This window comes from Netta rufina (genome assembly GCF_964035555.1).
Source record: "Netta rufina genome assembly, chromosome: 1".
Lineage (NCBI taxonomy): Eukaryota > Metazoa > Chordata > Aves > Anseriformes > Anatidae > Netta > Netta rufina.
This window is the reverse complement of record NC_140123.1, coordinates 17,261,834-17,402,583: the sequence shown is the minus strand read 5'-3', so window position 1 is coordinate 17,402,583 and position 140,750 is coordinate 17,261,834. Positions and strand designations below refer to the sequence as shown.

Sequence of the window (140,750 nt, the reverse complement as noted above, 5' to 3'; positions counted from 1 at the left end):
AGCTACCCTCCTCCAGGTCTGTCTATGCCATCACAAGGTTACAAAATACGTGTATGCTCTTGTTAACTACTTCATTTTAGTGTTCAGGAAGAAGGCAAGATAATATTGATTATATCCTGATTGGTGCACGTCTATAGTCATCACAGGCCCCTGTCATGGCTGTGCTATACTGATACTGAACTTTGAAGCATGCAATTCTTTAACTGAAGTATTGAAAAAGATGACATTGAGGTAGCTATCACAGCAATTAACAGAAACAGAATTCAAAGAACCAATTAAAAAAAAAAAAAAAAAAACTGGGGCTGAATTAATTAGAAAAAACAGCCAGATTTTTGGTAGTGTGTTTGATGTCCTGCCCTCTGGCAAGGCTAGCCTAGGTACAGGACTGACTCCTTCTGAGGCTTAATGAGGACTCCTGGAAGCCTTTTCTCTCTGTGCTTCTCTGGAGACCTTGGAAAGAGGCTTGGGGTGACCTCATACATCCTCCTGGGGGTTTCCATTGGGTACCAACACTACAACAGGTAAAGCTCTGGTCCAAATACCTACAGCTCCCTTTCCTGACCCACCACCAGAACAGGACTCCCAAAACAAAGAATGATTTTGAAGCCTTGTGGAAAAATGTTTGGTAATCCCAAAATTAAACCCTGCAAACTACATGTGGTGATGACCGTAGGGATCTGGAGAGATCCCTACTTCCGAGAGTCTCCACCTGTCCTACCCAGTTCCCCTGGGGGTCCATACGTTGGCCTCTGTGCCTGCATCTCACCCCTCTGGGAGCAGGGTCCTCACAAAATGCATTGCTGGCACCAGTGGCTGCTGTGCAGCCATCCACCTGGAGTGTATCAAGAAATGACCACAGCACTTGCCTGGGAAATGAAGGACCTAGATTTAATTCCCTCAGCCTAAGAAGACCCGATTTGCCTCTCCCTGCACTGGCTGTGGGGGACATGCTTCATCCAGCACTGTAAAACAAGGCTCATGGGATGAGAGGGATTTAGAGGATGTCAGGACAATAATACATGAATGAAGTGTCCTTAACCTGGCTTGGCTAGATATCTGTACTCACCTTGGCTCTGGGGACCATGCCACATGGTACCATGGTGCGTAGTACCACAGCCTAAATGCAGAGCAAGATCCCCTCAGATCTACAGAGGGATCCTTTTTCAGACTGTAAGCTGGTCAAAGATTAGGGTAGGCTTTGATGCTTATCTTTGCCCAAAAATGCAGAGCGGAGACGTGTCACCCCACCAGAAGTGCTGGGATGTGCTGACTGCAGCAGGGATATCACCACGTATTATTTTCCATTTGACCTGATACCTTTTCCAGATAGATTCCCTGACCATCCCTTTTGGGAAGTAGGAAGCTGTAAACACATCTGCAATGGTTATTCATAGAACAGTCAGTTACTGAGATCTGCAGCGTTTCCTCTTGGTATCAGGGCTGGAAGCTGAAGACAGGGTGGCAGCAATGAATTTCAGCCATTTCAGAGCAGCAGCTCCTCAACAGGGGAAGCATTAATACCCCAACCTGATCCTAATGCAAGTACAGCATCCTTCACAGCCCCTCAGCAGGACCTGCTTCTTCAGCATTGCAGAGCATGGAGCCAACATCACAGGATTTGTCTCTAAGGAGACGATGATAGAGAGGGTGATGTTAGCAGCAAAGGACAGATGAGGGTATTTGAGACACAAATCCCATTGGTTTCAGCTTTTCCACCAAGTAGGAACAAAACCCAGTGAATGTGCTGGGAAATACACCCCACACAGACAGCTGCATTACTCCATCCCTTGTCCACTTTCCCTGCTGTCTGGTTTCTAATATTAAGCATCTTGGTGCATCTTAGGAGTCTGCAGCCCCTTTTTGAAATGAAACGTACTGACTCTATATCAGACCATCTGTGTTTCCCTTCAACAAACGATGCAGCTTTTGGATTAACAGAGATGTGCAGAATTATCTGCTCAGATAATTCAGGGCAGAATTATCTGCTCCTCTTCCTTACCAGTTGACACAGTGCACATACACGCAGCTTCTAGCTAATAAAATTGAAAGAGCTTTTAAAATATTGAAACTGGCTACACTTTAGCTGCATTTGCATTTCCCTGACACTTTTTGGATCACAGAGAGCTCCTCTAATGGTCAGTGGCAGTACCTCAAATGGCTAAAATAAGACTGGACCATCTTTCAGTAAGGAGATCACTATTAGAATTTAACACACCCTATCACAGTTTCCCTGGGGCCTGATTCAGCAAAACCCCTCAAGTGCATTCCTCTTTCTGTGTGAGAAGAACTCTTCTGAAATCAGCAGCTGACTCACGTAGAGTTAAGCGTGCACTTGAGCACTTGATGGGATGCTGTCGCATGGCTCCTTGCCTCTGGGTAGCTCGGCGCGCAGCCAGGCTGTGGGTGCGTGGATCGGCCACCTGTCAGACTTGTGCATTTAGTATTAGTATTATTTTTTTGCCACTAGGCAGAAAATACGTTAGCATCTAAAAGCCACTGACACTGTTGAGCTTTCCTTCTTTTTCCCAGGTTCTCCAACTCTGCAGTTCTCAGATGAAAGCTTCTTTCTGTGGATTTAAACCCTTAGTGTCCGCCTGGCTGCAAGCACCCAGCAAGCCGCACCACAGATCCACCTTCCCTCCCCTGAATAATGAAGGCATCTTTTAACTGGCTTCAGACACTTTTGCTGCTATGTGGAGAGACATTTTTTTTCAGGCCCAGACCACTTACAGAGTCATTTTTGGTGTTGTTTTGATTGATTTCATCTGCAGTGTCCATTTTGGGGTTGCCTCTGTAGCCAGGCCACGTCTTTCTTCACCTGAACATGACAGTGGATTATTTAACCAGTCCTCCAAGTGAAGACTCACCTAATCCTTCTCGACGTGTTCTCTTGCTTTCCATGCCTGGAAGAGTAAGGGCAGCTGAAACATTATACTGCAGAAAGAATTCACCCAAATGAGTCTTTCTGGGATCAGAGAATGCCCAGCCCCTTCTCAAAGAGATTTTGAAGCACGGGCTGAGAGCTGTCTTGAGGAAGGGAAGGAAGTGAGAGCTGAGGATGGCCATGGTAGCAGTGCCGGAGCTCAAAACCCCATGGCAGCGGTGACACGATGTGACCCCATCTGCTCAGCTCACAGCAGGCTCTGGCTGTGCATCGTACCTCTGTTGTCTGAGACTTGTGGAGCACAACAATGATCTGGGAACCCTGCCAAACCTCAAGCCCGTATCTGTACAGGGCTGGTGTGAATATATATAACCACAGGCAGTAAGGAATACTTTAAATGCTGCTTCAGCAAGGACTAATGATTGAAAAGTCAATCTCTCTCTGGAATTTTGCATCTGTAAAGACCAGCTTTCATTCCTCAATAAATTACTGCAGTCTGTCCCTTACCTGTCTGAAAACACCAAGGGCTTCAGATTATCTACCCACAGCCTGTGACAAATTCTGGAGCTCAAGTAAAATGCCCTAATCCATAAATGTAAAATATCCACAGTACCAATATAATAGGGAAATCAAAGTTGCCACCTAGTGCAAAGGCAGAGAATTTATGGGTGGTTTTCTTTTTGGCTTTTCTGGCCTCTGCAAATTTCTCAAAAGCTTTCCCAACCTTATGAATTGCAGCAAGACTCTTCCTTTCTTGAAAATGCAGAGCAGGCAGGGAGCCTCCCGCCCCAGTGATGGGCTTGAGCAGACACCAGAGGGGAGAGGAGCACTCAGGAAACCCTCTCACTGTTCTCAAGGGGCTGCAGGTGAGACCCTCCCAACAACCTGTTGTTGGGAACAAGGCAGACACCTTCCCACATCTGCCCACCACCTCCCTGTCCATGGTGGTCAGAACTAGCTGAGACCTGGAGCTCCAAAAAGACTTTGGACATTTCAGAAAGATTGATCTCCTTAGGCTGGAGATGAGCTTTATCTGTACACCCCTAAGTCTTAATCATGCAGGCAAAGAAAATATCACACTTGTTTTCTGTATAGGTCTTTCTCCTTTTTTCCCCCCTCTCTCCTCTGGAATTATCTATGAATAAAGAATAGCCAATGCAACCATTTTATTGTCTGAACCCTTTATACCAAAACAGCTTTCCAGTAAGAAGTTTATCAAATAGATAATTTATAGCTTGGTCTGTAGTGATACTCAGAAGCTTTGAAATTCAGACAAAGGAACTTGCTGTATATAAAGTAAATAAATAACATGCTTTTGAATGGAAAAACTAATTCTTCTTTATTGGGGTAATTGTTACAACCTTTCTTCTTTCTTTCAATGTAATAAAAAGTCCACATTCTATTTCAAAGATTTTTGTCCAAATGAAATAAGTAGATCTGAATTTATGTCTTTTTTTTTTTTTTTTCTTGTCTTGCAGGTCCATCCAAATTTTACAACAGTGTAAGTGGTCCAAGAGATAAGCAGAATAAGTGTTGCTTGAACCAAAAACCATGGAAAAGCATCTCTGGCTTTCCTGGGGCTTAAAGCAGGCCCTTGAGGGAGGTTATTTTGCCAGCTGTTTCTCCTTGAACACACTTGCAGCTACAACTCGCAGTAAACATTAACTGCTTCTTTGCTGAAATTTTCACATTTGCCCATGATTATACAATGGGAAAACTAAGAAATGGTAAAGTACTTACAGAACAGCTGAATTTATGTACATGTTCATAATCTTGAACAGTTCTCATGAAAGATAGTGAGAAATAAACTGTGAATAATTCCTCTCCGTCCTACCAAGAAAGGAGATGGGAGAAAAGGCATCTTAAAATCTCTCCTAAGGTGCTGGAGATTTTCTCCAGAGCTTTCTTAGCTCTAGCTTTTAGCCAAAAATAACACGTGCACACACAAAACCAAACCAAACCAAACCCCAAAGCATCGTTAAAAATATAGTCTTTACTAACAGTTTAGAGAAAATGTTCTTGATGGGAATTGTTTCATCTGAACCCCAGTGCAGACAATTTAATACCCCTGGCATTCTCTGGCAGCTGGGGTTGTACAGGATGAGGCAAACTGGGATGTACCATGCCAAGCAAAATCCATGCAAGCACACCTCTGGACCTGCCTCCCAGTACTGCCTCCCTCCCACCATGCTCATTTTAGGTTTTGGTGTATAAACTATGCTGAATACTGGGTGGGAGTTGGCTTTTTAGCTTGCAGAGAAGGGGGGCCTCCCTCTGCCTACATTAGCTTTCTGTGGTGGGGACGGTTCTGCGGTGCAGTGTCTGCATCCCAGTACAAATTTCCATCTGTATAACACTGCACCCTTTTATAAGTGCTTAAAAATAGAAGTGGAGCTATGAATGATTTGCCTCCTCAGTTAAGCATTTATTAGCCTCACTGCACTGCAGGCAGGAAAAATGCCATAAGATTCGCATAGCCTGGCTGCCTGAACTTGCCTAAGTAGATTTAGCCTTCTACACCTCCAGGAAACCATCAGGTAGACTCCTCAGGCACTGAGTAGTTCCCCATCCCCTTTAGCAGCCTTCACCAATGTGGCTCATGCTCTGTGCTCATCTGACCAGCCCACGCTGACCTCAGTCCCTCAGAGGTCTGGAGCACCACGTGCTGCAACAGCCTCCACGGAGATTTATGGAGAATGCAGGAAAAATGACACAGCAAGCCTCGCTGGCAAGAGGGCAGCTGCTTTATACCTGGAGCTACTCATGCTTGCTAACGGCTCATGGGGAACAGATAGGCCATACAGCAGTGTTTGAGAGACCTGGCTTAGTGGTGTCACCAGCACATGCACAGAAGCCATGTTTATCTCCTGCAGATTTGGGTGAAGCAGGTTGTTCACTGCCGTGTGCACCAAGCAGGTGAGCACTATTTTAAAAATGGTCATCAAAGTGTTGAGAGGCTGACACCTTGAAGGGTCCCATTGTCACGTTGTTTCCAACAGGCACAACAACAATGTTTGGGTAACTGAACTCCTTTGAGCACTGGCATGGAGTTGTTTAGTCTGGAGAAAAGGAGGCTCAGGGGAGACCTCATTGCTCTCTACAACTCCCTGAAAGGAAGGTGTGGGGAGCTGGGGGTCAGCCTCTTCTCTCAGGTAACCAGTGATAGGACCAGAGGGAATGGCCTCAAGTTGCACCAGGGGAGGTTCAGGTTGGAAATGAGGAGACATTTCTGCTCAGAAAGAGCAGTCAGGCACTGGGACGGGTTGCCCAGGGAGGTGGTGGAGTCACCGTCCCTGGGGGTGTTCAGGGAAAGGTTGGACGTGGTGCTTGGGGACATGGGTTAGTGGTGACATTGGTGGTAGGGGATGGTTGGACCAGATGATCTTGGAGGGCTTTTCCAACCTTAATGAGTCTATAATTCAGTAGCACAAGTCTGTTCTCAGCCCAGTGGTGCTGACATTGCAGGCCATAAGGATGCTGAGGCTGTGCCATGGCTCTGTCTTCTGCTGCTCTGGCTGCCCTGGGGCTGGGTCATCAGTCTCCTCTCTGCCTGTCCCAGGAAGATTAAACACCAACATGGGAGGCTGGATAAATCTTCAGTCCAACTTGGGAAGAGGGAATGTTCTTGCAGCCTGCATGGATGCATGAAAGCCAGGATCACAGACAAACCTCTGCCTGTTCTGAGTGAGTGGAGGCCTGGCTGGGTTCAGCACCTGCTCCCCAGGTCTGCACCTGTGCCTGTTGCCCATTCTGTGTCTGACCAGTGCTTGGCACAAAGGGTTTCTTGACTACTTGCCTTAGCACTGCAAACCAGCAGAAGAGAGCAGCGTACTTTCCCTCAGAGTCACTCTCTGCAGCAGGATGACCTTACGGTTCTTCTAGTGCCCCATTAATCCCAGGAGATGACATCCTATTAAATGTCCTTATCACGTTCCAGAAGTTTATTTTGCAAATATTTCATGGGCTGTAAGTGGAGCAGCTGTTCCCTCGCGGCACCATTAATAGCACAGACCCTCTCCGCCACGAGCCCTGTTCCTGCCCTGCCGCAGGGCTGCCTCCGGCCCGCTCGTCCCCTGCGTGATCAACGAGCAGAGGTGCTGCTGCTGCCCCAAGCACAATTTTACACTTTTCTTTGTATCTCAGTCCCAAAGCAGCCAAATAAAGGTCCGGGCAGGTCTGCCGTGAGAGGAGACCTAAGCAGGGAACGTGATTATCTGTAAGGAGGTGGCAATGCGACCTGTGCTGAGCAGTCGTTTCCATCTCAGCTCTGGGGACTGTGTGAGAGCTCAGCACGTAGCTCGCAGGGCAAAAGGGAAAGGAGGACATATCCTCACTGCACAGCTCTTCTGCCATGGCTGAGCAAAGCCAAGAGGGCAGGCAGGTCCTGCAAGGCAGAGGCTGGCCAGCCTGGTGTGACGTTAGTCCTGTGTGCTGCACCTACTGAATAAAGTAGTCCAAGGGCAGTTTTGGGGCCTGTGGGCAGGAGGCAAGGCCCGTGGATCTTGGACAAGTGTGTGTCCTGGGTGTGCTTGGATCACAGAGCAGATGGGGCCTTTGGGACTAGTGGGGAGCACAGAGGCAGGGGCATTCTTTTGGTAGGGGAGAAATCCCAGGGTCTGGGGGGAGCAAAGACCCCCCTCCCTGTGTGCCTGAGGGCTTTGTCTAGAAAGGATGAGCAGCAGAGACACAGGCCTGACAAATTTATGGGTAGGTGAATCCTGTCCCATTGCTTTTTTTTTTTTTTTTTTTTTTAAACCGGTGCTTAGCTAAAGTTTCATCAAGCCCATAAACTGGGATTTGCACCTAACCATAGTGAAAGATAAATGTCAGGTGTGGCAAGCTGTGCTTTGTCCCAAAAATGATGTTAAACATGAGCTGATGTTACCAACCTATGCTATGTGATGAGGACCTCCTGCCAAAGAAATTAGTGTAAAGGCTGGGCTGTCACATCTGTCCAAAAGGCTTAGCTCATGACACAAGGAGCTTGCCTCCTGCAGGAGATACTTCTGCTTTTATGCTAAGCCTGCTGGGACTGAGATCAAGTAATACAGCACCTCTTTTCCCTCACTTTCTGTGTAATCAGTAACCTGGGATGGGAATCTGGAATATCTGGATAAAATACAATAAACAGGGTATAAAAAAAACACCAAGCAGTGAATCTAGAAGAAGTTCAGAGCTGACGAACACCGAGTCCTGAAAAGGGTTCTTTTGATGTCAGAAGGCTAAATTTCCTTCCCCCACAGAGACAGGACCCAGTGGACAGCAGGTGCTCCAGGGAGGCTCTCAGAGTGGGCACCAGTGATGCTGCAGATGGATGGCTGCAATTTTCATCCCCATTGTGCATTCAGAGGGCTGATCAGAAAGCTCCTCACTCCCCTGCAGCATCTGTGGTGTGTGTGACTGGGCAACAAAGGCAGTGCTGAGATGCAACCCCAATTCAAGGCAAGATTTGTAGGTGGGACCAGAAATATTTCTTGCTCAGATTACAGTTATTTTACAGGCATAGGCCAGCTAAAGTGCCAAAGGCATTTATGAAATTCATGGCTTGAACAAGTAAGATAACCTGGATTTGGACAGATATGGAGTAAAGAACAGAGGAGTGATGTGAGGAAGGAAAGCTGCCCAAATAACCCTGATTTTAGAAACAGTCTCTGAAGACTGAAACTCTGTTTGTCTTTTTGATCTCTCTGCTACCATGCTTTTACACAGGTAAGAGTCTGAGTTTCTGCTGAAGAAATGATTTTGATGATACTTGGTAAAATACGGTAATTTATACAATCATGGTGTTATTTGCAGTATTCTGGTGATGCCCCAAATCGCATGCATTTCCCTGACCACTCCAAACCAGCTCTGCTTTCCCTGCCTAGTGCAGTACAGTGAGAAGGCGTAATGGTAAATCCCACTGTAGGTACCGCTGCTGACCAAGTGCAAATTGGCTGTGGGTTCAGTCCTGTCCAAAAATACTTGTGGCTGGATGCAGAAAGCTCTGTTGCCTGCCACTTTTCCTTGCAGCCATGTTTCATGCACCCTCTTCGTTAGGGTGCTGACAGGGCAAGACATTCTTCTTCTTCCAAGTCAGCTGCTTTGGGGATGCACAGGCACACATAGCTGTGCCTTTGAAGGGGGGTAAAGCTTGTTTGCTTAGAGTATCCCTTGCATCCTGCCGCCCCTCTTGTATACACACGTACGCACGCACACTTCTGCATTGCTTCTTGGCTGACATTTCCCAAGCACCTCCCCTTCTCCCAGGGTGGTCATACCCAAGCCATGAGCCGGCAAACCTCAGAAAATAATTGGCACTGAAGCAATCATTTCTTATTGCAACGAGAACTGTGCAGAGAAAACAACACGAGCTAGCACAGGGCGTGTGCCCTTGCTGCCCAGGTAATCATCAAACAAGCATCAACCCCTGCCAGCATGTCGGGGTAGAAAAACTGAAGTTTATCTCAAGATAATGAAGCGACATCCTGCTAATGTTTCCTGGGATAACGAGTTTCTTGTCTGACCCAGCACAGATTGCCACTTGTCCCCAAGAGTGCAGCGGGCCCCGCAGGAGCTCTGCGGAGGATCAGGGCATGGTTCACCGCCTGTTCCTGCTGGCGGCAGAGAAGCTTTCATTAGCTAGGGCTGGCACAGGTCAATGTCATGTCATCCAGCGTCAGCAGACTGTTAGTGGCAGGTGGTTACAAGGCGAAGAACTGATTTTGTTCATCTGACCAGGCCAAGACAAGGAGCGTACAGACCTGTGTGCCTGAGCCTCTCTGTCAGAGAAGTTACGAAGGAGTAGGAATTCGGTCTTGCTGCCAGTTCAGCCTGACCTCCAATCTGGAAAGTGTCTCCTGTGATCCACACAGACCTGGAAGATGGCAGATGACACCTCTTGTAGTGAAGAAGAGCTGAAACGGGCTTCAGAGAGGGGCGGATGCCAGAGGTGCATTCAGCCAGCGTTGTCAACACAGTGCTTTCAAGCAGAGCGTGTTGGAACCACCTGTGCTTCCACCCCTCTCAGACAATACAGGTCAATCACTTTCCTGCTGGTCCAGGTCACCATTTAGGTGTCACCATTTAGGTGTCCATTGCTAGGTGTCAAAGCTCAGGCTGCTTTACAGTGAAATAATGACAACGAATAATGGTGAGCTCTGAAGGCCCAGTGCGGCCATCTGCCCATCTTCAGCAGCTCTCTCATTTCTTCTGTGGGTTCATCATGGGCCTCCACCCCTCCCAGTCCGAAATTACCACACCGCTGGTGATGTGTCCACACAGGCAGCCTGACCTGCCACCCGCCACACTTCTCCTTACACACCTGAGGAGATATTTGCACACACTGCACCCGCTGAAGGACACAACAGCCCTCGGTCCCCTTTTCACTCAGTTTGGCCAGCATGCAAGGAAAAATAGATGTATGGCCAATTTTTCCTTCTAGTGTCTGCTCCGACAGTGGGAAGTGGGCTGCCAGTATAGTTAACTGCCTACTCCAGTAGGCAGTTACTGATGGGACCAGGCCACTTGTAGCACCCTGCCAAGGGCAGATCCTGCTGCTACTCAGCACGGTCTGCTGAGAGCAGCTTGCACATGGAGAGGGAAACAAAGGAGGTGCTCTGGGAACATCTCAGAGTCCCTGGGTTTCCAGGCTCATCCTTCCTGGAAGCAAGCAGCCCCTCCAGAAGGCCAGCTACAAGCAGGGGTGGAGGGTGGAGGCCTGGCACCACCTGCCATAAACACCGGTTGTGTGCTGTCTGTTCACAGCTGCAGACTGTCTGTGGTTGGATTCACAGCTGCAGGGCTGTCTGTGGTTGAATCCAGGGAAAAGTACACTGACAGCTGGTTTGGTTGCACGCAGATTTGATTTTACTGGTTGCCTAATCAAGCCTTGGGAGCGTAAAGCACTCCAGAGAAGGGAATGAATGGTAATGTGTTAACAGAGGGTATGGTGCTGCCGAGGAAAGGTATGTTGGCTGAGCAGGGAGTGGGTGGCCTTGTTTTTCCCTTATTTGTATCACACTGAAGTCTGTAGGCACAAATGTAGGTGTCTGTGCACTGCTCACTTGCTGCTCTCTGTCTGCAGTTGTATACCCTCAGGTAATGAAGCCTCCATCTGCTCATGCTGAGATGTGTTAATTGATTTTGTAGAAAGCAAAAAGTGTATTTAACTGTTCACCAGTGACGCATGAGGTATGGTCGCTAAGACAGGAAGAGGGCAAGAGATATTCATCAGAAACAAAAGAGGAAGGTTTACCTTAGTATTGTAGCTATTGAGTGTTAAAAGACTTTGCTCCCTGTATGTTCCTAGCCAGCAGTCCTGTTAAAAATCACTGTCCATTCTTAACAATTGTATTGCAAAAAGCCCAAACACATCTAGTAAAACAGATGGGGAGGGCAACATCTAAACGGCTTGTATCAGTTTATATCAGATGTGGGTTTTGACCAAGCAATAGGAAAGAAGCACTGGGGGAGCCCAGACTGAGGGTGCTTACTTGGGCTGCTCCAGGATCTGGATGTTCAAAGCTTTGTGTCTGGGCTGGAGCCTGACAGTCCCTAAAGCTTGGCTGTATTAGTGATAGCCTGGAGCAACAGTCTGGGTCCTGGAGTGAGAGGGGGTTGCTGGATTGTCTAGGGTATCTGTGTCTGACTTCTCTTTTATTCCATAATTGTACTGAAACAAAACAAAACAAAACAACAACAACAAACACACACACACACAAAAAAAAAAAAAAAACAAGCACACAATTTCTTTTGAATAGTTATGTACAAAATTCTGGTCTGCATAGTCTTGTGCCAAGTTTCATTTCAGATTTGCTTCCATTCGCTCAGGGTAAATGACTGATGTGATTAGAAAGTCATCAGAGACCTCTTGACTCTCTTTCGCTGTGTATTAGTACTTCAAAGATGGAAGGGTGACTCAGTGCTGAGAGGGGATCTGCTCCTGCCTTCCCTGTGGTGTCACTGCAGACATATTACCTTTGCTTGTCCTAAAAAAAAAAAAATGAAATAGGGCCGCCATGCACTTAGGGCTCATTCCTGGCCTGGCTAAAACCTGTAGCAAGATTCGACTTGAATTCAAGAGAGAAGAATGAGATCCTTCATGGGCTCATTAACACCAAACACCCCTAGGTAGGAAGGAAAGCTGATTAGGCCATGACTACTTAAATTAAGGTCACGTTTGCTATCGTATTTCATACTTTTCTCAGGAATCAACCACTTATTTGGGTTGCTATGGTTACTTGATGCTGTTATGCAAACCAAATTCAGCCTATAGCTGGAATGGTGGATGTGTGCAATTTGAAAACTAAATACCACAAACACTGCATTAATCACTCCAGCACTCCTCTGACTGCCTTGAAATCATGAAAACAATACTGTTTGTACTGAGGGATGTCTCTCACTTGGTTTTAGTTCACAGAATAAAATATTTTAAGATGAGGATCATGACTTTTCTCACTGGAGTGAGGCTAGTTTATATTGGCCTTGTGTTTGGCTTAATAAATAAAATAGAAATATAAATATCAGCATCTCTCTGCAGAGGGTCTTTATGAATGTGGTGAGCCAGCAGAAACATATTTTAGCCACCATTCAGTGGCACTTTATATACTCATTACTTCCATTTACATTATTAGAGTGCACTACACCTTGCAAAAGATTTGTGGTATTGCCCCTGTCTCAGGCATCTCCTGACTAACTCAAGGGTCTTGTCTACAGCATCCAGAAACTCAAACTACTGTAAAAAACAGTTTCTAATCAATAACTGCTGAACTGCAGTCACATCGTGGCTCATATTATGAAACATTTACAGAGATAAGCTTCATTTTTTTTTGCTTAAATTCAACAATATTCTTGATTCTAATACAGATATCCAGCCTAGTCTCTATGGTTTGAGGGCTGGCCCTGGAGCTCATCCGTACGTATCCTCTTTGCAGCCCCTCATGTTTTCTTGCAGTACTTCCTGTCTGGAAATATGCTGCTTCCACCTCTGAGCTTTACAAATGCAGAAGCAGGGCAGGCACTTTCTATCTGGTATTTTATTCCCCCCGGTGGAATGCGGGTTAGGGTTTCAGCTTGCTGGCTCTGTTTGCCCACTGCTCTGAGTGCCCCTAGGGAAGATCAGGGTTTTAGAGAAGGGTTTCCTTCCCAGGTACTTAGGTTTGGGCTCTGTCTTCTCATGGTGGATGTTGTATTATATAAACTGCCCACTGCTGGCTAGATGATCTTCCTGATGATCTTCTAGCTGAGGGAATGACATCCCACCGTGGTGCTGTTTCTTTCTTTTTTCTTTTTCTCATCTAACTAAACCACACAGTTCAGTCCAAGAGTTCACTGTTGGTGTTTGTGAAGTGGTGAGAATGGGAGGAAATGAAAGCTCATGCTAACAGGCAGAGTGTCACCCAGAACTTGTTCTGTATTTGGCTGCCCAAAGTTATTTAAGGGCCCAGTTTTGCTAGGGTTTAGCTGAAATTTCAGAGGTTTTGCTTTGTTGTACTCAGGTGGGGCTGCCTGAGGTTTCCCAGGAGTACACGGAGGGAATACCCCCAGACTCCACTCCTTTTGGATGGTGTATTCAATGCTGTGCTACCTCTCCAGCAGCCCCTGTCCTTCAGGACAGCCCCCAGAACCCCATCTAGGCATACCCCATTACATGCCTTTATAGCCACCAAGAAATGGTTCCCACTTCTCTGCAGCTGCTGCAGCTTAGCTATGTGGATTTGGGCAAGATATCATCCATCTGAGGAGAAATAATTCTGCCTTCCTGAAATGCAGCACCTTCTCTATAGCATCTGTTTTGTTCTGTGGCAAATATGAAGCATCTTCTCCCACAGAGAAGGAGCAAGCACCGCTTTGGGTTAAGGGCATCCATGCAGGCTTGCACGCTGGGGCAGAGCTAGGCTGTGAGCCTTCAGCAGCAGGTTCATCCACCCACAGCCCTACAGAGCTGCACAAACACTGCAGGCCGAAGGCACCAGGGTGTGTTGGAACAAGGGCTGGTGGCTACCTGGTAACTAAAGGCAAACCTTCCTCACAGGGACTGTTTACAGGCTGCCTTGTAAATGACTCTGGAGATTTAAGAACTCACACGACAGCTGTATCAGCTCGAGCTGAGAGCTTTTCACATAGCAGTAGTGCTGATATGGTTGTTCACAGAGATAAACAACATATTTCTATGCAGTGCCAGGACATAGTTTATTAAAGACTCACTTCTTTTCATGTAAGAGAACTAAATCAAGCTGTGGGCACACAGACACCTCACTCTGGGGTAGGGTGAAGGGAGAACCTGCTGGACATCGGCAGTACCTCATATCCTACTCAGAAATAAGCTCACAGTAACCTGCCCTGCTGTCACTGTGATAAGCACCCTGCCTGTGCTTATACAGCACAGCCTCCCTTGCTGCCTTGTGTCCATTCCTGTGCCAGGGTGGCTGGACCTGTTGCTGGAGACTTTCACTACTTTAATACCAACAGAGGCATCAGTCAGTCTTGATATAAGAGCACTGTAAAGTTTCACTCAAAGTATTCCCTTAATGTGATACCATAAGCAAACATGAGTTATAGGGAAGTACTTCTTTACTTAATCAGTGTATCAGTGTATCATATTCGTCCCAAGGAAGCATCCTGGTGTAAAGTTCTCATGCAAGGCCCACTGACAAGAGTAGACAGATGTCCATTAACCTCAAAGAGCTTTTCGTGAAGACCAAAAGATGTTGGCTACCAGCTCCAAAAGATGTTTGTGAAACCCTACGATGTGTTAGGTTAGCAGGTCAGGAAAGGCTGACATTAAGGGTGTCTTCACACTGCTTGCCACTAGCAATACTATAGACCTCCCAGACTGAACGCTATACGCTGTGCAGCTGGGAAGACCTGCTGATTTTCTTAGCCTGAGACTGCAGTAACCACTCCGGTCTTCTCTCTGCCAGGCATGTGAAGTTTGTTCAAGCCTCAAAGTCTGTGTACAGAAAGCTGCTCTTCTCTGCCTGTGCCTCTGACCCTGCTGCACCGAAGATTTTCCTTCACCACCTGTGAGCAGAAATCAGTTCAGAAAACAAAGCTGATTGTATTTTCACACATTCTCCTTCCAGTACAGATTCTGATATCAATGCCTCTCATGCATTCATCTGCTACATTTCAGGTTGTTTTTCCTCAGAACAGATGCCGACTAGATTATTTTTCTGCTCCCCTAGTGCTCTGTATTTGTGGGTGGAAGTCTGCCAGTTCAAACATACAACCTGGAGATTGCATCCATTGCAGTAAGAAACTTTTACTGAACTGGCAGTTACCAGAACCATTCTGCCCCTGAAGATGTTGCTGGTGTGGGGCCTGCAGCCACAGGGATTGATCCTGCACCTGCCTGTTGGGGCTTCAGCTCCAGCCAGCAGCATGTTTTAAGCTCTAACACTGTGGAGGAGAGTGGCCACGGTAACCTACTCCGCTGTGACCTTGACCCTGGTTGCTGAAATTAGCTTTGCAGAAAGTTAAGCTCAAAAGCCTCTCCATAGCTTCAGCCAATGCTGGCTGGGCAAGGGAGTGCAGTGAGAGCATGTCCCAGAGCACAGTCCTGAATCCCCTGAAAGCTTTCAGTTACCTTCCAGGAGAAATTCATTATCTGCAAGGTCTGATGCTTAGCATCACAGGAGAAGTTGCCTTTCAACATTTTTCTTTAAAGCCTAGTGAAAAACAAAGGCTGTGTCCTACAACATGGCTCTATTCTGAGCAAGTGTGAGTGTATTTAAGCTGAGAGGTAAAATACAACCATTTTGGCTAAGCTTTCTACAGCATTTCCACATTATTTCACCTCTGATATTCACTAAATGTTATTCACTGTCCTGATTGTCCTAGAGGTGACTAGGTCATTGCTATTGCAGGTGAACTGGAGTTTTCATCACTCTTGGCCTGACATTTAAAGCAGCTTGAAGACAGCAAGCTATAACAGACTAAAACTGAGGCCTCCCACTCTTTCATCCTTCTTGCCTTACCTTTCTTTGGTGTTGCCTTAGAAGCAATTTTAAGTCGTCCTCTTTCCCCATTGTGTTCAGGGCTGCCTGTGACCTTCTGTGGGTCCAAACCACCGACCTGGTCTCACTGTGTTACCGTGTGGGTTTGTAACTTGGCTCATAGTACTGCAGCTTCTATCCAGTTGGAAATGTTGGATTGAAATAACAAAGGAATGTTTTCTGTCTCATGGCTTATTGTGAAAAGAAGTCTAGAAATAATAAAGCTCAAAATGAAAACATTAAACTTAATGAAATATAATAACAAGTCTAAAAATAAATAAAATCTGACAGATAACAAGAGACTGTGATCTGGCAGCAATTATAAATGTGTATGTGAAGTGACCCACACTTTGGCTATTTCAATCTTCTCTAAAACATTTTGCCTTGTTATCCTGGACTTCTCAGTTCATATTCTTCCCACGTAACTGTGGAGATATAACAGCTAAATACCTTGCACGCCACTGTAAATATCTATATTATGTGAAATGAATTGCCAATTGGAGTACTGTTTCTCCCCGCTGACTGCAGTGTGATATTTCAACTTAGAAGCGGTTAATCCCACTCACCAGACACCAAAAAATTGTGATGATTCCCTGTTGTGTTCCCATTGAGGTTCGGCCTTGCTAACAAGCTTGCATGAAGCAAAGCTCAACATGAATGAATGACTGTGAGAGAGAGTGTTGTGATCATTAAAATGTGAAAGTTCTATGGACATTTTCAGTGATTTCCAGAAGGACAAGATTGGTGAGCTGCAAACATCAACAATATGGAGCACTTACTCTCACCATGCCCAAAACATAAATTCTGACGGTCTCACAGGGCTGACATCTCATCCTGGAGACACTGTCCGGATGGACTTATATTTTTCATCAGTGAAGTTCCCTAGGAACTGAATGACCTGCAGTGGCAGTTAGCTCTCTGCATCCTGCTCACAGGGCTGTGCAGTCCTTTGCCCATCTGCCTGGAGGGAGAAAAGAAATGCATCCAGATTTCTACCTCCCATATGTGCCTGTGACTGAGATGGATGCAAAGGTAGTTGGTAATCCTTTTGTGACTGGGTACTCCAGACATCTAATGATTTCCCCTTTCTTTCTGCTGATCTGATGTTCCTGCCCAATTTAGGATCTGTTTTATGCTTCAGCAATCTGAAAAAGGCACACTGGTGATAATGTACATGTCACACAGACACAGTAATGTCTGTCAGACTCTCCTCATCTGCGGGATAGGCAACTCTAGATATGAATAATATGTGGGATCTCAGGACAGGGACATGGTGTGCCATTGGCTTTGGAGGATGTAAAGTCTTACTCCTTGCATTGAGGAAGGAGCTCAACAATGTCAATGCATTCAATTTTTAGACCTCTGCCTTTTAGCTAGGTTCATGCTTCCTGTTCTCCCAAAGCTCCCTTCAGAGGTAGTCAGTGCTATCTGTGGAATTCAGGGATGCTCACCCTATGGCAGACTTCTACAGAACGCAGACAGCCTGCACCTACATAGTGTGTGTTTTTCCTTCACTGACTCTATTAAGGGAGCCTCTGGTGACCACTTCTGCAGGAGTCTCTGCTGTGGGTCCTGCACCTGCCCAGCACTGTGGCAGGACGCTGTGGTGGGTGTTGTGAATTCAGCCAGGACCCTAAAAGTGAGATGTGGCAATATCCAGACTCCTTCGTATGTCTTCTGCCCAGTAGCTTTTTGCATTGGTGGTGCCCAGTTAGAAGTACTGTAAATCAGCAGATTTAAGATATGTATGTGGGCTATCTGCTGACCAGACTTAAGTGATGCGTATTCTCAGGTCCCATGATAGTTACATACATAACATGATAGTTATGTATGAAATACATGCTGTGATTACAAGTGCAGTATGCTGCTGCAAACTCAGTTTCATACAGAGTCAGATATCAGTGTTTTGAGTGGGTCTTCTAAGAAAATGCTCATGATTACAAGAAAGAGTAGGTGCCAATTTAAAAATGAACTGATTATTAGTAGATTTAATATATACACATGTTGCATGTAGTGAAAAAGGTAATGATGAGAACCAAAATGAACACAATCTGCTCTGATTATATAAGAATGGTTTTGAAAGATTATGTGCTACTTGATTAGTGGGCTAGGAAGAACTTGAGATAGTCACAGCAACTTTAAATATAGACCAGAGCCTTAAGTTTGAGTATGTGAGGCATGAAGAGGGAGCTTTGGCACAGGGCATGTGAAAGTTGAGAACCAGATCTGTCAGAAAAAGAAGGAAAATAAAAGTGACAAGAAAAATATTTAGCACGGTATCTAAACCTCTAGGGTAGCATTTAAAGTAAAGCCATTTAATTCGTTCTCTCTTTTTTTTTTTTTTTTTTTTTTTTTTTTTTCCTGCTTTCTGCTTTCCTAATCAGTATTACATAACTTTACTAAATAAAACATCCTTTTAAAGATATGACCATTAAAGCTTTTGGGCTCTTTGTTTGTAAATAGCAAGGTTATGGATTTGGGGATGGTTCAGAAGAGTCAGCCTCTGGCAACTACAGAGTCTAATCCGCAGCGTATTGGAGTCAGATGTTCCAGGCACTGGCTGGGTTTACAGACAACATCCAGGCAGGCCCCACAGCTCAGGTGTGTTTATTGGTAACCCTTATTCAGTGTCATGCTTTTTTCTCACAAGTCTTTGCGAAATACATATGTATGCGTGTATATCTGTATGTATATAGGAGCATTCTGTCTGATGGCTTCAAAAGTATGTGTAACATACTAGTCTGGCTCTTCTAAAGCTGCTAGGGACTAGCTTTGTCCATCAGAAAGTATTTCCTAGCTAGTAGGGTCTCAGTTTTAGCAAATGAGCTGCCTCCAAGTTGCTGATAGGTTGAAGAAAGTTAATTTCTCAGTTATATGGAATATTTGAGCTTGCCATTTCATTTTTGCAATGTTAGAAATATTGAGGATGTTGTGTAGAGAAACTTGACTATGAACAAGTTCTCTGGTCTAGGACTATTCACCCAATGAACTATCACAGCAGTAGGGACAGGCCCTCGTATTGAAGGGACACCCTTCACACAGTATGAGCAGTGAGGGAGCTATAAACCCAACCCTGTCTGTAGAGCCAGTCTGGAAGTCCTAATAAGCCAAATCATAAACATTTGAAGATATTCAGTCAAAGACATTATCTGAAGATATTCAGGCAAAGACTGTTTTATATTTGCTTTGCTACATTTCATATCTAGCTATTGTGGATGAAGTCTGAGATGAAGGGAGTGCTGGGAGAACATGTGGAGACCAGATGTTCCTGCTTACTTTGGGCATTTTGAACCTGGATTTCCCAAATCCCATCCCAGCAAAATGAGGAAATCAAATTTGCTCAAGCCTTCCCTAAGAAATCAGGATGTGGTGGCTCAGCCCAGCCCAGCACATATCACTATAGGGCCTTGCAAACCTACATAGAAATCTAAGACCTGAACGAAGAATGGGTTAAGCTCCTTCCTCTGCATATTTTAGCATAGGACTCCCACTCAGTGTGTTGGCTTTTGCAGCCCTGCTGCTTGGATGTCTAAGAGGGCAGTAGAAAGGCAGCCAAGCCAACAAGAGGGAAGGTTTCCATGGTACTTGTCCACCTCCTGCCTCCAGTGATCATGTGGAGATGCTATTTAGGGAGCTCACCCAGCAAACACCAAGCCACCCTCCCCTCCACTCCCCCCAGCCACCCACAACTATTTGTTTTGGTTTATTTTTCTTGGGATTGGTTTCCAGCCAGCCAGGCTCCCTCACTGGGGCATCACGGTGACGTGCAAGGTGCAAGGGGATGGGTGAACCCAGGCAATGGGACCCTCCCAGCCAGCCTTGATACTCCCACGCGTAAACACACAAAAGGCATCAGAATCAGGAGATAATCTCCATACTGTATACCGGGGGGAGGGGGGGGGGGGGCTTGGCAATGAGGATGAGGGCCAACTTTGAGGCTAGCTTTACACACTTTGACTTGACCGGGATCCTCCTGCCCAGCCAGCAGCAGAAGCTGACCCCTCTCTGGAGGTACTCGTGTTATTTATCTGAGAGAAAGGCTCCGAGCACTCGGCCCAGGGAGACCTGTGGCAGCACAAGGCTGCACTCTGCTCCTGACTCAGTCTAGCCCACCCTGGTGAGATACCCTGTCATCTGTATTGGTTTAAAGGGAACAAATTGCCATTTCCTTTTGTTTGCATCTACTACAAGCTCTAGCGGTGCCGTGGGCAAAGATAAGGTTATGTGGGGATTCCAGCTATCTGGGCTGCAAAGCGGTGTGCCTTCTGGGAAGAAATGCTGCAGGGCAGCAGAAATACTTCTCTGTCTGCTCCAGAATCTGGAGCATTAATACCAGCATGGGAAATGGATGAGGGAGGAGCATGCAGGTGAGTGCGGATTCTAAAGCAAAGGACATTGTTATTCAAACTTCCTTGTACCAAACGTTTCTATTCAGCAAATGCTCATGGATTTCCTTACACTGCATTTAAATGCAAAGCATGTTTTGTTCTTCTTCACCTTATTTTAAAAGTGTATGCACATGAGAACCTGTTGGACGATAAGGATAGTATGCAGTTGTAAGCAGGAGAGCAGCAGCCGTACAGTACGTAAGAAGTTAACTGTGTGGGCAATTGGAAATGATCTTCAGAGAAGCTGAAATCAACACACAGGTTTCTGCAAGTGGATCCTTCTTTCCTTCTCTTTTCCCCACGTTGGGTGTGAAGACACCAACGGGCCCCAAGAATCACCCTGTAAAGTCGCATTGCCTCCGAAGGGTTGCCCATAGCCCTGCTCTCTCCAGGAGAACTAACGCGAGTAAATCAGCCCGTGGACCCCAGAGCAGAAAAAGCCTTAACCAAGTCCTGCAGCCCAGCTTAGCCCTTTTAAAATATTTTGTGGGTGATGTCAGCACCTTGGTTGCCAATGCACTTGTTGCTCTCCTCCCTCAGACTACTTTAGTTCCCACAGAGGGACGGGGCATCCAGACCGAGTTGGAGATAGGCAGAAGCTGAGAGGAAAATTATATCTGCAGTGACCCAAAGCCCCAGAGGCAGAACCGCTGGGCTCCATTTACCTTCTTAAGGTAAAAAACAACAACAACAACAACAACCTTGGCTTACTTATTAGGTCAGATTTTTCTCTTTCCCAAGGACACGGGAGGCTGGCAAAACAGCCTGGGAATGGAGGAATTTTGTTAACTGCATGCACTAGGCTTTTAATATTTAATCTGCAAACTAAAGCAGTTTCTATTTAAATCCTCTGTCTTCACTCTGGTATGGTCCCAAGGCTTCTCTTGTTTGCTCTGTAGATGTTACAGCCCAGTCTAGCTTCTCTTCTAAGATTTTGGTTGTGTGGCTGAAATTCTTGGTTTGTCTAGAGATTATGTCTCATTTGTTTAAAGGTTTTTATTTTATTTACCTGGCATACAGATGGGATTAGTGTATGTCATTCCTGATGAAGTATTCTAATTTCTCTGCATGAACTTCAAGAACGTACAAAAATCAAAACTTGCTGTGATGAAGTAATTGAAAAGAATAACCAACAAAAGAGTTTTTGAATATGACTTTGACTGGGATTTTTGGAAGTAGGATTTCTGGAAGTAAGAGACAGGATTTCTGGAAGTAAAATACCTATAACAGCTTGAAAGTGCAGGAAATTCAGAAGATGCTTGCAAAAATCCTATTTCATCCATAGGATTTACTTATAAAATCTAAGAAGTTCTTCAGAAATGAGAACATTTAACCTTAGGTTCTCCTTGTACTTTTAGTGATACTGTAAATAATTCATTGCTTTGTCTTCTAACTTTTACAGAAGAGGCTAAAATTCATTTTTCTCAAGCTGTAGTATTTCTGTGCAAAATTTTATTTACAGCAAAGATTACTTGAGAGATGTTGGAAAAGTGACTGGGGTAAAAATCCTAGAGATTTATTACCCTTTCTTTATAGGAGAACAGTTTCAATTATTTTCTTAAAAAAAATAAAATATGCAAACAAATATAGGAATTTAGAGAATGTTAAACAGTACTATATTTATAGTGTATATCAGTTCAAATAATAAATGGGGTTTTGGCATTATTCATTACAAAATGCACAAAGCAGAGTGACTTTCCAGGGGCTGCTCACCCCTGTGAGATGTGTTTTGGGGTAGCACTGAGAGACTTTCTTGTCGAATGCTGGAAATCAAAGAAAGTGATAAGCTTCTTGAGATAGCTTGTACTTCATAGCATTCACAGTGCTTACTAACTTCTAGGCGCAGGAACATTTATTCATACCAATATATACAGCTCTGCTGAGCTTCCTGCCTTCATACATCTGTTCTTCACATATATACATGTTTTTTTCCTTAAAAGAGCCTGTGACCTGAAGGCTGAGCTCAAGGACACTCCCAGATAAGTCCCCGAAGGCTTCCCTTTGCTCTGCCTGCTGACCTCTGCCCACCCCTGAACATCCCTGAAAATGGAGAGATCCACACAAGAACTTTTCCTCAACTTCATGATCGTCCTCATTACTGTGTTGCTCATGTGGCTCCTGGTGAAGTCTTATCAGGAGTAAAAGACAATCAGAAACTCTCAGGGCTGGTCTAAGCCTGTGTCTGCAGACACCAGTGACACCCACCACACACCTCTGTGATCAGCTTTTGGTCAGTTTGGGATGCCGTGAATATTTTTTTACTCTCTCATCTCTGTTGCCTGTGCTAATGTTTGTAATGGGTCTATGATGGTGTAATTATTTTATTCTGCAGTGATCCAACTGTAAAATGCACGATCCTTAGGAAATGTCCTATGTGGCTCTCCCCCAGTGGCCATGTGAATGCTGTACCCCTCTGCCCACGGTGCTGGCTTCTTTGGCGTCAGGGTAGGATATAAACCTGCAGCATGCAATGGATCCGTCTGTGTTAGCCGGTATAAAAGGCACAGGCTTGCTTAGCAGACAGGAATGTGAAACTTCTGTTTTCGCTTGCTCTTGTTTCACTTAAATAAAGAACATGTAAACCCATTATTTTGTAGCTTTCCTGGTCTGACAGCTGTTCACTGGAAAACCTGATAGGTGCAGCATGGTACATCATGAGGTCTGGCAGTTCGCTTGTTCCTCCCACCCAGATTTTTATTTGTACTTTATCAAAAATGTCTGTAGAGTAACAGTGCCAGTGCTGCAGGTTAACTGACGTTTAGCCACATGAATGAGCAGATTCCAGCTGTTCCAGCAACTTTTATGTCCAGAGTGACTTACACAACCTATGCTGCGGATGTCAACTTCAAAGAGACTCTCTGTCTCATGGGGACATTGTCAGATAATTGCATTTTCTGAAGCTGGGTTTTGGATGGGGATTCCCAGGGTCCTATTTTTGGCCAAGCTATGCTTGGAGCCATGCCTGTGGAGAGGAGCTGACGCCGCAGTGCTGCTGCAAGGGGGTGGCGGTCCCTGGGGGCCACCGCGCCATGCCAGGCATGGGGGCACAGCCTGCCTGCTGCCTGCCTGCCGAGCTGTTGTCGCCTGCTAAAAAATCTGCAGCCAGCTTGAAGAGCCCAATGTCCTGCAGTCCCTGCGAAATCAGTGGTTAAAATCGGTGGCTAAAATCAGTTGTAAACAGCTAAAGTCATTGACTGAAATCAGTGGTTAAGCTCCCCTTATGCAATCCCCCTTGTTGTTTTAATGGCTTCAGAGACTGAGCTTCTTCTACAAGCAGATGCTTCTTCACCTTCTGACCAGCTGGTCAAAAGAGGTGATTCTTCACTGTATTTAGTGTTTGTGTGGCCTCACCTTGAACACTGTGTGCAGTTCTGGGCCCCACAACAACAAAAAAATCTATTATTCTATTCTATTCTGTTCTATTCTATTCTATTCTATTCTATTCTATTCTATTCTATTCTATTCTATTCTATTCTATTCTATTCTATTCTATTCTATTCTATTCTATTCTATTCTATTCTATTCTATCCTATCCTATCCTATCCTATCCTATCCTATCCTATCCTATCCTATCCTATCCTATCCTATTATTCTACTCTACTCTACTCTACTCTACTCTACTCTACTCTACTCTACTCTACTCTACTCTACTCTACTCTACTCTACTCTACTCTACTCTACTCTACCCTACCCTACTCTATTCTGTTCTACCCTACTCTATTCTTTCTACTCATTGCTGGTGCAATGAGAAAAATCAACCCTTGTTTCCTCCTGGCTGTGGCTATGGTTTAACAAACCTCCTTCCAACATTTCTTGGGATGACAAATTTTCTGTGAGAAAACTGAGACATTGAAATGAATTCACAGCCTGTCTCTGTGACCCACCTTGCACCAGATCCTGCTATAATTTCTCTAATTTACACGGTCTGCTTGTGTGCATAGGCTTGGTAGTGGCACGCAGCAGTGGCTGGCGAAGGACATGGAAAAATCTATTTTTAAATATGGTGAATACTTGATAATTCAATATCAAAGACGCTCATCTTTCACAGGCTGTGACTCCTTACTTCAGCTGAATGCTGCATCTTCAGCCAGCATTATCAGACCTTCCTTGAGGTTTAAAAATAGATCTTCAGGTTCTCCCATGCGTCACAGCTTTCAATAGGGGCCTCACCACTGCACCCATGTCCCACCTGGAGGACTGAGGCTTTTTAGCCGGTACATGGCCATTTGCCAAGAAGAGTGATGTTGTGAGCACATTTGGGCTCATCACAGACTAGCAATGAAGAAATTGAAGTGTTTGGTTCCCTGGCTGAAACAACAGTGGCTGGGACAGTCACAGCTCAGGGTGAACCTGGCCATTTTCAGGTAGGAAGAAAGTCCTTGAGAGTTTGGGGCAGTCACAACTTTTAGTCATCAGTCTCTACCTTTAACAAGAGTAAAGTTAAACACTCCAAACCACATGTTGGAAAGGTGAATACTAGTCCAACTATTTCTGTTTTCAAGCATTTCTAGTTTTTAAGCAAATTTTCAATGAGAAAAGGTCATTTCCCTACATTAAGTTCTGTCATTGGCCTAAAACTGAAGAAAATGTAAATTCGATCATCAGTAACAGAGCTGGATGCCCTGATGTTACGGCACTGTGCTGGTCCCTAGGCACATGAGACCAGGGCAAATTCCCCAGTTTGAGGGACCCTAATGTGGGTGCTTGGTGTGCCACTGGAGTCTCAAACTCCCTCCATTATCTTCCTGCTTGCCAAAGATGCCTGAGAGGAGAGAGGTGGCTCTGTGTCCCCCTGGTTTCTGTTACCAGCTCTTTGCAGCCTAAGGGAGATTGAGAACACTGGGGCACTTCTGGACTAATGCTGATTTGCCTTTAGTTTGTTGGTGTAATTATTTCAGGCAAAACACATACTTAAATTATACTTAGGAGTTGTTCTCTGAGCAGCCTATTCCAGTGCTCATCCACCCCAACTGTAAAAAAGTGTTCTCTTAAGCCCAGATGTAATATCTCCAGTGTTCCAGCTTGTGCCCACTGCCTCTTTTCCTGCCACTGGGCACCACCAAAGAGAGCCTGACTCTGTCCCCTTTACACACCCCTTCAGGTATTTATAGATGTTGATAGGATCCCCCTGACCCGTCTCGTTTACAGGCTGAACGGTCCCAGCTCTCTCAGCCTCTCCTTGTATGACAGATGCTCTGAGCCTGAATCACCTTCTTGGCCCTTAGCTGGACTCTCTCCAGTACATCCAGGTCTCTCTTGTACTGGGGAGCCCAGCACCGGGCACAGCACTCCAGATGAGTCTCACCAGATCTGAGCAGAGGTCCTCTCTGGGACCTGCTGGCAGTGCCCTTCCTGATGCAGCCCAGGAGGCTGCAGGCCTTCTGCTGCAAGGGCTCAGTGCTGGCTCATGGTCAGCCTGGTGCCCACCAGAACAGTAAGGACCTTCTCTGCAGGACTGAGTGGCCTCAGCTTGTCCTCACGTGTGGGGTTGTTCCCCTTCAGGACTTGGCATTTCCCTGGGTTGAACTACATGAGGTTCCTGCCCGCCAGTTTCTCCAACCAGCCCAGACCTCTCTGAATGACAGCACACCCGTCTGGCATGCCAGCCACTCCTCCCCTTCTGTATCATTACTTTACATCTTTATGTACATAAATTCTTTACATACATACATTTGCATACTATAAATCATTTTAATGAACCCATAACTATTTTAAGCCGCAGACTTCCTTCCCTTCTTTACAGTCAATCACACATTATGAATGATGTACCATGAAAAGTACTTATTATGCAAGCATAATAAGTATGCATGCTTGCATAATATGCATGCTCTTGGAGTTTATATCTATATTATATATATAAATACATATAAATGTTTGACATGCTCTAAGATTTATGTACTGTGTATAGGACATGAACACAGCACAGCAGTTCCTCCTGGGGAGGACTGTGAAGGCAACACTATACTCAACCTGCTTCCTCTCCCACCCCACCTACTTTGAAAGAGGGCACTCTCTGTGCCACCTCAGAAACTTCCAAATTCAGGCAAAACGGTGCCTGCTCATGAACTTCAACTGACCTGAATACGGCACTTTTTTATTGTGGTATTTAAGTACACACAAATTAGCCTCGCCCAGAACCAGAAGTTCAGTAGTGGCATTTCCATTCACTTTACTGGGCTTTGGACCAGACCTTAGCTCTCTAATTTTAGATGTTCAGACTTCAGAAGTCTGGCTATGAGCCTGGTAATTCAGAATTGCTAAGCTCTCAGCACTTCACTCCACAGCAACTAGAGGCACGGGATGTTCAATGTGCTCTTGGGAAAAATCAGACCACCAGTTTGGGTGCCTGGATAACAACTTGGGAACCAAATGTTGGTCACCAAGATGTTAAACTTTGGCCAGGTATTTAAAAATTGTTCGATAGGGTTTACCAAAATGCTTCTGTCAAAAGTGATTTTAGCCAAAACAGGTTCCTCTGTGTTGTTTACAAGACTGTTTTTCTCAAGGAAAATTAAATTCCAGCAAAAACATATCAAAAATCCAGCAAATGCTCCCCAGATTCTTCTCAGCCAGATTGCCTGTTGTTCTCTATCCTTAGTGAAAGTAGTTAGACATTTAGCCCACATGCATTCAAATTTTGTGGTTCCAAGACAGTAATGACTCCAGAGTACATCACAGTCTATCCTCTGCTGCCCTACAAGTTGTAATTATGAATTTCAAAGTCCTCCTTGTAAGACTTACCCCAACCTAGTTGTAAGGACTGCTAGTTTCAACCAATGCCGTGCTTGAAAACCAGCTGTGTCCATATCGCATTGGCTGTAGGCTGTGCAGCTTGTGCCCCTTTTCTCCTCTGTTGCCCAGGCTCCGGGTCAGGCAATGTCTGTCCTGGGTGAATTGACCAGCAACTCTCACGGTGCACCACCTCTGAGTCACAGGGCAGGAGACTGAAGAGAAAGGAAAGAAATGATTGACGCTGAGGAACAATACTTGCTTCTAAATTGTTTGACTACAATCCATTGTTTTCTTGCTGACATGTTTTAGTTTGCAAACACTCACTCAAAAGTGAATTACCCATGGAAAAAAATGCACACTGTGTAAAATCTACATGTGTGTGTTCAGCAGATGAAATAAAAAGAAGGGAAAGAGAAAGAAAAGCAAAACCAAGATTCTCATCTGTGTCAAGACAGCATTCCTCTGCATGCATATAATTTTCCTCTGGACCAAACCAAGAAAAAGTTGAGCATATATAACTTCCTTGCTACATTGCAAGTCCAGCACTGTTCTATTTATACAACCGCATTTGGCAGTGTCCCAGAGGCAATAGGGGCTCTTGCAATTCAAGAAGCACTTTGCACAGTAATTATCTATATTTTACTGGTGCAAGAAGCTAGGAAGGATCAAGAAGACTGACAGCTGCTGACACTTTGGGATTCCATTGCGGGGGCTCCTAAATCATTCTTCACCTCCACAGCTGAGCTGGCTCGCCCCTTGGGCTTAGGGCTTGCCCACAGATCAGCCTCTCACAGGTCAGGGCTGGAAATGCCTTTGGCATCCTTCCCTGCCATATACAGCTGGTGCTCAAGCCAATCAACTCTGACCTCTTAGCTTAACAGTTCAGCTGTCAGCTTCTAAAGAGAGATGACAGCATTTTCAAGCAGGCTCCATTATGCTTATCAGCTAATGCTAATCTCTGCTTGCGCTCGCTGGGCTGTTTGGTGAGAGAGGGTAAGGAAGCATCAGTTCAGGCAGAATGAATGGCGCTGGTCAGTTTGTGCCTGTGTGCTTTCTGTACTGCACCAGCACTTGCCAGCCCTTCACTGCTACGGGTGGATGAGGGTGATGAGTAATAATAATTCAGCTTTGGCAGCCGTTCTTAGCTAAATGAACACATATGCTTCCTTTTACTGCAGCCTGCACTGAAGGGTCCTGAAGGATGTTTACTCAGTGCAGAGATGAGACTTTGTGGAATTATAGAATCTTTTTGGTTGGAAAAGACCCTTAAGGTCACCAAGATCAGCCATCACCCAACATTACCAAGTCCACCACTAACCATTACCATGTCCCTAACCACCACATCCACACATCTCTTGAATACCTCTCAGGATAGGGACTCCACCTTCCCCAGGCAGCCGGTTCCAATGTCTGAACACACTTTCTGTGAAGAAATTTTCTCCTAAGACCCAATCTAAACCTCCCCTGGTGCTACTTAAGTCCATTCATCTATTGGCTTTTTATACATCCCCTTTTGTGTCCCCAGAAGAGAAACCAGAGCTGCATTTCTATTTCAAATGGCTGTTTTCCTTGTCTTCCACTTCTCCCTGCTTGGGAGCCAGGCAGTGGCTTTTATCTTTTGTCCTTATGGCAGTGGTACATGCTCAACAGCACTATTACACCCCACAACTTCTCTGTCCATGGCTTACAAAGTCCTCGAATGTGTGTGATTGAGATGACATGAAGGTCAAGTTGGTTGGTCAGGATGTTCACACAGACCCAGATATCTAATGGTGCTCTCACTTTCTTAGAAGGGACTTAATTTCTCTCAAAGATGTGCACTGGAAGAAGGGCTCCTGGAGAGGATCCTGCCCAGTGCTTATTGAAATCTGCACTTTCCTACATGCACTTGGCACAGCTCTGCTCTTGCACATTGCTGTGACAGACTGGCCTAGATGCACGCAGCAAAGCATCTAGTGGGAATGACCTAATTCTTTAATTAGGACTATGGAACATGCTGAGCAATAAATAATCTGGAATGGATTTCACATGTACCTCTTTTCCCTGCAGTGTTTGACCATTCTGCTCTTCAGCTTCTTGTCCACTGAAATCTGTTGGCATATCTGAAAGCAGAGGACATCATTTTTTAAATACCTGCAACACAGTTTTGCATGTGACTGCTGGTTTCACTAGGGTCATTTTGCTGGCCATTTTCCCAGAGGATTTTGGTGGAGCTGAACCTGTTTGCATCAGACAGGGACCAGCCCATTTGTGTTTTTCCAGTTCTGATCTGCTCTCTTGCCCAAAGAAGCTGTGGATGCCCCATTCCTGAAGCGCTGAAGGCCAGGTTGGATGGGACTTTGAGCAACCTGGTCTGGTGGAAGGTGTCCCTGCCAATGGCAGGGGGCTTGGAATTAATTATATCCAAGGTCCCTTCCAACCCAAGCCATTCAGTGATTCTCTGCAAAAGTCTGTTTTAGCATCACCTAGAAGGGATATATCAGACTTAATTTTAGTTCTTCCACTCAGAATCACAGAATCACAGAATCACAGAATTTCTAGTTTGGAAGAGACCTCAAGATCATCGAGTCCAATCTCTGACCTAACGCTAGCAGTCCACACTAAACCATATCCCTAAGCTCTACATCTAAATGTCTTTTGAAGACTTCCAGGGATGGTGACTCCACCACTTCCCTGGGCAGCCTGTTCCAATGCCTAACAACCCTTTCAGTAAAGAAGTTCTTCCTAACATCTAACCTAAAATTCCCCTGGCGCAACTTAAGCCCATTCCCCCTCGTCCTGTCGCCAGGCACGTGGGAGAACAAACCAACCCCCACCTCGCTACAGCCTCCCTTGAGGTACCTATAGAGAGCGATAAGGTCGCCCCTGAGCCTCCTCTTCTCCAGGCTGAACAAGCCCAGCTCCCTCAGCCGCTCCTCGTAGGACTTGTTCTCCAGGCCCCTCACCAGCTTCGTCGCCCTTCTCTGCACCCGCTCAAGTACCTCGATGCCCTTCTTGTAGCGAGGGGCCCAAAACTGAACACAGTACTCAAATGCATGTTTGAACAGAAGAATTTTGCTATATGAAATCTTATATCCTAAATTTATTAAACTATATTAACAAATGTAATGAACATAAAAATTGGAAACAATAATCCAAGAGAGTGTCTTATATATAAATGTGAGATAATAGGTTCTAAAAAGTATTAGCCTATGAACAGAATAAGTAATAACAAATATTATTATTTTTTTCAGTAATGAATTAAATTCTATAGTCCTAGTAGGACTTTAAATCTAGCTCAGTTTTTTTTTTTTTTTTTTTTTTTTTTTTTTTTTTATGGTATAAATATAAGTGAGCTCAGAAGCTAATAAGCACTGGAAGCATGAAGTCTTAGGTTTTTCTCTTCATCTTAGGATTCTTCCCTACTTAACCTTACCTCTGGGTATGTCAGCTGTATTTTCAGTTATGGACCAGCATAAAGATCAAACTGAAACTATGCAATGAGGTTTAGTCAGCTCTATGTCATGATGAAGCTAAATAAATTCTCTCATGAGAACAGTAAGCAGGAACCTGTCACACATGCTCCCTTTTACCACTGTGGTTGTGAATTTTGGCTCTTTCTTTGTTGAGGCTGTACTCACCTAAGTACAGAAAATACTGAAGAATCCCCTACTGGCTTGGGGAAAGCTTGTCTGCATAAAAAGCCAGCCCCAAAGCTACACTACTCATATTCTGGAAGCAAAGTCATGTCACACTGTGTCCTCTGATGAAGAACAGGATGGACATCAATGAATTTCTGGTGGGAAACACAGCAAACAGCCATTTCAACAAATGAAGGACTATTTAGCCAGTATCAGATCAAGCCAAAAGGTAAACACGCTTTTGCTTCTTTTTTTTTTTCTGGAAATATTACCAATTACAAAATGAAGTTGGGTAGACTGGAACTTCTGGATTAAAATTGGACCCAGCCTGTAAGAGACATGGTAACTAGAAGGCAACCAGTCAGACACTGTAATAACACAAATAACAGAGGGACAAAGATGATGTCAGTAAGGAAGTGGCAGCGTACATTAAAGAAAGATTTTGGTAAATAAACTAACTGTCCCCCAAAATAGTATAGTACTCCACTCTAGTCTAACATTTCTAATCTAAACAGAAAAAGTGCAATTATTCCTGTGTTCTCAACCAGAATATGGCATGCTAAAGGAGACCAGCAGGGCTGTAATGCAGAAAGCGCAGAGATCATGGAGATCTTTGGTGGGGAGGCATCATATTGGGCTCTGAGTCAAGCTACATTTTTAAACAACATAAATTGTTGTTTCTTGGGCAGCCATGACCAGCACATGGGACCAGGATCAAAATGTTACTTTTGAACAATAATGGTTTGAGAGTGACCAAAGTCCATGAGTAAAACATCCTTATGGGAATGGGAAGGCAAAAAAAAAGAGTCAACAAAGCACAGGAAGGAATTACAAAGAAAATACTGCTGTTCAAAACACAGAAACTGCATCAAGATTGGAAAGACTGAAAAGAAGAGAGGGAAATTAAATACAAAATCATAAGGAGGGCAAGAAATAGATGTTGAGAAATAACAGGCCAGGTGCATTAAAAGCTAATATTGAAAGATATCAGGAAGAGAAAACCTGCCACAGAGACTGCAGGGTCTGCAGAGGATAGATGTGGAATGGTAGTGCTCAGAGAATATAGGTTTAATACAGGAAAGGTATATTAATTATCTGCAGTAGTTCTCACTGTGGAAGGGCTTGGGGGGGGTTGCACACTATAACTTTTATCTGAAGGTGATGAGTTGGAGAAGTGGTCTCAACCTAAGGGCCAAAAATCAATAGAATAAGCAGTCATATATCACAAAGACCAGATGATGTTCATCCGTGATTTTCAAGAAACTCAGATATGAAATTGCCTGCCTAGTTACTGTGGAGTGTAATTTATTGCTCATGTCAGACTGGTAGCAGAGGAAGAAAAGGTGGCAGATGAGCTATCAGTTTTTAAGAGGACTATAGAGGATGGGTGGGGAGTTACAGAATGGGAAGTTTCATTTCCTTGTTGGAAAACAAAACTAAATAAAACAAAACAAGCAAACAAAAACACAGAAAAAAAAAAGAAACTAGCAAAACAAAACAAAACAAAACAAAACAATCAAACAAAACAAATAGAACCCACAAACACAGAAAATGTATAGCATTTGTAGGTATATAAGTGAAAAAAAATCAGAAAGGCTTCTGTAAGGGAACATCATTCTTTCTGTATCTCTTAAACTCTGAAAGAGTCAGTGAACATGTCAGAAAAAGAGAAATGATCAATACATACATTAAAAACAAAAACAAAAACACAAAACTAAACTGTCATGGAGTAGAAAGGAAAGTTCTTCCTTTAACTGGTTGGAAGACAGAAAGAAGGTAGCAATGAAGAGTGAAATTGCATAATGGAAGGAGGTCCATAAGGGAATGCATTGTTTAACATGCTTACAAGTAAAGCAGATGAACAAGAAGATTGAAAAATTTGCTGTTGGCATAAATGTCATGTAGTGTTGTCTCAATACCAAATGACGAGTAACAAAATGGTAGATGACGTTCCAGATTGACAAACGTGAAGTAGGCCACCCAAGGAGAAAATCTCTTCAACACACAGATTTATGAGCATGGCAGATACTGGCACACAAGAAGGATCTAGGAATCATTGCAAAGAGCTCCCTGAACACATCAGCTCCATGCTCAGTGTTGGAAATACTGCAGAGAGGGGCAATAATAATGATAAAAAAACACTGTGACAACTTCAGTGAGAACAAATTAGGTAGACCAGGTCTCCTTAACCTTGGGGGGGGGGGAAAATGACAGAAAAAAAAAGGATGGTAGCATTAACAAGTAAGGCCATATGGACCGGCTGTTTCTCAGTCCATCACATAAACAGCAAAAGAAATAGGGACATATAAAATGAAGAAAGGCATTTCTATGAGCAAAATTGAACTGTAAAACTTGTAAGTACAAGATGTTCTGAAAGAAAACAGTACAAATACATTTTAAAATGTTTAGACAAATCTGTGGAAGAAAAAAACCCACACAACTATAAAGAGCTATTAAATATAAGGATAGACTTACTGGCTCCACAAAAAGGTTAAGCCACAGATTGCTAACACTGAGAAGGTGTGCTGAAGAGATGCTGAAGAGTTATTTCTCCTGGTTTATCCATCATCAGAGATGGATGGGAGCTTCTCATTGCAGCAGGGTGAGGACTAGAAGCCAGAGCCCTTCTCACCACCCCAGCCACGGAGCAGGCCAGACTTGGGGCAGCCCCAGCACAGGGCACCAGGAACCTCACTGGGGACAGGGCCACACCACAAAGAGGAAATTGTTAAGAGGTACAACAGCCTTCAAATATGTACAACATAGCATCAAGGAAGAAAACGATGAACTCTTTTCCATGCACAAAAAAATGATGGGCTTGAATGTTAGCAAAGGAGATTTCCAAGCAGTTTTCTTGAAGATTAACTGACAGAGGGTATAGTTGAGTACTGTGCTACACTGTTGAGAAATGTGGGGCTACCAATACCAAAAGGCACTATCAGAGGTTTTTAAGAATGTGTTGGCCAAACATCCACCTGAAATAGTTAGAGCTGTCCAAGCTTGGAAAGATACACCATCTCTCACAGAGCTTCCACTAAAACACATAACAAAAGCTACTCTTCTTGAAGTGCTTGGAAGGTCACAGTTCCCCAGCCTGTCTCAGGAGGGTATTTTACAATGGGGATGAATGTTTGTAGAGTGTTGCTGCAATTTACCTATGTGAACTAAAAATGAGTGTGTGAATAGGCCAATGCATATTTTAAAGTGGAATTTGGAAAGTGTTTATGTGACTAGAACAGCATTTCCCAGCATGGAAAATTCTTGCCCCAGGGAAGACAAGTGCTACAGAAGTTTTATTTCCTCCAGCCTGATGCAGCCTCCTCAGGCCTCAGTGTGTGGGAGTCTTTCTCCACGGTGAAGGCAACATGGAAAATCGAATGCAAATCTCCCCAAACCATTCCAACTCCCTTAAGGGGCACAGTCCTGGCATGACTGCCAGAGTCTGATTTCCACCAGAAAACTCAAGTATAAATAATTTGATGAATGGTGTTTTCTTGGAGGGAGTTAAGAAACACCCCAAATTATTTTGTCCCAGCAGTCAACCATCAGGAAGGGGCTGCAACAAAGGTGTAGATGATGGGATGAGGGGTGGCAGGCAGTCGGGGTCCCGTAGGGTCCCGTAGGGTCCCGCAGCCTCAGCAGCACAAGGCGCTGATACCCGGCACTGTCCAGGGTGCTGAAAGGCGCAGACTGGGGATGTGGATTGGAGACATAGGTAGGAGAAATGTCCCCTCTGCTTGGGGATCCAACTTTTACACCAAGGCACTGCTTAATGGTCAGGTCCCAAGTGTTGCGGAATGGTGATGTAATAGCCTTACACAAGACAATGTCTTCTATGATGTATATATTGTCTATTGTCCAACATAAACTTCAGCTGTGGCAGAGAATTAGATGCTAGAGTAGATGTGTCAAGATAGAATCATAGAATCATTAAGGTTGGAAAAGACCTTCAAGATCATCTGGTCCAACCATCCCCCTACCACCAATGTCACCCACTAAACCACATCCCTAAGCACCACATCCAGACTTTCCTTAAACACTCCCAGGGACGGTGACTCCACCACCTCGTGTTCCAATCCTGAATGTTCTTTCTGAGAAGAAAGGTCTCCTAATTTCCAACCTAAACCTCCCTGGTATAACTTGAGGCCGTTCCCTCTAGTCCTAGTAAAGATCCTAGCCAAAAGTTTTACTCACCAACCATAAATCACTGCATTCGTCTCTCAAAGAAAGTCCTACTTGGTTGCTGTTGTTTTGAGAAGGCTTTCTCATGAAAGCAAAGAAGGAGAAATTGGGAATTCAGTTCTCTCCCAGCTTCTAATGTAATTTAATCCTGGCTTATTTTCCATTGCAACTCATTTTTCCCCAAAGTGATAAGTAGGTGTTGTTTGTCCACCTATTGGGATTCAGTTAAACTGAATGCCTTCTGATGTGCAAAATATTGCTTGCCCTGGCAGGAACAAGGTTATTGGTAATCAGTCATACAACACCATCTTGCTGAAATACATTCATATTATGTGGGCTGGTTAACAAAAATTTACTCACTCTAAAACACAGAAATGTTTTCTACACGTCATTTAATATGAAGAAAATCAATTTATTACAGCTACTTTGATCCTAGGAGCAGTGAGCTGTGGTACGCTGGAATTAACCCCTGGCAGAATAGAAGTTCCACTGCCTATGCAGGTAATTCATCACTCCTGGTTTCCAGCTGCCTGTGGGTATTACAGGCTCCCTCCCCCCACTTTTTTTTTTTTTTTTTTTTTTTTTTTTTTTTTTAAGGCAGGGACATGGTCTTGTAAAAATTTCTACTATGTGCTTATCAACCTCTCAGAATTTTAGGTATTTGATATTACTGTTAAATTATTGATTACAGTTTCAATAGCATCACAGATAACCTAACCAAAATGGCATAGGCTTCATTGCCTCCCACTGTGCTCTACCCCAAAGGCAAATCTCTCTCTGGGAGGAAGGGAGCCTCTAACTCCCATCATTCAAATGTCTAAGAGCTGTCATTGCTATACCTGAAAAATAATGGAATAGAACTCTGCATAGAAGTTAATTACCATTATGTGTGAGACTCATAGGCAATGAGACATCCATAATAAATTTAAGAGAATCACAAAAGATACTGCTGATAGACAGTGATGTTTAATTTGCATTTATAGGTGCAAATTAAGAATATAGAATAAAACATTGAAGTGCCAGCATCTCTCTCTATTATTTGCTGTTCAGACAGCTCTAAAATGACTTGAACTGCTGCAGGTTCCCAAGTGCCTCTCTACAGCTTTTGGATCTCTACTGGAATTAGAAAGGAGTTTAGTGCTCCAACAGCACTGACATTTCTACATGATAACAGAGTCACTGCCTGGTTTTTCAAATAGTCTCCCAGGATACGAATACTTAGTTTAGCTTTTAACACAAAGGCATTCACACCACTGATCAAGGGAGATGTTTTGACCCACTCAGTAGATAGCTGATGTTCACAGCTCCCTTAGATCTCTCTCTTCATCCAGAAAATAAGGGTAGAGCATCGTGTTGGGAGTATAGCTTTGCTGGGGCTCAGGGTCCCCTACTCTTTGCTTGCTGGATTTACCTCTTCTGGCCAGATTTGGAGCCAACCTAAATCTGTGCAACTTCACAGCAGGCAGACATGACTTACACTGAGGCCTGTCTCAGGCATAAAGTAAAATTAAAATAAATAAAATAAAATAAAATAAAATAAAATAAAATAAAATAAAATAAAATAGAATAAATCTATTCTGTGAGCCAGAAGAAGCTGATTCTCCTCGGAGAGAACTTGGTGGGAGTCCAAATGTGCTTTAGGGGCAGAACAACCCTGTGAACCAAACTAGCAGCTCAGCTAGAGAAGCTCTGCTTTCCCAGTGCAGCCACATGCTTGTACCCCTTCCCATAGCCCTCAGGAAAAGGGCAAGACAGTTGGAGGCAGCAGCCTTGAGATGGCCAAGCTAAGAGCAGCCCTCCTGCCTCTGGTGTCACGGTGGCACCCTGCAGGCTGGGGCAGGGCAGGATGTGAGGAGGGGGCTTGCCAGATTGGCTGCTGTCTCCTCAGACATCTACTCCTGTAGTTCTTTTTCTGCTTTTTGGCCACAGAGTTAGTGACACCCACATCCACCACAAAAACGTCTTTCTGCCAAAAGTGTGCAAGAAAGGGTGAAAGGAAGAGAGGCTGGAGGGGCAGTGGAGGTAGAGACATTAAAACCCGAAGCAAAGTGTAAGTCCCTTGGCTTCAGTTTAAACTAGTAAACCCATGTGAATAGAAAACTGGGGGAAAGCAAAGGGGCAGATGATGACTTGGTCAGATGGCTTGGTTCTTGTCAAGAGGATGCCTTGGTTGGACAAGGGCAGGTGACGAAGGTTAAGGAGCTGAGCTGATTTACTGCTGTTGAGGGCTTTTGTAGTGATTTTATAGGATGTACTCACTACTGATTGGTCTGTGGTGAGATGGGAACTGCACAAGCACTCTGCTGATTGGACTGAAATGAATCTGCTCAGAACAGAGCACATCACCAGGGAAAAGATAGAGCAGAGCACTCAGCTGCCAAATGCCTTTGACACAAATCACCACAGCTGTTTTCTCAAATTTGGTCTGGCCTTAGTTTCTGAGACAGTCCTCTCCTGCCTCCCACCTTCCTGGGCATACTGCCTCGAGTCCAGTGGAGGATTCTTTCTTTCCATGGGACTCTTCATGGGGCTTTGCCAATGGCCTTTTTTTTTTTTTTTCTTTTATTTTTTTTTCTTTTTCTCCTGTTTCAACATTTTCTCCTTGGTTAATATCATTTGCTCTGGCAATGAGTCACAGAGCTGTCTCTACGCCAGACTTTAATCCTGATGTCCATATTACAGTTCCAAGTTGTTCACAATTTCCTACCTCCCTCCCCTTCTTAAGCTTGGTGTGATGACAAAGCTCCTTCCTGCTCTGGAGAACATTACCGTCTTTTCTTTAGACCATGACCAAGGGCTCCAACTTTGCCTCTTATCCCTTTTCTTTACATCTGGGCTATATCTACATCTTGTTAAGGCTTCCTGACTGGCTTCTCTAGAGAAGCACAGCCTTTCCTATCTATCCCCAGAAGTGAAACTTGCCCCCAAGTTGTCCTTGTCTTCTCAGGCTCTGGAACTGGCAGTGTTGCCATGCTCAGTCCCATTCAGGATACTGGCAGGCAGCCCATACAGATCTCTCTGTGTCAACCAGACCAGCCCTATGTTAATCAGACCTGTCTCCATATGAACCCCTCCTTCAACACACACTTCAGATTGTGTTTTCTGTCAGTGACCTCCCCAGCCAGGCTGTCCTCAATTCCAGCATGTTACAGGAGTGGGCTCTGTTGTCCATTGCTTGTTTTTCACAGTCATCTCCATGTCCCTTTCTAGTTGCCCTTGCAATTGGGAAAAAGAGGCCATATATATAGAGCAAGCTTCCTCGTGTCCCATTCTCCAGCTCTGCTTTGCTGAGCTCCCAGCTGTAGGTGTTAACCCCAAGCTCCCCTGTCTTGCTCACTTCCCTTGTTTCATACTGTAAGCATTTTGGGGCACAGACCACCTTTAGTTACATGGTTTTACAGTTCTTCAATACAACAGAGCTTAAGAGGCTCTGAGAGGTCTAAGAATATGGCCACACAGAAAAATCCTCTGCCATTCTCTATAGTTCTTTATGATCTAAGCTGCTCTACCCAGTTCTTGCTCGGAGCTTTAAAGCTAAATCTCTTTTTCTAATTATAGCTCCATATAGGGAAGAACAGTTTCCTTTACTAGAATAAGTAACGACCTGATTTCTATGCATGCTGCTCACAGGGGAACGCACAAAGCCAGTCCTACTATATTTCTACATGATCGTGTAGGAAGACTCCTGTCTAATCTTTGGCAAGTCTTATAGGAAGCCTGCACTGCTACAAACCAAGGAAAACAATGAATAATTCATTTTCTTATCTGTTTCAGGATTGTTTTCTGCACAACATCTATTTTAATAATTTATGTGATTTTTAGCTGCACCATGCTGTAGATGCAAGTGCATAGAGGCGATACATTTTGTTTTTCGCAGCATAGCCTGGAGGATTCATTAGTGCAAAACTCCAGGTCGTATTGGACTAAAATCCAGGGAAGGACTAAGGTGAAAGTCAGGTCCATTAGCAAGCTACAAAGACAATAGGACAGTTCTCTGAAAATCAAAGATTATCACCATCATTCTCAGAGACCTCTTCTTATGATGCCAAGGTGGTCATATGTTGACGATGTCAAGGTCATCAAGAGCCAACTGTAGGACAGAAGGAAATACAGAGTTCCCAGATGTCCCAACAGTGTTTGCCAAACACCTGAAGTTAGCATTTATAAAACTGAATGTGATTACTGTTACAGCCTGTAACTGACTCTGACCTCAGCCAGATCTGTCCAAGTGCAAAGCTGCAGACCAAGGTTTCCTCTAGAGCTCACACAGGAACGACTCTGATTTCCAAGACCCCAATGGATAACCCTGAAATGCTGACTGCACTCATGGATGGATCAAAACCACAGGGCACATTATGACAGAAATGCACAAGTTAACAAATGAGATGTTAAAGCTAACTCTAGCTCACGAAGGGCAGGATCAAGAAGGAACCTATGATACAACTGCAAAAAGGAAAGCTGCACTTTGCTACCGCTGATTCCTTGGTTGAGTAGCAGCAGACCCGGGCTCATTAACCCGAGCATCAGCACTCTGTTCACACACCTCCTGCTCCACCTAAGAGCACTTCTTTCAGCTGCTGACATGAAACATGCTGACACTCTCTGCTTGCAGCAAAGTGCTTCAGCCAGCACTGCCGTGCAGGGCACCCAGCACAGACCACAAAGCAGGTACAGGTGTTTATAAAGATTGTTCTTCTTTTAATGAGGACAGTGAACTAATGCTCTTTACCCTCTACACCACAGGAAATTTTCCAGTCCAGCTTCCGTGCTGCTGCAGGAGACAGCCAGGAGAAACATTTCTCGAAGCCTCACTGCATGAATAACTGCATGAATACAAGGAACTTTCTCTACTGCTATAAACATGCGTAGAAAGACACCAGCTGCCTAAAAGCTACTCTGCTCTTAATTAAAGCAAAACCTGTGCCCTGCAGGGAGTATAAACACTAAGTCTACTTTACTGAAACAACTTTTTACACTTTTTTTGCCTCTTTTATTTTCTCCTCTCTAGAGAAAGCAGCAACCAGTTCCTCACAGGTCACAATTTGGAGATATATTGGTGGTAGAATAAGTTATGATTTTATTTATTTATTTCTAAAAGAACAGTTCAGCTTTTTTTTTTTTTTTTTTTTTTTTTTTTTTTTTTTTTTTTTGTGCTTCAGCCTGGGGCACAGTCACCAAGAACACTCTTTGCCCCAGATTTGACAAGGGCCTTGAGAGCAAGGATGTCACAGGCCACAGCTAAAGCACAAGTGGGCAGTAAAATAAGCTCCACAGGGGAGCGAGCAAGAGCTCTACAGGAGAAAGAACTTCACACATAGCTTCATTAAATCCATCTCCCTGCAAGACAGGAAGAAAAAAATCACCCAAAGCAGCTAGATTATAGTGGCACAGTCTGACATGGAGCCAGATGACATTTGCTGATTTTATTTGAAGTTGACACCCTGGGAAAAGGCATAACAACTGAGAAGATCACACCAGTAAAAATGTAGCAGGGGCCTTCACGCCAGCTCCATGAACTTCCACGCAGAAGATTAAAAATAAACCATTGCAGACTAATGTGTTGCAGAAAGAATTTAAGTCACAGAGATGGGGAAGGAAAGGTGAGAGGGTAAGATTCAAAACAATGAAAACTGTTGTTAGAAAATGTTATTAGCATCAGGAGCGATACCCAAACCTCCCGTTTTATGTATTACTACCATGTATTATTTACAAGCTAAACATACATGCTTTTTTATTCGTTACATTTTCATACAAAATATGCCATAGTTAATCTCTCCAACTCTATTTCTTAAGTCATTGAAGAAGACTAGTTATTGCAACAGCCCTAGAGTTCAGTTCTCAAAGAACACAACTTTTTAGCCCTGCAGAAAAAAAAAAAAACCTGATCCCCATCTCCCATTTGAGCTAAGAAGTTTCCCAAGAAGTATAAACATTCCCCATTGCTTTATTTATTTAGTAAGCAATGCTCGAAGCTATAACCAGAAATACTAGAGTGAACATGACCCAGGTAAATTTAAACCACTCTTCAGGTTCAGGAAATACCACAAAGCCGTCACACCCCCTTTGAACTGATCTATTAAGAGTTGCTTACATCTGTATTACTGCCCATCTCCAAAATAAGACACGTAGTGCTTCAGATTAGAATGACATATAATTTATTCATATAACTCACAAGTAGTTGGACACTACTCAAAGTTTTTATCTCCATATGCAAGTGATTTACACAAACATAATACTAAAATTGCTTGCTTAGAAGGTAAAAAATACCATGGGTATGAAATGCCATGGTAGATGCTGTTCAATATACTACACATTCTTTGTGTCAGACACTTTCACTCATTCATGTTTTTAGAAAAAATGTGGTTTGCCATTTTTATTTTTATTTTTTTTAAAGTAGTCTAGGAAACTTAGGTGGCTTTGCACTAAACCTTCTAGTCAATTACTTCTCCTAGTTCTTATGAACTGAATTGACAACCAAAGCTACAGTTTGAGTAGTTCAAAAAAAATATATATATATTCATTTCTGCTCCCCTGAATTCACCAAGCATGGTGTGATCAAATCACATTGCCTTCCAACATGTGACACAGAATAGTAACCCCGGTACAGCCAAAGGAACATGCAGGAATTTATGCTTCAGCATGGTGGTGTTGGTGCCGACAACCAGTAGCTGCGAGTGTGTTTGCACTTCACTAGGAATGTATTAGTATCATCAAATCATTTGGTATTCATGTAGCTGTGGAGTCTGATTGTAATTCTGCATAAATCTCTTACTGAAACTTGTATCTCATAAGCTTCATTAATTCTGCATTAAGCATATATGGCTGTGTGGAGAAAATTGGACTTTAATGTGTTTGTCTGCATCAGATTAAGTTACACACATTATCTTCTAGACGAGGTCCAAACATATATTTTGCTTGAAATGCCAATAGTTACCTTAAAACATACCAAGAAGTTAAAAAGCTTTCACAATACAAGATCCAGCTACTTATTCCACATATACAAAAACACAGCTAGAGAAATACATTTCAATTGTTCAATGCTGAAATATGAGGAAAGTCTAAAAAAATAGAAAAAACTCTGATACCTGGACATCTATTCAGAATGTAACACTGCGTAATGCCGCAATATGAGCACCCATTTAAAATGAGAAATCCCCCAAGAAGCATAAGGGGGTCTAGTACTTGTGACAAAAATAGATGAATACTGCACCAAAAACATGCATACAATCGCCATGGTCTTTCAGTATGCTAGTGATGGTCTAAACAGTGACCTAACACAAGAGTGAGACAGTGTTCCCAAATAAAATCAAGTGAGTAACTACATATTGATTAAACTTTCTGATGCAGCAAAATGAGGGCACAAAGCCATCTCAGGGTTCTGGAGCTGTTTCAAGATTCGCTTGTGAAATTTCTCTCTGACACGGTTGAACTCCATTATATCCAGTGGGTCCTCTTCAACCCAGAATTTGTGGAATTCATGCATTAAGTAGCCTACAAAAAGAATAATAAAAAACAGATGAGAAATACAGTAAAGATTACAAAATTAAAAATACACAATTAATAACTATGATGCACACAAAGAATTCTGGGCACTGAGGTCTGAGACTTCATGAACCTATGGCAGGGATAAGATTAAACCCACCTGCAAGACACCTGCTCCAACACTATGTATGACATAGCTTATGAAACTAAAACATCTGGAAGTGCTTGCTGCCATAGCATTAGCATTACACATGCTGGACATTTAACAAAACAACTGAAGATTCATTTCTGGAAAAACATCTCATACTTATGTTTCCTTGATTTGGGAATATTTCCCCCTAAAAGAATTTTAGGGAAACTTTTTAGAAGTCTCACTCAGGGGCAAATTCAAGGCTTGATGAACACTGGCAGAACTTCTTCCAATGATTTCAAGAAATCACTAAGCATCCTGACATATGGATGATGAGCTATTCATGTATCATTTAACATGGCCAAATAACATTAACTAAAACATTAAACTAATGAGTAGGAGAAGATACTACTGATGATATTCCACTGGCCTTTTGTTTATATTGAAGTTCTGCCTCACTGATTTTTCCTCAATATTCCTCAATAGAAACAGTGCTTAAGTGCTTACTCTCCACTAAAAAACGCATACGGCTAAGTAACTAACAGTTACAACTTCCTCATACGGTTTTACTTGTATGTGCATGACCTTGCAGGAAGGGTTATTTAACATTTATGCCCATGGTCCTGGAAAGACAAGCAAGGTGACACTAGTTTTGTTAAGACATCCTTGCCTCAGGAAAAAGCTTGGTGACAAAATTGTGTTTAACACACAAGCTTTTACTGAGGCCTTTACCCTCTTAAATTTTGTGCCACCCTTGGGCTTGAAGAGGAGCCACCACCAAGAAAAACCTTACAGACAGTACTATCCAGTGAACTGGACACAACCTCTTGATCCCAGCATCCACAGCAGACGAGCCACTGAGGATGCATAACCTTTCATCCCAATACACCAAAATTTGCAAGTTATCTGTGCTTTCAAGAAGCAATGGCATTTGTTGTAAAAGGGGCTTAATTGCTTTTATTCATTTATTTCATTATATCCTAATCTGAAACAAAAACCACACATAACTCTAACTTAAATTTCACTATTTGCAAAAACACATTTTTTTCCTTTCAACATTAAGTTGATAAACTTTATTCAAAAGGTATCTTAAGCACATCTTCAAATCTTAGCAGATATTTAGGTACTTATCTGTCCTTTATTTATCAGGCTGACCACTGACAAAGACAGTGTAACAGCTAAATTGCTGAAGTTTCTACCAGCCAGTGTATTTAGGGCAGCAACCCAGAAGCCATCACAAGAAGGGACTTCCCGCTGCAGTATGGAATCTGCCCATATAAGGTTTTGGGTGAATGAGTCTTGAATAGCAACCTCAAATGCCTGCATTTTTTAACAGAAGATGTGCAGGTCACGAATATTCGCTATTTATACAGTCAATCAATAAAGAGTATTAAAACAGCAAAACAAAAAGGTCTGCTACCTAAATAGCCAACTTGAGAAGGTTTTGTTTTGTTTTTAATTAATAGGGAAAACAGTGCATCTTGACTTCTTGTTATCAGTTCCTTGCCTACATTTTGAAAAACATTAGAAATGTAGCACCTGGTGCAGTGCCCTTCTGGCAAGGATGCACAGTAGGTCTGTGCTGTAGAAGGGATGCTCAATTACAGGGGAAAGGGCTGGGAAAAAAAATTAATTCCAGCAGGACAAGTCTACTGAAGGGTGCAGTGAGGCACTTGAATGTAGATATCTTAATACAGATGGATTTATGGGGAAAATACCTTTAGTTTCTTATTATTTAAAAGCAGTTTAAGCAGGTAGGAAGGCATTAGTTCAGGCACTTTGTTTTGTTTTACTCCCTGGTTTGATGGTGACATGCATCACAACTCAGAAGTGGATCCAAGTACTCTAAAGTCAGGACAGTAAGACCAGCACAACACTGTTTGTGCTGTATCAGCCAATTTACAGTACTCTTATCTGCAAGGGCAGGAAAAAAAAGCAGGAGTACAAAAGTAGGAGTACAAACTAGGTAGGTATCCCCCTCCTCATCACTTACAGAAGGTCTGCTGAAAGTGGGTGAGTGTTGGTGCCTCTGGAGCAACATTGTAGAAGTGGGTCTTCAGAGCTCCACTCACGAGCAGGTTATATGCAAGGTCTGTTATATTAATACCCACAATAGCAAAAGAGTAGCTGGAAGAAAGAGAAACATTTCTTGAGAGCTTGTCTTCTTTCCACAGGCTATAAGAAACTGTCACTGACATTGCAGATTAGGTCATACTGAGGTGTATTGACTCTCCCTCTTGTGAGCTTCCAAGTGTGATGGAAAACTACAAAGTCCTATCTGCTTTCTACTCTCTAATGGCAGTGTTTCCCTAGTGAAACATATGGTCGAAGTGAAAACAGGAGTTTCGTCACCATGCCAGTGTTCTCAGTGGAGCAGCACAGATTCATTCCCATGAAATGAAAACAAGCCCCGGAGTCCCTGGACTCACTTCTGATACAGGGTAAGCACTCCACACGGTGGCTGTGCCTGCAAGGTGACCTGACACTTGCAGTTTTAACCCATCTGCCCAACTGGAATTCAGTACGCACAGTTAGGAAAATAAAGGTTTATGCAATTGATCCTATGATGATATTCATATGGCTAAGAAGCCTGTGAAAGAGATTTAGCTGAATCACCTCCAATTTCTTCCCAACAGAGAACTAGATACACAAGCAAAATCCTAAATCAGGGCATGCTAGGAACAGAAAAAAGGGTATCTAACCTATGAACCAACACCCTGTCCTGCTAAGACAAATGAGCAAGGAAAGTATATTTAGGCACAGCAGAACTCAGAAATTAGAAGTTCTTTCTTAATTTGTAGACCTGTTGCATAAAAAGCTCAAGATTTCTGGCAATGACCATTTCCCAAGAAAACACAGTAAAGCAAACTTGTTTAGTTTTTGAATATTTCTTGAGGAAAAGAGTCCTTAACATAAGGCTTAACAGCAGGTTTCACAGAACAATGAAGTACTGGCATTAAAATACTGCATTACAGATTCTCAGTTACTCTCAGTTATACTTTCTTGAAAGCAGATCAGAAACTGCCTCTGACAGAGAGACAGGTGAGACTTGATCATATTATGCTTTAAGAAGAATTAAACAGATATTTATAACTGCACTATTCATAGCATGCACAAAAAAAAAAACAAACTTATTTGCTACAAGATTCCACCCCCCTACTCCCAATTTTTACTTCAAAGTAGGTTTATCCTGTAATCTTTGATCAAAATGAAGATATGGTTAAGATGATGCATGTTAGCATGTACACTGAAAAAATCCTTAAAGAAGTAACCAAGCAATACCCTGCTCCCTTCAAATATGCAGCATCAGTGTTAACTGTTGTGTTCCTGGCTAAAACTTACCCAATTGCCTTATCAAACTTTTTCTTCTCCCATTCAGCTTTGCTGAACTGGCTGGAAAAAAAATAAAATCCAGATATTAACATGAATTGCTAGTTCCAAGATCTCCCTCCAATTTCTTTGTTATTACAACATTAAACACACACAGACTATGTGTTTTACTTCTGTTGATAGGGCTAATCCTCTTTAACTCTGCTTCTGAGTGAATCGATTCGTATAGGGAGACTGGACATAGCTAGAAATAGATGCTTGATTTATGGCATCACTAGTAAACTTGGTAATGATTACAAAAGCCTACATCACTGCTCTCAGTAAAAGCCAGTTATTTTCTATATTGGCCATAAAAATAATCCACCTCAATTAATTTTGAGCTGAAAAAAAAAAAACAAAAACAGTATACCAAATTTCTTTCAACAAATGGATGATGATTTTAGCTTTCATGTTCTCAAAGATGTGCATGACATTCATCACTGGAGATGCAATCCACTTGAGGAGGCAAACATGAGCTTTCTATCACAGGAGTATTTTTCATGTCCCACCAAAATAGAAGTCATTCAACAGCCAAAATTAAGGAATTTTTTGTTGTTTAGCACAATAATGCAAATGTTTTCAAGAATACAGAAGATCCCCTCCCATAAAACAGTCCTGGAGAGGGAAGAATTAATTTAAATTTGTTGTTCAACATTAAAAAAAGAAAGCTGCATGGTGCAGCAGCTGATATTCCACTAGCCAGGTTTTACCTGTATCTACTCAGAGTAAATTTAGAAGAAATCATTGCCTGCATTTATCACCAGCCACAAGCAAGCAAGGGACTGACCCTCACCAGTGGGCTAAGGCTTAGAGTCTGGTGGGAGTTTTGTCTTTATAAGGCAGCTCTGAGATTGCAGGCTTTAGATCCCAAATTATACATGTAGGCAGTTGTGTGCAAGTGTCCTTCTTGGACTATACTTGAATTACAGTAAGCTTATATTATAGTAAGAACCATGCCCTGAACTCCGGGCAAGTAAAATATTTAAGAATTGTTGCCTTTAAGTATTAAAGATGCTGAGAGGTTCACACCCATCCTGACCCGTTACCAGGTGATGCATGTTGGAACAAAATTTTGCATCTTACATGGCTTGGTGTACAGGATTACACCAGTCTATGCTTATTCTCTAAAAATTTTGTCATTTTTGTAGGTTGTGGCATAACATCTATAAAAAAAACCCCAAGCAAGTGTTGAATAATAAAAGGTGGCACACTTAGGATGTGGACAAGCAATGCAGTTCAACAAAAATAGAAACTACATTGATCATTATCACATCAGAAACTAGCACTGCTGCTAAGCAACCACACCAGGAAAACACCACAGGCACCACGAGCAGCATCTATCTTCTAACGAATGCTCTTTCAAGGGGTAAAAATTGCACATGCTCACACAGAACTGCAAGATGGTCCTTGGAAATCTCACATAGGAGTGGAGAACACTGATGGGATTCTCAGCCCTGACAGCAAATATTCAGCACCTGTGTAGTATTGTTTTATTTCCCATGTAAATCTTGTGTTCAGTTAAACAAAAATCTTGGCTATTTTCTATAATGCTTTTTAAGCATTGTGAAAACTCCTATTCATCAGGGCACATTAATTAAAAGCATCCATTAGCAGCGCAACACATAAAGAGAAGACCAAACCTGGAGGGGGGGCTTGCAGTGAGAAAATAAATGTGAAAATATAAAAGGAAATGCCAGACAAACTAAATTTGAGGATTTAAGTCAAAGACCAACGTCTATTGCACTTCCATTCCCCTCAACCCTCCAAGCACTTTTTGTCACAGAATTACCATTGGTAACTCAACCACAAAACGCAGGGGATATCAAAAGCTATACAGGATTCAGATGTAAACACCCTACTATGGGGGTATTTAGCACTACTGGCAGAAGAAGAGAGGGAAAAAAAAAAAAAAAGTATTTTGAGACAACTGACAACCGTGGAACTGGCTAAGAGGCACCCATTCCCCCAGCAATTATGGAATAAGTCTTCTCACAAATTGTTGTTCACAATACTAGCTTTTTAGCACCTGAAAGTACCAGAAAGCAGGACATTGGACTAGCCAAATTAGACCAGTCATTAGTCAAGGTAGCCAAATTATGTGAATAATAAATAAAGTGGATTTTCAGCTGTGCTAATAAACTCTTGGCATAGAGTGCTTTTGATTATAAAGCCAGTCACAGCTGCTGTGACCATATTTGCACAGCTGAAACACCTCCCCAAAAGTTACCCCAAATCTGTTGGATTTGTTGGTTAAATTTTATTACTAAATAGCTCTTAAAAAAAAAAAATAAAATAGTGTCTTGGCTACAACAAGCAAGGTTGATTTTATTCTTTATATATATTAGCATAGTCAGATGTACCCAGCCTTGAACCATTAGCCAAAGTTGGAATTAACTCTGCAGTGTTTAGAGAAAGGAATGGGAATCTCTGTGTTGCATTAAAGCTGTTCAGTTCATAACACACTAAATTGCAGCATGGTTTGATTATTTACACGTAGATTCTTACAAAACTAAGAGAAAAAAAAGAAAAAAATACCTTAGTTCCTTCTTAGAGACTTCCCTTCATTATGAAAAGACAAAAAAATTAAAACAAAGGTAAATAAAAACATAAAATCAATTGAAATCAGAAATTAAGCGAAAACATTTAATGCTAAGTTTCACTATTTCTAGTATTCAGTATACAAGTTTTCCTCTTGAATTTGATCAGTTTTCAAGATCAGCACTTGAAAACAGATAGCACGTGGCAATACTCACATGTCCAACAAAAGGAAAACACAGCCCCCTTCCCAGAACAACAGCCAGTACAGTACTCTCTCAGATTATTCTTTTCTAGGCTAAAGCATTACCTGTATTTAGGCTGAAGAGAATCAGAAAGAACTTGCTGGGCTACCTCAGTGTCCCATTCGGCAAAATACCTGAAGAGAGATGTTTCAGTTAAATTGTTAAACTTTGCCTTTTTGTTTAAGTCATAAGCTGTCCATACATGCCAGTGCCAGACCCTTTAAATATCACTACATGCACTACGCAGAATTAGTAACTTTAACATGTTAAATTAATTCAACTACCACTCAGACCCCCAAAGAGAAAGATATAAGCAGCCTGAAATGACAAGTGCAATCCCATAAGCTGCTAGTGAGTGTGGGTTATCACACTCACCTTTGTGTCCATCCTACAGAAGATCTATTGCTTATTACTAGTGTGTGTTGACTGCAGAACTCAAGATAAAGCAGATCAGGCTCTTTGATCTGGCAGATTCACTAAGCAAGATAGAAGTCAACACAGCAGACTGAAATACGTGGTGGGGAGTCACATACAGTGGAAGTTCAAATCAGGCTCTAGAGTCCAGATCCTTCACTGGTCTTGGCTAGAGAATGACAGTAATTTTTTAAATTTTTTATTTATTTATTTTATTTTTTTTTAATAGTGTCCCTCAACAGAGAAAAACAGAAAATATTTATTCCCCTGACCTGCCATACCAGGGAGAGGTTATTCTTAGCAAAATAAATCTTGCATCTGTTATCTGCAGCAGATACAAGGGCTGGAGGAAATAACAGGGACCAATCAATTCTTAAATTGCTAGCCCCAGATGACACCAAACACCTGGCCTGCATGAGGCAGAGGGAATATTTATGTAAACCTCACTGCTTAATATTGGGTATAGAAAAAATTTAAAAAGCAGTCCAGCTATAGAAGTTTGCCATCAGTGGCCAGACTTCAAGTATTTTACTTAAGAATTCAGTATAAAAGTTCCAAATCAAGAAAGATGAGCAGTGACATAACCCTCCCACCTACTCACTTCCAGGGCATTTTGTTTAAAGAGATCCTCCAGATATTGGTGAAAATATATTTTACAGTTTCTCTCCTGTGGGAAGAGTGTTAACTTACTGTGTTAGAGGGAGGGGGAAAAAAAAGACTTAACAAGCAGTATAACCTTGTTCAATGAGACCCTCCAGAAGAGAGGCCCCCCCTCAAAAAAAAAAAAAAAAAGAAAGAAAAGTTCTTTCAGTTTTTGATATGGAGTCCCTAATGCTTTTCAAAGTTATTCCTACAGACTTGCTAAAAAACCTGCATATAATGCTGCTTTTCACAACTGCAGATGCACATAAATACATCTCTAAAGGAGCATACTTACACCAAGTTATATAATCCCAGCAGACCCATCCCTCTGAAGTCTGTTTTAGGATCATCACCTTGGAAACCAATTTCACACCACTGCTTCGAAATCCGAGCTTTCAGTGGTGAATTGGGCTTCAAGCATTTCCACAACTAGGAAGATCACAGGTAGAATATAATTAAGCCTCAACACATTGGCATGACTTTCTTCTCTTTAAAGCAAGGTAAATTCTTGTGTAACTGATCTGTATTGCTATTCCAGCAACCAGAGCAGCAAAACAAATGAAATTCCTGGGGGTGAGGAAGGTTGCAGGGGGAAGCCTAAACACTCAAGTTTTGCAGCCATTTCAGCCCTAGAAGGTCCTTCTGACTTTATCTGCAAGCACAGCAACACCTCACACAAGGACTTATTTTGATCGTGCTTTGTGTATCAAACTAGAGCCTGCCTCCATAAGCACTGAGATAGGAACGGGCTGGAAGTTGGTTGTAAATCACTGGCAGAGAGGCAGGCAATCAGCCCTCAGGTCCCTAAGGCTCTGCAGCAATCTTTTCTCCAGCATCTTTTGCAAGTCTCCAGAAGGGTAATAAATAGAGGGTGCTGGCTTGGCTACCACAGAGCTAAGAAGCAAATTAGAGAACATCGAAAGAAGAAAAGACATACAAGAACAACACTTTCCACCTTCGTATTTAACTAAGGGGTGAATCATTCATTGATTTCACATTAAAAATAAATAAATAAAAAGGAGAAAGTGATTTAACAAGCTAGATCCTCAGCTAGAATAAATCTACTTAGCTGCACTGGGCCAGTGACTTAGTGCCTAAATATCATGTTGCTAGGCACCTAAAAGCAGCCTAAATTGACACCCGACAAACACATACCTTTCTGCACATCTTATGTGCCATATTGCAAACCGATGCTTTCCAGAGTGTATTGAGAAATCAGGTGTTACCAATAAGCTGGTGAATAGGGCCTCGGGACACTTAGATAAAAGATAAAGCCTACCCAATGGAAAGAGCAGTATGCACATTTCTCAAGTAATCCACACAGCAGTTGTATTAATTTTAGCAATTCAGACTGCATTTAAAGTTCAGTACCTTTGGAAAGTTAAAACTTTCAATGATTTCACTTTGTTGTGACTGCATAAAGCATCATGCAGTGTTTAAATCATATTTAGTGTCTTCCCTGTTCATCCATTGACACTAAACATAGTATTATTTATTAGTTCAATCACATTATGTTAATCTTCCTCTCATTCATAAATTGCCCTCCTGGTAAACATGAATAAATGATAGGCATTAGGAACTTGAATTACCCATTGCAGAGATCACTTCACAAAATACCTAGAAGCAAAGAAAATCTACTGGCTTATTCTTCCCCAGTGTGGACTGGAAGCTGAATTAAACCACTGAACATCTTTCTATTTGACATGACAATTAATTTACAGCAGGCTTTTCTCTTTTGCAAGTGCTATTGCACAGGTTACACTGAAGACAGATGGAGACACTGATACTTCTTTCAGCATTAGGAATTTTACAATGTAAGCTGAACTGTTTAGCTTCCCTTCTGACAAATGCTCAGGTTTTACTCTGCTTTTGTCTTTAAATGTTACGTGACTACACATCACAGCGACAATTTTCAGGAGCAGCTAAGAACCAGGTCCCCAAATGCCAGGTGGAAAAAAAAAGAGCCAGCTCCTCAGTGCTCCTTACCCATGATCACCTCACACCCTACTTCTTGCACGCTGGGCAGTGCAGGTGCACAATGTGTTTAGGAATATTTTCCTGGAGCAGGGGCAGAGTCAAAGGAACTGCTTGAAGTTTTCAGTACTTAAACTTGCTTTATTTAAAAACAGTAAAAACAGATTTCAGTACTTTTATTTAAGAACAAAACCTGATTTTATGACCTCTGACAGTTATGTAAAAAAACGTTTTTTCTGTACAATTTAATGTATTCACTATTCTTGCAATTTCTCTGAAGCATCTTGCACTAGCTATGATTAGAAGTAGGATCAGAAGAATAAGAAGAAATACTGGGACTTGTTATTCGACTATATTCCATCCTCTTTATTCTCTCCTCAGTTTCTTTCCAATATAAACAAGCTCTCTAGCTCTCTCCCTGAAGCTTACAGCTTCAAGTCCATCTTCCTCAAAAAAAAAACACTTATCTGGTGCTGTGCCAGGCTTTCCTTAAAGCATGAAGTAAAACCCAATTGGTATGGTTTTCATTGTTGTTCACATATTACCTAAAGAATGGTCTAATTTTCTTTTCATTTGAAAACACTTTTGTTAAATGTAAATGTGCACATTATTTCCCACCCTGCCATCGTACACTGTGAAAGCTAGTGGCTTATCAATGGGATATATGAACAACGTCTTCAAAAAACACAAGAAACTGAGGAGAAAAAAGTTTATTCTCATTATGAGAACTTGAGGAAAGGTGAACTGAAGCAGGACATGCTGCTGTTTTATCCAGAGCTCAGCACTGAGCTGTTGCCTGCAGTAAGAGCTGTATATCCAGCACCTAGACACAATTCAGCCAAGTGACACGTGTTCATCAACAGGGAACAAGCTGCTTGCCTGCCAGGTGTTACACCCAGACTAGATGAGCATGCTGTACGGTCTGATCTCAAAGCAGGTACATGATGGAGGGAGGTGATATTATCTCCCGATCTCCCGATGTTTTAAGAGGTTTACAAACTAGCCCTTTGGAGCTGGCATGAATAAAGGACACCTTATCAGTGTCTCTTAAGCACCTACCTTCAGGAGCATTTCCTCATGTTGCGGGTTCTCTGAATCGTACGGCTCTCGGCGCAGCTTTTCAACCTCTACAACCAGATTCCTGTACCCAACGATCTGCAGCAGGCAGGCCTGAAGAGATACTCCCAGCCTGGGAGTGGGAGAAAAAAAATATAATCCAACTAAGTCATTTGCAACCAAGCCACAGCACTACAGCATACGTACCTGTTTAATTCACGAGTAATGTTACATCATTGAATTAATAATCCAGTATTTTATTTACTGCCAAAGACTTTCCAGGAGATTAGTATTATATTAAATGAGGCCTTGTGAAAATTATAGTCTTATTTAGTGCCCTACTTTGATCAAAAAACATGGATTTTTAAACTTGAAATAGTGAATTTCTACGTAGGGAAGTCTCATAAGTATACACAGCAGCTTTCAAAGCCTGTTACAATCACATCACTGAATCTTCACCCCCATTCAAATGGCAGCTTCCCAAACAATGCCCTGAGACCAGAGAAGTGAACTTAAAAAGGAAAGGAGAAAACTCAGCAAAAAGCTAAAAACATGCATTTTATTTCCATGCCGCCTTAGCCTGCATAAAGAATATTAAAAAAAAAAAAAAAAGAAGTAACAGTTCAAAGATCTGCCTCTAGGTAGACTTGTTTTTTGTTGGACTCATGTTAAGAATCACAATAACAGCTCTTTTCATTATTATGCAGATCAACCTGATGCATCCTTATAAAAAGGCCGAACTTGGCTTTGAAGACTTTATATTACAATTTGTTCAGTTTTAGTGTTTTTTTTTTCCTAATAAAATACAAGTTATAAGCATGTCAGTTTTATATTACATTTGAACATTCAATTATGTATAGGAATATGGCATCAATTTTTTCTTTTTTATATATTTTAAATAAAGGCTAAAATGATCCAAATGCCTCGTATAAATTTGGAGAACACAGATCTATATCCTCACTGCTCGTTGGAACACAGGCTGTGCTGATATCAAGCTGCACAGATTCCTTATCTGCCCTATTTGGTACTCTGAAATACTTTGTTTATTCCATAACACTGTTAAATTTTCCTTAGCAGAAGGATTTTGACTGCTTATCTTCTGAGATTAATCCCCAGAATAAGAGAGATGTCATCATTAGGCCATTTCTCTTGCCAGAACTGCGTGCTATTTCTGTCTGTAACCCTTTTTGAATAACCTAAACAGCATTTCCCCCCTTTGGTGTTTAGTTTTTGCATGCTTCACTTGCTATACCCTACAGTTTTATCGAAAGGCTGCATTTCAAAGGAAGCTGAGAAGCCTGACAGAATTGCCGTAGTGCATCACTAAGCCATGGCCATCATGTTTTTGAACTACCATGAGGTTGAGTAGTTAGAGAAAAATATCATAAGCAGTGGAAAAGCAGAGCAATTTTATATATTAAAATGTTGTGTTTAAGTTCCAAGCTGAACACTATATACTAAGCAAGCAGTATTTGAACTTGCTATTTAAAGCCAGTCAAGTACTCAGTGCAACGCTGTTCATGGAGGAAAGGGAATTTCTTCATGGAGGAAAAATTTCTTTGTTTTGTTCATGAGCTCTCCTCCTTCCCCAGCAGCACTGAGCAGAGGATGCAGATGAACTGCTGATGCCTCACACCACCTCCTGTTGTCCCTGTGCTGGCAGTGGTGGTTCTCAGAGTGCAGGAGCAGCCTGCTCACACCCCCACCCCATGTGGAGCCTCAAACTAGGAGCATTTCACAGGCTGCTCCTGTAGTTGGTGCAAATTGCATGGGTCACCACCTGGTTATTCAACCTACTCGCTCCCACCACCAGATACACACTTAGCTTAAATGCGCTGACAGAGGGAAACTACTCTGGGCCTCCTTTCCTTCAGATCACGGCAGCCCATTGCTGTCAAGAACAGCTCGGAGCAAACTTGCCTGGGATGCTAGCTCAGCTCTGCAAAGATGCTACATGAACAAAACTGACTGCACACAGATTTGTGCAAACACATAGCATGACATGTCCCCATGTCCTTTCCCCAAGGAGATTTTAAGTCTGTGCTATGCAAGGGAAGGCCAGAGCTTCCCAACAAGACAGCTTGGATGCAGGTTTTTTTGATGTTTGAGAGCAGGCAAACCAATGGATTTTCCTTAATCCTGCCTAGAGAAATAGCTGACCTGCTTTTGCTGAAGTTTCTCCAGAAGAGTTTTGTATAAAGTAAGTGCCTCACATATAAAGATGCAGTCCAGATGACTGCAATTTAGTAGAACTATAAAAAATGTAAAGGAAGGAGCAATTTAGTGGCAGGGTTTGTTTCTCTGCATGCAGGACTACCATCCCAGGCTCACATTCCTCACTGTTTTGAAGAGATCAGAGAACTAAGAGGGGAAGATGCCATGGAAGCAGGCATGGGAATGAAAGACTCAGTCCTGTAAAAACACTGAGCACATAATTTCTTGTCCAAAAAAAAAAAAAAAAAAAAAAAAAAAAAAATAAAAATTAAGCATTTGTTCTGTGCTTGGCATATGAACAACACCTGGATTAAATGAAAAATATTAAGTTTTGCTTTCTTATACAAGGACCAGAGCACTCAAATATAACCTAGTTCAGGGGCAAGATTCAAGCAAGCACCATTCATCTGTATCTCTGCTCTCCCTCTCTTGAAAGACAGCTTTTACTCAGAGGCCAAAGGCAAAGCCACAGAAAGATCTGATGATCTCTGGTGCCACACAATATTATTTTAATGAATTTCCTGTTTCTTCTTGGCATTGTTCCACCCTGTTACCCAAGTGTCCAATATTGACAAGTGAGTACTTCAATTAGCCCAGCTGCTAATGCTGCGGTTACTAATGTCCACAGGTCAGGCTCTGAGCTATGCACATTCTGCATTTTTTTCTGGTATGTCACCCTCACTAATTTTTCATTGTCGATTTTTTTCCCCCCTCTGAATTTCAGCTATCAGTGTCCTGTGCAACACTGAGTATCTAAGCTGTGGAACCCTCCTCCTTTGCCCACTGAAACACAATTTTTACACCAATAACAGAAGCGTTACTACATGCTCTTGAAATACGTGCTTTTGAATTTAGCCATTTGTTGTTAACTTCTTACCACTAAAATCTTGTAGCATTAAAAAAAAAAAAATTATCTGTGTTGTGTTGGTAAACCTTGTGTTTTAATAACTCAAAGCACTTTTAAGACAGAAGCAATATACTGGTTTGCCAGTTACGACAGACCAATTTCTTCCCTGCCCAAAAGGCTACCTACAGCCTTGCTAAGAAGCCATCACTGTCACTTCCACGACCACCTGCCTTGGCAGTATTTTATCCCTGGGCAAGTGGTCCCCGTAAATCAATGCATCAACAATGCACTAAGCATGATTCAGGAAGCAGCTAGACAAAGAAACTCAGGACTTTCAGGACTTGCCTGTTACAGTCCCTACAAAAGATCGTTCATTTTTCCATCAGCTTTTTGACAGCAAAGCTTAAGCTGTAGTTTCACACTGAGAAACAAAATTCATCTTCAGATTGTGTACCAAAATAGCTATGAAAAAAGTTGTCCATGGACTTGGGTACTGAAAAGAAATCAATAATTCCCCATTTATTTATAAGGAAGTCATGAACTTACTGTGGATTTATATCTGGGTTAATCTTTTTCAGCTCCATGATGTCATCTATAGTTTTTTCAATAGCATCAGGGTGAACACTTACTGAAGTTTGCAGACGCTAAAAAGAGGTTTTAAAAACACGCATTAATTCTTATGGAAACTATTGTTCAATAGAGGGTAACAGTAGTAAATTTAATACCTAAAATCTTCTAGCTTAGCAGCCCAGAATAGCCAACTCCATATGCACACCTTTCCAATGTACTCAACCCTAATGACTAGCACAATCCCCATGTGAAAACTTGAGCTGCTTCCCCATGCCTTTGGAGCCAGTTATGTCCGCAACAGCTATTAGCAAAGAAGATCTGCATTGTGGCTTTCAGTTGAGAAGCAGCTTCAAGCCACCCACTTCATTAATGGGATTGCTACCCTTCATTTTGACACCCCCCTCTCCCAACATATTGCAGTAACACAAATACATTTTTCCTTCCTCTTGCACATCATCGCCTTGAAGATACCTACAAAAGTTCAATATCAAAAAAAGTCACCATGCCTTCCAAAAAATTAAGGAAGAGTTTTCTGGTACTCTGTCTTAAAATTACATAAATTTATACTGCATCTAAACAATTTTCTTATATAAGGATCTGCCTTTCTTATTGTGCTAAAAGTACATTTGGAAGTGCCATGCCAAACTATAAACTATGTGACACCATTCTCATTAGTGTTGAGGTAAGGTTTTCAACAGCACTAGTTCTCATACCAAGGAGAAATGAATGGTTGAGTAATCTTAATGCATACACAAATGCTTTTTTCAGATGAGTGAGAAGCATTTATATTAGTACAACAAGTGCTATGGCGAAAGAATGAATTGAAAGTCTTGTCCATTAGTGTATTTAACAAGAAAGCAGAGATCTAAGTTGGTAACTCTGACTTCAACCTCTTTTTATCCTTGCTTTAAAGGCAAAGAAACAAAAACTTGTGAAGTCTGTAAGTGACTGACTGCAGATTACAGAAGTTTTGGATAGGATGAGAAATCCACCTAAGAAACCCTAAATCACAAAACATCACCCTTGTTTCTTCCTTGGTTTGTTGCTCCCTTGACTCCCCCAGTGCTAGTACCACTTTGAGCTGCTGGGGGAGCACAGGACACTCCCCCCAGCTTTGGGAAGCCACTTGCTGTGATGGTCACAGCATCTCCTCGGTAGGAGATGCTTTTAACGTGAGACCATATCAGATTCTAAAGTGATTTTGTGGGGTGAGTAAACAGCTGACTCAACAAACTACTGGATACAACAGGAAAGTTCAACTGAGATCTTTCACTCACCTTACTTTTTGAACCTTTCAGTGATGCCTCTGTAAGAGAACAGCATTTGAAAGCAGAGCGTCAGACAATTTTAAATTAATCCAATATAAATTTAGCTTATTATTCCTTAAAGTCATACTATTTTTAGCACATGCAGAAACGTACAAAGGCATGCAAAACTAATTTCTTCAGTTACCTATTTTCATAGTTCTGGCAGCTCCAGGCTTTGTATTGTAACAGATCCTTTGCAACTCACATCGCCCTGTTAGTTTCCTCACCACAAATTTCAGGCAGCGCCACAAGAACTTGCAGTAGAAGTACAGGCATACCTGGATAAACATCCTGTTCAAAAAAAAAAAAAAAAAAGAAAGAAAGCCTGATAATAAGACTTGAGCAGATTTTGTTTAGACAAAGATACCACCCAAATAGAAGGTACTTCCTCACCCCAAATTCTCATTGCATAATGGCAGCTTTAAAGCAAAAGCAGCAGTCACAATACAAACATTTATCCTAATAAATTTTAAAGGACCAGAGACTTCCTGAAGTTCCTCCTGGCCTGAATTATTCTGTCATCTTATGATGTTTATTTTTCAGGCTTTCATGAGAAACGGTTTATTTTAAAAGTTTTTTGGGTTTTGTTTTTAAAGCATTGCAGCTGTTACCTAAGCCCACACACCACGTGCTACCACAATTATATAACACACCCCAAAAACAGGTTTCATGGGCTACATCTCATTTGGAGAAAGTTTCACTTTCTCATTTCTGTGGTTATGAATGCCCAGCCCCTGCCACAATACCCAGCTGGAAGCACCAGGACATGAGATGGGGCACAAATAGCCCAGTGCCCTAGGGGTCAGAAGCACATCTCAGAAAAGGCGAATTGCAAAGACTTGACAATGGAAACATTGGCATCTGGACATGGTTCTGGGCAAGCTGCTCTAGGTGGTCCCATGCCCTGCTTCAGGAGGGCAAGACGGCCTCCAGAGGTCCCTTTCAACCTTAATAACTCTGTGGTTATACTCCACAATTATATTCTAGGAAAACATCAATACAGTTTTAATAAGCTAGCTTGCTGTTGAATGGTCAGAAATAATTAGATCCATTACATTGTCAGCTGTGCATGCGTAGACATTAGTAGCCTATTATCTCTTCTACATACTGTTGACACTTTCAAAGGAAAGTCAGTTGTTAAAAGGCTCCATAATACCCTTTTCAGTTGAGTTTGTTGCTTATTCTGAAATACTAAATTCTAGATACTCAAATCAGTATAGCTTTATTAAGAGCTATACTTTATTAAGAGCTCCACCACTTCACAACACATCCAGAAGGGTATGTCGCAAAAGGACATTCAAGAGAAGGAAGATAAGTTCACTCATGTTAATGTCCACACAGGAGTTTAATCTGCTTTACGTTCACTTTAGCTTAATCCCCTTTGCAGGGATTAAGCTAAAGAAAAATAAAGCCATTTTATGCCTAAATGAAGGGCATCCACACAAGTCTTTAACGTGCTTTAAAAACATCCATTTTATCTTCACACTTTTAGTTAATTCACTTAACATTCCTGAATGCCTGTGTGTAGGCAACCCCCTTGTCTTTATGCAACATGGAGCCTCTGTTGTATATACAAAGTGAAACCTAAAGAATAAGCAATGAACTCCATATGGGAATCAAGCTTTAGGCCAGCAAAAAAGTTTCAGTTGCTGACCTTGAAATAAGTGGGTCCTCCTACCCCAAGATGGGCTGCTCACTGTTATAAGAATTTTGTATGTGCTTCACAGTGTCATTTCAGTATTAAAGAACAAAACCAGTTATCAGAAGGTAAATCCATCAGCAGCCAAACAGAAGTATAAGCCTTTTAAAGAGCAAGTCTCATTTAGAGTCAGCTAAAGCCTTCAACTGCAATATTTAATAGTGGCTTAGAAACAAAGCCACAGGTTAACACTGGGTGTTTCATTTTTTTTTAATTTTTTTTTGATGTCAACCATCACAGAGTTGACTAACACCCTTTCCTCCCCTATCAAGGATCAGCACACAATGCATACACAGCCAGCCCTCAGCCTCCTCAGCACACCCCAGCTCTGTACTCAGGCTGAAGGTCCAGAGAAACAGGTTCAAGAGGGTTAACATCAGACTGAAAGGTGGAATGTAGTAAAACAAAGTTCTGGGCTTTCATCTCACATTTGTAGTGGAAATTGCACTCACTTTATTTTTGGCCTGTTTTGCTTCCAAGGGTTAGGTCTCTATTTGAACAATCCATTACCCAGAGATATCATTTATATGGAAAGAAAGGAAGAAAGACTCACTTAACTTCATATAACAGCCCATATGGAAAAAAAAATACCTTCTAATGAACGAGAGACCCACAGAAAAGGGCAACTCCTGTAAGAAAGTTCATGCCTAAGTTCATACACTTAATTACCTCTAGTGCTGAAACATCACAACTCATTTCACTACTAACAACCTTCTTTCTTACCATGGTGTGGATGTGGATGAATTCTCAGTAGAAAAAAAGAAATAAAATGTTTTATGTGTATCTGAATTAATTTTTGGGTTATATGTGCTGCTTTAAGGTTCAAGGACAGATTAGTAAATCAAAGAAAAAATTCCACATGGGATGAGCTGTTATCTTCCAGGGTTACAAAATCACATTCACAACTGAAATTTTGCTTTGGCAGTGTTTTGCACAAAGAATAACCAAGTAAAAATGCATCTAATAAAGAACGTCACTACACCACACAAACACTACACGTGATTCACTAAAATATACTTAGCAGCTGTAACTAAGAAAGCAGACAAACACCAGTTTTGACTAGTACACTAGTTTCGACTAGTTAACTTAGAAAGCTTGCCTTTGAGGATACCTTCAATTTTCTACTACTCATCCATCTCAAGCTTACAACAGCTGAAATCTTCCGTTTATAACACAAACAGCATAAAAAGGAACACAAGTTTCTTTTCAATGGGTTGTTCTTTACAAAAAGGCACTCTTGCTTGCAGAAATCCTGTAACAAAAGCACACTCAAATAAAAAAAAAAAAAAAGATAAGTTTTATTTTAGCTGCTAAGCACTTCAGCTCACTTCAGCAAAGCAGAGACACTGGCAGCTACAAACAAAACACAGCCTGCCATTACCAAGAGCCCTCACAGAAGCCTTGCAATGAGCCACGTGTCTGACTGCTACAGTGGCCTCGACTTGTTTGTTTTAGAGTCTGATTCCAAGCCTTCTCTCCACTGAATCTCAGCGTTTTTGGCTTTTTTCCCTGCTTGGCCTTGAAGGCTGTCTTGGCATAGAAAACAGTGTGCCTCACTATAAGTCTGTGTTTACAGTTCTTAAAAGTGATAACTCTGTTCCTGACGTGAGCTTCAAGAGCAGGAGTATTACAGAAAGGAAGGTGTTCTGAGGAGACTGATACTCTACTCTTCCCAGTCCTGATGCGAGCCCCTTCTCCTCCTCCAGTACTACATACTACTGTACCCATCTGCAGATTGTGTTTATACATGCGAAGGGCTTCAGAAGAGTTCATATGAACATTCTCTCAGGTAAAACAAGAAAACTGTGCATAACCAGATGCTAATGCACACAGGCCTAACCAACAGGCAATTCCCTTGCTACAACCATACTACACATTTGTACTTATTATTAGGGCTCCAAGACAAAACAAAAATGCAATTGAAAGTGAGCATGCGTTTCCTTGCATGACTAGAAGAGACTTGTGAAATGCTATCTGATATTTAAAGCTACTACCACAGTCTAAACTGGAAGTATGCCTAATGTAACATTCAGTATTCCACTGGCACGTCAGGAAGTCAGAGTTCCTGCACAGGATTCTTGAAACTGATGAAAACTGAAGGTACTCAATCCCTTTACTGATGTTCTGAAATTACCGGTGATTTCATAGCTAGTAACAAACAAATGCCTTGAGTAAAATGAAAGTTAATACTGGCCATCTAGTTAGAATGATTGGACTTAAAGCTAGATAAATACTACAAAAAACAAACAAACAAAGAGCTAAAGATAAAAGTCAGTAGGTTCACTTACACACCATTTTCTTTCCTGTGCCCTGTTTTAGGTCCTATGGATGGGAAAAGCATTTCTGCAACTATTTTTCCAGAAGGACATACTCAGCTCAACGAGGAAAGAGTTGCACATCTATATTTCCTTACTGAGTATTCTGATAACATCTTTAGAAGTTGATGACACAGAAGTTAACCATGGATGGACAAGATGACCAAATAGGTGAGTTAGCAAATGATACCACATTGTGAAGATTTAACTAACTTGACCATCTTTAGCTTATTTGTGCACTGTAAGCTGTGTATACAAGCTCAACCAAGAAGTAACTACCAATATAATTTTTGCCATACACAAGTGTGCTATTAACTCTGTTAAAACAAGAGATTTTTATTCTGTGCTTTTTCAGACTTGACAACTGAAACCCATTTTAACTCTCCATTTAGAGATGAAAGCAAGTCACCATGGCAACTTAAGAAAACATAAGAGTAGTTTTTAACAGCAGCTTTCCACGCTCTTCTCTTGCTTCCTACTGACTTGGGTTTTATTTCATCTGATGTGACTCCAGTCAAACAGAACTTATGCTTAAAGTCTGCTAGTGCTTACAGACTGTTTTGCAGTAGATCAAGAAGAGGTGTAAGGTTTCTAGGATTTATTGAAAAATCTGCCTGCTACAGCTGGTTCTCCAGCTTGCTATTATTTCAGATTTTTAAGAGAAGTTACAAGCTAAGTGGAATTGTCACCAACAGACTCCTCAAAAACCTTTTTACAAAAAAAAAAAAAAAAGGCACCGAAGGATTAAACATTTCACTGAGAAACAGCTCTTTTATTTCATAAGTAATACTTCAAACTTTAGGAATAATTCAGAGGAGAACAAGCTGAGAAAGAAAAGAAACCTACAACAGCCGCTTTCTTTTAGACATAGCCTTAGATTAGAAGTATAAATATTGGAGTCCTGTAGATTACTGGCCAAAGACACTCTCCTAGATATGGAGTTATTCCAGTTACTGTACTGCCTGGTCCAAACAAGTTGTTCTTTCCCCTGGATAGCAACAGCTGATGAAAACAGGTAGATGAAGAGGCAGAGTAACGTTAGACTCATATATCTTCGGTACAGCTGAAAGTGACACTTGTAGAAAATATCTTGATGTCAGAGTAGCTACCACTACTAGTATAAGCACATCCCCTTTCTTAGCTATTCTGATGTGCAATACAGCCCGGGGCAGGTGGGAATGCATGAAGTAATTTGGACCAAGGGAGAATGCATAAGCAACTGATTCAATTTATGACTTATTTTGAATTCTTGCATTTTAATTGTTCAAGTGCCTTAGGATTTAAGTTTATTAAAAGCAGTCTTATTACATGGCACCAGAGCACACATTTTTCTCACATCTTTTTTATTATAGCCTTATTCAATGTCGGAATTTGATTATAAGCTACATTTCTAAGCTTCTTTTACACTGGCAATTTCACTTTCCAGCTAGAGCAGAGATAGTGACTGTCAGTGAAGATCAGTAACTTCAGGGTGAAGCCATTATGCATTAAGACTACCTTAGAAAGGATATCTAAAAAAAAAAAAAAATGCACAAAAAGGAAAAACAACAGAACCTGTATAACCAAAGACCCCACACAAACAAAACCAAAAATCCCTCAGAACTAAACTACCCGATCCACACCTCAAGTAAATATATGTATCAAAGTAGTAAAACATCATGCTATCATTTTTTAAAAGGGATGTTGCATACTTGTCTATTGTGTTAAATATCAGTAGGAAAGGATTCATCAACTTCATGTAAAATACATTTTGCTTATGTAAACAACATGAAGCAAACTTCTTACTGCTTTCCTTTAAATAGGAGGCTGTACAGGTGTAACTTGTACAAAACTAAACAATTGCATTTGTGGAAGAGAGGTCAGCATCGTTTTACATGCCCATTGCCTTTCATGTGAGGTCCCTAAAGCTCCATACATTTGTGGATCATACTCAGGAAAGTGATGTTTCCCCTCTGCTCAGCCCTGGTGTTATGCATCTGGAGCATTGTGCCCACAGCTGCACTAGGCAGTACAAGGACAGAGAAGGGCTGTGAAGGTTATTAAGGGCCTAGATTGTCTGGTCTACAAGGAAAGGCTGAGAGCTGGGGGCTTAGGGGAATCTTATCTACATGTATAAATACCTCATGGGGTAGTAAAGTAGGTGGAGCTACGCAACTCTGGGCAACCTGCTGTAAGTGACCAATTTGAGCACAGGAGTTGAACTTGACGATTTGTCTTCCAGCCTCACTAACCACAGAACTATGCAACAGTTAAACAGAACATCCTAAATAGTAATAATAGTTTTGGGGAAAACAAACAAAAAGGACCCCAACAATTCACTGATGGTAAATACAAAACAGACTACGTAAAAAGAGAGACAGGAGATTTTAACCTAGTTATGAAAAGCACATCCATCATCTAACAGATGAATAGTAGCCACAGTAAAATCACTGACATTACACTGATTCCTTACTTTCTATATTGACATCTGCACCGTTCCTTGTTAGGTCTCCAGGTGACTATCTACAGCCAGAACATGCTGCAAGGAAGCTACCGTCACTATTCTGAGAGAGCAGTGCAGATTGTCTTCACTTTACAGATGAAAGCTCCTCTTTTCACCTATTTACTGGCACTTTCTATGTTGCAGTCAACAAGATGACTTGCAGTTTATGAAGACTTAAATGAACTCATTGGTTTTAGACACAGATAATCTATCCACACAGTGTGGTGTGGAATTGTGCAAATACATTTGAGCTAGTTCACATGCTGGAAGTTGTTGTGGTACCAATCCAGTGTTCTGCCCCTTCGCTGTTCCTTTTCTGTTCTATCTTTAAAATAGAGGAAATAGCCCTATAGTAAATTGAAAATAAATGAAAGTATTTTCATACCACAGAATCTGCACTTATGCAGCAAGATTTTGTCAGAACTTCTTATTCTTTATTTCAGTCCCAGGTTACACGTACTCCTTCAGAACTATCAGTGGGACAGTTTATTTCATCTGTGCAGTCTCTACTCCTCTAAGGAGGAACTCCCCACAACTTTTCAAACTCCTCTCTTGATCATCATTCCTGATTTTTTACCCTGTCCTATTGTTTTAGGGTACCATATTGGTATTTAAACTTACAGGAACACCATCCAAGTAGGAACACAGGTAAGATGAAAATTTCATAAACTATAGGTACCATCAGCACCAACTAGTTCAATTCCTGCTCCATGTTGTGTACCAAAGGAAAGCTCTTTACTACTGAGCAGTCCTCACCAGCAGCACACTGCACTCAGCATGGCATTTGATCTTCAAAAACAGTTTACGACAATTTTAAGCAAATTCCTGGTCTGCTACTATTGGTAATGGACAAACACCAGTGTACACAATATATGTTAGCTTGTTAATTTTCCACCTGATTTCCAAGCTGGAAGGCTGAACATCTTTGTCTTGTACATAAATTTGAATCTGCTTAATCTGTTATCACAAACCTGTAACCACAAAAACCACATTCAGAGTTGACTGTTGCCATTAAGCACTCTTCTTGGAGAATGACCATAGCTCATTCATAAAAATATAAGAACAGTAAGAAATAACTAAGAAGCTTGAGAAATACTCCTAGCAGTCCCATGTCAAAAGGATTAATCTGAAATAAGAAAAATCCATATTCTAAGTAAACAGAATAGAGGCTTCATATTTCATGGGTTTTCCTGTTTGAAGAGCTGTCTTCTATCACATGCTCCCCCTCACCTTGCCTTCTGCTCCACATTCAGAACACTGGACTTCATTATGAAAATCCTCTACTGTACCATTTCAGTAAGTTGCTTTTCTCTACCTTTGTTTTCAGCACCACCTGGACTTATCCTGTAAGCTTTTAGGATAAATTTTAGAAATATCATGGAAAGAAGTAGGAGTTGGTTTCTTCAGGAGCACCACAGGAACCTAAATACCCAAAACAACATGAGTTCTGCATAGGAGCTGCAGGGGCCAATCTTCTCACCACCCTGATAAGGTCAGGAGGAATCACATTAATACTTAGCCTAATAGCTCATTAATTCTTAGCTGTTTTTTGTGAGTGTTAGCAAATAAATAATTACTTTACACTTTTCACCTGTGCATGTTCTGCTTACAAAGTCTTTTTGCAGCTGGCTCAAAGATACCTGAAAAAAAAAACAATCCAAGCACCCCACAGAAATGCCTGGAGCAAGGCTGGCATGGCAATAGTCATTACAAATGATCAGCCTAGAGGTAATGATACTGATACCCATAGCATAAAATATTCTTTACTATAAACAGTCTAAAAAGAGAGAAAAATAGTGGCAGATGCTCTATACAGAAGCATATGTTTCAGTCCTCTTGAAAAGGTTTCTTCCAACCAGACAGAATATGATTGCTTTGGCTTAAAGACAAGTTAAGCACTTGAAAAGTATTAATTTATAGGAGTGTTCAACTCTCTTGGTTGACTACAGAACAAAGATGACATGAGCTTTCACAGTGGAAGTTAGCATTTGCAAGCAAGTCACACACAGTAGCAGGTACTCGTTAGACATTTCTCCTAAAATGGAGCACAATCAGCTTCAAAAATACTTGTATTTCTTCAGCAAGCATCTCCCTTCTCTGCTTTCACAAGCTGCACTTCAAAAATCCATATAGCCAAGAACAAGGGGGGTGGAAAAAAAAAATTAACATTTTTCAAGCACTGTTCTTGCCACTGTTTCTCCTCTTTTCCTCTGACACATTGAGTACTAGAGATCCACAACTGACATGGTGCAATCCAAACGCACGTGACACTTCCCACATTCTTTGTTTTTATGAAGAACTGAAGAGGAAAAGCTTGAATTTAACAGCTTTACAGAAATCTAGGTGAACAGAAAGCAATTTGGTATAAATTAAATATGAGTTGTATGGAAAGTGTAGAGCTAAAACACTAGACTGGCAGCAGGGAAGTAATTACAATCATTTAATACTTTCGAAAAACATACAGGACAGTTACCTCAGGAAGTGTTTCATGATGGCGGTTTTGCTTGTGTTACAGGAGCCGTAATCAATTGATCACTGATAGCCTCTTCTTTGCAGGCGATACCAGTGCTGTAAAAATAGAATTGAGATGCATTTACTAACAGAGAAAAAGAAGTGGCATTTATGCTTTCTACATGGCTCTTGAAACAACACCTTTCCCACATATTTCCATAGGTATTTAAGAAATCTTATGTCAATAAATATAAAAACCATAATTTAACACTCTTCAGCCTGGACATATACCAGACTATCCATGTCTCTTTTCTGAGAAGTAAAATATTTGAATAAGAGCACAAAGTAAGAACATTTAGATATTTCTTCAAGCTTTCTCAAACACTTGTGTACTTCAAACATGCGAGGCTTACAGCAGCTTCCAAGTGGCAGTTTCAAGAGATACTCAGCTCTCCCAGCTGTTTGCAAGCCCTTTGCTCTACAGAATTTGCAACAGCACTTGGAGACATTGGGTAAAAGCAGCTTGTAAGCAAAGAGCTACTGTTGGGTCCCGATTTAGTTCGTAGAATCATCTAGTTTGGAAAAGATCTTCAAGATCAAGTCCAGCCACCAAAGTGACCTACCTAACATATTCAACATACAGTATGTTAAGTGATCAGCTTCCCTGGTGTCAAGTTTTATGAAGAAGTGATACATATGATGTCTTAAAATAGATTTATTTGACCAGGCTGACCATCCATTCAGAGATCTGGTGTCCTACAGCTAATTTTCATTACTATTACATCTCTGTTCAAGTGGAGAAGAAGAGTTCAGGTCAAAAAAAAAAATGCCAACCAACTTTTAAGTGTAACCCTGCCCATGTTCCACATCCTCCCCCCCAACACCTCTTTACTGTCAGTTTCCCAAATGCAGCATTCACATACGAGCAATAAGTAAGAGATTCATACTTCTCAGATTAGTGTTCTTCATATCCTGCAAGAGTCAACACAACATCCTTTTTTTCCTGCCAGAAAACAGCATTGTTCCACACTGTTGGGACAGCTTAATCTAAGATTTACAGGAAACAAGATAACACTTTCGAGTTCTGCACCAGTACAAACCACACGCACAGGCTTGAAAGCTGCACTGTTAAGAAATTATTTAAGACCTCATTCTTCATTAACACTGCATGCAGCCTGCTGAAAAGTACCAGAAGGCCTTCAAAATCTGGCCTTTTTTGTCATATAATGGGAAGCTTTAAGTCCAGAAAACCTCAAATTATTTTTTTTCCCCAGGATCCAACAGCACTGAGGAGATAAAAATGTTTTCACCCTACCCTGTTCTTATTTTCTTTCCAATATGTAACTTGCAAGTTTTACATTATGCTGTTGCATGTTGACAGGAACAGAAGCAGCATTTAAGTTGAGAAAAATACAGCTATCTTGTTGGATTACATCACATACCATTTACTAAAAATATATAATCCCTGGACTGTAAAAGCTTCATTCATTTATATTGTTTTTGACTGGCTGAATCATGTTGCTGTCCCCTGAATACAGCTGTAATTGGTGCTGGCTGCAGTGACACCTTCTTGCAAGGGCAGAGAGAGAGGCTAACATCAAACCCTGATTCGTTAATGAACACGGTAGGCAGGCTCCGAATGCTTCCCTCTGCAGCTTTTGATAGGCCTTTGATGACAGCGAGCACAGGCGGCATGGGAGACAGGCAAAAACTGGAGGGGATGTAACCTGCCCCCCTTCTCCAGTCTAATAATTTGCTGTTTAAAAGGTAGTCTGTAAAAGACTCTCACAGCCGAGTCTCAGCTTTTTAGCATCAACTCGAACAAAGGCAGCTTCACCATGATGTTTGACCCAGGAGGGCAGCAGTGTAAGGAAGACGCCAGAAGTGCCAGGAGCTGTCAGATCAACCCCTCCTAAAAGGGTGCACTGGCCTCTGCCTCAAAGGGCTGCTCCTTCTTGATTCTGATCAAGGTCCTCGCTGGAAATACATCAGGAGTAAAAAGGCAGCAAAGGGAAGAGATGTCACACTTGCCTGCACTCCAGGATTGTCTCATCAAAGCATGGCTTGATAGGAACTGCAAAGCAGCCTCTCTTCAAGTAGAGTTACTAACTACAGCCAACTGTAAGTTAGTACAGGGACAGAAATCAATGCCCGATCACAGGGCAGGAGTTTTCGGTCATTTTCAAACACGTAGGACTCGAGGTCAGCATTCCCCACTCCTGCATGCCTCCGTAAGTGATCCGATGGTGGAATTCAGCAAAGACTATGTGTGTAGAAAATGTTTATGCTAAGCAAATTACTGCCACAATTCACAGCCAAGTAAGTTCAATTATTCATAAGCCTGTAGAGCCACAACACCTAGTTTCTACAAATGGCTTTTCCTCACAAAATGTAATAAGTTCTTTTCAGCTGGGGTGGAAAAAAAGGAAACAAAACTCCAAACAAAATAAATGAGTACTCTAATTTACTTCCAAAGTTGTTACAACATCTGAGCGAGCAAGAAAAGCAGGTATATCTTTGGACTATGTTTATACCACTTTACAGCAGTTTGTCCCAAAAGGAGAAGTATCTGTGGTCAGGGAGAAGAAACTGACTCTTACACAATTTACCCTTAATTGCAAAGTTTACAACACTTGCAGATTTGGGGAGACCCAAAGATCAGTTTCTCAAGACCCAAACTCCCACGGAAATACCACTTTTTGCCAGGAAGCACCAGATTCACAGCTGAATGCAAAGAGCCAGCAGGCCCCCAGTAGGGAGCACTTCCAAGCGTGTTGGTCACAGCACCCACCCATCGCTCCAGGAGCCTGTGATGACACTCTCACATGGTGAGACTCAAACCATGAGCTTGCTCCCACATTTCCCTCTCACAACACTTAAGTACCCCATTCACTGTAAATGAAGTGGTTTCAACCAGTTTATCTTAAACCACACAGGAGTTTACCCTCCTTAAGCTAGCTGCAAATTTTTTTCACTGAGATGCAGTACTATTACATAGAACAGCAGAATTATTTTGAGTTCTGTATCAAAATATAAATTCCTTAAACAAGTATTAACTATTTGCACTCGTGAGGCTGTTTATGGCCTTCTAAGTAGCAGAGCAAAACAAGCATCCATCTGAAAGGTTATCAGTTGCTGTAGGCTCAAAGAAGTCAAGAGAAAGACTTAAAAGTCACATCCTTCTCTAGAGCTGAGGGCTTGCTTTTTCCATCTCCAAGAAAGCTGCAGATGCAGTTGAGGAAAAGATGTCTTATTTAACGTAAATCACCATATTCAGAGTAAGATATAATACTAGGTAGTTATCTTCACAGTATTTATTTTGCAAGCTAATGACTCACCTGGCATATTGCAAACATTTTTAGAAGGTTTATATCCTAATTATAAAGAAGGAATAGCTGTGCTGAGGAGACAAATCATCAGAACCATTAAGATGAGCAGGCTGAACACAGGACTTCGTTAACGTGGATGATTAGATTACAATTCATCCAAACTTTCCTCCTCAAACAAAAAAAGAAGACATGTTTGAAGTAGAAGGCAGTAATTGTACAGTCATCTTAAGTTCAGGAGAAAAAAGAAGACCTTATTTTTAGGTTTAGTTGCAGTTTTAAAGGAGGTTCTTCTAAATTGAATAGCAGCAAGCACCATGACATTGACTTCGGATAGCAACTTCTGTTTCCAGTAGCATTTCAGGTTGTCACCTTCCCCTCATTGACCCCAGTGGCCTACACACATGCAAGCGATAACCCTCTAAGTCTTCTGTCATGGGAAGTGTTTTCTTGTTGTATATTTTTTGGAGATGGAGGTGTTAATGTTTCTCTATCCTGAACACCAATGTGCAATAGGTTGAACTAGAAAGGGGACGAGGATCTATGTCACTAAGTGTCCCAGGAGGTCCTACAGATAGGGACAGCAAGCTGGCCAAGAGCCAGCAGTACACAAAGTAAGCCAACAGCACCCTGGGCTGCTGCTAGCCAGGAGAGAAGCCAGAGGACCTGGGCTTGTTCAGTCTGTAGTAGAGATGGCTTTGGGGGACCTAACAGCAGCTCCCAGTGACTGCTACAAGGTCAGAGGAGACAGAGACTGCCTCTTTACAGCTGCATAGGGCAGGAGGGCAAGAAATAATAATGCACATAAACTGAAAGAGAAGGTTCAGCCTGGATATAAAGGCAGAACACACACACAAGAACAATCAGAAAGAGTAACAGGCAGCCCAGGCAGGTTGTGCAGGCTCCATCCTTGGTGGTTTTCATGCTGGACAAACCCTTGAGCAGCCTGGGCTGACCTCAGAGCTGAGTCTGCTGTGAGCAGAAGATTGGATCCTGACCTCCTGAGCTCCCTTCCAGCCTTTGATTTTCTGCTTTCCCCCAGTCATTCTTATGGGGAGATCTCAGACATCCTGAGTTATGTCTATTGCATAGAGTACTCAGACAGAGTAACATCAGGGTGCCCAAGGTCTTGCTATTTTTTTTAGTTTAAGAGCTACCAACTTCTCACTAGGAATCACATATAATTGGCAGTGTTTCCCATGAAACGTACCTAACAGCACTTCCCAATTTGCATTAATACCTGAAGGCGGAATAAAATTCACTTAAAGTTATTTAGCAACCCAGTAAAAACATAGGATCTTTGACAGTCTTAATTGCAGTATACTCATTTATAGGTCTTTACATGTTACAGCACCTAGATCTCTACAAATCAAAAGACATCCTTGGAAACTGATCCATTGCTGAAATGTCTCTTGGGAACAGGTCACCTCAAACTAAAGTTTTATGGAGTCCAAAAGTGTTGACTCAGAAGTGGCTTTGCTCTATGTTAACAGATGCAGCCACTGGCAGGACCCACCTCAAAGACCAAGAGCTGATACCTGTTGTGTGAGCTCAGTTTCCCAGCTCAGTACAGAAGGGAATTTTCATTTCTATGTGCTCAAGACAAAGCTGTATTCAACTTCAAGTAGAAAGAAGCCTTGGAACAAAGTGTCACACTTGATTGATGAAGCTAATGAGCAAGGCTTGACTTCAGTCACACTGTCACAGGTAATAAGATTTTCTTTCCTAATCTCCATCACACATTGACATTTTGTGTTTCTGTATTTCACTAGGAGAGTGAAGGAAAGGATAGATGCGTAGACAAACTTCACTGAATTTTAGTCCTGCCTAAAATATTCGTTGACTATGAGCGCATAAAACGCTTGACCAATACTAAGAAAGAGCCCTCAGTAAAAGCTTCAAATAATATCAGGATTGGGGAGGCAGGGGAGAACATGAAGTCTCCCCCCAAACTGCAGAGCTTTTAAAGTCTCTGGTTGTACAGTCTTACCAACACTTCACATCTGTTCATTACTGCCTCTTTAAAGTGGTAAATAGCCTCAGAGATGTGTGACAGAAACAAGGAAGCTTCAAGAGGGTCTCACAGTACCTGTAAGAATAAAGAGGGGACTGCCTCTGGAGTCAAGAAAACTCACTTGCCAAACCTCATATTGCAAGTTACCTCTAACAGCATCCAGTTAAGTCTACCCACTGCAATTCCTCAGCAGATAACAATCACCTGGCAACTACTAAGTAGATAAGCCACTTTTTGCCACAGATAGCATCAGACCAAAGCTCAACATCATAGAAGTCTCTCACCAATTCATTGTTGATCTTTGCCATTGAAAATAAAAAGACTATTGTTCCATACCTGACTTTTTAAAGAGGAAAAAAAAAAATGTCCAAGAAACTCAATAACAGAGGCACACTTACTTTTACTAATTTCTATCAGCTCTGCTGTATTACAGTGTTCAATGATGTTGAGGAAAAATATATTAGATTGCTTCAGGTCACCAGTGAAGAATTCACTGGGCACATTCTATTTCTAATGTGAAATTAAAGTCAGAGAGGAAGCTTTCTGAATCCCAGATTACAGTAAACTTCCAGAAATGCAGCCAGATGCTTACATATTGTAATTCATTTAAGTGTCATCTTCGTCTTCAGTGTTTCTATCCTTAACAAGCTTGTTTTCCCCTTTAAGTATTTTATCCAGAAGAAGACTGAGTAAATAACATCAGCTAAAAAAAATAAGTCTCATGCTTGAAAATTGAAAACAGCCTTTAATCTATGGCAAAGTGTTTATTTTTGCTCCATGCATTATAAAAATACATTATTTCTAGCTGTTTCTCATGAACTTTCACTTGACCCCTGACGAGTTCACCCAGGAGAACAGCAGCAGCATCTGGGTGGCTCAGGTCTGCCTACATGGCTTTCTGTGTGATGTTTCTGGCCTACTTGCTCTGTTTCCATACATACTCTACAACAGCTTGTACCACAAGGAAGTCTGTTCTAAATAAAACATCACACTTTGTAGCAACATTCCGTCAAGCTTAGAATAAATCCTACAAGACTAGATACATAAAATCAAGAAGAGGCAGCCTGGTTAGGTCCCAGACTCTTTAGTGCAGAAGCTCCATGGAAGGAAAAAAAAAGCAATACCACCACCAAAAAACACCGCAACACACACAAAGTGACTACTTTCAGTGAAGTGACACCCTTTTGCATTTCCTTCATGGTTTCCACCTCACTGCCTAGATTAGCAGAGGGTATAGATAAAGGGGAAAGATGAAGCATGGGCTTGCTACCAAGATTAACTGAAGTCCAGATTTGCTTTAGAGCCCCACCAATTCCCAATACACAGTAGCTTATGTGGAAGAAACATCCTATTAATGGGTCACACACACATCTGCAACATTGATAGAATTGCACCAGAGATGTCTACTCTGTTCTTTCCCCTACCTTTCCAACATATGTTGTATCTACTTGGGCTAGGTAGAATAAATCCAGCTATCAGATAATGCAACCTCACAGCAAGCACCAGCCTGAAAGCATGTAGGACCATGGACTTTCATATTTGTTTGGTTAGCTGACAAAAAGACAAAACAAGGGCAGCAGAGGTGTCAGGGCAAAGGCCAGACAGTGCTTGCAGGCTACAGGAAAGCAAAGCAATTTATTTACCATGGAATTGGTAAGGGTCAGACAACTCATTCTGATTTAACAGAAAATTGTTCTATGTGGTACCCCACTCTCCTGTCACTGCATCGAGATGACTTTGACATGCCAGTGACAACTTTTTCATGGAGTTGTTCAAGGCAGACATGCAAGAGTAAAGCATATCAGAGCTTATGTATGTCCTCCTATGATTTTATAGGCCCACTGTTCCCTAAAACAAGGCTCAAGAATAACCACTTCCCCTTAAGCAAGTCGGTAGATAATGCCATGAAGTAGCATATTTGTGAAGCAGTGAGCACCCTATGGTAAGGGTTATGCTCCAACTGTTAGCTGCCTGAGGTCATGCAATCTGCAGATGGACCACAATAAATGAGCAGCATACTATTTAATCTGTAGTCGAGATGACTAAAAATCCCACTGCACTTTTTTCTCCTCCAAATTTCATAGCCTACTATTTTATCACCTGTGTGCCGCTCAGTGAGATGTTCTGCATCCCCAGGGGCAGAAAACCAGGACAGTTCCAAGTACACGACCTTGCTAGATGCTTTGGGTCTTCTGAGCTGCAAGCACTTAAGTTTTGCAGGGTAGATTGCTCTGGTTTTATTAATGTCTGGGGTGAGGAGAAGTGGAATAAAGAATCTATTTGCTCAAGGAAACCAGAAAGTTTTGTTAAGTTGTTGCTCTAAATACTGCAAACCCCATGCTTTGACTGCAGCCAAAAGCCCTTCTTTAGGGAAAAAAGAAAACAACAATAACTACAGCAACCCCTCTGTAGGGGGGATGAAAACTGAAAACCAAACAGTAACATGGTCAAAACTCAGGGGCACCTTCTCAAGTCTGTCATTCAGACAGGCCTACGTACCAGCAGTTACCAGTCAACTCTTCAGCTTGCAAGACTAACAATCCTTGTTAATGGAAACTAAAATTTGGAAATGTAATGGTGAACACTAGAACTGACTGTATTTAGATTCATTTCACCCTCTGTATCTTAAGCTAAACCCAGGCAGCACCAAAATCAAACTTCGCTTCTGTCAGAGGTGGAAAAAAGCTAGGATGGGGTTCGGTGACAAGTACTTCCACAGCGAGGAGGGTAACAGTAACAAAGACATCCCACTAACATGACTAAGGAAAAGGTGATAAAATCTGCAAGAGGTAGAGACAGGAAGAATAGTTTGAAAGTTCATACAGTTATACCAGCTGGTAGGCAAGACAGATGAGACACTTTCATACAAGGCTCAAAAAGAATTTTTCTGTGGTAATTGTGGAAGATGTTCTTACTCAAGAAGTAGGAAGATGGTCAGCAGCAAGGAGAGTGAGATACCATGGTGCCCTCCTTCCTCTGCCTCCTCCTGCTCTGTTCTGACAGGCTTTGCTTTATTTTAGGTGCTTACTCTCAGGTAGATAAGGATCCTGGTAAGGATCAGATGGCAGAAGACTGGAAAATGGCGAGAAGACAGCGTGGGAAGGAGAAAAAGAGCAAACATGAAGACCATTGGAAACTGGTCCTGAAACACTATTACTAAGGGGGAAGAGGGGAAGAAGAACAAAGCAAAGCCAGGAAGAATACAAACTAGGACAGGATGATTGACACCACTGCCATAATGCACTCATTCTTAACACAATCCAAAACCGAGAGCCTTCTTCCTTCAACATCTCTTTCTACTTAGATTAATAGCAGGGCACAAACATTTTATAGTTCTACCCTTTACTACAAAAGCAAAGCAATAGTTAAAAAATAGTTTTATTTTGTTTCTTTAAAAAGAAGTTTCCAAAACATTTGCAGCAGATACATGATAATAATTCAGGAATATAAACTGGTAACGTATCTGAGATTGTAGACTATATGATACAGCACAATGAGCATACCCAAATTTCCTCCAGGTTCTTGACAATTGAATGATGACCACAATTTCACTTCTTGTGCTTCAAAACTACTCCCAAATTGCTTGGTTTGTATATGTTATTAGCTGGACGCTTGAGATGCATGAGAACAAGAGAACTCCTTGCTCATGTTGTGCCACTCAACTTACCCCTCAGAATCCCAAACTATCACAACAATATGATAAATGAGAGGGAGGGGAAGGCAAAGTCACTCTAGCTAAAACAGTCCAGAGTATCAAAACTTGTACTGTAGATGGTAAGGACAAGCAAGGTTCAAAGAAGAACATGACTACCTCAGATTCTTGGAAACTTCATAGTGGTGCCCCTCCAAATAGTTTGGGTAGACTGTATTGCCTCTTCTTAATTTGCACCCAGGGTATGCGCCTCACTCCTCTCCCTTCCGCAAGTGGTACAGCAAGAACTCCTCTTTCCCTCCTTCAGTCCATCTGTTCTCCTCAGGCTGCCTTAACACTGACAGCATGAAGGCCTAGCAAGCCCAAATTTAGCAAACCCCACATCGATCTTCATGTTTCACAGAGGCACAACCTGTTTGATGGCACACATCCAAGCCAATGTTGATATGGATGTGGCTTTGTGAAGGCAAAGTGGGAAAGGGAATAAAAGACTTGCTCTTATAACTGCCTGCCAGAGCTGTGAAAAAGGACTACAATTTCCATGACCACAGGATTTCATTGTACTAAAGTGCCTATTCCTGTCACCTACCTGTCCACCTGATAGTTGCACAATCATCAGTACATCAAACAAACTGTTGCTACACCACGGACAAGTCTCAATACATGAAGAATTCTGATTTTTTTTTTTTTTAAATTTTATTTTTAAAAATTTATATAGTACTCCTAAAAATCAGTGGCAAAACCTCTGTTAGTAATCAGTAGAATCTGGAAATGGCCACAGGAGCCCATGCTCAATGATGACCCCAGTAGCACCACAGTTTTGGGGCCCTATGAAACTTACCAGTTCTCTTTCGGCAGACTCAGACACAGGCACACAGTGTAGCAGATGGAATACACTAAGGAATAACACCTCTACTTGTGAAATTGATACCCAGTTGTACACAGACTGTTTCTGTAAAGAATGCTTATTTAGGGCTTTCTTCCTTATGCACCTTCAGAAGATATTAGTTAACCGTGAGTGGATTAGCAGCATGGCACAAAGAGGTGGAGACAGGTTCTTGTATGACTGATTTTCTTGGGTTTGGTCCTAACACAGCCTCTCTGCCTCAGCATCCTTCTCCAGGAAGGAAGATGCATACTTATCACACAAGCTACAGCTAGATCACACCAACAGAAGTGGCTCTGCCAAGGAAAAAATTGGTGCCAAGCATTTGAAACTGAAACTACATAGCAGGAAGGGGGGGGGGAAGTGTTTTTGTTGTTGTTGTTGTTTTTTTTTAAATAAAAAAACACCTGATGCAGATGCTGGACAAGCTCCAGCTCAGTCCCTGGGACTGGATGCCCAGTGACAGGCAGGATGCAGTAGGAAAACTCCCAAACAGGTTTTCTCATTTATTTTCAGCTGCTCCTAGGCTAGTCTACAACGTGAGCTGAAGAACAAAAAGCAGGGACAACGGGGACATTTGCTTCAAAAAACACTGTGAGCTAAAACATTAGTGTACACGTATCTATTAAGATTAAAAATGCCTGTGAAGTAATTCTGGGTGCAACGATATTAGAGGGGGATGCTCACAGATACACAGCTTCCTATGGCCACAGCGCTCACAACTGTACCTCCCAAAGCTGCTTTCACAAATCACAACTGCACCTGCTCAATCTGCAAATTGTTTTCAATTCCACTCTTTTCACCTCCTGTATTTCCCCTATTCTCTAGCCTCCCCTGCACATCTGTGACAGAAGCTGGCCAAAACATAACAAGGCACTCAGTCCAGGGATCTGCAGACAGATTAGTACATGAAAACACCAAGCCCAGCCACTTGGTTACAGACAGGTACTAGCTTCCAGCACTTATCCTGGATATATCTTCTTGAAGGGCCTCTCAGCCAGAACAGAAAGCTGAGAAGCGCTTGCTCACATCTTGTTGGAAGCAAGGGACAGAGCACTCCAGGATGAACTGCCAGAAGTGTTTTAAGCTTACAAAGCTGGTGTGGGGCTCTTAATTGGTTTTGTGCTGAAGTGGATGAGAACTGCTCACTCAATTACAGCTGAGAGGTACTTTCAGGAAACCAACATACTTTGTGGAGTCTCAGTAATTGAATGGGGATGCTCCTGGAGCAGGACTCCTGGTTTCATTTCATGGGGAGAGTTCAGTTCTCTCCTAGTGAGCCTGCTCTGAGACCTGAACCAGCTCATGGCAACTGGAGAAGGTCTCCAAAGGATGTGCCAAACATTTGAGCTGGCCACCTCGCTGGTGTTAGCATACCCATAATTTGTTTCAAGGCAAGCAGGTTAGTTTACCACTCAGCTGCTTGACTTCACTGTGAGAAGGGATGCTCACACAGTCCCACATGCAGTCGAGATGTGACTCAGGAAGCTGCTCCTGCAGCCCCTGCCGTCATGCTTCTCTTTCCACAGCCTGGCAGGAACAAGCAGCTTTTCCAGCTTGAGCTCAGGCGCTGCCACGTGTCTCCCAGCTCAGACTTGGCACACGGTGAGGTGCAGCACAACTCAGCACTCGAGCTCACGGTATGTGGATGCTGGGGATGCTAAGCCTGAACCACAGCCTCGGTGCTGCGCTGCTGTGACCAGTCCCTGCATCTCTCCTCATTAGTTTCATTTTTCATTCTGTTTTTCCTCAATTTATCCTCCTTTCCTGATTGGATTTTCATAGTCTGGCTTCCTTCCAGGTGTTCCAGCAAACCATACCTTCTTTAAAGGTCTGAGACCTCTTCTTGCCTCCTTCCCAAAGCCTGAATTCAAGAAGAGTAACATATTTCATGCATTCTTTTGGCCTACATCACAGAGCAGAAGATTTCAAAGGAACGTCAAATAAAACAAGCCTTCCAATCAGAGAAAAGCAGATGTTCATTTAAAAAAAAAAAAAAAAAAAAGCTTCATGAGCCAGAGGACATTAAATCCAACAAGATTTGATCTCCAGGCAACCCCAGCTTGTTCTCCTTGCAATTTTCTGCTAACACTTCAAATGACCCCCTGGGAAAAATAAAGCAGGCCTGGCTCTGTTTACCCCTCATGCCCTGTCTGCACAACTAAACAGATTTTTTTTTTCTAACATTGGTTACAGCTGATCACAGCTTAACTGTAAGTACAAATTCTCCAGACAGCATTAAAACACAAGAAGCTTTAAATACAAGCAGCAGCTTGGAGCCATACATACATAAGCATTTGTGCAACAGCATTTCCTCTGCTTCCATCCTTGTAGAGCTACACTCCTGCAAGCAACAGCAAGAGTCCTTTGTGCAGGGAAGAAGACATAAAATAATGCAACACAGCCCTGAAGTTTCCCAACATAAGTATAGCTTAGCTCAAGGGACTGTAATTCCAGGGCAAGAGCGACAGAAAGATCTGCAATCAGAGGAGATATTATTGGGTTCAGAATTGTCTATGTAGTCAATGCGATGTTGTCCCATGGCTAATAAAGCCCTGTCTCAAGAGCTGAGCAGGCAACAGATTTGTGGGCATTTGAGTTATACGCTTAGCCCTAGCAGGTTTTCACAGCAGAATGTGATTTACTGTGCATCGGTGAACCAGCAGGAGTGTTAACAAGTGTGCTGTTAGCTCGTTTCCCATTGTTTAGTGCTTTCCTGGAAGTATTTTCTGCTGGCTTTCTGTAAACAGTGATACACACAGTATCTGACGCTGTCACATGATTTCACTCCTGAAAAGTCATAGGCTTCCTGTCTCTGAGCATCTATTAGGCTCGCTGATAATCTATTGTTGCAGGAATGTGGTTTGCATTCGTTTCAGCTCAAAGACTGCTGGAAATATGCAAGTTATGAGAATTGAACAAGTCAAAAGATATTTCTAGATGCAACTCCACCTGTTCCGTTTAGAAATGCAATGGTATATGTATAAAGAAAAAAAAAAGGCAGGCTCTTCTAAATACCAGTAAGTCTCTCTTGGATTTGTGTCCTGCTAAAAATGCCAAATAGATTTAAGTATAAATACGTACTAAATTACTGCACATAACAAGTCTTTGGCTGTTCTCATCTATGGAGACGAGATGTTCTTACCAGAGGTACACTCAGCTGCCTCTGCTGTTCCAGGCTCCAGCGGCACAAAATAATGTTCTTTAACAACACCTAACTACAGGTTTGGGAGGGAAGGCAAACAGCGAGCGGGCTGCAGCGCAGGGGGATGATGCAGGATTTAGGGGAGAGATGCCATTTCTTCTCTTTTACTTCATTTCGGGATAAATTAGGCTAGCTGTGGGCGGGGACTGGGGGGAGATGAATGAAGCCCTGGGTTTACTAAAGCATGCAAGCCGCGGCAGAAATTTCTTTCCAACAGTTGCTAAAATGGCTCCTTTGTTCCAAACGCCTTTGTCACGGAGCCGGCTCGCTGCGGTGCCCCCCGGACCGGCACCGGGGCCACCTGGGCGCCCCCCGGGCTGGCCCCTTCGGGCTCCTCGGGGGCGAGCGGAGCAGGGAGGGGAGGGCGGGCACGGCGCGGGGGGCGACGAGCATCAGCCCTGGAGTTACTCGGGAGCCACTGCAACTTCAGCCCGTGATAGCCAGCGGAAAAAAAAAGAAAAAAAGAAAAAAAAAAAAACACAAACCCACCCGGGCCAGGTGCCGCCGCCGGGGCAGCCGAAGCCCCCCCGGTGCTCCCCGCCGAGGGGGTCCCGCGGGGTAAGGGGCATGGGGAGCAGCCCCCCGGTGCCGAGCTAACTCACCGCTCCGTTACAGCCCCATGGCGCAGCGCAGCCGGCGGCCCGGGCCCCGCTCCGCTCCTGCGGCGCCCGGCGAAGGTGAGGAGGAGGAGGAGGAGGAGGAAGGCGGTGCCGCCTACCGGAGGGCGAGGAGCAGCGCCCAGCCGCAGCCTCCGGGCCCGCCCCGCGGGGAGGGGACGGCGGGCGAGGGGCTGGGGGGCTCCGTCCCTTCAAGGGCAGAACCCCTCGCCTCCCCCCGGGCACGCTGTGTAAATAGGGTTGCTTCTAAACAGGCTGGCCCGGAATTAATTAATTAATTAATTCATGATCCGGACAGTCAGTCCCGAGGAAATACCTGTGTCTGTCTGTCACTGGGGGTCACAGGCGTGCAGCCCGAGGTAGCCCCAGCAGCGCTTCAGGTTGCCCCGTGCTGTAAACGCGACCGGGCTGCCCGTCCCCCCTGCCACAGGAGGCTTTCTTTGAAGCCGTGAGCCCGCTGTCAGGCCACGTTCGCATCCCTGCCTGGTCCAATAGTGTCTTAGTTTGGGGATGTCCTTTGAAATAGAGGTTAATTAGCATTTTCAAAGTGTTTTCCGTGCCTGACCTGAAAATAGCGCTCTGCGTGCCTGTTAAAGGAACATAGTTTAATTTCTTCCAAGTCTCCTTTTCCAGTCACTTCAGTCCTGCTATCACAATGCTTTGTACCTTAAAGATCATCCAACTCCAGCTAATTATCAACTGTTACAAGAGGTATGGTGAAAACACTAAAGCCACTACATTACACATGTAAGGATGTCTAGGAAGCGTTGTCCATGCCTCCCAACCAAAGGGGAAACAAACTGCTTCTTAACCCTCCTCCGCTGGAGCTACGTTGGCTCTTTCACTTCATGACACCAGTGTGCCTCACGCCCCTGGCTGGCAGCTGCAGGGCTGGTGTGAAGGCAGGGACAGGCCTCAGCAGCCTCCATTTAGCTGTGCTGCCCGTTAGCAGCCAAGACCCAGCACTCAGAGGAGCCCCACCAAGTGATGGGTATCAGGCAGCCTTCCTGCTGCATTTGAGCCATGTCTTGCACAGCCAAGGAAGGTTTCAAGCCTATTTCCATGTGTGAACACAAACAGGAAACTAATTCCTTTTCCCCATCTCCTGCATTACAGTGGTGTTCCTATTAACTATATCCCAATGAGTTGTTTTGACACTACAGACCCTTGCTTTCAGTTTCTGAGCCTGTTGGGAACTGTTCTAGCGCTAGATAGCAGAAGCCACTTTCAGGGGCTTCAGTAGCAGAATTCAAAGATGCTTCCCAAAATTGGTTTACAAACTGAGCTTTGAGAGACAATTCACTCATAAACTTGCAAGATGCATCATGAGCATTGAAAGACATATTCACAGCACAGAAGTAGTCTCCTTTCCCAGATGCCATACTCTTGCCCACAGATGTGGAGGCATTTAAAAAATAAGCTGGAAAAGGATCAATGACTAGCCCCTTCCTCTTACAGCAGACTTCAGGGATTAAATCACTGGGCATGGAGTTTCCAAAGGGCCTCCTGCCCATTCCCAGGTCATAGTACCTGGTATATGGTAGTCATACAATGCCATTTAGGACTAGATGACATTACTGACAAACCCCTGTTATCCAGCTGTAGTTTGATATACCCATTCACTCAGCATCTTAGGATGGAAGCTACCTGTGCTTACACCTCTTATGTTAAGCATCACTGTTCTCATGGAAAGTTAAAGCTAAACAACATTTTAAAGCTATCAGGGGCATGGATTAAAAAGCTCCTAGCTCTTATGATTATAAACAGAGAACTTCCTACTATGCTGTACTTTCCATCTAACAGCACAATTATATTTAATTTATGGCAAATGAAAGAAACTTTGCATTACAGCAGAAATACTTTCCTCCACTACTTCTAAATACAGCCTGTACATTAGAAAAAAAAGGGGTAGAGGACTCCACTAGTTGAGCAATGTCACACTTTCTCAGCAATAGCTCATGCAGCCTGCTGTATGCAATAAAAACAAAACAAAGCAGCAAGGGCACCTGCATGATTAATTTAGTATTGGAAAGAAGGTGACAGAAGTGGTCAAAAAAAAAAAAAAAAGAAAAAAAAAAAAAAAAGAGAGAGATAACGACCTAGCTCAGATATTGGTGAAAAATCAAAAGCTCAAGTCCCTCATTATTTTGGTAGGAAATTCTTGTTGTTGTTGTACCATTCACTGATAAGGACAAGATTGATAAAGAGCATGCATGCCATGCCCTTGTGAAGAACCTGCTGTGTTTTGACACCACACAGTGCTTTTCCCAGAAGTGCCACCCAAGCATTATTAAATGCACCATAAGGAGCTACTCTTCAGCTAATGCTTTCATAGTATTATTTCATTTTGACAAATAAGATTTTGCACACTTTAGTAATACAGTGGCTAAATGCCCAAGCTGTATTTATATATATATATATATTTTTTTTACTTAAAACAGATAGGAGAAAGAATGTATTTTACCTAATGCTAGAATAGTCATAAAAATAGTAAGGAAAGATAAGAAAGGAATAAAAACAACCACTTATTTACATAAAGGACTTTCTTACCTCAGTTGTAAAAGCCAGTAGCCTAGATTATCATTCTATTTAGATTTTGCTCAGAATAAAACATGCTACTCTCAGCATAAGTTAAGACCTTTTCAGGCTACTTTTAATCCTCCTCAGCTGCCCCAGCCTGCAGAGGACCCTTTTGTCAGCTGGGAGGTGTTGGGGTGTGATGAACCACACCTTCGTCTTTAGTCCTGTTGCTAGCACTTTGCCTGGAACCTGTGGATCAGCTGAAAGTTTGTATTTTTTATTTCTTAGCGCTTGATCTTCTGGCTCTACTGAGATGGGTGTGATTTAAGAGCCTATAATATATTAGGCAATTGGTGACAGTGCTGTGCGTTTAAAAGAAAATTGCTGTAATGGAAGCATACTGCTAAGTAGAATGATACTCATGATATCAAAGGAACAATAGTGGATTAAGTACTGCAGGACCGACTGCTGTGTGTTTTTTATTACTTTGAGCTGATCAAACTTTTTTGCTTGTGGGGAAAAGCTCTGTATTAAAAAGTCTGTTTTCTCCTGGTGTTCTTGCCTACTGGAAGACAAGAAGGGTGATTTCAGCTAAAATAGCTATTTGCTGTCACTCTGTATGAAAATACATCACACCTCGTGTCATTTGGAACCCTGGGCTTTGCATGAAACTGCTGAATGTGGGCTTTAGAGCCCCATGAGAAATGACCAAATGCTGGTCTGTGGTGAACTGGAGGCTTTCCAAAGTCGCAAACAGATGACAAAGGAATGCTGTAATTACCAAGTCTGATGCTAGCGCTTCTGTCAAGATGTTGAAGGAAGAATCAAGCTCAGATTACCCAGGGTATAGGATGGCATCACGCAAACTGTGTCTTCTGGGAGGTGTCATATGGTTCAGGTGACCAGGACACTCATGTAAAAATACAGACAGGAGGACAACATTCGTCTGAGCACAGCTTACCGCAGTTTTCTGCACACGCGCATTTGGGTGTAAGCTCCCTGCCAAATAAAAAGTACAGTAAGGGGGAGGAATCTGAAGTTTGGGAGGCTGCTAGTGGGAGCAGAAATCGCAAGAGAGGTAGTGAAAGGTGCCAATAGTAAATTGTTTTCTGTACCACGTATGCAGGACAGGTGCTCCCAGTACAGTTCTTCCTCCTATATCATTATAGCCAGAAACTTTTGTACATCTGCCTGAAGCTTTATGGTTTTCTTTTAATAAATAAAATGAAATATAAGAGGAAAAGGGGAAACAGGCCCCTAGGGGATTCATACAAATCAGAAACAGAACTAAATATCTCCAAATTTGCTTATAAGTAAGAATTATAGCACTTTTGGAGCCTTTCATCTTAGGATACTCATGTGCTAATTGGGCTAGCATCTCTCTTGTATGTCTGATACTGCACAACATATCTACAAACCTTTTGATCTTATTCTGCATAATCATGGCATATCCTTGCTGGGATTTACTGGGTGAGGTCTGGGGTTTGTAGTTCATTCCTCCCCTCTCCAAACAGTGCCCAGGTAATGGCCATGATCCCAAATTATGTGATGCAGTAAGGGATTCCCCTCTTTGGTCTGCATGGAAATTCAAGTACGTGCTGAATCCATTCCTGGGACAGTGTCCTGTGCAACTGACAGATGTATGGGGACTTTCCTGCAGATATTCTCCCCCAAAATGCATTCCTACAAGTGAGCTGCAGAAAACTATAGAAATATGTTGTAAAGAACTAACCTGCTGTGGTGAAGAGAATAGTAGGATGACAAAATATGTTTTCAATCCTTACCATCTATAGTTTTGTTTGCTTAAGAAATCTGGTTCCCCAAATTAAGAACTATTTTCTTACTGTGTGTTAAATCATTGCAATATTTGAAATTTGTGTCAATGTTCTGCTTTGAAATATTGACCAGCTGGCAGCTCTTTGTGCCTAGCTCAGGACAATCATCAAACACAGAAATGTCCTGAGATGGTGTATTGCATGGCTCTTCTGCATTGATATTATTGCAACCACAGCACTTTACACACAACCTTCACAATCATTTCTTAAACCTCTCTCCTAGATATGTTGTTTATTTACAGTGCTATACTTCATTTCTCTTGTATTCTTTCACAAAAGATGCTGTAAAGTTTAACATGGGAGACAATAGCAAAAGCATGTAGATGATGGTAAGAAGAGAGATGAAGTGTGTCAGGTTTACTCATATGGCCTTTAGAGAGATGACAGCTAAGTGAGGCAGGCAGTATGCTCATTTAGCTTACTCGTCTCTTGAAGCAAAGAATTCTACCAGAAAGGGCTTTGTCTTCGTATGAATTAAGAGCATTTAATGTCATTATGTTTTAACTTAAATCAGTGTTTGATATTTTCACATAGAAATAGTAAGAAAGAAAAAAAAAGACAAGAATTTCAATTATTATATGCTAAAAGTGCTTGCATTTTTATCCTAATAAAAGTGAACAATCTTGAATATGCTGATTAGTGTCAGACTGTGTCCTAATCTTCTTCATTAAGATCCGTACCAACGATATTATACATGTTTGAATAAGAAAGAACTGTAGTTATAATAAAGAATTTCTTTGAAAACAAATTTTGATCAAGGGAAAAGAAGAGACACGAACGTTCTTTATCTATTCTTCTTTTCCTGTATCCTCTGCAGTTAAGCAGATCCATACTCTGAATGCACATGCTGCATTTCTTTCAAGGATTACAAGGTGTTACACAAGCAATGATTCATAAAGATTCACAACCCTTGGTGAGTTGGGTAAATATTTATTCAAATGTCATATAGACTGACAAACTGAGTCACAGAGAAGTGATGTTTGACAAAAAATCCACTAATTTTGGATGAATCAATTTTTTTGTCCTATCCAGTTGAAACGCTTGCAACTTCCGTTTTTTTTCACATGTTGAATATGTGTACGGACCCAGAGAAGTCAATGAAGGCTGGATTACAAGAGCAAGCAAGTGGAGTGACCCAAATAACTGTTCATGATTCAGAATTTTAACTTAAATTCCTTTGCTTATGGTTGCACAGCTATTCTTCCAGATAAAGCAAATCTATTGCATGAGCAAGAGCTAATGAGACCTTCTGAGATGATGCCTGGAAGGGGCTGAAAGTATAGAGTCGCAGCCCATGGAACAGATTGCAGTATTTTCTTCAGTCCTGTTGAAGAACTGAGGATTTGACTTAGGGAATTGCAAAAAACTTGAGAAATCTTAATATTATTTAGTTATGTGTAAACACTATGCATTTAAAAATTAGCTTTGCAGATTGTGTCTGGACTGCAAGCACTGTGTCCTTAAAAATGCATTGACTGCTGAAATAGGCGTATTCACTGCCTGATATTCTGTGATTGTCTTTATCTTACATTTATACCCTGAAGGATAACCGTAAGAATAGTGGTCTCCAGGTACGCAAGAAAGCAGACTGCCTACCTAGTATAGATATATATCAGGGAGGATCCCTGTGTAGAGTTGTTTTCTGAGCACCTACTAAATCCTAATTGCTTGTGACAGAACTGGGTTTTGCCAGGTTAGTGTAAGATTTTGACTGTAGGGCTAGAAGAGAATAATACAATTCAACTAGTAATTCCAGAAAATAATGCTTCCTGTCTCATTATAGGGAACAGGTGTAAAGAGCAAGAAGAGAATGTAAAGTATGTGCAGGCTTTGAAGAAGAGACGATCATTTTCAGCCTTTGTGCTTTGAATCTAACATGACTTTCAAGGCTAAACTAAAAGATGTGTTGGTGTGTTCAATAATTTGGAGGGAGATTGATATTTTGTATGTTTCTTTCAGTACTTCATATTATTCTTCTACACATTCTGACACCCTAGAAATTATACTAGACTAGCACAAGATAATCTTCCCCAGACTTTGCCTGAATTGCAAAGAAAAAGTCATCTGGGCAATGAAAGCAGCACTCCTTGTTCAGCAGAGCCAACAGAGGACTCCGTTATTTTTTTTGGAGAAGTGGTTCTGAAAGTGATTTATGGATGTAATCATCTCCAAGCCTAAAGTAGATGGTCCATGGACATGTCATGTAGTACTGCAATTGTATTTTCAAATTAAAATATGATGATAAAGGTGTGTAGTGCCTGATGAGAAACTGGTAGTGGCTCATTGCTTCAAAGTGCACGAGGACTGCTGTTCTGGAGCAGTGGGAATGCCAGTAGTATTCTTACAGCAGAGGAGTCAAGGCTCTGGAAATGTTTAAAATTCTAAGTCTCCAAGATTGCTTATGGTCAGAGAAAACTCAGAAGATTAAAACTGAGGGCAAAATAATTGCCTACAGTGTGTGATTTGCTTAGTATCAGTGCATGTAGGATTTCAGAGGCAGGGTACCATTCGCTGAGAGGTTTTATGTAAGCAGAAAAAGCTGGCAGGAGACAGCATATCAGGAGCTGCACTGGGAGCTTTTAGTTGATCTTCATGGATATTATGCTTTCCACTAATTGTGTCTAGGGAATTTACATCTCTTAGAATCTTCCTTAAATCAAATGAGGAAACCCTCTATCAACATTTGTGTGCATATGTCAGGAACCTTGCAAGAGCTGGAGCTCTGTACTGGCAGTATTGATACTGAAAGGTCTTTAGACCTGTGGCATGCACATTGGAATTACAGTTGTTTCTGTCTTATGCCTTAAAGTTTAGAAGAATTTTCTGAGGTCTTTCCAGGAGAGGATCAAATATTTACTGTTCATTGAAGTCTCCAGAATTGTGCTCCCTGTTCTAGTGACATATCAATGATGATCCAGCAATGCAGGCACACCTTTGTAGTGTATCACAATCACTCAGGTTGGAAAAGACCTCCAAGATCATCTAGTCCAACCTATAATCTAGTACTGACAAGTCCACCACTAAACCATGCTACTAAGTTCTACATCTACATGTTTCTTGAAGACCTCCAGGAATGGGGACTCAGTATCTGGCTATGGAAGTTAAAATTTTCTCCCTGCCAAGTCTGATAACACATTTACATTGCATTAATGCAATCTCAATGTGTAGCAGAAGTGCTTGGTTTAGTTAACCTCTGCCCAATCCTAAACATTCATTGAGCTTTTACGTTCCCTGGCTGATGAGGTCTGTAGCTGTTCCAACGCAGCGCTGAGATCTGCCTGCTCAGAAACTCAGAGAAAGTTGTATCACTGTGTCAAAGAAACTTGCTGCACAGGAGGATGGTACCTCACAATGATGGAATTGAACATACCAATAATTTTGTGTTTATGACACAAATCATACAATGTTATTGTGAGATTTATGCTATGTAATGTATTTCTAAAAGTTCTGATACCCTGAGTCTAAAGATTTCAGGAAAAAATCAGCTTATATTAAAGGAAAGGGAAAACAAGTATTCAAGCACATATTATTTAATGTTCTGATTCTATTGAGAATAACATATTTTTGTTTGCTAGTATTTGAAAATCAAGATAAATCCTGCCTTCACTGTAATAACTGGCACAACCCCCATTGATTTTACCAGGGCCTAGATTTCTCCCTGTCTCTGTTCTTGGTCTTATGCAATCGCTAAAAGATTCTGAAAGTTATTTGGGGGTTGCTTTTCTTTGTTTAGAAAGAAATATGCAATCTAGCATTGAACAGCTCAAATACAGAATCAAAATGACATGCAGCACAGAGCCAGCCTTGCTATCTTCCTGAAAAATATAAGCCTTTGGCATTGCAGAGGTTTGTTATGGAGAATTTTACTATTGTAAGCGGCAGCAGTAGCACATTTTGAATTTAGGTCAACAGACATTTGTCAAAGTCCCTCACTATTACATGAATGCTATCCTAAAACAATCCATCTGTGTCTCATCACTTACTATGGTACTCCTTTACAGTACCATACAGTACCCACTCTTGGGTGATTTTGAGCTAAGAGGTTTCTTATTTCTGTAACAAAATGTTATTCTGGAAAATATCCTATTTGTCATGATTCTTAAACTGCAGCTTCTTAAATCAAGAGATTTGATACAACAAATCCTGCTACCTTCCTGTGACATTCTTTTAATTGGCTTTGAAAATGATGGAAATCCAGTGTGATCACATTAGGCTAAAGCATGGCTTGGATTGCAGCAGTATCAAAGGGAGTGAGATTGTCTTTCCATAACCTGTGTTTTGTTGAAGGAAACAGAAGTGTTCTTATCTGTTTGCTTACTATCATATGAAGTGGATGGGGAATTAGAGAGAATAGGCAAATATGTCAAAGGTGAAACAGCTAACAGCATAGTGAATATTGTAATTTGCTCCTGGAATAAATCATAAGCATTTTATTCCTCACCTACAAGTAAGCGGGTACATTCTGCTTCAGAAGATGTTTCCTGATTATCAGTTATAAAAAATAAAATAAAATGAGACAAAGCCAAGTCTTTCTAACAGAGATTTTTTCTTGTTTAAGAAAAATATGAAATTAATTTGTTAATTAATTCCAAACTAGAATATGTAGTGAATTTTCAAAGCAAAATATTATTCTAAAACTGGATTTTTTTTAAAGAAAAAATGAGATTTCTCCCAAAGTGCTTTTTATCAGTGATTATATTAACATGAAATGCAAATGTGTTTGAATCCCTTCTTCTGTAAGCTATTTTGTGGGTTAGTCAGTGATGATATTGTTAACCATATGGAGATGTATTTTTACTTGTGGTCAATAAGCACGGTGTTATCTGTGGGAGGAATCTGTGCCCATGTTAGCTGGCATTAAAAGGGACTGCACAGCGCTTCAGGGCTTAAATTGTAAAGGAAATGGTGGTTCTGATTTGACCAAAATAAGCTTATATTAAGAAAAAAACAAACAAGCAAAACAACAACAACAACAACAAAACCACATGGCCATTTCTTAACTGTATTACTTTTAACTGGTGGAATTTTCTTATGTGCAAATGCTGTTTATAGAAGTTATATTGATATGCAAATTGATACATTTACAATGGAAAAACTGAAAGATTATTCCAATATGCATGCCGAATTCTTCACTACTGTTAATCATAAGGGGATATTTCAAGAAAAAAATTACACTATATGTCTCTTCTCCCCCAGAAAGCAATCCTGAAGAGAATGAAGCTGAATAAACCCAAACGATGGCTGGAGAACATAGGATTAGGCAGCTGCCAGAATCTCTTGGTTTGTGCTCTGAAATGTAACATCCCACTAAGTCTATGTTCTATTTCTTACCTACCAGCAGTGAGTCCCAGTGGAATAAAATACACATAGACAGCCAAGTACAAGAACTGAGAGCCCACACAGTCAGGGCTTTGAATTGGAATGTGGGCACTTGAGAGAAACAACCTTTGGGCAGGTATTTTCCACTTGTCAGAACAAATGGTAATGAAGTACAAACTGAATTCATTAAAATCATCCTTTCAGTGGTTTTTGGGTTGCATAGTTTCCAGGGCTGAGAGCCTCACAGAATATCCTTATAGAGACAGCAGCTGCTGGCACTGCGTGGTTGTTCTTTCCTCTGTTCATTCTGGCTTATAAAAAGACCAGGCAATGCTAATACTTAGTGTCTGCAAGGGTTAACAAGCTCCCCACCATACTCTCATTAGGTAGACATTTCATATCCATGCTGTATGTGTGAGAAAACTTAAGCATAAGATTTTTGCTATCACAATATCTCGTGAGGGTACACGTGGCCTGTGTGGGTCAAAGATGGAGAGTGATGTAGGGCCACGGACTGTGGTGGAAGGAAAGAAGTGTGGTGCCCTTTCTGACCAAATACTGTCTTCATGGGCTAGCAGATGTGCCTCATCAGCTTCATATCCTCGGTGTGCTTGTACTATGGGATAGCTTTGTCTGCAGCACAGGTCATGGTATATACCCCAAGCAAAACATACCTTTTTTCCTGGGTAAGCACAGCCCTACCGAACTATATGGGGAGAGTTTTTCTGAGTGTGGATCTGGGACAAAGTCATGGAGCTGGCTTCTGACTGCAGGTCTACAAGGCTCATTGGCTGCTTTGCATACCACCCACCTGGGAATCCCACATCAAATTGATCTTGAAAAAGGTTAAATACCCACAGAGGAGGTTGAGAGAGAGAAAAGAAACCAGCCTGGTAGTTAAATAGAGAAAAAAAAAATATGCAGTTTTTAGATAATAAGCTATAGTGAGAATAGAATGCTAATAGAAAAAAAAAGTAGGTAATGCTGAACTTCAGTGTTTTGAAGAAAAAAGGGGAAAGAGGTCATATTGTGGTGGTGGTGTAGCATGAGGCTAGATTAGTTGATGATGGCAGAGAAAAATGAAGGGAACAGAAAATTTAGGCATTTTCTCTCTGACTCAGGGGATGACTTTAAGGCATAGTGAGCTGTGCAGATACTTCCTTCAGCAAGGCACAGGTTGCTCAGCAGTGCAGATTTACTGAGCAGGCTTAGTGGGTTTACTCATGAGCAGAGAAGCGGTGTGGGGAAATACAAACATTGGCTTAGTCTACATGTGGCCTTAGCTTTACTGGGGTGTTTTTGCTTTCCTCTGCCTCCAGCCCAGAGCTTGCTAAAGGTCATTTGATCAGCGCTGTCTGCAGCGGTGGCCTCTGTGGGCACTGACATTACAGTTCTGGGTGATAGCTCTGTGCCAGGTTTTGGGGTTCCAGCTGTGGGTAGGGTATGCTGGATGGGTCTGCTCTGGTTTTTGTGTTTAACACTGTGTTTTGTGAAACAGAGTCCAGCATGAGGCCGAATGCTGCTGCTCCACTGGGGATGAGGGTTCAAATGTTGCCGTGCTTCTGCTGCCGTTTCAGAGTTAGAATTCATACACTGGAAGGAATTTATACACTGGAAGGAGGATGACGACGATGTTGTGCACTTCATTGATGAAAAAGAACCGTGAATCTTTGACAGGAGACAGAAGGAGAGGGCCGCGGCCACTCCCCTCCCTCCGCACACCGCCCAGCCTCCTGGTCCCCGACCACCGTGACACAGCCTTAGCCCACGCCAGCGCTCGGGAAAACCCATCAGAGAGCCCCGAGCACCACCGTTTAAGGGTTTCTTTTTTCACCCAGCAGTGTTTTTTGCCCAGGGAAGGGCTCCCTCAGGCTTCCCCAGCCGGCGGGCACCCGTCCCGCTGGGCGGGCTCAGGGCGGGGCGCCGCCATGTCGGCGGGCGGAGCGGTGGGGCTGCCTGCCCCAAGATGGCGGCCGCCAGCCAGGTACCGCGCGGCGCCGGCTGGGGAGAGGGGGGCAGCTCCCCAACGGAAAGGGGGGGCGGAAAAGCGTGCGCAGATCCTTGTTGTCATTACTTTTACTATTTTAAAAAATAGCTACTATTTTACTATTTTTCACACGTCCTCAGAGCCTGCAGATTTGAGGGAAATGGGTGGGAGGTTTAGGTGCTGGCTTTCAGTGGTGAAAAAGCGGTGGGGATACCGACGGGGATGCGCTGGCGCTTTCAGGTGTTTAGGGGCGATGCTGGAACATCCAGGTTTCCCCATGAATTGAATTTCATTTCCCCATTCCTGAATTTTATTTCTTCCACGAGTTTTGATGTGTGTATATATGCAGTGTCTGCCTACATTCGTGTTTCGGTTTCCGGGGAACAAACCCGACCCCAAACCACTAATAAGCTGCCGAACTTGATAAGTGGGCGCAGCGCTCCCCCCGCTGGCAGCAGCCGCTCAGCTCCGCACACAGCAGCGGCCCCCGGGTGGCTGCTAAACTTTAAATTAACCCCAGTTGTAATGTCAGACCGGTTACTGATGCTGTAACCTGAGCTAGAATTGCGAGGGAGGTTGTTTCGGTGTATTTGCTCCATGCTTTTTTGTTTTTCTACCCTTATAGTCATGTTGGGCTTTGTAAAGTGGGTCTGAGAAGCCACCAAATACGGGTATATACTTGCATACAATTACATACAACTGAGCATGGTTCCTTAAGTCTGGAATTGTGTCAGACTGTGGGGTTTTCTGGCTGCAGAACTGACTTCATGTAACTGACAAGGCAGAGAATTCAGGCTCAGTTCAGACAGATGGAGAGAGTGTTGTGCTGTCCCATTGAAGGCAGGTGGTGCTGTCTGAGATGTCTTCAGGGGTTGGAGACATCTGGGTGATGTTGACAGGCATTACACAGCATCTGGGGAAAGTCTGCAGCTTTTTGAGCAACAGCTCTGAGGACAGGCAGCATGGGTTGGGGCTTCTCCACCAGCTCTTTTGTTTAGGCTTCTGAGTTGTACCTTGCTTGGCCCTTGTATTGCTTAGTTCAGAGGTAGTGAAAGGATATAAAGTTGTCTTTCAGCTACGGTTTCTGTGCTAGCTTGTCAGGTATTGAGCCGTGACTTCTTAGTTTTTGCTTGGAATTTGTAAGGACCTTTTGTCTGAGGCCTGACTAAACTCAGAGTGGCTTTCCCCTGGGATTGGATGGAGTCACACAGTGTACGGAAGTGTAGATACTTTGTAAGAGGCCTGATCTGTTCAATTCCACATCCTCTTTTTCCATCTGGGTCTCTTATGTAGAGGCTTCCCAATAGTAATCTGTGTGGTCTGGGCAAAGTAGCTACATGCTTTTCCTTCTCAACCAGATTTGCATGGTTCCACAAAGTAAACCACCCCATGTTGTTACTGTTTCTGTAACCGTATCCCATCAAATAAAAGATGTCTCTATTATACTTTCTTTTAAAGTAACTTGAGGCTGCTTATCCCCACTGCTGAGAAGATGAGAACCTGCACATAGGCAGTCAGTGAAGTTACTGGCCTCCTTTCACCCAAGTGTGGCAAGGAAGGCTAGCAGGCCAAGCCATTTGGACCAAATATGTCGATTGGGCATCCTGTTCAGGGATGAGCTTGCTGAACAAGCCTGCAAATTGGATGAATCCTGGTAAGGGTGTTTGCTAACAAATTCAAAATGAAAAACAATCTTACAGAAGGATTGGTGTATATATATAACCAATTGAGATTTTCAGCCTCTACTCTTTACGTTTCTGAAGTCATAGGAAATTATGATTTCAGTAGTCTCCTTTTTCAGAAACTGTTCCCTGTTGCAGTTTATCACTAGGAAGATTTTCATATGTTATTTGTACGTTGCATGTTAGCATAGTTATGCTTGATTTAGCTCTGAGTAAGAAACTCTAAGAACTGGCAAAAGTCTCGTGGTGGTAGGATGGATCATGGTGCTTAGTAATTGATTAGTTTCTTTGTCATGCTCAGGAGTATGTTTAAATTTTATGTGGTCAGGATCTCTGTAAAAATTCAGTAATTCTATTTGGCCAGGAAGTCAGGGTTCAGACTGTTATGGCCATGCATGTACCATCTCAGAGTTGATAGTGGGAATGTGACGCAGTTTCAGGATAGGGCTATTAGAGCCTGCTATGCCAGTAACTTTCTAGGTTTGCCAGAAATTGTTAACTTCTTTGCCCATTGTTTTAATTCATTTGAGATTGCTGTAAAATTGGGTTTGGAAGTGGAAGAGGAAGGGTAGGAGAAAACCAACAAAAGTTGAGGAGACGCAAAAGACTGAATCTTCAGAAGTGTTTATTCTGCTCCTTTTTGGAATCTGTTATTACCTGCTGCTGCTCTCATCATTCTGATTCCCTTTAAAGAATATTTCTTTCAGTGCAGGCAATAGTTTTGCGTTTTGATGATGGTAATGCTGCAGCGGTCACAAGGAATATATACTTACATATCCTATGAGGCTCTTTAATATTTTTGTAACAATTTTACTAGCATATTTGCATTTGTTTGAAAGAAAACAGTTGCTAAGACTCAAAACAAAGTTACGTCAACTACTAGTGTGAAACTCTTTTTGACCTTTACCATTTTCCTGTAGCTCACTGTGATATTATCATGATTGTGTCTACAATTTAGATATCATGAACCAGGTATGAAGTCTTGCAAGCCAGAAGATATGCAAGTGGATGACAGACTGTGAAAGCAGCTGACACATTTAAATAAGTAAATATAACTGTGGATGATGTAACTTTTTTTTTCTTCAAACAAACAAAAAACTCCACAATGTTTTTTTGAGGTGAAGTGAAAATGAGGTGGAAAGTTTGTTATCAGTTCTACAGTAATAAAAGAGTGAGAAAGGACACAGCTGCAGTTTGATTGTCCAACTCTGTATAGTTAGGAGGATTTTGGGGAAAGAAGAGAAGAAATTCCTAAAACATGGGTAAGAGATAATGCTATAGAGAAAGAGAAGGAAAAAAAAAAAAGGCAAAATCTAGCCACGTCTGTGTCTGCAGCAGTCAGTGTCTTAAGGGAGGTCTGGACTGTTCCTCTGGGTTTGAAGGAAGTTTGAAGAAAGAAAGAAAAAGAAGCTAGGCTCAGGGGGGTGTAGGAAGCTGCTGTGTGATCTAAGTGATAGAACAGAAGTGGCAAAAGATGCAACAAAACCTGGAGAAGGCCAGTGAAGCGAGGTGGGGACTGGGCTCTTCTCCCAAGCAGCAAGTGACAACACGAGGGGAAATGACCTCGAGTTGTGCTGGTGTGTGTGTTAGGTTGGATATTGGGAGAAATTTCTTTATTGAAAGGGTTATGTGGCATTGGAATAGACTTTCCAAGGAAGCGGTCGAGTCACCATTGCTGGAGGTTTTCAAGAAACATGTAGATGTACAACTTGGTCTAGTGGTGGACTTGTCAGTACTAGCTTAAAGGTTGGACTAGATGATCTTGGAGGTCTTTTCCAACCTGAAAGATTCTATGATTGTATTCTGTGAAGAGGTTATGTTTCAGAAGCTTGCTGGCAGGTAGATGGTAAGTTGCCAATAAGTTCATTGTATTAATTGATGTACACAGTTTTCTGTTTTTTCTCATGACAAGTGTGTGATTTACTTAAGGTTTGGTCTTTGAAGGTGTGCTAAATGAGGTGTGGAGCATCGTGATTGCTAGTCCTTGAGCATCAATGTGTGCAAAAAAAAAGCAATTTTTACCAAACATTCACTTGGAAGTGGTAATTATGAAAAAGGAGGCTAAACAAGAACAGTACGTCTCCAGCTTAAGCAATCAGTAAGGCACTGACTAACTTAGAAGCTAAGATCGTACAAATCTCATGGCAGTTCCACATATGCAAGAAGAAAGAAATCAGTTGAAAGTATTCTGTGAAAACAGGAGGGGTGGGCAGCATAAAAACTGCGATTGAATGTAGTGATACTGTGAATAAGGAAGTGAAGGGGAAGATAAAAACTGGAAAATGAAATCGAATACCACGGCAATCTTTATAAAGATTTACTTTACGTTCTTTTAATAAAGGAGTTAATCAGCAAAACTTATAAAATGGGGAAAATTGACCTATTGACTGAGGAATAGCATAGTTTGCTGACTCAGTTTTGTCAGCCCCCAGTAGTTTGTAAAGTCTGGAATTATCTTTTGTTAAAGATATTAAACAGCACTGGTCCCAAGACAAACCCCATTGGTGTCCTAAAAATGACTTACAGGACAGGGAGGTTTGCTGTATCTCTCTACAACAGACCGATGCATTTCATTTTTTAGGCAAGACACTTAGTATATGTTGCTACTTTTGCTTCCCAGATCACCAACATGGAAGTTGACAGAACTGGTGAAGATCATTTGAAAGTCTGCAAAATGAAGAAGAAGATAATGAGGAAACAGGTCAGAGCTCAGCATACGTTGATGAGACATGAGGGCATTGAGTGTGTCTCCCATGCCACACAGGTGATTGACAGTTCTGATTTTGATCATATGAGAAAATGCTGTTTATATGTGTTCCGTCTTCGCATATGCTTTGTCTAAAATGCAGTTCTCCCCAAAAAAAGCACTTCCTGAGATTAAAGGTTTTCTCTCCCTCTTGAGTTCAAAGCAGAAGTGTACTTCATCAGTTTAATGTCTGCAGAGAGGCTTTGAAAATCGTTAGGTAAGGTTGTTTTTTTTTTGTATCTGAAACAGTAGCTCCTTGAATTGGGGAGGAGAAGACAGCAGCAAGAGAAATGTTACCTTTTTGAAGGAGATGTGCTGTTCTCCTCTTTTCTCTATGATTTCTTTTCTTCTCTGGCTTTTAGCTTTTGTGTCTTTTTTTTCTATACTTCTCCATCAAGTATAATTTGTCTCATCTGTTAACTCCGTGGTGAAAAAAAAATAGCATGTCTGTCTTAGAAATCTTTTCCACATTGTTTTCTTCACCTAAATTGATTTAGGCTGTGGCTCTGTGGGAGTTGAACTGTTTGACTGACTTTCAGCTGTTAAAAAGAGAACTTTCTCTTCACATGCACAAAAGGGGACATGGGGCAGTTCTGCTTCTTTCTTATGACAGTCAATGAACTTTACCATAAGATGCTTTATTTCCTATCCTACCAGCAAACTGCCCATCTGTCTGATCTTTTACTTTTTTTTTTTTTTTTTTTTTTTGCTATAGTAGAGAGTTTCAGGAGATCAGAAGTGGACCTGGCAAATACTGGTGTAGCAGAAGATAAGTGTTGGGAACTTTCAGGTAGAAAGAAGAAATTAAAGAGGGTCTTACTTCCCTCTGTCAGTTGTGGGAAGCTGCTAACTTGGCTTGGAACGTATTGTAGAGCTATACCACTTACTCTAGCTTTGTTCATCTTGATCCTAAAACTTCTTCCCATTCAGATACAGAAATGTATATATATTTATATATATGCATACAATATGTACATTCATATATAAAATGTCCACTGAGTTTGTTTAGTCCATGACTTTGGGCTCCACCTGTCACAACAATCTTTCAGGACAGAAGAGATGGTGTGTGCTGCTGGATTGTTGCATGCTGAAGCCAATTCTGATTCCATCACCGCCGTGCTTGTTGAGTTCTATCAACATTCATTTGTGATTATCTGGGTGACTCTTACTGTGTTACCATGAGTAGTATGACATACAGCAATCACAGTAGTGATGACAGACAGTATTATATAGTAATTAACATCATGCAGCCCAAATCATGGGCTGTTCTTACCCAACATTAAATCCCCTTGAGGTACACATTGGATTTCCCCATTCTTCACTATTACCCACCAAGTGCACAGAGATCTTTGAGCAAAAGCAATCCCACGGATAGGTTTGCCTTTGCCTGAGGCAGGCATAGCCCAGACTGTCTTCCCTAGCGTGTCTTTTACGTGCACTACAGGGACTTTATCCTCTTGTACACTACGTAACAGGTTTGGTTGGGCAGGTCCATCTCAGTTGGCAGATGCTCTAGTGCTGACTAACCAGGTGGCCTTTGCCAAATGTGTATTCCAAAGTCTGAATGTCCCAGCACCCATTGCTTTCAGTGGAGTCTTTAACAGTGCATTATGTCACTCGATTTTCCCAGAGGCTGGTGTATAAGAGGAGGTATGATACACTCACTCAAAACCATGCTCTTTGGCCCAGGTATCTATGAGGTTGTTTCAGAAATAAGTCTCGTTGTCTGATTCAGTTCTTCCTGGGGTGCTACCATCCATGAGTCAGTATGGAGATGGAGCTCTGGCCACTTTTCCTGCTTAGCAGTATTTAAAGCCAGCTGGATGGCCTTTACTTCTGCAGATTGGCTCGATTCACCTTCTCCTTCAGCAGTTTCTGCAACTTGCCTTGTAGGAATCTATAGAGCAGCCTTCCACCTCCAGTGCTTCCCCACGATATGTCAGGACTTACCAGTGAACAAGGCATATTGCTTCTCATTTGCTGATAGCTTATGATGCAGTGGGGCTTCTTCAGCATGTGTCATCTCCTCCTCTGGTGATAATCCAAAATCTTTGCCTTCTGGCCAGTCCATGATCACTTCCCAGATCCCTGGGTGACTGGGGTTTCCTATTCGATCCCATTGTGTGATCAGTGTAATTCACTCACTCCACGTAGTGTCAGCTGCATGATGCGTAGAAGGCACCGTTCCTTTGAACATCCAGCTGACCCCAACAGGCCAAAGGGATGTCCCAAGCCATATGACACCATGTTGAGCAACTAATGGGGTGGCTGGCAGGGATTGAGGGGGACTGCTGCTTGGGGAGGAGCTGGGCATTGCTCAGCAGGTGGCGAGGAACTGAGTTGTGTATCTCCTGCTTTGCACAATTTATTACCATTATCGTTATTTCTTTCATTTTCTGTGCTATTAAATGGTCTTTATTGCAGCCCACAAGCATTTACTTTCTTTTCCCCCTCAATTCTCTCTCCCATCCCACTGGCAGGGAGTGTGTGAGTGAATGTGGTGCTGAGCTGCCTGCTGTGTTAAACCACAACAAACTTGTGCAGAGAGTACAGAAAATGCTTGCAGGCTTTGTGTAATAAGAGTGATTTTACTGAAATTGCCCAGTCATGAGAATGTGAACAATCTCTGTACATGCTGCTGTGGTGTAGTGAAGGTCTTTGTCTGCTTTGTCTGCTTACAGCCAGTGAGAGCACTGGTTTGAGTCTCCTCATTTCCTTTGCACACATGGGCCTCCCCTTTAGTAACATTCCAGAAAATAATAATTAGTGATACGGTCACCTTTGAAAAATGTCATCGGTACGGACAGGCTGATGTGTTGCTAACGGCAGGTGTTAACAGAGCCACTACAAAAGGCATAATCACAGCAGTATCTCAGGCGTGCTCACTGATTTAAAAAAAAATCTTTCTTGTTAATAATCTTTCTGTTCAGTTTTAAACATAATTTTCTGTCTTTTAGGGAAGTGCAACACTACAATTTGAAACTATTGAATGCTTTGCCAGCTGCTTTCAGAAAAGGTCATAGAGCATTTATAGCATTTAAGGAAAAGATTGTGTGAAAGCTTTCTGGAAAGGTATTGCATCGAGTCAATCTGAGTAAATTGTTGCTAGTTGTTTGGAGTTACAGGGCTCAGTCAAAACTTCAAGACTGCATCCTTATTTGTCCTTAGAAAGGGATTTAAACTTCCATGATTAGACTGAACATCCAGTTACAGCAAATAGCACTCTAGATGTCAAAAAAAACTTAAATCTTTTTAAAAAGATGGTGGATTTGCGAAGTACATGTGTGTGTATATATATATACACACATATATATATGTATATATATTTATAACAGTTCTTTTTAAAGTTCTATATTATTGTTTCTTCTAATATTTAGCAAACCAGCAGTAGTATTATGAACTGCATACTCATTGAGATTTTTGTACATAAATCACAATGAAGACCTAGAGTAAAGCAGTTAATTGTTTGCAAAGCACATGCAGGACAAGGAGGTGATCTGAGATAGCCAACGTGGCTTCCCCAAGGGTAAATCATGCCTGACCAATCTGGTGGTGTTTTGTGATCATAAAATCACAGAATATCCTGAGTTGGAAGGGACCCATAAGGATCATCAAGTCCAACTCCTGGCACCGCACAGGTCTACCCAGAAGTTTAGACCATGTGACTAAGTGCACAGTCCAATTGCTTTTCAAATTCAGACAGGCTCGGTGCAGTGACTACGTCCCTAGGGAGCCTGTTCCAGTGTGCAACCACCACTCCATCCCATGATGGAGTGACTGCGTCAGTTGACAAGGGAAGACTGAACGATGTCATACCTGGACTTTTGTAAGTCCTTGGACACTGTCCCATGTAACGTCCTGGTCTCCAAATTGGAGAGAGATGGATTTGATGGGTGGAGCATTCAGTGGATAAGGAGTTGACTTGAAGGTTGCACCCAGAGAGTGGTGGTCAATGGCTCTATGTCTAGGAGGAGGCCAGTGACAAGTGGTGTCCCTCAGGGGTCTATTCTGGTACCGGTGCTGTTTAATATCTTTATTACATGGACAATGGGATAAAGTGCACCCTCAGCAAGTTTGCAGATGCCACCAGGCCGAGTGGTGCAGTTGAAGTAAGGGATGCCATCCAAAGGGACCTGGACAAGCTAAAGATATGGGTCCATGTGAAACTAACGAGGTTCAACAAGTCCAAGTGTAAGGTGTTGCACCTGGGTCGGGGCAATTCCAGACATGAGTACAGACTAATGATAGGACAAGGGGTATAGTTTTAAATTATCAGAGGGGAGATTTATCTTAGAGGTTAGGAGGAAGTTCTTCCCTTGGAGGGTGGTGAGGCCCTGGCACAGGCTGCCCAGAGAAGCTATGGATGCCCCATCCCTGGAGGTGCTCAAGGCCAGGCTGGATGGGGCTTTGGGCAACCTGGTGTGGTGGGAGGTGTCCCTGCCCATGGCAGGGAGGGTTGGAACTAGATGATTTTTAAGGTCCCTTCAAACCCATACGATTCTGATGGTGCTCAAAGTAATCTGTGTTAATTAGAATGGGCCATAAATCCTTTTTGCTTAGAAAAGAAAGAAAGTGGGAATTCTCAGAAAAGAGTGGTGGAGCAGAATTTAATGGTCTGTTTATAGTGGCTGCCTTTTTTTTGTGAACCTGGTGTATGGTGTGATTGGGAATATCAGTCACTCTATACTTAGAAAGATTCTTTGGCAAAGAAGAGAAAACTTTCATAAAAACAACAAAGAATCATAGTCTTTGAAGGATTTTTTTCTTGTTTGTTTTTGTTAGCAGTAACTGGGCTCTAGAAAAATTTTATTTTGGAAAACTCCAAAATGATTTTGCAGGTGTCACTTTTTGCATACAGAACACTTCTTACATATGCCAGTTTGAAGCTTAAGTGGTCTTATAATAGCATTTGCAAGCATTTCTACTAGAATTTATGCTAAGACAGGTTGCCGTAGCCTCATATACCTACCAAATTAAAATACAAGTTTTTTGTGTGGAATATGTTAAAAAGTAATCATGGGATTTCTTCGTTTTTCTTGAGAGCTGATTTTTTAGTATTAGATTTAGATCAATCAGCAGTAATCAATAACTTTAAATTTTCTTTTATTTCTCTTCACGTAGAGCCTAGTTATTGCCAATGCCGGCCTAGGTAATGGGATGAGTAGACAACAACTTCTCAAGACAGTAGAAGAATACGGATTGGTGGAAGCACTTCTAATGCCACCAAATAAACCATATTCCTTTGTGAAATATGGGTCAACGGAAGAAGCCAAGAAAGCCTTTGATGCCCTCAATGGAAAAGAATTAATGCTGGGAGACTCTGACCAAAATGTTGTACTGTATTGTAATTTTGTGGAAAAAGGTATTATTTTTGTGCTTATCTATAAACTTGCACACTTCTCTTTGCTTTAACTTCTTAGACAGTAAATATAGATAAAAGCACACAGTATGTTAAGTAGAGAAAGAGAATGAAAGCCAGAATCTAAGATTCAGCACAGAAAATAACTTTTTGTCTTTGTGTTCCATGATAGGATACTTGAATTTGAACTCTTTTACTTGGAGGCATGAGGAGAAGGGTGGCCTCTTAAGTAGTTTCAAGACCATTCATTGCTGCATTTGAAGGTTTTGTGAATAAGGAGCTAAATTGGTACCCAGGGGATCTCTGAGTACTTCATTGGACTTCTTGTGTGGTGACAGTCTTGTGATCTCTATCTTAGCTCCAAGACTGAACATAGGCAGAATAAGATTTCTGCTTTTTTTCCTTCTTCTCAAACTTTTTTTTATGGCTGCCTATAAGCTATTTCATACAAGATTGGTTCCTCTGTCTATGAGTTCTTATAGTGTCTAGTGAAAAGACTTCTGGGTTTGTATATTCTGCCAGTGAAAAGCTTTTAAAATAAGGACATCAAATTGAAGGCCTGTATACCACAGGCATTTTCTGTTTTTCTAGGTTTTGTGTTATGGCTGTCTGTATTTGGTTACAAATTGCTTCCCTAGACATCAAATATCAAAAACTAATAGAAAATAAGAAATCACGTTTTTTCCTGTTAGTGGTAGGTGGAATATTAGAATTACAGTGGCACTCTGCTTTTGAGCTATAAGTAGAGGTAAATCAAAATTGTAGAAAACTAAAATGCTGGTAGAATCCTGAAATGGTTGGATTTTTTTTTTTATCATTATTTTGACAGGAAAATCACAGGTGGTTTTGCATTTGGGTAGTGTGGAGTCCTACGCAGGAACATCTAAAAAGTGCTTTTTGTGATGCAAAACTTGGGCCTTACCCTGTTTCCCTGTGTCAAAAATGAATTACTCATTCACCAAATTAGATACTCCATTGTATCATTACAGCAAATATTCCTACAGCTATAATATATTCCCATACATAGCAATAATCCTCTAGGGAATACCTGGTTTTATTTTCCCTACAGAGTGACAATATTCTCTTTTTCCGTACACCCTAGTTTTCTGGAAGAATGCTGTTCCTACAAACTTGCCTCCAGGCCTCACAGTCATTGAAAAGGTGGTTTCTCCAGAAGAAGAAAGGAGAATGTTGGAAAGTATTGACTGGATAGGAGATGAAGATGCTCAAAATGGTGGGTAAAACCGAAGAAATTCATACCTCCTATGATTTTATGCTGTTATTTCCTCCAGTTTCAGTTTATAAGAAAGTCTGCATGTTGATAAATGTATTGTTTGAAATCATTTTGTATTTGCTTTTGGTATTTTAGAAATTGGGTCTTATATTACAAGTCATGAACTACTGGGGCGAAGTGGTCTGAATTGTTATCTTAATACAGATTTACTTGAATAAGATTGTAGTTGTTTTTGGATGTGGCAATCTTTTCTAAAAAAAAAAAACTTATGTCCTACTGTCGTGGTTCCGCTCGAGTGGGCAGTCGAGCTCCACCACAGCCGCTCTCTCACTCCCCCTCCTCAAAGAGGAATGGGGAGAAAATATGTGAAAAGGGCTCAAGGATTGAGATAAGGATGAGAAAATCACGCAGTAATTATTGTAACGGGCAAAACAGACTCGGCATAGGGAGATAGTAAGATTTATTGCCTATTACTAACAAGCGAGAGAAGTGAGAAAACAAAGGAAAAAGCAAACCAAAAGCACCTTCCCCCCCATCCACCCTCTTCCACCTCCTCCCCCCGAGCGGCGCAGGGGAACGGGGAATGGGGGTTATGGTCAGTCTACAGCACTTCTTCTCTGCCGCTCCTTCTCGGTCACTCTCGTCCCCTGTGCTGTGGGGTCCCACCCACGGGATGCAGTCCTTGATGAACTGATCCGGCGTGGGCTTCCCACAGGCAGCAGCTCTTCCAGAACTGCTCCAGATATGGGTCCGTACCACGGGGTCCATCCCTCAGGAGAAAACTGCTCCAACCTGGCTCCCCTACGGGCAGCAGCTCCTGCCAGATCACCTGCTCCTGCGTGGGCTCCTCTCCACGGGCTACAGGTCCGGCCCAGAATCTGCTCCGGCAGGGGTCTTCCACAGGCGGCAGCCTCCGTCGGTGCAGGGCCACCTGCTCCACCGTGGTCTCCTCCACAGGCTGCAGCATGGAACCCTGCTCCACCGTGGTACTCCATGGGCTGCAGGGGGACATCCTGCTTCACCATGGTCCTCACCACAGGCCGCAGGGGACTTCTGCTCCGGCGCCTGGAGCACCTCTCCCCCTCCCTCTACACTGACCTCGGCACGTGCAAGGCTGTTTCTCACTCCCTTGACTCTCCCGGCTGCTGTGTGGCGCAGCAATTTTTTTCCCTGTCTTAAATATGCTCTCACAGAGGTGCAAACAACATCGCTTATTGGCTCAGATCTGGAAAACAATGGGGCCCTTCCCAAACATGGGGCAGCTTCTAGATCTTTCTCACAGAAACCACCCCTATAGCCCCCTGCTACCAAAACCTTGCCACGTAAACCCACTACACCTACTTAAAAATCTTGCTTCTTTTAAATCAGAAATTAGTTAGTGAAACACGCTTTCTGGATGCTTCCGTGCTTTCATACGAGTTCTGTGGAATCAAGTCTCTTAAAAAACGAATGTCTTGGAATTCACTTCAAGATTTTGATTTTTTTTTTTTTCCCCTTGGAACAACACAAATGGTTATATTGACCTTAGTTAACATATAACTTGGTGAAAGTGGAGGATCTTGCTGTATCCCTGGGTTATCAGTCAAATGCTACGCCAGAGGTCAAAGCAAGAATAAAGACGCATTAGGAGTCCAGAAAATTGGTACTCTCTACTTCCTGCATGTACAAAAGCAGGGTCAATTTGACTTTAAACAAGAGTGAATGCCTGATGCAGTTACAAAAGGTAACAAGGCAGAAGAACTATGTGCCATGAATAACAAGGGTTGCATAGATTGTTTTAACTGTTAATTAAAGAATGTTTAGGTTTAACAGAGGTCAAATGGAACAGGGAAGCATAGCAATTTGCCTCTACTCTTTTATGTAGTCTAATGTTACTTTAAACTTGTGTCTTTTCACAGCCCAGAAGACTTTAAAGCATAGAAAAGTAAAACATTTTGGATATGAGTTTCGCTATGATAACAACAACGTTGATAAAGACAAACCTTTACCTGGAGGTAAGAACTTCCCTATAAAATAATAATTTGCACTGATATTTGAACCATTATATAAAGTTTTTAATCCTCACTAAGGTATAGATTTGAGATTGTAATAAAAGGAGAATCTTCACTGTATCTTAAGCACACACTGAACAGCGCTTTTGTGAATGGGATCCATTCCAGACTGCTGTGAGCATTTGAAGCTTGTTTTCCAGACACTTGTAGCCAGGAGTTACTGCCCTTTGTTGAGGTCAAATCAAATAAGGCTTTGGGGATTATAATTGTCTTTTCTTTAACTGTTATTTTATTTTTCTTTTGTTCCATAAAATGATTTTGTGTTTAAAATCACATATTAATTTGGGGTTGCAGTGTGTATTGCAACATATATTTATCTTGACATGCTTGAAGCTCCAAAATTTTCCTTTGGACTGAAAGCAAGCTTGAAAAGGTTTGACTAACTCTCTTATTTGGAGTTGATGGCTGTGAAGTCAGAGCAAATCAAGTGAGTCATCTTATAGTCTTAGATTTAAAAATAGTAAAATAGGGAGGTTAAACTCCTATGAAACCTGAAGGTGTTTAAGGTCATGCATGGGTACTGTGGTGGATGTAGCTTTCAACAGATGGATTCTGGTTACTTTTGGTTCTAGCAGTGAAACTGTATATAATCATAAAAGCATTGATATTTGAGTATTTTCTAGTCTTATAGCTAGTGCTCTTTACGTGTGAGCAGAGAATAAATGGAAATACTTCACTGGGGGAAGACAAAAAATAAAAATCAATAGGTTTGTGAAAGGGCTGCTATTAACATGTTTGTGGGTGTTATGTCCAACAGAATAGAAATGATGTCCTCTAATAAAATAGCACACTAAAGATTAGTTGAAGGACTCTTGTTCCTGTTTCAAAAACAGATTGACTTCAGCAGATTTATGTGGTGATATTTAATTCAGTAACAGACTTTTAGAGGGTATTTTTTTTTTTGTTTAGTGAGCTTTCTGCAGAATTTCTGACTTTCTGCATAATATAGTTCTTGTCTGCAGCTTCCTTATTGCAGTGGTTGGTGGAAATTTTGCCCTTGATTTGATATGCTTTTATTCGTATAGTGGAAGACTGGTTAGTGTTAGGTCAGAGGTTGGGCTAGGTGATCTTGGAGGTCTCTTCCAACCTAGACGATTCCGTGACTATATGCAGAGTTAACACAGTTTGCATGTGTTAGGAGTGGACCTGGCCTGCCTCTAAATGTGATCTTGGAGGAACGGCCTTTCTAATTGTGAGGTGTTACATACACATGGTACTTGCAGATCTGACCAACAATTCTGATGTGTCTTTTAGAACAAATTGATAGTGATTATTATTAAAGATGGCCTTACATATCTGTGAAGCTGTATCTGTGTATTTTGCCCAGTTATTATATTTAATCTAAACGGAAAGGATAAAAATGTAAAAAGCTGTCTTGCTTAAAGTTTTCTTTCTGTAAATAGGTCTTCCTGAAATTTGTAGCTTGTTCTTGGAGAAGTGCTTGAAGCAGGGATATATCAAACATAAACCTGATCAACTGACTGTAAATCAGTATGAACCTGGACAAGGTAATTTTTTTTTATCTTTCAAAAATGTTGAACTTTTAATTGAAATTCAGAAGAGAGTAGCATTTAATGGGATAGGATTTAAGCATTTACTTAATGTATTTACTTTGTGACCTGAGATGTTTGATATCAAACCTAATGTCTTCATACTGGTTTCTGAACCCAGGAGCTTGTGTTCAGAAGTACAGTTTTTGATAACACTTACAGAAGTTAATGGTGTTCCAGAATGCAAGACCATAACATGGAAACTAAACAAAAGGATACAGGAATAAGCAGTTGTATTTGCTTTTGCAATTGTGTACTTCTTCATTGCTTCCCCAAGCTTTACTTTCTCCCTGTAATGTGCATAGTCTCCAGAAAACAGCTCTTGCTGCTACTACATGGTATAATGTTAGTAGGCTCTTAAGTATGCTGCAAGAAGTGTTCTCTTATCTGGGGAATAAGAAATTACTCAATTTCTGTAATCTTTCCCAGACTGGAGAGAAATTTGCTTCTCATCACACCTCTAGGGAATAAATCATGTGCTGTGCTTTTTGCTAAGGTCAGTCATCAAGGCTAACTATCTGGCATCCTCTAGAGTGGATATCTAATTTGTCCTTAGGAACGAAGGACAACAGCTTTTCTTTCAGAATCAATGTCTGACAGCTAATTTAGTGTGTGCCAAACAGGAGTCTGAGAAGCTGATTGCATTTGTTTATGTATCTGCCGATCTGTTAAATTGTTACAGTCATGTACTCCTGGCAGGGACCTCAGGAGATTAGCAGGGATTGTAGATTTCTATCAAGAACAGAAGCAGTTTTTTAAAAACAAACCAAGATAAAGCAATGCCCTTTCTGGAGTGCAAATTGTTAGGATATAAATGAACATAGAGTGCAGCCAGATTAATGCCTTTAGTACCTGTGTTATGAGCCAGATTCTGTCACTGGACACTAAACTTGAGATTTTTAAAAAGTGAATGATGACTAAGCTGTATCTAAACTGTAGGGGCCACGTTGAAGACACATTAAATGAATTCATTTTTGAAAGCACTTTTTTCATTCAGGATCTTAATAATGTTTTAAGTTTTGGATTTATACTTGAAAGTAACCACCCACACTTGAATGCTTAGGTGACTGTTTCTTACTATGTGCTGCGTAGGTGGAGCGTAAACGGCAGGAAGGTCAGTGTGGTCTTGGTTGAATTGTTTGGGTGATGCAGGACTGTCCTCTTGTTGCACAGTGAATTATGCTGCCTTTAGTGGGCATCTGAAAGAAGAGTTTCAGTGCTTCATACAGAAGAAAATTTATGAACAAACACAAGCAGATATGTGTCCTTGCTTTTCAAGTCTGGCTGATTTTCTATTAGACTAAATGTTGGCCTCCATAAAACAAGAGTATTGCTTTCACTGAAATGAATGAAATTCAGGTTATTTATATCTGGAGGTAAAATCTGGTGTAGAATGATGTTTTGTAGAGCTGACTGACAGTGTTAGGAAAAAATGTTTTCAACTAAGAAATTTGATTGTGTTAAAATATGTGGCACGGGCTGCAGGGAATGGCAGTTTCTTTAATAGAAAGAAAGAAATCGCTGTCCTTTTGGAAATTCTCAGATACATGTGGTTACTCATACACACCCCAGAAAGAATTACTACCTAGGGGTTAGCCCAGCAGCGGTGTGTAGATTTTTCTTGAGAACTCCAAAGCAGAGGGGCAGGGTTTGACCTTGACAGTATCTGTTTGTAGTAGTAGGTCCTAATTCTGAAGCCGAAACCCTTTGCACCTTCATTTGCTTAGCAACACAAGGGGTATTTGGGGTGATTCCTTCCTGGGGAAGAGTTTGAGGGAGAAATGCATGATCATGGATGAGCTAAGGCCCAAAGACACCCAGCGTAATGTAACTGTTAGTTTTAAGCCAAGAGGAGAGCATAATGATCTCAGGTGCTTGCTGCAGCAAGGTGACCAGTAGGAGTCTTCAGTGGGTGAGTGAGGCCTTTGGGTGCTCTGAACTGTCTTCTAGGTATTTCCATTGATTATAGAGAACACTTAGGTTAGCTGTGTGGTTAATATCTAATCTGGGCATGTAAATCCGATGGGCTGATCCTGTCCTGAATTGTTTTGGAAGGCTCCTTTATAAATTTTGTTTGTTCAGCCCATTCGAAGAGGACATCCATGTAAATAGAGTTTGCTTGAAGAGATACCCCTCTGTTATTATAACAACTTCTTTTCCTTTTGTGTGCAGGAATTCCTCCTCATATTGATACACATTCTGCTTTTGAGGATGAAATAATCTCTCTCAGTTTAGGAGCTGAGGTAAACTTATCTCTGTATATATTTTGATGATGCTTTACTGAGAAGTTTCATTTTTATATTGTTTAATACAATTTAATTTGTTTTTGCATAATGTCTATTCACACTCATCTGAGTTCAATCTCAAGCATGCAAGGTAATGTGATATGCCAATTAAATAAGCAACTGCAATGAGATGTTGTCACTGGATGATTTGGCAGTGATATCCTGTTTTTAAATCTTAGCATCCAGTGCTGCATTGACCTTCATTCATTTTGTATTCATCTTAGGGAGTATATACCCTGTTTATGTTTCTACTTCCATTTTTTCCTGTGCCATCCCCTGTTCTCTCTGGTCTGCAATACTTATATTCAGTGTGTTTACAGTAAGGTAATGTAAATGGGCAGACCTGTAGAGGGTCTGGTCAGAGTCTGAACCCTACTCAGCTAGTCATGATGCATGCAGAGGTAGGCCCTGATCTCAAGAGCTTCCAACATGTGCAGGTGGTGCAGGCAAAGAGTAGGAAGGGAAGCGTAAGAAAAGTGAAGTGGAAAGAAGCTATACGATGTCCCAGTAGTAGGGCTGAGAACAGTCTGTATCATCTAATCCTCTAGTTAGTGGCCATACTTCTACTCTGTTGAAATTCATGTGCTGCACCTGTGCCATCCTGTTTCACAAATTTAGTGGTACCTACTCTGCCTTAAGCACTACTGCAGCGAGTCTTTTCTAGTTGGCCGTTGCACCTTCTTATGTTTTCCTGAGGGTGTTCATATTCTAGACATAGCTGCATGGCCTATTTCCATTAAGACCTTGTGCTTTTTGTTACAGGGAAGGTATATATTGCTGTGTGTTCCCATGGCACTGGATAACTAGAAGTTTAACAGTGTTAAGAACAAAAGGTCATTGCAGTGGGTATTAGAGGTTTGATTTTGTTGTTAGTGTTTTTTGTTGCTGTTTTGATTTTTTTTTTTTTCTCTGTTGAAAAGCTGCAAACCCTGTGTGAGGACAATCTGATCTGCTGCTTTGTTCTGGCAGTGGTGTGTAGAGGACACAGATGTGTGTGCATATAGAGTTAGATGTACCTGCATACCAATAGACAGTGTCCTTCTGTTATGAAACAGCAACTTTGATTGTTTCTCTTGGTTTGTCTTACTCTTTAGGCAGAGGGAGGACCATGGCTATTATGAACACTGACATTCTTTGCATCTTTAATCTGGGTTCTTACACCGACTTTTAAAAAAAACGTTCAAGAAAAAAAATAGATGTGTTACTTCCGGGACTAGGGGTGAGTCTGAGGAAGAGTAACCTTCCCAATATTATGTGTGGCAGTGGCACTTCTGTGCTCTTGATCCCCTGAAAGGGAAGTGTCAGTGTCAGCGTTGTCCTCTCAGACAGGTTATGGATGCATTTGTTAATCTAAGCCATGGAAACATTAAGAAAAGCATCAGATTAGAGTAGGAAAGTCTAAAATTAGGTGTGATGGTGTTGCAAACAATGTCAGTAGTCTTCACTCATTTTGTTTTGGTGTGGCAGTGTGGCCTCACTTCTTGTGGCAGTGTGTTCTGATCTGTGCAACAGCAGTGGTATCTTTTAACAGTGTCAGCACCTCCTTGCTAGATAGTACCTGAGAACATCCATTTCTTCATGCAATTTCTCTAGGGAAAGAGCTGTAATTGATCTTCTGTGCAATTTATCAATCCTAAGTTTAATTTTCTAATACATGCTGAGTATGTAGAGCAGCACAGCAGCAATAGATAGATGACCCTGCCTTACATCTAATCCTATGTTGACCTTGTGAGTGAAAACGTTACTTTAGTTTTCTTTATAAAAGCTATATTGGTGCTGCTGTAATTTCACATCCTTTTCTGCCTCACTCTGCAGCCCCAGGCTTTCTTACCTTTTTCATTTCAATTAAAAGGCTGACTCTGACTTGGATGCTCTCTTACTTCATCAATAAGGCACCATAGGCAGTGCATTTCCAGATGATTATATTACAACGTAGCTTTGTGATGGTCTCAAACAGATGGCCAAAAGCAGAGTGATTTTAATCACCTGAGAAATACAAACCTTTCTGTGAAGAGGACTGCCTGGAGGATTATGGTGCTGTTAAAAATTGGAATGTATATAATTCAATCAGGGAAACAGCTAGACTTTGGCCATTTATAGATATTTCAGACACAGACATCGGGAGCTAACAGACTGTGTCCAAGTTTCAGTGCCTTTTCCTAATGGGCTATCAATGAACTTTTCAGATTCAGTCAATCAAAGCACGCATGCAGTAAAACAAGCCAGTGGCACAGAAAATGCTGCTTTATTTGATGCCTTTGCTTTCTGGTACTTTTATAACTTTTTATTTCTTTAGTATATTTTTGTGCACTTACTGCAACTGCTGTTTACATTTTAAAATCAGATAAAAATGTAATACGTGAGTTATTTCAGGAGTTTCTCAAAGCCTGCAACTGTATTCCCATCACAGTTCATAAAATGTATACGCTCTGATAATAAATAATTGGAGTAGCACCTATGTCAGCAAATCCTGACTCTTGTGTTTTCTCTATTCTTCTCCTTGTAGTGTGACTTTATGTTTTTTTTTCACTGGAATAAGTTAGGCTGCAACCTACTGGAAAAAATTCATAAAGCCTTATGTCTAGTCTTTTCTGTGTTCTTCTCCAAAGGAAATGTACACGTTTAAATAGGGAGTGTCATAAAGAAAAAATCTTGCAGCCCAACTAGTTGTGTAACCTTTTTCTGAAGTTGGCTAACCAAACACTTCAGAAGAAAAAAAAAGAAATCAGAAAGCCTCATAATTCTTGTGTTAAGTCATGAAAGAACTTTTCTTCCCATTGTTTGTATGCTTGTCCTTCAAGGATCTGAGTTAGGCAGCTTCTAGTAACTAGTAATTGAAATAAATGCCTTGGCATATGAAAAAGGAGTTCGAGGCAGACCAGTGAACTAAACATGAGTGCCTTCCTAGCCTAGTGCCTTAGTAATCAGCAGCATAGGTTTACAGACTTCTTGTGATATCTTCACTGAATTGTTTAGGTTAGGAGGGGCCCTCCTGAGTTTAAGTCCAAGCCCTGTTCAAGCTAGGTCAGCTAAAGCAGGTTGTCAGAGAGTGTATTTAGCCTGTCTCTGCAGATAGAGGCTCCAAAACTGTCCCTGACCAACCTGTGTTTGACTTCTGTCCGAGGAGAGAGGAAGGAAAAAAAAAAAACAAAAAAAGACACACTTGTGTTATGTTCACATGGAATTTCATGGGTTTTAATTTGTGCCCATTCTCTCGTCTTGCCTATGGGCACTACTGAGAAGAGTTGGGTTCCCTCTTCTTCATTCCCTCCCATCAGATATTTATACACGTAGATAAGATCTCCCCTGAAGCTTCTCCAAGCTGAACAGTCCTTGCTCTTTCAGCTTTTCATATGCAAGATGCTCCTTCATCATCTTCACGGCCCTGTGCTGGATTTGTTCAGTAAGTCTCTGTGTTTCTCATATGGGGGAGCCCAGTTTGTTCCCAGTACTGGAAACAGTACTCCGAATGCATCCTCACCACTGTTGAGCAGAGAGGAAGGATCACCTCCCTCGAACTCCTGGCAGTGACCTTCCTTATACAACCCAGGAGGCTGTTGGCCTTTTTGGCCACAAGAGTGCATTGCTGACTCACGGTCAAGTTCATCAGGACCCCAATATCCTTTTTGGCTGAGCTGCTTTCTAGCTGACCAGTTTCCAAATTGTGATGGTGCCTGGGCTTATTTCTGACCAGGTGCAAGACTTGGCCCTTCCCTTTGTTGGGCTTTATGAGGTTCCTGTCTGTCCCATTCTCCAGCCTAAGTCCTTCCGAATGGCAGCACTGGTGTATTGGTCAGTCTGCCAGTTTTGTATTGTCTGGAAACTTGCTGGGGGGCACAGTCCCATCGTCCAGGTCATTAATGAAGACGTTAAACAGTGCTAGCCCCAGTATTGACCCCTAGAGGACACCACCACTGACATGTCTCCTACTTCCCTTAGTGCCACTGCCACCGTCAGTGCTACCTTGCAGTCTGAAACACTACTGAAATCAGTTTTTTCCTCTGCAGAATGAGTTTATCCAGCAAGAAAGCACTTTGGACTATTCTGTTAGGGGAATCATTGTAAGTCTGATTTGTTTCTGCAAAATTCATTTATGTTGAAGAAGGAATAGTTGTTGGCATTAGAATGTACTTTTAAAAATACGAACAATCTGGAGAAGGGGGTGATTCTTCACAACACTGCGTTTGTAGTATAGCAGATAACCTCCAGCAATCCAAGTTATTAAACTTCCATGAAATGAGGCAGAAATGGAGGTGTGAGATTCTCATTCCCATCTTAGTCGCATGGAACAACTTGGTCTATCAAGAGGCGCAGTGAAACCAAGTGGCTCAATTTTGTTCTAGTTGCTGCAGTATGTTGTGCTTTATGGAGTTTACAAGGCATTAAATGATTTGAAGGAGAAAATGTCACTATTATTTTGGGCTTCTGTCTATCTTATACAAACCACTATACAGTTTGAAGGCAAAGCAGTGAGACGTGATGTGTCTTGTCCCACAGTATTCCAGGAAAGGTGAGAATGTCAGGACAGGGTAATCACTTCTCAGGTTTTGATCTATTTCTTTGGCATCTCCTGGGGAACTGCAGAATGAAGTGAGACTTCCAGAATGTCCTATGGGCTTCTAATGACATTTTATAAACTATCACGTTCACCCTTTTTTATATGAGCTGATTTCCAAAAAATATTAATAAATGTCAGTTTTGATGTTAGGATATTGGATATAGTTTTCTTCAATTCAGAAGTTGCCACAGTGGGTAAAGAAAGGTAGTTGGGTAAAATCAGTGTGAAGTGATTTTATTAAGTTTAATGATAAACCATATATCCTTGTGTCTGTGAATCTGAAGAGAGTGCTACAAAGCAGGGAATAGTCCTTTCTGGTAAGAATTTTCTATATTGATTTGATTTGGGTGTTATTTTCAGTGCTTCCATTTGGTGTCTCTAAAGGTACGTAACTTCACAATATTTCATCTTAGGAGCCTGGCCAAGTTTGCAGCTGCCTTGAAAAAATCCTAGTCAAAACCCATGTCAAATTTCCCTTTGAAGGCTTGCAACAGGAGCTCGATCAATATTGAGATCTCTGTTTTTCTGTCTTTCCTAATTTGCCATTTAACATGCTGTTATGTAAACCCTGATTCATCAGAGTTTTAGAAATACAGAGGTAATGTTTCTGTGAAAGTGCCACTGTGAGAGCCTCAAACTCAGAAAGGAATTTTCCCTTCCTGGCTGCAGATCTCACCCCCAGTCAATAGCAGGTGATACACTGCACTCCCTCTTCCTATCAGCCCTGCCTCGTTCTCTTGGAGACCGGGGGGGACTACCCCCATGCCAGAGGGTGAAGCCAGTTGTAGTCTTCCTGAGGGGTGTCTTATGTTGGCACTGTGCTCTAATTTTGGTGTTCTGTTCTTTTTTTCCCTAATATCTGTCCCTGATATGAAAATCACAGGCTTGTCATTCTCTTTTCCTTAGCTTTTGCTTTTGCCCCTTGAGTGCCTTACTCTACTTCCAGTCCCTGTGCCTTGTCCCAGCAGAAAACTGACATCACCAAGGAGAACTGCTCTTATGCCCTGCTGAGGCTCCTAACTTCTGTGAAAGGGAAGCCTCAGGGTTTCAAGGCAGACGTGTGGCTCAAGGTTAAACAGTGAGGCTGAGGGCGTGGATCATCCCTGTCTTCTGTTTGACTTCTGTTCATCTGAACACACATCCATCATGCCCTAGCCTGCAGATATTAAGGGCCTTGATCTGTAAAGAAAAGTCATGACTCTCTTAAGCCTTGAAAACAGAGTGATATTACAAAGAAGTACTCCACTAGATTTTCTGAAATATGAATGACCAGTGGTAGTCATAGAACTGATAGAATGAGGTGCCCTGCTATTACTCTTCTCCCAGGCTGGGAATTGACCATTTATTCCTGCACTTTTGCTTCTTATTTGTTAATCTATTTCTAATCTGTCTTGGTGAACAAATACAAATCTGTAGCTGTTGTAGCAGCAGCCGCTGGTCTGTAATAAGCTGCTTGACAGATCTTATCAGAAGCCTTTCAAAAGCCTAGACTGTATCCAGCCATTGACAGTTGGTACCTGTTTCAGTTCTTGCAGGAGCTCTAACAAGGTAGGCAGGTACTAGATGGTACTGTGTTAACTGTGTGGTCTCAGTCATATTTTGCTTATTTTGGTTAGTAGCTGATTCAGTTTTAGGGGAAGGCACAAAACATCTTAACTCATTTAAGGAATTACTCTGATAGAGGCTCTAAGACAAAGCTTTAACTCTGTCCATGCTAGCAGCATAATTGTAGTGGGTGAAAATGTAATAGTAGCAATCCATGTTTAAAAATGAGATTGGGTTGGCAGGACCAAAACGTCTCTTGGCCTGAATGGAAGACATTCATTTGAATTGCTAAGATCTAATGCTCAGTTCAGAGGTTTGCTCAAATGATTGTGGTGGTATTTGTGAAGCTCAGTAGTGTGTTTTTCAGATCTATAAGACAGGTTTCTTGAGCTTTAACCTACTGTCATGGATTTCATCTGCTTCTGAAGAAGAGCAGTTTGCATCAGTTTCTGTATCATTTAGTTGGAAACACAAAAGGAGTTGCATTTGTAATTATTTATCAGTTAGCAGTTTTTACCATTTAAAGTAGTTTCTCATTTTTAAAAACTACTGAAGAATTTCTCCATGCGAAATTTGTCCTGAGCACTACAAGTTAAATACATCAGGCTTCATAATGGCTTGATGCTCTTCATGCTTACTCTCTATAAATGTCCTGTGTGTCTCTTTCTGCCCACATCATTCCACAGCATACTGTTATTTGAACTTGGATCCCAACAAAGTGAACAAGACCCACTGAAATCAAGGGAGAGCTTCCTGATGTAAATGAATAGAGAAATGAACCCTCCAAGACAAGCAACAATGCCTGCAGCCCTTCATGGGAATTTTTATAGTAGTCTTACTGTGTTTTCAGGGAAAGATGAATATTCAGTAAATGAACTGTTCTGAGTTTTTATTTCTGTGCTGGATATTGCCTTACCTTTTTAATACAGGATCCTGTTCACAGATACCAAGGTGTCTTACTGACATTTCCACCTGATCAGTTATTTTGATCTTTGCAAGGGTCATGAAAGCCCGCTTTCATGTACATTTTTCAGAGGGAGTCTGTGCTGCAATACTTAATCACCTCCTTCCACTCTCCTGTAGCATTGGTTGTTTATAAGGTCTTCTCATTGTAGAAGCTGCGTGACAGTAATTTGCTGTGAAATGAGACAGAGCATGGAGATCTTACCGTCCCTACTACCTCCTCGGCTACATCAGAGGAACAAAATCAAAGCTAAACTATGAGAGAACCCGTATTTTAAAGTTTTGTATGTAGTTTTCTGCTCTTCCATCTTGGTGAGACATTCCAACTTCCACGTGTCTCTTTTGTATGAGTTGTTCCTGTGGTGAGTCCCAGACATCTGGCATTTACTACTGGTGGGCCCAGTACTGGGCCAATAGCTCTGGAAAGCTTTATCTCTCATCTTCACTTTATCAGATTCATGGACTCATATTGCATAGATTTGTAGAATAGCCAAGGTTGGCAGGGACCTCTGGAGGTCATCTGGACCAGCTCTCCCTGCACAAGCAGGGTCACCTACAGCAGGTTGCTTGGGACTGTGTCCAGCCTGGTTTTGAGAATCGCCACAGATAAGATACAAGTCATACCAGCCTCCCTTCCTTTCCCTGAAAGAAAGAAACGTGTCGTCTGCCTTGCATTTCTGTAAAGCTGTTCCCCACACTGCAAGACCTGATTGCTCTTAAATTGGCTAAAATCCTGTGTCAGCCCTGAGGAAGAGCAGACCACAGTTAGATTGCTGTAGGAATAGGCAGAGTGTGCTGTGACTTGAGGTCTCTCTCCTGGCTCCGCTAGGGTGGGAAGTTGTCTTACTGTATTCTCTGTAGCAGTTTTGTGTTTCTTGCATGTGGTCCATTATTTTGGCTGCTGAAAGAGGAAGGCAGAGCTGCAGCTCCTGGTTCCTGTCACTTTGCTTCCTTCCACCCGGTTGGTTGCTCTTTAGCATCCTGCATTTTCTTTGAGTCCCTGGTGTTGAGAAGGGGATGTGGGAAGAATGTTCTTGTCCTGCCCTCCTCTGGGCAGTTACATCAGCATTTTGTTCACTGCTGGAATGAGAGACAAAAGAAACTGCAGTTAGGATGATATAATTTAAAAATGAAATTCACTTGGTATTGCATGGAAGAATATGTAGATATGCTGTGAAAAATATGACACGGTTCCATTTAGCAGGATTTTGTTTTGATTGTAAGAAACTGTGAGGAAAACACATTTCTAAAATGTTTGTAGTCTGCAATAGGGTTTAAGATTATCTGACTGCAGTCCTAGCTGTTAAATAATGAAGGAGAACTGGGTAATCACTTTATCAACTTTTTTTTTTAATCCCACATGTTATCTCCAAACTTATTTGTTTTTTTTTTGTAGTGTGCTTATTTCATATGCTGAGGCAGCATTATTTCATTTCCAGTTCTCAGTTGTCTGCTGATGCTTTACTATGACACACAAATACATAGGTTGAATTTTTCAGTGGAATCAAAGAGAACCTCTAGAAACTGTCTTGCAATTCCATGGATTGTGTTAGAAACTTCTAATTGGTTTTCATATCATATAAAGTACAAAGTTAGCTAAAATTCTTGAAAAAATGGATTAGATTATAACTCGATATTGTTGTTTATAAACTAAAATCTGTTTTTTCTTCTCTTGCTCCACTTCACTTCTCCCATGTACCCTTCACTATGATACATGAACTGCTCTTCTGTGGTGGTTTGGATTAACCGTATGAAGTTACTATTAATTCCTGTGAAAAATGTAATCATGTAATAGAAGAAAACTAATACAATTAGTATGTTTACAGCTTAATTTATTTTTAAGCCAAGTTTTAGGTTGTCATTCTTTAAATACTATTCTGCTATATTTGCCTTTAGAAGCCTGTTTGAGTAGAATTACTCATTTCTTTCCTTTTTTTTTTTTTTTTTTAAAGAATTTTTAATCTCTGCAAGAGATTTATCAGTGGAAGTTATTCTTATTCCTCACATTATTTTTAGAAGATTGGTACTTGGTGCATGAAATGAAATCCTGGTGTCTGCCACAAATTAACAGCAAACAGACTGAGCTCTAGGGCATTAAAAAGTCGTTATCTTTAGCTGTTGCATTTCAGCAGCAGTTCAGCTCTGGAACTCAATAGAGAAATCTAATTTCATTAGGTGGTGATGTCATCGCTATTGTTGCAGGAGCCTATTTTAAGACTGTGGCAAGTTTCATGTAGAAATGACAAACAGTAATAACAATCACAAGTAGTCTATAAGCAAAGAAACAAGCTTCACTTGTTAAGCTCCTGCTGTGGTATATTGTCACTCCTGGACTTAGATAATACCAGTAAGTACAGCAAATGGGGTTTGAACTCTGCCTGCCTTTATACTCTGTGAGCATCTTGTATACTGCACCAATTTTGTTTCTGTTTTTCTTTTCATCTGTGTTTAGTGTTTTAATAGTTTCTCCACAGAGCTCTTATCCAGTGGAGTTGACTCTGGAAATTTTGAGTGAGGAACTAGCAATTTAGAGAGGTTAAAAGTGTGCTGGAACCAAAGCTATCAATCCTGTGATATTGATACTACACTTGACAGATAGATTCTGCGTGGGGGCAGAGAGAGCTGTGCTCTTAGAGGAGCAGAAAGTGGACAGGCAGCCTGTTGGGGAAGGGCAGGTGAAGCTCTGGTCTGTTTGCTAGGGCTGCAGGAGAGTGTTGCAGGGAACCCAGGTTGATGGTGCAGCTGAAGGCAGGGACAACTGCATGTTTCAGAGTTCCTTGTGCAGTGTTCCTCCTCCTCCTCCTCTCTTAGAGCTTACACCTCTCTGTGGTACATATGCATGGAAGCCATCAATTGTAAATTCATGGCCAGATGCTGATGCTGTGGTAGAGCCCTTGTGCATAACTTCCAGCTGCAGTATGTGAAGACACTCATTGAGCAAGTGAAGCAGTTCGAGGGTATGAGAGAAGAAATATATGGTATTTGTGATGAAAATCAGCAGCATTAGAACAACACCTATCCAAAGATCAAAATATGTTTATTTCTCTTCGTTTTACCTACTTGAAAATAATATGTATATTTCAGATGTGTGGTACATTCATAGTAGAATTATAGAATAGAATCATAGAATGGTTTGGGTTAGAAGGGACCTTTAAAGATCACCCAATTCCAACCCCCTGCCATGGGCAGGGACACCTCCCATCAGCCCAGGCTGCCCAAAGCCCCATCCAGCCTGGCCTTGAACACCTCCAGGGATGGGGCATCCACAGCTTCCCTGGGCAACCTGTGCCAGGGCCTCACCACCCTCTGAGTGAAGAATTTCCTCCTTAGAGCTAGTTGAAATCTACTTTTTTTTCTAGTTCAAACCTGTTACTTCTCTTTTGTGAGGTATGATGCAAGAATTAGTTTGAAAAAACAGGAAAAAAACAGGATTTGGATGTCTTGTGTTCTGTCAGTTCTTTGTTATTGTTGTGGTCTCTGGGACTGTCATTAGATGGAGTCATGAGAGCGGCTAGCTTTGCTTCAGTCTCAGGCTGAGCAGATTCATCCTTTCATCCTGCTGAATTACAGATGCTCAGCACCGGGCTGTTTACGTACTACTTCCTCAGTGTGTAGGGGGCAAGTTCATAGTGACGATAGTGCAGGAAGAAGTTTTAATTCAGGCAGGACTGTTTTAAACAGATTTGAGGCATCTGGTGAATCTATACTGTTAAGTGCTGTGTTTAATAGTGTCATCAATGGTATTGAGTCCAGGATTAAGACACTTAAAATTTTATGTTTGCAAGAATGGGTGTACATGTGCACTTCATGCCTGAGCTCCACTGATACCAATGGGGATTGAGTTAGGCCAGCCTGGGGAGTGTTTCAGGTTATGCTAATGTAGGCACCTAGTACCTGCTTTCACAGCTTCCAGTGCCCTAACAGGACTTTAATGTAAGCATTAAGAGTTTATGGACAAATGTAGTTGTCTTCATCTTGAGCTGAATCCTACCCTACTGCTTGGAGTTACCTTGGCTTCCTGTACCACAGTGTTACAAGCAGAAAGCTGAGACCTGTAGAGGAGAGTAGGATTTGATGAACAACCCGGAAGAGTGAGGGAAGATGATCTTCCACTGTACTGGATGATGAACATGCAGCGTGTTTTATCCATGCCATGAAGTATCCTGAACCTGGAAGGACTTGGAGTGTTATGTCAGCTAGGAGGTCTGTGCTACACCAGTAAGTGGTGTGAGTATCACCCCAGTTGTAAGCATTTCAGGTCCTCCTTTCTGGAAATGAGTCTCATTACTGTAAGGGTTTCCTGTCCCACCTTTGGCAGTATTTTTTACTCAGCCAAGGACTTGTTTGTCCTGTATTGATTATTATTGATGTTATGTGGAGGCACTGTTCACAGTCCTTCACGCTGCTTCTGCTCCAGAAAGCTTGCTGTTAAAGATTATAATTGTCAATGACAGGATGATAAATGTACAGGTAGGGTGGCATGGGAACAAGGTTAGGGATGAAGAGTTCTGCACATGTATTTGTAACCTCAGGAACACGGAAATAGCTGATTTACAACGTGTTTCCACATATGTTTATAAATGACCATTGATTTTTAAAAGGTGATATACTCTTTTTGAGCCCTGAAATCCTTTCTTTTCTACTGAGATACTGAAAATCTCTTTTGAGATCTTACAATTTTTTTCACATGTAGGAAAAAAAGTGGATACACCAGAGCAGCATGTGCACAGATGTGCATGCTAGAACTCTGTAAATGTCATCACACTTGCATAATAAAGTTGTGCTTATTACAGAACATCTGTGTCTGTGTTGAAAAGACTTGTTCAGTGGTTTCTTGGTGGTCATTTGGTATAGCATTAAATGTGTAAATAGAGGGAGTATTTGCTTTCAGGACGTGGAGTAATACATTAAGTACAAGTCTGAGGAGATGTACTTGAAGTACAGAACTGATTCCTTGGGTTGTCTTGGCTCTAAATCGTGAGCAGATTGAGCCCTCTGGAAACCACTAGGATTAGGATTTTGCCTTTTTATTATAGTCATCTTGTGCTCTTTCATTGAACTGTAGTCCCAGTACAGAGCTAACAGTACAAATTACACAGTATCAGGAAAAGAAGATGAGAGATTTGGTGCATGTGGGGCATGCTCTGCTCTGGTGTAGGTGGATGCAGCTCCCAGTATGTCAGTGTAGGACTGCCCATGGATGTAAGGGAAGACATACGACTGAAAGGATGGAAAATATTGCAGAGAAGGCTAAGTCAATAGAAGAAATGAAATGGAGACTAACAGCATTAGCCTCCTGCTTTCTGTGTCCTAAAATAATTTAAGCTAAGACCTAGGGAGGCCATTTATTAAAGATTTAAAATGGCATGTTTGAAAAATTGAATAAACTGGATGTTGAGAACTTGACGAACACTCTGTCTCAGGATTCACAGGAGGACGTTGAGGTCATATGCTGGGGTTGAGTAGGTATTTTTCAGAAAGAACGATGTTATAACTGTAGTGGAAGAGAGAGGGAAGCAGTAGTAATGCAACTGATCCATTGTACTGTAGGTAAACATTCAGCCTGAGCTGGGAGAAGTACTGCTATCTTGTTCCATGGATACAATCTCCTTGTGGTTATCAGGACAGTTAACAGCAAGGTGAGACCTCAGAAGGAAAAGAATGCAGTACTCTGTTTTTTGAAATAATTGAGGTCTAGGAAATAAATGCTTAAAAACTAAGAGGAATAAATCTAAATACTATATATAATGTATATGGATATAAATAATATAATAATAGGATGATAGAGGAATAAATAATGCATTGCATGGGTCAAAGATTGAATACAGTTTTTAAAGAAAGAGAACCTAGAAGTATATTAAATATCTGATTAGTGTCACTGTAGTGTCTAGATAGATAAGCAAGCTTAGCATGAGCTGGTATGGTTTAGCTTAAATCTGATCTGGGTGAGGCCTGGTGCATGTGTTAGAGACTTTCGAGGTAGGCAGTAGTGAAGTAATATTCCATCATCGTGATCATTGCACTCATTTTCTGGAGCATGGCTAGAGACCATGATAGTGGATGTAAATAACAGGTTACATAAAATAAATGTCCTATGAGATAGGTTGGGAAAGGTAATCCTACTCTCTGCCCCTAAATATTCAGAATATTCCTAAATTCCAAATTTTGTAAGTTAGTATGGGTTTTGCAGTCAATGAAAGATGCTGAAAGTTATTGATTGATTCCCTGAGTCCCACATAGGCCAACAGGCTCTCATCTCTGCACTGTGTTGTTCAAGCTCTGTGTGTGGGCTTTAAACCTCTCTGCTGTCTTTGAAGTAGAAATTCTTTTTCATCTGTTTTACACGCGGGAAACTGCTGTGTAGGCTAATAATGTGTGTTTTCTCTCTGAAAATTCAGTAAATAATGTCAGAGAATGGAAAAATATTCCATGTTGCACTTCTTTGAGTTTTAGAGTATGTTTCATCTAAGGTAGTCTATTAACATCAAATACAAATTGCATCGGAGACGAAGCTTAGAAAAAACCTGTTGTTCCCCACTGTAGCAGTGAAATTCTTATTGACATTGTCCTTACGGTCCCCTTGCTCTACTTCTGTTTTGCCTTTGGATCAGTACTTATTTGATAGCCCAGTCGTTCACCTCCTTTCCCCTGCACTTTTGGGAGGTACATTACTGCAGCACTGAAAGGTAGCACAGACTTCTCGTTCCCTGAGGAGTTAAGAAAAACATACTTTCTTCCCTTTTACTTTCATGCTGGATTCTTTTCTTTTTTTGTGTGTGTGTTTGTTTAGCTGTATTTTATACCAGAGGAACAATGTTTGTGATGTGGGTGTTGCTTTGCTTTGATGTTTAGCCATCCTTGAAAGCTGTTTACTGCTTCATGTGCTCCCTCGTCATGAACACTCTTAAATAACCTGGCATAATGACAAGATATTTAAATCCACGAGTAGGTATTATTAGCTGTTTGTGTTTCTTTCAAGTTTTTGGTGTATATATAGAGAGACACTTCTTCCACACTACAAAGAAAGAAGGTAGAAGTTGTGTAAGATCAAAGCATCCACTCTCTTTATTTTTGAATGTAATCCCTGGGTGATGCACCATGGGCTAGCAGGAAATTTGATCTTTATTGACTCAGCCACCTAAGAGAAAGAAGTAAATAGGTTAAAAAGAAAAAAAAAAAAAAAAAAAAGAAATTGGAAATAGCTCCCGTGGAGCAAAGCTGTCATGAAGCGGATTGATTCAGCAGTGACAGAGTTACTTTATTGACTGTGAGTCCTTAGTAAATTAAAAAGCGGGCTGAATGCGTTAATCTTTTGTGTGTGTGTGTGTGACAGTGACAACTGAGAATGCTCTGTCAGGATAAAGACACATATAGGAGTGTGGGGATGTTATCTGCTTCAGTCAGTAATAGGCTTTTCAGAGATAAGAACGGGGTTCTTCAAAACCCTTCTGGGTTAAATGCTCTCTACTGTACAATAGACAAAGACCAGAAGTACTTTGGCTTGGTTTTTAAGCCTTCAGGTGCAGGTATTATAGATGAAGGCATAAAACATTAACGCAGAAATTGCACTAATTTTTCTTCAAATGTTCACAGTGGGTTCCTTAAATTTGATTCTCTTTCTGAACTGCAGTGTCTAATTTGTTAAGAGAAAATTGCAGAATTTCCGTATTCTTCAGCTAAGGATATCTGTCTGCTTCATAAACAGAAAGCAGTTTTGAATTTGGATTTTTGACTCTTCCCATTACAGCTAATTACTTAATGTCATTGCTCATTTGCAAATAAATTAATCCTTTATTTATATTTTGCCCCAAATCATCATTGCTTGACATAAGGGTGAAATACATTTAGAATGGGAACAGCCACACACTGTGAGATAATAACACAGAAACTTTTCCTACACAGGAGAGTAGGGAGCAGGGCCAGAGCTGGGATCCTTTGCTGGTGAGGATTAGATTTGCCAGATACTTCATACAGCCTGAAATGTAAATCCCCACATGAAAATGTGAAAGGGGCCAAGGTCCTCTTACAGGTCCTGGAGAGAGATGGGAACTGGAAGTGTAGGAGACCCTACAGAACGGGCAAGCACTAGCTCCTGGAGAAAATGTAACTCTTGAATGTCATCTGCAAGAACTGGGCTTTGTTGCTACTACCAGATAGCAGGACAGAGGGGTAACTAAGCCTCCAAAGAAAGAATCTGGACAGTGTCTGTTTTTCAGTTTATTCTGCTACGCTCCTGAAGAACCCAGTCTCATGCTCCTTACACCTGTCCCTGAGCAGCAGCTGGACAGAGAAGCAAAAGAGGCTGAGGTGTCCTCTCATCCCTTTAATCCAACCACTTCTCTCTTCACTTCTTCTCATGCCTTTCCCGTACTTGCTGTTCTTGATCAGTCATCCTCTGGTTTCTTTACCTTACCAGAGTGCTACTTTTCACAGAGGCATGTGCCTAGCCATGCTTTGTGTGGCGCAGCCCCCTGTTAGATCTGTGAAGCTTCTTTACCTGGAAGAAATTGCAATGTGCAAGGGAAGGAGTATATTAGAAAGTGGCTGCCATTCATTTTTTTGTGTAGCTGTTGAAATGTTTCATAGTAATTAATCAGAGCTCACAGGTAGGCTGTATTCCTGTTTTTCCGTGTTTCCTTTACCCTTTCTGTCCCACTGTTCGTCATGCTGATTTCTTTTCTCAAATTTTATGTAGTTCATCAGGAGCAGAAGCTGGTGCTCTATGTAGGTGGTATTAAAGCATAAATATTTTTTTCCCTAAAAATGTAAATGGCATTGTAGTTTGCTCCAGTGTGCACAACAATAAATAGCAATAGTTGCAAGTGGTAATTTATAGTGTTTAAAACAGTCTTGTTTTATTGTCTGTCTTTTTTTTTTTTTTTGTGCTGAATGACTAATCATTGCACCATTGTTTTCTTTTGATTAATGCATCTGTATGCAGAAGCAAAACTGCTTAATTTGTTTCAATCTGGTGTAGCGTAGTAAGTCTGCTTTTAAATTTCATCCTTAGTAGGTTACAAATCAGGTGGCACCACTTTTCATGGTGTTTGTTCTCAGTGTAGTTAGAACCATGACTTGAATGATTTTTGACCACCGTTTTTTTTATCGTTACGTCTTAATCATTTGGCATGCTTAAAGGACCTGTTACTTGTTCTTCACAGCAGGATTTTCTCTCATTTGGGAAGTTTTGTAAAGCTGAAAGCATTACCTCAGTATATTGCCATGGGTAGAAGCCAGGTGGCACGTAAGAAAAGGCTGCTCTGGTAGTTGGCATCTTAGTCAGGATCTTGGGAGACTCCTTGTCCTTTTTGTGCTGCAGAGCTCTAAGAACGTGGACAGGTTGGAAATGATTTGTCTGCCCTAATACTTGTTCTTTAAATGTTATGTATCTACCCTGAGTTAATTGTCTCAGTTCAATCTGCTGAGAATAAATGGGCATTTCTAGAGGGCTTGGGGTCATCCCACATCACTTAGCTGCATTTTAGACTATGATGAATTGCCCTGCGGAGATACTTGTCTCTCTCTGCATAAACCTTACAAAAAGGCAGTAGCTGACTGCCTTATCCAAGTTACACATCTGGGCTAGCAAATGACCCCTCTCCTTAGGCAGCTGCCTTTAGTTGTAAGGTAATCATCTCTTCCTACATCACAGGTATGTATAAAGATTAAACAGAGCTCCCATGATCTTGCAAATGAAGTTGTTACTGTGAAAATAAACTATTTATTTTAGTATCTCAATTGTATTATATATAAGATAATGTGTATAAAAAATTTTGTGACAGCCTTAGATTTCTGAACACACTGCTGAAAGGAAGAGATCTGAAGGATGCAGGATAGAAACCTAGAGGCTTTTGTTCCTCTAGGACATATGTAGCTGTTTTGTGGCAATATTCTGATTAACACAATGAGGAGACAAACAAAGCTTGAGACTTGGAAATGCCTGGCATGTCTGTAATGCTCTGTAAGTCGTACTCATTGCTGGTGGTCGTTTTTGTTTCTTTTTAGATTGTGATGGATTTCAAACACCCTGATGGCCACACAGTGGCAGTTTTGCTGCCCCGATGCAGTTTATTGGTGATGTCTGGAGAATCCAGATACCTGTGGACACATGGGTATGTGTAAGAGCCCTTGCATGCTGATAATAGGAGGAGAAAGTATATTATTCATTTGCTTTGATAATGTATTAAATGTTATTATTCATTTGCTTTGATAATGTATTAAATAATGTATTATCTGTATCTAAAATGACTCTGTATTTAAAATTACTCTGAAAGAAACCAAGAGGTTTTAAGATAACTATACACATTCTCTCCTCTGTCTAGATGCTGCTCAGGTTAAATTGAAGAAAAAAAAAAGGGAATTTTAGGAAGCTAGTTGTCAGTCCACAAGGTCACAAAAGGAAGTCCTCCTGGGCTCTTTCCCATTGATTTAGGACCACTTTAACTACTGATAAGGCTGCAGTATAGTGAACATGTTTGGGATCTTAGGAAAAGAGATTTCTTTAAAGGTGTCTTGAGGCTTTGCTTATTGTAGAGTTTCAATAAGATTTTTAAATCATGCACCACTGGGAAATACTTACAATAGGAGCACTGAAATTGACAAAGAAAGCTAAAAACTTGGTGAGGATTGAGAGTGACAGTAGTGTACTTCAGAGGAATAATGTGTAAACCCTTGTATTGGACAAAAATGCCCATGATAAATGTTTCTTCCTTTGTTTGACCCAAGCAGTCACTGGTTACAGCAGTGAATTGGAGAGACTAATTACATTGTGTAAATTAAACATCAAATCCTTTTATTGGCAGACTTTCTGCCTTTTAATTTTACTGGTTAATTTGTATTATGAAGAAGGGTGAATATGAACTCCCCAACGATGCTTACATTGTTCATTTTTATAGAGCACTTACACTACCTGTATATTCCCTCATTAAATTAAATAATTGTAAAAAGAAGCTGGTACTCCTGACATGCATTATTATGGAATCATAGAATCACAGAGTCATTAAGGTTGGAGAAGCCCTCCAAGATCACCTGGTCCAACCATCCCCCTACCACCACTGTCACTCACTAACCCATGTCCCCAAGCACCACTTCCAACCTCTCCTTGAACACCCCCAGGGACGGTGACTCCACCACCTCCCTGGGCAACCCATCCCAATGCCTGACTGCTCTTTCCTAGAAGGAACGTCTCCTCATTTCCAACCTGAAAGAAGTCCAGGGCAATGAAGTCCGGCATTATAGACTTCTTACTCTGTTCTGTCAAATACTGTCAGTCTTTTTTGGAAGGGTTGTCTACAAATCTGAGAACATAGTTGCTTCCATGTCAGTGATGTTGCTGGCCTGGGGACCAGGAGGTGGCCCAGGGGAGCTGGCAGGGCATCTCCAGCCCTGGGACTTTCTACCCATATATTCCCATTCCTGGTGCTTGTCTGCCTTCCTTAAAAATAGTTTTTCTGTACGATAAATATTTTTAAAAGCAGTAGTGGGTCAAGATGCTCAACTGAGGTAGATGGGTAATGGAATCTCTTTATTTCAGAATGGGTAACGCTTTTTATGTTTTTCTTTTATCTTTTTTCTTATTTTATTTTCTGATGTTGCAACAATAGGTACTTCAGATATTTCTCTCAACTTCACCTGGTGCACTTTGTTACTTAATGGGCATCATCTGAAACCAAGGAGAACAGAGATAATAGGGTGGGCTTGCACAGTTTGCCAGTAAAGAGCAAGTTTTCCTTCATGCTAGTGAAATACGCCGTTGCAATTAATGAGATGAATAATCCAGCAAACAAGTGTAGTTAATTCACTTGCATACATAACATCAACATGTATTTAAGATCGTTTGTGATGCCTTTTATCTATTCCCCAGAAATCAAATTAGAGAGCAAAAGGTTCATTTTTGGAATCATTCTGGAAATGTATTCGCTTTGTTTGTTTGGGAGCCAAGAGAACTAGAGATTTTATTTTAATTAACCCTGTTAACAAAAGGTGCACAGGAAAAGGATTTTTACAGCATTTTATTGTTGACATTGAGAATATTGTTATCAGTCCAGCCTTTATCTAGCATTCTTTCTTGTAGCATGGACAAAAGGAGAAAGCATGTAGATTGGAACCACAGAGCCCAGAAAAAGAAGACTTATATCTGAAAATATTCACAGCATTCACAGCTTATTGCTGCAGATTCAAAAATACTTTATGTAAAGAGAAAATAAAATAGCAAATCTGCAAACTTGGGATTTGAAGTTCTGCTGTCAAGGGAATCTTGGCCATCATTAGCTGGTTATTTCATCATAGTTGTAATAACTGCCATGGACAAGGCAGTTTTCTTATTAGATCCCATGCTTCCCATGGCTGTCTCTGGGAGATTTCTACTAGGTCTGCCCTGTGTTGTCTTTGTGCAAGATCTTCATGGACCATCAGTGATTTCCAGACAGGAAGGACCTGTGCTCTTTCTCTGTGATGGGACTAATGATTGGCTTCCCTGCGGTAGGAAAGGTGACATACAACAAAGTACTGTCCCGCTGATCAGGCTGCCTTCTTGGCATTCACATCATTCTGCTGCTTGGTTAAGCACAGGCACTGATCAGTAGTTTCGTGTGACCTGCAAACAAGTTCCAGTAGCAATAAGAGTTGAGACTGTTCTGCTTTATTGAAAAATATCAGAGACTTTTCCCCTTGCTTCTAGTTCAGCTTATGAGGGTTAAACTCAGCTAACCAATATGGAAGTCAGTTTTATACTGAGAGTTTTTCCTTCTGGGAATCAAGGACTTTGAAGTCAGCAGCTCTGAAGAGGCTTCACTGAGGCCAATTCCTTAGAGATGATCTCTTTTTTTTTTTTTTTTCCTTGGGAAAATTTCTGCATTTGTCTCCTTGATGACTAAGTTCAGGAAAGGGAAATGTATCAGTGACAGTAGCAGCTTTGAAGTACCAAGCTATTTCCCTAAAGAGTTTTGATTTTCTTCAAAGAATATCTACTTTATCCCATGTGCAAGTGATAGGAAGCCACATGTGGGTGCAGCTGTATCTCTTATATCATGTTGTGTTTCCCATTTTACTTTCTCATTTTCCTCTTGTCAATTTTAAGAGATCTACTGTAGAGCTATTCAAAATTCTACATTGTGGTGCTTTTTGCGATGTAAATCTCTTCATAAAATTGTTTGAAACTTTTTTCACCTCCAAAAAATGTTCCAAGTTGCTTTCATTTTATGAATTTTATGCTTCCAAAAATGTTTTTGTTTTCCATTAAGATCTGTGTCAAAGCCAGAAGTAGCTTACGAAGCTCTGTTCCCAGTTCACTTGATTGATAGATTTTCGTCAAGAAAGATGAACAGCAGAGCTGCACCCTTCAGGCATTTTTGCAGATCTCTGAAGTGCTAGTCTTTGCATCTTCTGCAGTCAATAAATGGAAAAGCAATTCTGTTGCAAAGCAGGCTTTGTGAAAAGGCTCATTTGTAACAAGAACCTTCAATCTGCCAGTTTAGAGCTGGTCAATACTATTCTAAGTCCATAGCCTCCATTTTTTCTAGTGTATTTTATCTTTAATGAATATATTTCAGATAAAGGCCTAAAAAATAATCGAACTTGTGGAGGGAAAAGAAGTAAGGAAAGGGAAATATAGTTCCTTTCAATTAAATAACGCTTTAATTAACATCGTTAGTTTATGTGTCAGCACTTCTTTTTTTGTTCTGTGAAATTGAATAAGCTGAAAATAGAAGCAGCAGTACATTAAATGGCATGTTGTAATCACACTTGTCAGAGCATTTAAGAATTGCCTTGTTATAAAGATGGATTGCTTATTTTTTTCTGATGCAAATTGAATTATTCGTTGATTTTGTGTTACTTTGTTTTAGGATTACACCCAGAAAATATGATATCATTCAAGCTTCTGAGCTGGGACAGAAAGTTGGAACGATCACTGCTGATGTTGGAGATTTAACACTAAATCAAAGGAAAACAAGGACATCGTTTACATTCAGGAAAGTGAGGAGAAGCCCTTGCAACTGCAGTAAGTGTCTTGAGGTGATCTCCCAGTCAAAACTGTTATTTGCATATCATCAATATGTAAGCACATTTCTTGAGCAAATTGGTTTATGCCTTTAGATAATTTTGGCAGTCCTGGGAGTTGTTCCTAAACACTACGGGGTTAGCCATGCAGTATGGTTTGAATTAGTTGCATCTGCGTGGTTGCTGGAGTTTCAGTATACAGGAAGGTATTTGTCTAACACTGGAGTCAGATGATTAATACAGAATTTTGTGTTTTTCTGGGACCTTAAGTGCTGGAAGAATGTAATATAACAGAAGTAGCTACTATTCTTCAGTTCTGGGTATTTGAAGTGGACTGTAGTTTTGTGAAAATAAGTACATTAGAGTGGGAAAAGCAGTCAGATCTGCAATGATAGAACCATGTAAGTGCCTTAGGGCAGTACAGATAATAATTGATAGATTGCTCAGTTGTTATGTGGAACCTGAAGTCCAATTGTGCCCTCAGAACAGCATTTCATGGGAATTTCAGAGGCAGAATTGCAATGGCATGGTCTCTGATGCTAGGGGCATTGTCTCAGTTTTGAAAACACAAACCTTGTTAATAGAGTAGGATGAGTGATCACTGTAGACAGCCTCTGGTACACATGGGCAGGTTGCTTGCTGTAAAATCATCAAACGGTGCTGCAGTTTGACCTGTGTTTCAGTTCTTAAAAGGTGAAGGAAGGAATGAAACACTTGTTGCAATTTAATATTTCACTTTTATTTTTGTTTTGTTTTGCTAAGTAAGTTTAATTAATATGAAATGACTTTGTTTAAAAAAAGATGTTCTTGTTTGCATATCTGTTGGTACATCTAGTTTACCCATCTGTCTGTGACAGCCAGAAAGGACAGCAAAGACAGGTACAACCATCGTTTCCCCACAATGAGATGGAAGCCTCGGAGCTGGAGCAGGAATATGTCCACAAGGTGTATGAAGAGATTGCCACACACTTCAGCAGTACCAGGCATAGCCCGTGGCCCCAAATTGTGGAGTTTCTCAGATCACTACCAGAAGGGTCAGTAGTCGCTGATGTTGGTTGTGGAAATGGGAAATATCTGGGCATCAACAAGGATCTGTACATGGTAAGTAGTAGCCAAAGTCATTTGTTTTCATTAGTACTAGCATTTATTCTGTTGTGCAGTTGTACTATGTTGGAGCTTCAACTGCAGGAGGAGTGCCAAGAACAGAAAGCTGTTGCCTGATCCAAGATCAATTACCAATTGTGTTAGGCTTCCTGATCCATTTGCGATGTGTGTTAAACTTTCAAAACAATTTTTGCTTTGCAAGTCAGAATATGTTAAGAAAAAAAATTGTGATTGGTGCAGTTGATTGAAAATTTGTAATGCGTGTTATTGTTTTTTTGTTATTGTTATTAAGTAAGATTATTAAAGGGAAAATAGTTGGGCAATTTGAATTCTTCCAAGAAGTGGCTGATATGTGGGAAATGCAGTGTACAGGTTGCTGAGGTCTCCATGGACATTCCTTGTTTTAATACATCTTCAGTTCCCTTTGGCCTGATGGCATGGCTCATTTGTGAATGATACCATGGTTGGCCTTCCCACTTGAATCTGTGCATAGTCCCGGTAAATATACCAACATAAAATGCGTGCGGGAGTTTCAACTTCAGCACATGTTTCTATAATTTCTCTCTCACTCTTTTCTTCACTTTTCAGTCGTCCTGATGTCATTGTTCCTGTGTTCTCATCACCTTCCCTCTCGCACAGTCTGTGCTTAGCTCAGTTTTACTTCTCTCCCTTCCTATTATGGGATCATGAAGCACATACAAATATGGACCAACAGACTGTTTTACTGCAAATGTTTCAAAGACTTTCTTGCAGGGTCAAACTTTTTGTTGTTCCTTTTACCCAAAACAAAACTTTGAGAGGTGCACATTAAGCTGTCCCCTGTTCCAGAACTGATTCTTTCATGAAACACTTAAAAATCCATCAGGCTTGAAAGATTCTATGCAAGGCAAAACATTCATTATCAATAATAAAAGTCAGACTTGTTTGTCTGTTGCAAAAGAGAAACGAGAGTTTCTGTACTGCTATTTATATTCAGCTATAAGACATAAGTTGTTATTTACAGCCCTGTCTGTATTTGTAATGCATTTATTTTCATTACAGCTCTTATAAGATAGAGAAAAAAAAAAAAAAGCAACTGATTTATAAGTAGGCATGTTTGTGCCTGACTGCAGTAGCCTGAAAATAATTACTAATGTTCAATACATTTCAGTCTTCTGCTCCCAACTAATTGCTTTCCTGTAAGAAAAATCAGCAAACCTAACTAGAGGGGAAAAAGGTTTTCCAGGGCTTCATGTAAGTCACCTGGTGCTAGAATGAATTTGGGAAATTGCTGCTGTATAGGTTTCTGGTAGGCTTTTAAAGTGAAGTCTCGGTGAGGTTCGGAAATTCCCAGGACCAGGCTGTGTTCTGGAGCCCACAGTTAACCAACGGAGGGAAAGAAGGATCATGCCTCTGCTGGCAGTCAGCTGAATGCCAGCCCTGCCCTTCTGTTCCCTTGGGTATTAACTCATCTCCTACATGCCTGCAGAAGTCCCGAAAGTGGAAAGTGAGAGTGAAAGAGAGGAAAGTTTTAAAGCAGTTGAGACAGTTGAAAATAAGCATCTGGAGATGGTTTCCTCCAGCTGGCCACTTACCATGGGTTAGGCATGGATCTGAGGCTGAGGGGGTGCTTCATGCTTTATATACCAGGTGCATTGTTGGGCTAACAGGACGGTCTCTAGATACAGGGCACCCATTTCCTCCCTCGTTTACTCCTTGTAGCTCGTGAACATAAAGTCAAGGCAGAAACTTACTCATCTGCATCCTTCCTTCACAGGATTGCTGTGCCTCTTGGTAAGTTTTTATGCACAGTGCATTGGAGCTCTGAGTCTAGTTGGGAAAGAAGAAAAACAGTACAGCCATGCAGCGTGGAAATGTTTTTCTCAGAAATACTGAAAATTAGGCAGAGGGACCTGAGGCAAGCACTTTCTGAGGTAAAGTGATGTACTTGAAAGGTTACTGTACATTTTTAGACAGGATGCTTCCAAGTAGCAGCTCTAACGGTGGGTCACAGCTAAGGTATCTCTCTTGATGTTTTAATCTTCAGGCAGTGCCTGAAAATGTCTTTGCCGTGGCCTGAGCAGTTGAATTTGCTTCAGTTTCTTTGGATGATTACATAGAGCCTTACCTACCCGGGTATCATTGTGTTACAACGAAATGCACGCGAGTCCAGCTATGCTCAGTGAAAATGACAGCACTGCAACAGCTGCATTGTTCTGACACAGTCAAGGAACAGCAAATTCGTGACAAGCACAAGTTCAGGTTAAGAATGTTTGAGAGAGAGAATCTGTGTCTGATGTAGTTAGGGCAGAGAGTGGAGAAAATCTCAGACTTCTAGTCTCAGATTACTTTTGTTTCTCTGTCTTCCCCAGCTATGTTTATATTGGAAGGAATGAAAATAGAGAAGTCTACAGGTTTTTTGTTTGTTTGTTTTCCTACCCAACCTCATTTGGGGGGATTGATTACTTTAACACTATATATTTAAGTGTTTTCAAGCTTAATGTTCACATGTATAAGCAGAGCTTTTATTTTTACAGAACGCAGTATTTCAGCCTTTCCTGTGCCCCCATCACCACAAGGGTTTCCTTCCAGAGCCTGTTGACATCATTGCAGTGTATCTCATCCATTTTGATGAGCTGTAGCTCTGTCTCCCAGTGTCCAAGCAGGTGTAGTGATGTGTAAATCACCACAGAAATGTGCAGCATCCCTGTGGGGCTAGAGTGTGAGTGGAAGCCATTGAAGCCTTTCAGTTTTGTGGTTTACACTTGCAGTTGAACTGATGAACTGGTGGGAAATCCAGTAATAACTGACTGTGCATTGGGTAGCTGTTTTTCTTATATAAAAAGAAATGACTCAACTTGCCAGAATACTGATGCTAGGAAGAAAAACGATGAGAACACAGGAGCCCAAAGGGTTCGTTTTAATACAGATTTCTGCACTGCATGTCATTCAAAGGTACTCAGTAATGTTGTCTGTATTTCACGTGACCTTGTAAGTCACCCCATGGCAGTGAGATGCGTATCTTTTCTTTTTTTCTTTATTTTTCCACCCTGTGTTATTGTCCCAAGCTGTTACCAGCTGGAACTGTATGTAAGTCTGATTTTGTGAGGGTGTGGGGAGGAGGGACTATGAAGATCAGCTGCATTAATGTTGTGTACTGGTGAGTGGTTTTTAGTTGCAATGGATCCATGCTGCTTGAGGACAGATTTCTATCTGAAGGACTTAGCAGCGAGTAAAAAATGGAAGGACAAAACTATCTGGCAAAGGTATACGTAGAGCCAGGTCACTGTGTATTTCAGTGATTGCAGGGTGAGGCAGAGGAACCTTTCCTGCCCTTTTCTCTCACCGAATTAGGAGTCATTGAAGTGATGGGAGTTCTGGGCTCAAAAGGAACTGGACAAGAGCAAGACAAAACCAGAATGAGCACTGACTTGCTCAACTTGGCTCTGTTGCTGTGTAATTGAGGAATGAGCTTCCCGGTTTAGTCCCAGCAGTTTCCACAGGCACCCTGACTGCATGCGATGGAAAAACAAAGCACTGCGTGAAGAGAACGCTGAAGGCCTGGCAGACCAACTGGAGCAAGGAGATTTGTCTTCCTTGCCGTGTCTGCGCTGGTGTCTCTTCTTCCTGTGTGTGTGCATGTGTGCTGGAATGTAATTTGGTTCCTTGAGGCTCTGACGCTATTAGTTATAGCTGAGGTGTTCCTCCGGGGAGCCACATAATTGCATTTGGTAGTTGCATTTCAGAATTAGATGTGGTTTTCTTCATCAGTTTCTAATGTGCTGAATCAATCAGGTTCCCAGATACTTAAATGAGCTAATTCAACCAGGTAGAGTTAGTAATAATGAGATAACATAGAAAGAAAATATATAATGGTGGGCACCACTGACCTGTCTTTACCTATCTTTATTTAAGCCTGTAAGATTTACCTTTTGCAGATTTGCAGTACCGTTACAAAGCAAGCTATTTATTTAGTGTCTTATGGCCCCTAATGATCAATTCCAAACAACTGCATTAACAAGATTTTATAAAATTTAGTTTAACAACTCCTAGCTGAAATGGGGTAGGTGAAGTTGCCTGAGAACCTGAAGGATTGGGATGGGATTTCTGCCTGTCTTATCCCTTTCCAAGGAACCCAGTGCAGAGCTGCTGCAAACTCAGACAAATCACAGGTTTTACACGTCTTTCTCCCTTCCCTTCTCCCCATCTTTTATCTTAGTCTTTTTTGATGCTTCTTTAATTTGTCTAAAGGTTTGATAATACACATTTCCTGGCTTAAAACAGGAGTTGGATGTAGATGGTTTTATCCAGATAAAATGAAAATCAGTGGCAGATATACCTGTTTAAAAAAAAAAAAGTGTACCATGAGCCTCAACAAATAGGTGTCAGTGGCCACTCTGACTCTGGAGCTCCTGTGATCACAAAAACAGACAAACAAACAAACAAAAAACAGTGAAGAAGTTTGTACGTGCCTGACAAAAAGGCAGGGATGTAGGGAATGGCTGCCTGGAGTAAAATTGATGAATCCTGAGAAGCAGACCTCCTCTGGGGGAACACTGAGAGGAGCAGAGCAGCTTGCTTGGAGGTGGACTGGCTAAGAGCTGGGTTCAGCTGAACAGTCAGCCATGCTGTTGGGGATACATGTAAGAAATTGCATGGCTGAAGCAAGCAGTTTGATCTGGAAAACTTTGAGAAAAGTGTAAGAAATATTAGAGAAGACTCAAAGATAACGAGAAATAGGGAACCTTAAAATGTATACAGCTTGGTTCATCAAGGAATATGCTAGATAAAGATTTTCTTCTTTTTGGACACCGAGCTAATAGCACTTTCTCTACCTTTCTACATGGTTCTAGGAGAGCTTAGCAAGGACAGTATCCTGTGCTAAACTTCAACATCAGAAATACAAACTGGCGAAAATTAAAGCATTCCAGTTTCATTTTAAGATTTTTTAAATGATTTGTGTTTAACTGGAGAAAGAAAAAAAAAAAAACAAAACTATTTTGAATCAAAACATTTCTTTGGACTATTTTCTGTAAATGAAGCTTCATCACATCAAAGCTTCCACTTGCTTCAGAACTAGAAATCTGTTAGTAACAGGACTGGAAGAAGCTTAGTTTGAGGTCTCTGTCTCTTGCTGTAAATGTTTTCTTATGGGATGTCCGTCTTGTTTTGGAAAATGCCCCATATGTTAAAAATCATAGATAGAGCCAGTTTCTACCTATAAGCTGGCACTACACTGCTGAAGTTAGCTGCTTTTTGCTAGGTTAGTGTTTTCTAAGAGACTGAAACCAACAGATACTGGTTTTGAATGAATGCGTGTCTTGTAAGCTACAAAATACAGAAATGTGGTGATTAGAAGTCTTGTTAAAATATCATGGGGAGGTTATTGAATAAGGGTGCTAAATTTGGTTAGCTCCAGCACCAGGCAGGTTTGTGGTGAATCCCACGTTCAGCATTTATGCATATATATGTAGCACCTATTATAAGGTAAGCATTAAAACCAGTTTAAAGGTAAGCCTAATATACCTGTTTCAGAGCAGCTGTGCATCCAAATTGATCCATTTCAAGGCTTTCCTTGCAAAATGGAATCTTTTTGCTTGGATGTAGATCCACTTTAACCAGTATGACATTACAAGGAAGCCTGACTTCGTAATTATTTGATGTAATTTAGATGCAAATGAGGACTTCACATTCTGGCAGTCGTGCCTTTGTTCTTGTTCTCAGTTCACTGAATTTCATCAACATACAACATAGTCTTTTTCAAGGTCATTTTAGGAGGGGAGGATCGAACTTCACTCTCCAGCCTGTTTTTACTGTGGTAGTGTAGTGCCCAAGCAATTCTTTCTGGGAAAGCCTGTGGAAGTTGCAAATGCTCTTCCTTCTTTTTTGGTTTGCATCAAATTGGACCCTTTGAGCTTTATTAAGTACCCCATGCTAATGTCTTAATTGCAAAAGTAGTTGAAGGCACTGGTAATGAGGTGTGGAATCACCAGCATGCAGGTTGTCAGCTAAACCTGCCTCTTGATGAGAGTAATTTAAAGACACTTCAGTTGGTTTCCAGCATGAAATGGTGGGGATTTATGTGTACTTCCAAGTAGACAAGAGTTCCCTCTTTTATTCACTTTATGCTTCAGTAAATTCTGAGAAGAGGCCAAGAAATAAATGGGAAGAAAGCAATACTTGGATTGATCTTGATCTTTTCAGGTCCGTTCAGAGCTAATTGGCAGGATGATATGTACATAGCCATAGTGCTGGCTTTCTGGAAAATGATCCTGGGTAGTCAGACTGGCATTTCCACAACAGTTTCATTTACTTTGGACCAAAAGTCAGGGGCATCAGTAGACAGAAGCTCACTTGGAAGCTTTCAGGAAATCTGACTGGGACAGAATCATGTTTTTCCTCAAAGTTGTGATGGTAGGTGGAAAGCTAAAATAAACTGAACTGATAAAATGAGAAGTTATGTTGGAAAATAGATTTATCACTGCAAATAGACTAATCATTGCAAAAGAGATTTTGAATTTTAGCAATGCTGTTGTCTCTACTGGGTTGATTAACCAGAGCAGTTTGCTATTCTTCTTGCATCAAGGATAGTTTAGTATTCTTTTTGCATCAAACAAAATAAACACTGTCAGAATTACTTATATAGGAACCTGAATCTGTGCTCTGGTATTTGCTTGTTGCTAATCATTGAAAATCAAAATAAACATAACATTCCGATGCAGGCTGAGTTTGATATATATGGCTTGGTAGTGGGGCTTTGGTTTGAGTAGTGAATGTTCGTGGCTGACATGCAAACGAGTGGTACATGTCTCACGCTGTCTCCTCTTACAGAAGAGTGTTGACTAGTTTGGATTTATTATTTTTATGCAAATGTAAAAAAAAAAAAAAAATTTCTAGACGCTTTTTCCTACTATCTTTGACTTAAACACTGGGTAAGATTCAAAGGGCAAAAGAAACATTTAATGACGTGTTCTGAAATGCTTCCTGGGGATCATTTTGTTTGGACTGTACAGGAACATTGAAAATTTTGTTGTGCTGAATATGAAAGCTTAATCTTTTGTGCATTTTGGTGCTGAGGTTGAAAAGGACTGTACCTGAGCACTTTCTTACACTGAAATGACAAAACCTGGATGATTAATGAAGCTGTGTGACATGCCTTAGAGATGCCACCGAAGTTGACACTTTGGTGTTTATACTTGTAGATTCAGCATTTGTGAGTTCAGAATTCGGCTGCTTAAAATGTCATCGGATTACAAGTAGCAATTGAAAGGAGACAACGATACCGAGGTTAGGTTGGGTCATCTCTTCCTTTACTATTTTCTGGCTCCTATGCTATTTTTGTGACCAGTTTTGAGAAATGTTAGGCTGAAAGCTGTTCTGTCGTATGCTGGTTCAAAATCAAGGTGCTATAATGAGCTGTCTAATAGCCCATCTGTTATCTTTCAGTTTTAAGTAAACACTTTTTTTCTTTCTTTTTTGTCCGTACCCAGGAATCATATTTGCTGCTTATTTGACACTTTTCTCATGCTCACTTGCTTTTTTGTTTTGAACTAAAATGTGTTACCTTGCTAGGAGACTGTGATGACTCCATTAGTGTAAGCATCGAGTGAAAATCATTTTCCAGTCTTGTAATTGTCCTCTTAGGAAAAGCTTAATGAAACGCTTTCTGTTACAGATTGGCTGCGATCGCAGCAAAAACCTTGTGGATATTTGTGGAGAAAAAAATTTCCAGGCTTTTGTGGGCGATGCCCTGTCAGTGCCAATGCGAAGTGGTTCCTGTGACGCCTGCATCTCTATCGCCGTCATTCACCATTTCTCAACAGCAGTAAGTCGCCCCCCTGTGCTCCGCTGTACTGCTGTATGGCTGTGCACAGCTACTAATGGTATAAAAATCTGCTGGTTTGGGCTCATGGGAGCACAAGGGAAGAACAAGTGGGGTGAAATTGAAGACTAGCGTTTGCTATTAATTCAAATAAGCTGTTGTCTGGTCAGAGTTAAGCTGTTACAGTGCTGCTGCCTTTGAGACATTCTCTTTACATTCTCCCTGTCAGGTGCACTTGCTCCTCCTGGCACTTGGATCTCTGGGTGTTTGTGTTTCATTTTGTTCTGCTTAAAATTAATGACTCTGGGGAAGGGGCTTTGCTTTGGTTATCAGAAGATATGTTACTTCCTAGCTCAGATCTTGATCAGATCTCATGGTTTTTCCTATGTGCCTTCATTCTTAATCTACAAAGAACAACAGGGAGACTGGTCATTTGTCTGCCTTCTCTCTGGGTTGTGTAAGCTTCTCCTGTTTAGCCTGGAGAAGAGGAGGCTCAGGGGAGACCTTATAGCTCTCTACAATGATCTTAAAGGAGGTTGTAGTGGGATGGAGGTCAGTTTCTTCTCCTAAGCACTAAGCGATAAGACAGGAGGAAATGGCCACAAGTTGCAGCAAGGGGAAATTTAGGTTGGATACTAGGAAAAATTTCTGCACGGAAGGGGTTGTGAAGCATTGGAACAAGCTGCCCAGGGAAGTTGTTTAGTCACCATCCACATCATCTACACATTCTTAAAGAAACGTGTAGATGTAGTGCTTAGGGACTTGGTTTAACGGTGGACTTGGCGGTACTAGGTTAAAGGTCGGACCAGATGATCTTAGAGGTCTTTTCCAACCTAAATGATTCTGTGATTCTAAGAGTTATTTACCAGTGCTTGGCCATTAGTGGATTATGTTGCTCTGTACCCACACATGTCAGGCAGAAATGGACGTTGCCCAAAATGCAGAGTGGAAAAAATTCCTCTGGTCTTCATTGCATCAGGGGGTGAGCAGACAGACGGCAGTAAGCAGGACGTGCTGCCAGGTCTGTTATTATGTCTGTTTATATACTAACTTCCCACTTCTGCTTTTCTGTTGTAGGAAAGGAGGCTGGCAGCTCTCCGTGAACTAGCCCGGCTTCTGAGACCTGGGGGAACAGCACTCATTTATGTCTGGGCAATGGAACAAGAATACAAGAACCAGAAGTCTAAATACCTTAAGGAAAAGCACAGCAATAAAGACAAGGAGGAGGAAATCAGTTCTGGCATGGCCCAGAGACTGCCTGGTGATCAGATGCCTGAGAGCAGCAGCCAAGACTCAGCGTGTACTGACCAGCTCCTCGACAACTCCAAGGACAAAGGCTGTGGTGCAAAGCCAGTGGCGGACTGCAGACTGCCCGTTCACACCAACCGAACCTCCTTTCACTCTCAGGATTTGCTGGTTCCCTGGCACCTGAAAGGTGGCACTAAAAAGAGAGGGGAAAGTGGTGAAACTGTGTTGTTTCCAGCTGGCTCTAAGGAATCGCAAGGACCCAGCCCTGTTTTCCACCGCTATTACCATGTCTTCTGCGAAGGCGAGCTGGAAGCAGCGTGCAGATCCCTGGATGGTGTGAGGGTTCAGAAGAGTTACTATGATCAGGGAAACTGGTGTGTGGTTCTAGAAAAGTTGTAGTCCTTGGTATTTTCTCCATTACCTGTTTTTTTCTGGAAGTACTTTTAATGCAGGCTACACCTATTACCTCTTTTAAAATAACAGAATAAAAGGTTGTTTACTGAATTAGTAACTATCACTGTGTGCCTGTGTTAACTAAATAAGGACCAAATTCAGCTATTACCTCCGTGGAGTGTTTATTTCACTTCTGTGAATTACAGGGAAGAGAATGCAATGAGTAAAATACTGACCATGGAAGTCAGTAAGGCCACGGTTGAGCTTTTAAAGACAAAAGGCCTGGTTCTTCATTCTCTTACACCAATTTATGCTGATATTGCTGTAGTGGCCTTGTGGTGTGGTGCCAGCTTAGGT

At 41.6% G+C, this 140,750-nt stretch overlaps 3 protein-coding genes across 5 annotated transcripts; 2 read left to right on the top strand and 1 right to left on the bottom strand.

Annotated features, from left to right (window-relative positions):
- The first annotated feature begins 20,803 nt into the window (after nt 1-20,803).
- On the top strand, nt 20,804-22,838 carry SLN (sarcolipin). Of its 2 annotated transcripts, XR_014619336.1 has the most exons (3): nt 20,804-20,923; nt 22,190-22,479; nt 22,582-22,838. XR_014619336.1 is itself a non-coding variant. In XM_084306068.1 (2 exons), the coding sequence occupies exon 2, from the start codon at nt 22,296-22,298 to the stop codon at nt 22,389-22,391; it is 96 nt and encodes a 31-aa protein (XP_084162194.1). In that variant the 5' UTR covers nt 20,804-20,923; nt 22,190-22,295; the 3' UTR covers nt 22,392-22,838. The 2 variants fall into 2 exon arrangements, 1 of the variants encoding a protein (XP_084162194.1); XM_084306068.1 differs by having other exon boundaries at nt 22,190-22,838.
- Nucleotides 22,839-42,101: 19,263 nt separating this feature from the next.
- On the bottom strand, nt 42,102-66,554 carry ELMOD1 (ELMO domain containing 1; the record flags this gene model as incomplete). Of its 2 annotated transcripts, XM_084305834.1 has the most annotated exons (11): nt 42,102-42,274; nt 44,389-44,522; nt 45,738-45,788; nt 48,300-48,323; nt 48,610-48,678; nt 49,896-50,029; nt 52,634-52,763; nt 56,238-56,335; nt 57,539-57,567; nt 57,714-57,859; nt 66,538-66,554. In XM_084305834.1, 11 exons carry the CDS (start codon nt 66,552-66,554, stop codon nt 42,102-42,104), a joined length of 1,005 nt encoding a protein of 334 aa, XP_084161960.1. The 2 variants fall into 2 exon arrangements, with proteins under 2 accessions (XP_084161960.1, XP_084161961.1); XM_084305835.1 differs by lacking the exon at nt 48,300-48,323.
- A 26,837-nt stretch (nt 66,555-93,391) lies between these two features.
- Nucleotides 93,392-140,399, top strand: ALKBH8 (alkB homolog 8, tRNA methyltransferase; the record flags this gene model as incomplete). Its single annotated transcript, XM_084285545.1, has 12 exons — nt 93,392-93,530; nt 96,179-96,322; nt 101,426-101,666; nt 102,766-102,897; nt 104,796-104,891; nt 106,352-106,456; nt 108,671-108,741; nt 125,855-125,961; nt 129,694-129,848; nt 130,683-130,948; nt 138,606-138,755; nt 139,830-140,399. The coding sequence occupies exons 2-12, from the start codon at nt 96,188-96,190 to the stop codon at nt 140,397-140,399; spliced, it is 2,028 nt and encodes a 675-aa protein (XP_084141671.1). The 5' UTR covers nt 93,392-93,530; nt 96,179-96,187.
- Nucleotides 140,400-140,750: the final 351 nt, after the last annotated feature.

Coding starts and splice junctions, on each gene's coding strand:
- SLN (XM_084306068.1), top strand. CDS start 22,296: ATGGAGAGATCCACACAAGAACTTTTCCTCAACTTCATGATCGTCCTC.